A 142,500-nucleotide genomic window follows, 5' to 3' on the forward strand; every position below is an offset into this window, starting at 1 on the left:
AAAAAGTCATTTTTCTGTTTGCTTGGGCCTCAGGGGCTAGAGTTAGTGAAATAGTGACCCTATCCAGAGACGAGGGCCATATTCAGTTCACTGAAGCGAGAGAACTGAATCTTTTTCCTGATCTAACCTTTCTCGCTAAGAACGAGCTACCCACTAAAAAGTGGGGTCCCTGGAGAATCTGCCCTCTGAAGGAAGATGTCTCTCTGTGTCCAGTAGAATATCTAAAGGTCTATCTTCGAAGAACTTCAGACTTCAGGGGAGGACAGCTCTTTAAAGGAGAAACTTCAGGATCAAACTTATCCCTAAGACAGCTGAGGGCGAAGCTCACCTACTTTATTCGCAGAGCGGATCCTGACAGTACACTCGCAGGTCACGATCCAAGAAAAATTGCTTCATATCTGAACTTTTTTCAGTATATGGACTTTGAGCGTCTTCGCTCGTACACTGGATGGAAATCATCCAGAGTCTTCTATAAACATTATGCAAAACAGGTGCATAAGTTGAAGCATTTTGTGGTGGCAGCAGGTAGTTTATTGAAACCTGTCGTCTAGTGGTGCGATGAACAGTGAATTGATTGGGACTTTCAATTACCAGGTAAAGGTGTTGACACCTTCCAGAGCAATACCTTTTAAGTGAGTGTCACCATGGTGACGCTAAAGACTGTTCAAATTATTTGAGGTGGAGAATTATGCAGATACAACTCGTGCCGTGTGTACTTTACAGTGTTGATAATATCCAACACTACAGAAAACTATATTAGAAAATTTTATTACATTTTCAAATTCAGTTGTGGCACTAATCATTTCTTCCCTTTCAGGTGGAAACAAAATTTTCTGTATTATGTTGCCTAATGTATATTTCTCTTTAGATATATTAACATATACAGTGAACCCTCGTTTATCGCGGTAGATAGGTTCCAGACCCGGCCGCGATAGGTGAAATTCCGCGAAGTAGTGACACCATATTTACCTATTTATTTAACATGTATATTCGGACTTTTAAAACCTTCCCTTGTACGTAGTACTTTTAACAAACTACCCTTTAATGTACAGAACACTTAATGCATGTACTACAGCACCCTAAACTAAAACAGGCACAAATATTAAAGGCGATTTTATATCATGCGTTTCCTAAACACCTAAAAAGCACGATAAAAAATGGCAACCAATGTTTTGTTTACGTTCATCTCTGATCATAATGAAGAAACAAACTCATTTAGTGTACACATATATGTATAGGTTAGTTTTTGCATCGATTATATTGATTATACAGTATGTTGATTTTTTTATTACCAATGTTTTACTTTATTTTTCTTAGGACTTCCAAATGAAATGTTTTTCTTTATGACGCCGCCTGAAACGACGGCGTCATAAAGTACTGTACGCTCAGTAAACAACCACGCTCAGAAAAAACAAGGCATTTAACGCGCATGATGATAGTGATAAATAATGATACAGTACAGTATTTACAGTAAAAGCATTTACAAAATATGTTACCTTACAAATATAATTTACCGTATCTATATAAAATCATACAGTACTGTACAGTACATATTGTACGTAGCAAAGCAGGAAAACAATTTACGAGAGAGAGAGAGAGAGAGAGAGAGAGAGAGAGAGAGAGAGAGAGAGAGAGAGAGAGAGATTGTTTTACGTACGTACTGTAAATGTAAATTTTAAACAAAAAAAATCAATTTACGAGAGAGAGAGAGAGAGAGAGAGAGAGAGAGAGAGAGAGAGAGAGAGAGAGAGAGAGATTGTTTTACGTACGTAAATGTAAATTTTAAACAAAAAAAATATGATAGGTTACAACATGTAGACTTTTAAAACCTTCCCTTTAACTTAATGCATACAGTACAGTACTAAACTATAAAACAGGCACAAATACAGTATTAGAATGTGATAATATTAAAGTAAAAAATAAAGATTGTTACTGTACTCACCACGAAAGAAGTTCAAGAAAAACTTGAATGATGATGGCGATGAATTTGCTGCACAGTAGAAATGATGATGATGAAGCTGAGGTTGTGTTCTACTGTGCAGCCAGGTAGTATTTTACGTTTCTTCAGACGGAGGTGTCTTTTTCTGGGACACCTCTTCAACTTCTTCAATTTCTTCCGAAGGCGTAGTAGCAGGAGGAACTGGCTCTTTTTTGCGAGGCTGGAAGAACATTGTGATCGGAAGTTGTTGCCGCTGCTTCTTTTATCGATCTAAGAGCATCTTGTAGGGAGTCATTATGTCATCAACCTTGTTGCAAAATTGCATGAACCGAACCATATCCTCGTCCCACTCTTACAACATTTCTTTCACCTCCTTTATATGGTTGCAGACCTTGGCAAGCCGTTCTAGTGTTAAGCCCGTTTCTTCGACATTTTCTTGGGTCTCTTCCTGGGTTTCACTCTCTTCTTCCCTTGCCGATTTCGTCAGGTCTTCGAGGTCTGCATCAGTTAGGGGCTGGGAATGGCAGTCCAACAACTCGTCGACGTTTTCAGTCGTCATGTCGCCAAACCCGTCACCTCCAATTATGGCAGCCAACTGCACAGATTTGCGTACTGCAGAGTGTTGAATTTCAGCAGGTATAAATCCCTCGTCGTCGTAAACAATCTCGGGCCACAACTTCTTCCAGCTCGCATTCACGGTTGCAGGTTTCATCTCTTGAAGTGCCTTCTGAATATTCTTCAGGCACGTGGCTATGGTGTACTGCCGCCAATACGCCTTCAAGTTAAAATCTTCATCCTCATCCTCTTGGGCAGCATCCACACACGCAACGAGGTCCGCCAAGGTATTCTTCGTGTAGAGGGCCTTGAACGCCCTGATAACCCCCTGGTCCATCGGTTGAATTAATGACGTGGTGTTGGGTGGCAGGAACTCAACCTGAACGCCCTCACGCGACAAGTCAGTTGCGTGTCCACCAGCGTTATCCATAAGGAGAAGGATCTTGAATGGCAAGCCCTTCTCTACGAGATATTCATTGACTTGCGGGATGAAACACTGGTGGAACCAGTTGGAGGTCAGCATCTTCGTAATCCATGCTTTTGGATTATGCATCCAGTACACGGGAAGGAGATTCTTATTCTTATTTTTCAAAGCGCGAGGATTTTTCGACTTATAAATAAGCCCCGGCTTTAGCATAAATCCAGCAGCATTGCCACACATCACGAGGGTAACGCGATCCTTGAATGCTTTAAAGCCAGAGGCTTTGGCTTCCTCTTTGAACAGGAAAGTTCGCGACGGCATTCTCTTCCAAAACAAGCCGGTCTCATCCATATTAAAGACTTGTTCCGGCTTGTATCCACCTTCGGCGATAATATTCTTGAACGTCTGGTTCACGTAAGTTTCAGCAGCGGCAGTGTCAGCCGAAGCAGCCTCCCCATGCAGGGAAACGCTTTTCAGGGCGAAACGTTTCTGAAACTTCGCGAACCATCCTTTGCTGGCGGAAAAACGTTGTTTCTGAGGCTGGGAATCAGTGGATGTCCCTGGTTGAGGATCATCTGCATCATCTTCTTCTTCAGCATGGTTGCCATCGTCGTCTTGAGGTTCCTTTGCAGCAAAATTCTGATACAAGTTCAAAGCCTTTGTTCGGATGGTGTTTGTATCCAAGGCTATGTTCTTCTTCCGGCAGTCGGCAATCCACACAGCTAAAGCACCTTCCATGCGTACGATCGTTTTATTACGCGTTGTAACGACTCGCTTCACTGATCTGCTAAAGGTGATTGCAACCGTCTTCCTAATGTTCGCCTCGTCCTTCTTGATATAGCGAACAGTAGATTCGTTGATCCCAAAATGGCGCGCCGCGGACGCGTAACTTCTACCGTCTTTTAACATATCGAGAAGCGTAACCTTCTCAGCAATCGTCATCATCCTTCGGTGGCGTTTAGGCTCACTACCAGCCTTAGTAGAAGCAGAACGCTTGGGAGGCATTGTACAGTAGGATTTGACAAAAAGTTCAACTTAAAAAGGTCGCACACAGCACAGATTAAACTTCACAAATTTAAGAACGTCTACTCAGCGATACGCGGGAACGGAGAGTGGACGACCCGGGCCCGCGAGAACCTAGATGCTGGAAGCTGGAGATGAGGGCAAAACACCAATCACAGGCTAGATAACAAAACTTGAGTTCTGATTCGTCATCTATCAGCGCTTGAACCAATCACAACCCGTCTTACAGTATATGATGCGTAGGTTACCAACTCATACAAGATACCACGCGCATACCGTACGTACAGTATTAATAATAATAATAATAAATAATGATAATAATACAGTACAGTACTGTAATAATAATAATAATGATAATAATAATAACAATCATAATCTTATTAACAACAACAACAATAATAATAATAATAACAATAATAATAATAGCTTTACGTATGCTATTTTATTCTTTTGTAGGATGTGTGTCTCTCTCTCTCTCTCTCTCTCTCTCTCTCTCTCTCTCTCTCTCTCTCTCTCTCTCTCTCTCTCTCTCTTTCTCTCTCTCGTACGCTTATTCGCAACGTGATTTTTGCGACAAAGAATATTATTGGATGCAGTACTACGTACGTATACATACAAAAGATTCATGGAAAAGAAGCACATCCATTACATTTGTAGTACAGTAGTAGCCATCAGCAGCCTTACACCATTCTAATATTGTATGACTGCATCTGATTTGCGTTTCATGTTCGATTTAATTTTACTACGTACTGTATACAGTACTGAATTATCGTATGATAATAATACAGTAATAATAATAATAATAATAATGATAATAATAATAACAATAATAATTTTATTAACAACAACAACAACAATAATAATAATAACAATAATAATACACGTAATAGCTTTACGTATGCTATTTTATTCTTTTGTAGGATGTCTCTCTCTCTCTCTCTCTCTCTCTCTCTCTCTCTCTCTCTCTCTCTCTCTCTCTCTCGTACGCTTATTCGAAATGTAATTTTTGCAACAAAGAATATTATTGGATGCAGTACTACGTACGTATACATACAAAAGAATCATGGAAAAGATGCACATCCATTACATTTGTAGTATAGTAGCCATCAGCACCTTACACTATTCTAATATGGTATGACTGCATCTGATTTGCGTTTCATGTTCGATTTAATTTTACTACGTACTGTATACAGTACTGTATTATCGTATGATCACATTCTCTTTTCGTGTTTTATTTCTTTCTGTGCTGAATTATATATCATATGTAATGCAATGAACAATCAGTAAGAGCAGATATTACTAATTACAGTATTAATGGAATTACAGGTAACAAAATATCGTATTTAGGGGTCTTCAGATTTCGCGGTATTTTCGAAATTTCCGGAAAATCCGCGATATGTATATATATATGGGTTATGGAAAAAACCTGCGAAGTGGTGAATCCGCGATGGTCGAACCGCGAAGTGGCGAGGGCTCACTGTATTACACGCGTTACCTTATATTTGATAATTTATTGTGAATAAATACCAATTAATGTGTAATTGCATCTTATTTCGCCCAACAATTAATACAAAAAGTACAGCCAGAGTTTTCTTACCTAATTACCTAAGTAAAACTTCATATTATTGTATGTTTGGACAATAAAAATAACTGATACTTTTGCTCCAACACGATATACAAACAATGGGACTCCTGTATATCTAGTTGATGCTATGTTCCAACACAATATACAAACAGTGAGACTCTTGTATATCTAGTTGATGCCATGTTTAAATACATTATACAAACCGTGAAACACTTGTATATCTAGCTGATGCTATGTTCCAATACAATATACAAACTATGAGACTCTTGTACAAGTAGTTGATGTTATGTTACAACAGAATATACAAACCGCGAGACTCTTGTATATATAGTTGATGCTATAATCATTCATAAAATATATGCAAACCTATAGACCCCAGGAAGCGCTGACATTGTCTATGATTAGTGGTAATGATGTATAACGGTAGCGTCATATGTCTCAATGGCCTGGATGGCCATAGGAAAATTTGTCCCAAGGTTAAGGCACCTATAAAAATCCACAGATACAATACTTTCTAGTAATTCTCTGGTAAACTTCCATCAGGACGACATGGCCGGAGCCCAAAAAACGGATTTTGAGCGAAGCGAAAAACCTATATTTGAGTGAGATAGCCATGTCGTCCTGATGGACCCGCCCTCCTTTTCGATAAGAAAAGGCCTTGGCAGGATCCCTTCCGAAAATACTATATCTGTAGCACCATGCTCAATGCTACAAGGAATAAGCGCCATCTTGGATACTCGTAATAGTACGGGAGGAAGGGTAACCTTGATAACGGCTCCCCTTCTGTTTTCGCCACTCCTCCCATTAGAAACGAAAACGCTATTCGGGGTGAAGATTGCTATGTGTCGTATCAAGATATACGTCCCCTGATATTATGCGATATCCTTTAGAGAAATTTTAAGGATATTCGTGCCAGGAGTTAGAATTCTGGAGAATAAAGGACAATTCTTTGGGAATATCACAGTAGCCAAATATCCCATAGAAAGCTATCTATAGGAACCTTCCATCAGGACGACATGGCTATCTCACCCAAAAAAGGGATTTTGACGAAGGAAAAATCTATTTCTGGGCGAGAGACCCGTGTCGCCCAGTGAAATGCTCCTTTAGCACCATTTCTAAGGTATATAACTGCTATATATTACCAGAGAAAAAATTGCATGGGAATGCCAGGTTGAACCCAGCTCGCTCACCTGTATAAGGTGTCGATATAATACTGGGGCGCGATAAATCACAACCAGAGGCCTTGCACCATTTAGATGTCTCCTGTCAAAATCCCCGAACAGCGAGGCACCGTTCAACCTCGTACAACTACTAACCAACCCATGCCAGTGACGTCACTCCTTATAGCACCCCAGATTGGGGCCCAATTAGGGAGGGACGGGCGGGTTCACTGGGCGACACGGGTCTCTACCCAGAAATAGATTTTTCCTTCGTCAAAATCCCTTTTCTGGGCTCCGACCCGTGTCGGCCAGTGAAATTGTACCAGAGAATGGGGACCCAATAAGGCTAACTACCTGGAGGGAATAACACAAAATTAATATAGCTGATGAATTTTAATATAAAAAAAGAGGGACATGGAAACCAGTAAACCGATCAACACGTAAAAGACAGAGACAATTAGACATGATACATAAACAAAATGAAAGTCAACAGGAATGAATAATGTTAATACAGGTTGGTAAGCAAAATGCAATAAAGCATGCAATCATAGATATAAATCATTAACATAACAAAGGAAGATCAGCTCTGGGATTTCAAAAACAAGTGAAATCAAAATAATTCGAGAAATCGATCAATTGAACAATAAATAATACATCATGGTAAATAAAACAGGTAGGAACAACAGGTAAGCCAGGCAGGAGGAAAAGAGGACAGAGCAAGACTTTGTGATTAAGACTCAGTACCCTCGGGAGGAACTACATTCCCCGCAGCTACTGTGGAAAATCTAAGAGCTTCTAAAGGTTTTAGGTAGTGGTGCTTGAAAACTTTAGGGGACTTCCAACCGGTAAATTTTGAGAGCTCATCAAATTTCATATGGTGGAAAAAATTAGTTGAGGTAGCCACAGCTCGAATATCATGGACATGTGGGAATGATTCAGGATTAGCTTGTTTAATAAAATAAAGAATTTGTTGCCTGATTCCTTTAAGGGTAATAGTTCCTCCGTGCTCTCTAATAAATAAGGGCCCTGTGGTTGTAGTGGAAGTTCTACTTAAGTAGGATTTCTGGGTGGTAACTGGACACAGGGATGGATCCCTAGGAAGTGGAACAATCTTCCAGGGGGACCACCTGTTCTGGGGATCCTCATTTTTAGCCAGGAACACTTTGTTAGGGGAGAGAAGGACCTCACCGGAAGGGAGAAACTCTATGTGACCTGGGTCTCTAGATAAAGCTGCCAATTCCGAGATTTTGGAGCCAGAGGCGAGGCTCAAAAGGAAAAAAAACTTTCTTAATAATGCCATATAGTTACAGGATTCCTTTGGAGTGTCAGAGGCCAGCTTAAGAACATCGTTTAAAAACCAGGAAACTGCGCTAGGGCGAGTGGAAGGTTTTAGCCTGGCACAAGCTTTCGGAATGGATGAGAAATATGAATCCGTTAAATCAATGCCAAAACCAATATGGAAGATCTTTTTCAAGGCTGACTTAATTGTAGTAATGGTACTGGCTGCCAGACCTGATTCGAAGAGGGTCCGGAAGAATGTCACAGTTAGGTTCATTGTCATTTTCTCAACCTGGGAATCTCTCAAGAACTTAGCTAATTTCTTGACAGCTGAGTCATATTGTCGGAGAGTGGATTCCCTTTTGTCGGATTCCAGGAAAATAGTATTCGAAGGATCGATGCTCGCACCTCGTTGGGCTGCGAACTTCATGAAGTCCATAAAGTTAGGGCATTCAGAATCCTTGAGGAAGCGAACACATTGCAAGTTTGTACTGTCTGTGTGAGCACTGGATTGGGAATCCGCCGGGGGCTGAGACCTAGCTCTAGCAACAAGGAGAACCAATTGCTCTTGGGCCAGTCGGGGGCTACGAGAGCCACTCGACCTTTGAAGGATCTGAGTTTGTGCAGAACTTTCAGCAGGAGATTCACCAGAGGAAACAGATAAATCGTCTTCCAGGTATTCCAATCTAGAATCATAGAGTCTGTGGCATAAGCCTGAGGGTCCAGGTTGGGGGCTACGTAACAATCTAGTTTGCGATTGAATTCCGTCGCAAACAGATCCACCTGGAGACCCGGGACTTGAGATAGTATCCACTGGAAGGATCGATGGTCTAGTGACCATTCCGACTCTAGCGGAGTCGTCCGGGAAAGGGAATCCGCTACCACATTCCAGACTCCTGCTAGATGGACTGCTGACAAGTGCCACTTGTGCATTGCCGCCATGGAGAAAATCTGCAATATGACGTGGTTTATTTGGGCTGATCTGGAGCCTCCTCTGTTGAGGCAGTGAACTATGACTGCACTGTTGAGAACCAGTCTGATATGGAGATTCCTGGATGGATTGAGACGTTTTAAAGTGAGGAAGACTGCCAGGCCTCGAGGACGTTGATGTGCATGTGTCGGAAGACTGATGACCATAACCCTTGGACTTTCTTGTGTTCGGAGTAACCTCCCCACCCTGTTAAGGAGGCGTCTGTGTGGACGACGAGTCCCGGGACCGGATGTTGTAAGGGAACCGACTTGGAGAGATTCTTGACCTTCGTCCAAGGCTGTAGACTTTTCTTCAGGAGTGGGGGAAGGCGGGCACGTCTGTCGCGGCGTTTTGCGGTTGCTCTGGATCTCCACACTCTGTTTATGTCCTCGAGTTTGGACCGTAGGACGATGTCTGTCACGGAGGCGAACTGCAAGGAACCTAGGATCCTCTCTTGGTTTCTTCTGGAGGTCAACTTCTCCCTGAGAAATTGCCTCGTCTTCCTCGCAATCTCTTTCCTTTTGGCTTTGGGGAGGCACAGCGTATGGGAGCATAGGTCCCATTGTAGACCCAGCCATTGAAACTTGGTCTCCGGGACCAGGCGGGATTTTCCGAAGTTGACTTTGAACCCCAGTTGACGAAGGAAGGTGAGGACTTTGTTCGTTGCTAAGCGGCAATTCTGGGCATTGTCTCACCATATTAGCCAATCGTCTAGATAGGCCACTACCTGTATTCCCTGAGTGCGAAGCTCTTGAATGACTGTCTCTGCTAGTTCGGTGAAGATTCTGGGTGCCACGTTGAGCCCGAACGGCATCACTTTGAATGCGTAGGCTTGTTTGCCTATCTTGAAGCCCAGAAAAGGACGAAAATGCCTTGCTATTGGAACGTGATAGTAGGCATCGGTAAGATCGATGGAGGTGGTGACGGCCCCAAGGGGAAGTAAGGTCCGCACCTGCGAGACGGTAAGCATACGGAATTTGTCGCAACGAATGAAGGAATTTAAACAAGACAGGTCCAGGATTACCCTTCGTTTGTCTGAGCCTTTCTTTGGCACGCTGAACAAGCGCCCTTGAAATCTTAAGCGACGTATGCTTTGGATCGCATTCTTTTGTAGCAGATCTGTCGTGAAGGAACATAGTTCTTCTGTTGGCAATTGGTAAAAGCTGTTTGGTGGAGGAGGTCCCTGTATCCAGCTCCACCCTAGTCCTTTGGAGATAATGCTGGAAGCCCAATCGCTGAACTTCCTCACTAAGGGCCGAGTTAACCAAATCCTCCGGGAAAAGATCCGGGCCCCAGAACGGAGCTTTGATGAGCTTATTAGGCTTGTGCCTAATGGTGGCTTCAGAGAGGACATGTCGTCGACAACGGGTCCTGGTGCTTGCAAAATCATAGGCGTCAGCCATGAAGTTTTGCAGTAACGACTTAGTGAGGGCCTTAAGGAGGTCCTCCTTGTTGTAAGTGGCAACGGCCAACTCGGAAAGGGTGACCAAATTGACAGATCTGCCGAACCTGCACCTAGAATCAAATTCTAATTTAAGTAGAGACTCTGAGAGTTTGGGAAGCCGTTCGCTGAACTGCGTCGAGGCACAGTCCGGGCTCAACTTACCTACTGAAAAGGTAGCTGGGGCATTCTGCCAACAGTCATTGTCCCCCAGAAAGAGGAGGGAGGTTAAGTCGGTCTCCCTGAGTTGTGGTAAAGGCTTCTCATCTTTGATAGCCTGGAAGACTGACTCCAGAATCTTGGTCGCACATGGTGTAGGGGTTTGGTCGTCGGCCACAAACATAGTGTATGAACTCTTGTGGGCCGTAATCATGGTGAAGGGCTAGAGAGACAGGTTTACATTCCTCTAGCACTAGGAATGGCCTGCTCTCGATTACTGCTTTCATCATGGCCTCTGAGCTTTTAGAGGCAGAGAGGAAGACAGTATCTTTGGGGGCCACAAAAGTGGCCTGTTTCCTGCCAAAGGCAGAAAGTTGGGTATTGGTGAATTCACACGTCTTTAACTACCTAACCAAAAGGGATTTAGCCTTGCTATGGTCCAGAATGATTGTTTCCTTAGGAATCATATCATCCCTAATGGAGGCTTCAGAGTTGAGCCTTACATAGCAGTAAGGATAACTATCAATCGATGGAAAGAATTCCAAGTCTGAAACTGGCTTCGAACCCAAACCATCCCTGATATGGAAGAACCCTTCGGTTAAGGCCATATGGTCAGCATAGTGCCAAAGGTTCTTAACTGTGCATTCTGGTAGGCTTGAAGCTAGGGAGCCTTAGAAACAGGTGCCTTTTTTAAAGCTTCTATCCTCGCTGTTAGGTCCACTTGAGAACGTTCATGTTTGGCGGTGAAGATCTCCATGAAAGCTTTCATGGACACCATTAGTTCCAAGTTACTAGAAAGCGAAGGTTTGTCTAAAGTCGAAAGCAGGATGGAGGTTGACTGGGGCTTGAGCAGAAGTGATGGGGGAAAGTAAAGAGGCACTGGGAGCTGTACTCACCTGATTTACATCCAATGATTCTTCTGAGGTTTCCGTGGTCAGCAGGATCATCTCCCTACCTGACAACACAGAAGTAATAGTCGACATGTTATTGGCATCCAGGCTCATGACTTGCAGAGTATCCCAGACTTCATCATTCACATGATCTACTAGTAACGGAGGGAGTTGAACTGTCAGTAACTGGTGACCAAACACAGATGTCCTTCAGTTCCAGAGAAGAAAGATAAGGGGCACCTTGTTGAGAGCTCTTCTGGTAGCCTCTTACCCAGTGTCAGAGCATTCTCCAACTTCGATCTTGAATGTCCAAAGAGACGACAGTGGCATAGAAGCCAGTCTGAAGGAGATCCATACATACCTGACAGTTGGTAGGTTCCTATATTGCAATGGATCCCTTAGAAACATGACAATCAACATGATTCCGGCAGGTCTTGTGGCCACAGGGCAACTTGACCTGCCTGATACAGGTGACCATTGAACACTCCATATCATCAGTGACCTGTAAAGAAGAGACATTTCAATGAGTACATATAATCAAAAACTATAGCTTGTTAAAATTAACGGATTTTGAGCAAGAGAAAAATCTATTTTTGGGTGAGATGACCATGTCGTCCTGATGGAAGTTCCTAAAGAGTAGCTTCCTTGGGTATATATAACTACGGCGATATTCCAAGAGAATTTACCTTAAGGTACCCAGAATTCTAACTCCTGGAGCGAATATCCCTAATAAAAGAACCAGGGATATCGCGAAATATCAGAGGACGTATTCTTGACACGCCACATAGCAATCTGCACCCCGAACAGAGTTAACACTTCGAAGGGGTCAATTGGCAAGAAAACAAAAACGAGAAAGAAAGGAGAGCCGCTCGCAAGGTATCCCTCCTCTCCCATTTCGTAAGCGTGCATTGCGCCGCTCACGGCGCCATCTGTATTCCTTGTAGCGATACACGAGGTGCTACAGATACTGTATGTAGGGAGGGGACCTACAGCCCTTTCAAAGAAAGGGAAGGGTGGGTCCATCAGGACGACATGGCCATCTCACCCAAAAATAGATTTTTCGCTTCGCTCAAAATCCGTTTTTTGGGCTCAAGCCATGTTATCCTGATGGAAGTATACCAGAGCATTACTGTATCTGTGGATTCTCAAAACGGGCCGTACTCCCCGAAGGTATTTCCCGGCTAACTAGACCTAGAGACCTAAGATGTTACCGTCATACATCTTTTCAACTAACCATAGACCATGTTAGTGCTTCCTGCCCCCTACAGGGAAGAGTCCTACTAGACTCTGGAAAAGTCTCGAAGAGTACATATACCTATGTATGAATAACAGACAAGCCAATATAGTGGTCTCACCCTATATCACGTAAAGCATAGTTTGTAAAGAACCACTGAGTCAATATGAAATATCGACCAGTTCTCCGTTCAATACTGGATTGGACAAAGGTTTATATCCGAGTAGGCGGAAAACTTGCATATCCGCCACCGTCCCCTAAGGGCATTAAGTCCTCCCGCCAAGGGAAAGCATAAACCAATGCAAAGAATGCTTGCATAAAGGAACAATCTATTAGAATTATCCTAGATAAATATACATAGAACATAATGCAAAATTATATCAAATAAATTGACACAGGTGAAGGAGACGCAAGGTTCATAAGAACTAGTTTATTGACAAACAATAAATAAAACAGGTTAAACATCCATTATATAAATATAAGAGGAGGATAACCAACAAATAAGCATAAGCATGATAGTAAACAGAAACTTGTTTATCTGAAAGAAAAACATTAGCGCCACTTTTAACATACCGAGGTATCAAAATCATAAAAGCCTGTATTACTAATCAGTTACATTAGCGTTGGAAACGCTTGGCACATATGTCTGCACTTATGCTAGGTTCACCTTTGAAAGTGGAACAGTCAATGTGGGCAACCCAGTGCCCTAACACTTAGTGTGTAGTACAGTATGTAACTACACACTCACCCTGGAATTAATCGTCCCAATTAAAACCACTGTTCCTCGCAGAGTTAAACAGTAGGGTTAACGACGCGACCCACTGCTACCATAGATCTCTTTAGTTCCTCTACTTGCTTCGCATAGTGGCGAAAGAAGACTTCCAGCCAGTGTATGAACGGAGATGTTCAAAATCCATACAATTAAAGAAATTTAAGGATGAGGCAACTTTCCTCGGATCGTGATTTGCGGGTGTACTGTCAGGATCCGCTCTGCGAATAAAATATGTGATTTTCGCTCTGAGTTGATTCAGAGATAAATTTGAGCCTGATGTTTCTCTCCTGAATAGTTGACCACCCTTGAAGTCTGAAGTTCTACGAAGACAGACCTTTAGGCATTCTACTGGACATAGAGATGCATCTTCTTTCAGAGGGCAGATTCTCCAGGGACCCCACCTGTTGGTGGGTAACTCGTTCTTGGCGAGAAACGTAGGATCCGGAAACAGGTTCAGTTCTCCCCCATCCAAGAACTGAATACGACTCTCCTCTCTCGAGAGGGCTACAATTTCACTAACCCTGGCCCCCGACGCGAGTACAAATAGGAAAATAACTTTTTGGGTCAAATCCTTTAAAGCACACTCCTCATTGTTCAACAGCGAAGCAAAATGAAGAACTTTATCTAAAGACCATGAAATGGTCTTTGGAGGTGCTGATGGTCTGAGCCTAGCACAGGCTTTCGGAATTTTATTAAAAATATCGTTAGCGAGGTCGACCTGGAAGACATATAAAATGGGTCTTGTCAAAGCAGATTTACACGTTGATATTGTGTTGGCTGCTAACCCTTGACCATGGAGGTGGATGAAGAAAGATAAGCAGAAGTCCGTCGAGATCTTTTGCGGATTCTTCGCCTTGACAAAGGCCACCCATTTCCTCCATGATGACTCATATTGCCTTCTAGTAGATTTGCACTTATATTCCTCTAGGAAGTCTATACTGTCTTTCGAAATCCCGAAACGTTTTCTCACCGCTAGGGAGAGAAAATCATGAGCTGCAGGTTCCGGGTTTTCTGTGATGAAGTGCAGACAGTCGACTTCTGAACTCGCTGGGTCAGAACTGGATCTGGTAACGGTAGACACTTCAGCCGTAGTTCCAAAGCCAGAGGGAACCACACGCTGTTCGGCCACTTGTGAGCCACTATTGCCGCTACTCCCTTGAAAGATCTCAGTTTGTTGAGGACCCTCAACAGAAGGTTGTGAGGAGGGAACAGGTAAATCCTGGACCATCTGTTCCAGTCGAAGGACATCGCGTCCGCTGCTTCCGCCAAGGGATCCTCGTACAGGGACACGTAAAGGGGTAACTTCTTGTTGTCTTTCGTCGCAAAGAGGTCTATCTGCAGTTCTGGGACTTGACTCAAGATGAAGGAGAATGATCCTGCTTCTAGGGACCATTATGACTATCGGTGTGAACCTGGATAGAGCGTCCGCTGTCACATTGCGGACTTCTTGAAGGTGAACTGCCGACAGGTACCACTTCTTCTTTTCCGCTAGTCGAAAGATGGCCAACATCACCTGGTTGAGTGGTGGTGACCTCGATCCTTGTCGATTCAAGCATCTCACAATCACCTCGCTGTCCAGTACCAACCTTATGTGGATCGAGCGACGAGGGGAGACTTTCTTCAAGGTAAGGAGTACTGCCATAGCTTCCAGAAAGTTTATGTGAAATGTCTTGAATAGATTGGACCAAGTCCCTTGGGCCTTCTTCCGATGAGAATGACCTCCCCACCCCTTCTTCGAGGCATCTGTGTGAATAGTCAACGAGGGGGGAGGGGGCTGAAGAAGTACCGACTTCTTTAGTTGCCTGACTTGGGACCAAGGCCTGAGAAGCGTATGTAGACGAAGCGGAACTGGTCTTATCAGATTTCTTCGCGTGTTTGATGCATAACTTCTCCAAACTCCGGTTGCATCCTTTAGCTGTGCTCTTAGCACCGGGTCTGTTACTGAAGCAAAGTGGAGAGAACCCAGCACTCTCTCCTGTTCGCGTCTTGATATCCTTTCGGAATCTAGAAGTCTCTTGACAGAACCATTTATCTCCTTCCTCTTCTTCGTCGGGATGGAGAGTTGGTGTGACACTAGGTCCCAGTGGATTCCCAACCACTGGAACTTTTGAGATGGAGAAAGTCGAGACTTTTTTCTGTTGATCTTGAAGCCTAGATACTCTAGGAACTGGATCACCTGTAGGGAAGCTTGCAAACATTCTGTCTTGGATGCTGCCCACACTAGCCAATCGTCCAGGTAGGCTACCACCTGGATTCCCTTTAGGCGTAATTGTTTAAGAGCTACGCTCGCAAGCTTTATGAAGATCCTTGAGGCTATGTTTAGCCCGAATGGCATCGCTCTGAAGGCGTAGAGTCTTCGATGTAGCTTGAACCCTAGGTAGAGGGAGAGTTGACGATTGATTGGAACGTGCCAATAGGCGTCTGACAAATCTATGGAGACGGTAAATGTTCTCTTGGGCAGTAAGGTCCTTATGTGTTGCAGTGTTAGCATCTTGAACTTGCAGTTCACAATGAACTTGTTGAGTGGCGACAAGTCCAGAATGACTCTGATTTTTTCTGAGTCCTTCTTGGGAACACAAAACAGCCTCCCTTGGAATTTGATGGACTTTACCCTTCGGATTACCCTTTTCTCCAACAGTTCTTGAATGTACTCCTCCAGAACGGGGGTGGAGTGTTGGAAAAATCGAGGGTACGGGGGTGGAGTGCTGTACCAGCTCCAGCCCTAGTCCATTCTTGAGTAGGCTGTGGGCCCAGGGATCGAAGGTCCACCGATCCCAAAAATTCTGAAGTCTCCCTCCTACCGGTATCATCCCACTTTGACTGCTGTTGCCCTGAGGCCTTGCCTCCTTGACCGCAACCACCCCTGAATCCCCTCCCCTTTGAGGGGCGTCTATACGAACCTCTGGCTGCTCCTCTAGGCTTCGCTCGAAAGGTAGTTGACTGCCCTTCGAACGCTGGGTTAAATGCTGGAGACTGCGTCGACACGGCTTGGGGTACCCATTGGTACGTGGTCGGGGTTTGTGCCACCATCTGGGGCACTGTAGGCATAGGAAATGGCTGCTGCTGCTGCTGTCTGAATGGCTTCGCTGGCCGAGAGGGTAGCCTAGTCTTCTTAGTCTTCCTCTTTGGTTGGGGACCCTCATCCGGGGAAGACTTTCTCTTGAGGGATAGGCCCCACTTCTGGAGAAGGTTTCTATTCTCCGTGGCGGCCTTATCTACAACCTCCTTGACCGCTTCACTAGGGAAGAGGTCTTTTCCCCAAATGTTGGAGGAGATTAGCTTCCTTGGCTCGTGCCTCACCTCAGCCGAGGTGAACACGAACTCCCTACAAGCCATCCTAGCTTTGACGAAGCTATAAAGGTCCTTCGTCACTGTGACTAGGTGTGTCTTAGCCACTACCATGAACATCTCATGGACCTTGGGGTCACTTGCCATTGTCTCCAGAGTCGTTTGATGAGACATTGAGGCAGCAAGTCTTTCTTTTGTCTCAAGCTCCCTTCGCAAAAGAAAGTCAGACAGCTTGGGGAGGTTCTCACCGAACTGACGTCCGGCAATATCAGCCTCCAACTTCCCGACTGAGAAGGTAAGATGGACATCCTTCCAGTCCTTGCGGTCCATGGGTTGAGCCAAAGACAGAGGTTTACACTCCTCCAAGGAGGGGCATGGCTTACCTGCCTCGACTGCTTTCAGCACAGCCGTAAACCCTTTCTGCATAAAGGAGAAGGCTCTAGAAGGAGAGGACACAAAGGAAGGATGCTTCTTACTCAAAGCAGGTACCTTCGAGTTTGAGAAGCCCCTCTCTTTCATCGAGCTTGACAATATAGCTTGAGCCTTAGCGTGGTCCAAAACTATGACCTCCTTCGGCTCTGTTTCTTCCTTTGAGGCTGGTTCCTTCCTTAGACGGACATAACAGTCCGGATACGACTCCTTGCTGGGCCAGAATTCCACCTCCTCAAGGGGGACTGAGCTCAACTTCTCCGAAATGACGATTTTTCCCGTCGTCATAGGCATGTGCTCAGCATACTTCCAAGGGTTAACATCTGAGCACAAGGGAAGGTCTTTCACGCTGAGCTTCTTCTGGGGCCCACGTGATGCTGCAAGTCTCCGCATCTCCAACTCCATTGCAGCCGCCTTCTCGTGATTCTCCCTCTGCATCTGTTGGATCATTCCAACGATGGAGAAAAGGGTCTTTCCCAGCTCGTCTGGGAGACAGGAGGATGTTGAGGGATTAGGTTCAGGGGCCTGAACTGGAGTAGCTTACACCTCGTCGACCTCTTCCTCTTCATTGTCTGGAGCCTGCTCTTCATCCTGGTCTTCTGCCAGAAGGTCATCTTCCAGACGCTCAGACACCTCCGACATCCTATCGTCCAATTGGATGTCCTGGAGGGCGTCCGCGACTTCAGAATCCACAGGGATCTGAACCACTAGTATCTCCACTTGAGGCTGGGGAATCACTGCATCAGCTGACGCCCTGGGGAAAAGGTAAGCCCTCATCTTCTCACTTGGAAGATAAGGCCCAGAAGTGTTCTTCTGAAAGCCCCTTACCCAGGTACGAAGCTTCTCCCTTGCTGCGTCCCTTGACTCCGCCGTCTTAGGGGAATCAAAAGCCTCAGTAATCAGGTTTGTGCACACGGTACATACCTGCGGGTCCCAATACCGGAGATCACCTTTGGAGACTGCGCATGCTGCGTGCCTCCTACACAAATCACGTCCGCAGAAGTTCTTGCTGCGGACGTTGCAGAAAACGCTTCCACACTTCGGATGGTCCTCCAGTAAAGAGAAGAAAATTCCATGAGTATCAAGTGAACTACGTATCACTGGATATACATAGCTTAGCACAACTAAACTAGAAAGGAAAGACACACACTTGTATTTCCCGCACAGTCAATTGCTGCAACCTTCCAGATAATAAAATTGTATGGTTAATCTATTCTAGAGCAACCAATGAATAATTTCCAGAGGAAACAGGTGTAGCTCACACCCAAAAAATTATTTTAAAATGCTGGATAGTAGACAAGAAAGAACTCACTTTCTTTATCTGTAAGGTTACACCAAAGGGTTGTGCGAGACAACACAAAAGTGTTAGAAAAACTTAGTGTTGTAACAAATACTATACAGTACTATAGTTTTCTCCCTACAGCATATACTATACTGAAAAATACTGGCTACAGTATAGAAGGTAATTTGCCGGCCGGCACACACCATAACTAGTTCCAAAGTATACTACTTATGAACTACAAGGTGGAAGAACGCTGGTTCAAATGCATGTGCCGGCCAGCCATGACTGCCGGCTGGCAACTACACATGATAGCACCCGGCTGCCGGCCACTAATCGTAGCGGCCAGCAGACAATGGTGTGATATATAGCCGGCCGGCAAAGGTATACAACCAATGCCGGCCGGCAGCAAAAGAACCAGAGAACTCCGACTGCCCGGCTGCCGGCCACTCAGGCCGGCAGCCGGGCTAGGGTACAACGCTAGAAGAAAAACAGAATGGATGCCGGCATAAGAGACTGTACTACCTCATAACCCGGCAACCCGAAAGAGTGCACATAGGAAGGGGAGAATATAACTTCAGGCTTCCTGACCAATGCCATCTGGCTCTACAGACAAACATGGATGAGAGACCAAGGGAGGTCCGGGCAGCACTCAAAGCAGAAGACCCTTGCCGGCCGGCACGCACTGCCGGCCGGCAAGGGACTGAGTCAACCCCACATCCTAACCTAAGCTAGGTACAGATGTAGAATGACGGACAGGAATGCAATGGCTAGGCCATCACAAAGGAAAGAGCGGGAAAGGGAGAAGAGGGTCCTGCCAACCTTGCTCTAATAAAGAATCACCCGCAGCCAAGAAAACTCATCTTAGCCTAGGGGAGATCCGAGGAGGGAAGCCAGCAATACTTGCCAACTCCCTCGGAAACAAAGCAAGGAAGGCGTTGTTATTCACAGAAAAGAGGATCTTATCCTCCACACCGAGAACAACAACACTGGACTAGTCTGCTAGATTACAAGAAGAAGGAATCATCTCGTACAGAAACCTTCGAAAGTGAACTAAGGAGGCTAAGCCTCCTATGTCTGTTGTCAGTCTAGCGAGGGAATCTCAATCCCAAGCTAGACATAAACAGACTCAGACTAAGAACTCTGATGTCCTGCCCCCTCCCTGAAGCCAGACTTACTGGAAACAGGAAGGAACAGAAACACTCTAATATAGTTGTATCTAAAGTCAATTCAGATAAACCATTAGGGTTAAGCCCAAGGCTTAAACAGAGGGAAAGGGATTGCACACCTTCTCCGAAGAGAAGAGAGCAACCGGGGAGTGTGAGAAAGTATACTAAGGCCCCATAGACAACTAGCCTAGGTGCAAAGAGAATCGATTACCTAAATCACCGAAACTCACTCGTATACTATCTTGGAAGAAATCAACATAATCTTAAATGTATAAAACTGCCTAAAGCTTCAACAAAATTTTAAAATACTCGGAAATCTGAATATCATGCAGGAAAGTACTAGGGCCAAACGACTAGGCTACAAAGTCTAGCGTAGGTCAGAATCGGCAAATCCTTCGCCAAAACAAAAATACTAAAAGCATCATATAAAGAAATCCTATGTAACGGTAAACATCTAAAATTATTAAAGCAAACCAGCCAGGAACGTCGCTCTGGCTAACTAAATAACTCATACCTAGCGAGCGACAGCGTCCAGGACGCTTCCGGTAGGCAACAGCTCTTGTAACAACGATATCACTATCAAATCACTTTTAAAATTACCAAGAGCTTACATTTATACATAAAAGAAATAATACTCAACTTATCAGAAGCAAAAGAAGATGGAGAAAGTATTATAAGTTGAAATAATCCAAGAATTGCGAGAAACACAGGGAAAAAACACAGAGTTGTTGAGCTACGCAAAAAGGAATACAGATGGCGCCGTGAGCACCGCAATGCATGTTTACGAAACAGGAGAGGAGGGATACCTTGCGAGCGGCTCTCCTTTCTTTCTCGTTTTCGAATTTTTTGACCCCTTCGAAGTGTTAACTCTGTTCGGGGTGCAGATTGCTATGTGGCGTGTCAAGAATACGTCCTCTGATATTTCGCGATATCCCTGGTTCTTTTATTAGGGATATTTGCTTCAGGAGTTAGAATTCTGGGTACCTTAAGGTAAATTCTCTGGGAATATCGCCGTAGTTATATATACCCAAGGAAGCTACTCTTTAGGAACTTCCATCAGGACGACATGGCTTGAGCCCAAAAAAACAGATTACATCCTAACGTAAATTAACCTACCACTTAAAAATGGCTAAAGATTGAACATAACCAAAACACATGCCAAACAGCTCAGAAATCAACAGAGATTTATGAAGGAAAATATAACGGTGTGGTAGGAATATGGAGGAAAGGTTCACATCAAAGGGACACCAGAACCTACAGAGTAGGTCTATCGGAACAACATAAAAAGGCAAGTTCACTCATCATACTGTCTAGACCAGCAACAGCTGTCCCCGAGGTGACAGCAGCTGGGTCAAGGAAGCAACTATTTCTAGTAGCTAATAAGAAACTGACCTGTCAATACCCTACGCATGTCGACACCAGGTGGCAGACGCATTGTAAAGTCAACAGGGGGAGAGTAAACAATCTTATAGGGAAGGATCCACACTCAGGGGGAAGTACAAGAAAGAAAGGCAGCTAATAAGTGAACTTGCCAAAACCTGATCATTATTATCAACTTATAAAAAATGGGGTTGTAACCTGTAAGATAATGAGAGCCGCACAAGACAGCCAGGAAACTAAGAATTAGAAATTCAAAGAATGCCCTGACAACCAGGCAGGATCCAATCAACTAACTCCAGAGGACAATATTCTTCTGATGTAGGATAGGAAAGAGCAGATGACTAGTCTAAGGTTGCAGCTGAGGCGTCAGAGGGAATGACCCATAGCCAACACACAGCCAGTGCTAGAAGAACTCAAGCTGACAAGACAGGAAGCAAAGACAAAATGTGACATCTCTGTCTAGATAAGCTAACCAGGCAAGGGAGTCAAGATTCCATAGCAAGAGGGATATAGGACAGGAAGTGAGGCTGCAGACATAATGCAGGCACTGCCAAGGTGGCAGAGGAGGACCCCAAGAGGTACCAACTCTATGCCTAGATAGGGTTAGGCCATAGGGAGAACTGTGCAGGCCAGGCAAGACAAGCCTACCTAGCAGATGAAGGAAAGCTCAAAAGTTAGGGTAAGATGACTAGACAGGAGAAACATAGTTCCCAGTAGTCAGGTTATGGCCAAACTAGGAAGGGGAAGGGGCAGAGAAAACAGAAAAAACCCAAGGGTGGTCTCTAAGGCAGCAGAGAAATTTTAACCAGGAGAGGAGAAATTCTCATCTACTTAGGGCCAGGAAAGATAGCCTACAAGTAGGCACACTAACAGACACAAGGATAAGGGAATAAGGGGGTGGTGAAGGGAGACTCAGAAAATGGTGAGGCAGCATGAAAGGAAGGCCCAACAGTGATATTAGAACACCACTAGTGTTCCAAGATGTGTGCTGTGATAGGGCACAGAGGACAAGTCCTCACAATTAACAAAATGGAGTTTTTATGATAAAACAAAGTTTTGTGAATACTTACCTGGCAGTTATATATACATAGCTAATTATCTCTATTTCGGCAGAATTTTTCTAAACTAGGCAACCGCCTTGTGGTGGTTAGGTGGTAACACCCGTTAAAGGGTGGTAGGAGGAATCATTCCCGTTTTCTGTTCTTCAGTTCATCTATGCCCGACCTGTCTCCTGGGGGGAGGTGGGTGGGCCTTCGAATGTATATATAACTGCCAGGTAAGTATTCACAAAACTTTGTTTTATTATAAAAACTCCATTTTTATGAATAGAACTTACCTGGCAGTTATATATACATAGCTGATTAACACACTTGGAGGAGGGTGATAGACAGTAAACATCGTAGGGGAAACAACCAAAAAAGCTGTAGGATAAATAAACACCTTGATTCCTTACCTGCTAAGGTAGCTGACTTCAAAGGTTCCTGCCTCTTGAGTCGCTTTCCCTTAGGAGTGTCAGCCAGGATGTGACCTGCAGTGCTGAAAACACTCAATCGAGTCTGTCAACGGGGTGAGACCAACAATCTGACTAGACTTCAGGACTACCTATTGCCCAAAATAAAAAATCACAACTTTACCAAACCAACCACCTAACATTTGCAAAGTAGATAAAAATTATCTAACTAGACTGAGGTGACTGTACACAAGTCGAAGTCCTCAGACAACCAATAAAAAATACACCAACCTATGCACAAGTAAACAAAACTAAGGTTGAGGGGAGGTAGTAACTCCTTTGCCTAATACAGAAGCCGTAGCTACGTATGGTCCCAAGGTATAACATTTCTCATAATCCACCCTCACCTCTCTGAGGTAATGAGAGGCGAACACAGAGTTGCTCCTCCAGAATGTCCCATCCATAATTTGACGGAGCGACATGTTCTTGCGGTAAGCAAGCGAGGTCGCAATGGCCCTCACTTCGTGAGCTTGCACTTTTAAACGTCCGAAGTGTTCCTCCTCACACAAGAGATGCGCTTCTCTTATCACTTCCCTCAGGAAAAAGGACAAAGCGTTCTTGGAAAGGGGCTTTTGAGGATCTTTCACAGAACACCACAGGGAGCTAGAAGAGCCTCTCACACTTTTCGTGCGAGACAAGTAGGTCTTGAGGGCTCGTACTGGACAGAGCAGCCTCTCTTGCTCTTGACCCACTAGGTTGGTCAAGTTAGGAACCTCAAGGGTCCTCGGCCAGGGCTTAAAAGGGTTCTCGTTCTTAGCGAGAAAGTCTAATCTCAAGGCACAAACTGCCCCATTCAGATTGAAGCCTACCTGTTTTTCAATTGCATGGACTTCACTAACTCTTTTAGCTGTTGCTAAGGCCAAAAGAAAGAGGGTCTTCTTGGTAACCTCCCTAAGGGGAGCCTGAGAGATGGGCTCAAATCTCTTGGTGCACAGAAATTTAAGAACCACATCAAGGTTCCAAGAAGGGGGCTTTAACTGGGTCTGCTTGGTCGTCTCAAAAGACTTCAATAGGTCATGTAAGTCCTTATCGCGAGACAAGTCCAACCCTCTATGCCGACAGACGGAAGAGAGCATACTTTTGTACCCCTTAATAGTGGACACAGCTAGCTTAGCGTCCTGCCTGAGGTACAACAAGAAATCCGCAATCTGGCTCACAGAGGTAGTGGATGAGGAAATCTTGTGCTTCCTACACCAAGCCCTAAAAGTCTCCCACTTGTACTGGTAGACCCTCTGCGAAGAGACCCTCCTCGCTCTGGCGATAGCTTTCGCAGCTTGCGCTGAAAAGCCTCTCAATCTGACGAGCTTCTCGATAGTCTGAAGGCAGTCAAATTGAGAGCGAGGGGGTTTTGATGATATCTCTCGAAGTGGGGTTGTCTGAGCAGATTTGGACTTGCAGGGAGGCTTCTTGGAAAGTCCATCAACAAGTCCACCACCTCCGTGAACCATTCCCTCATCGGCCAGAACGGAGCTATCAGGATCATCCGTCCCGAATCGAGGAGGGCGAATTTCCTGACTACCTGATTGATGATCTTGAATGGGGGAAAAGCATAAGTGTCCATCCCCGTCCAATCCATCAAAAAGGCGTCTACTGCTATTGCCTCCCTGTCCGGAACTAGGGAGCAATAGATGGGGATCCTCTTGGATAAGTTGGAGGCGAAAAGATCGATGAGGGGTCTCCCCCACAGCCTCCAGAGACTCTGACAGACCTGTTGGTTGAGGGTCCATTCTGTGGGAAGGACCTGCCCTTTCCTGCTGAGCATGTCCGCCCTCACATTCTTCTGTCCCTGAACAAACCTCGTCAGCAGGTTTATCCTGTTCTCCTTCGCCCAAAGAAGGAGCTCTCTTGCTGTCTCGAACAGAGACAGAGAGTGAGTCCCTCCTTGCTTCCTGATGTAAGCAAGAGCTGTGGTGTTGTCTGAGTTGACCTCCACAATCTTCCCAGACACCAAGTCTTTGAAGGCCTTTAGCCCCAGAAAAATGGCCATCAGCTCCTTGTTGTTGATGTGCCATCCCAGCTGAATTCCTTCCCAATAGCCTGAGACCTCCTTGCTTCCTAGTGTTGCCCCCCAGCCTGACTCTGATGCGTCTGAAAACAACACTAGGTCTGGGTTCTTCTTGTGTAAGGAGATCCCTTCCCCTAACAAGGTTGGGTCCAGCCACCACTTCAGAAGAGTCTTGACTTCTATTGGAATGGGGAAGGAAAAGGAGTCTTCCTGCATCTTTCTGTTCCACGTCTTCGAAAGAAAGTGCTGAAGAGGCCTTAGGTGGAGTCTCCCCAGAGAGACAAACTGTTCGAGGGAGGATAGAGTCCCCAGCAAACTCATCCACACCTTCGCTGTGCATCTCTTCTTGTCCAGGAAAGTTCTGACTTTTACGAGACACTTGGTCTGTCTTTCCTGAGAGGGAGAAGCCCGAAAAAGAACTGAATTCAGAACTATCCCCAAATAGAGAATAGTCTGATTTGGTCTGATCTGAGACTTCTCCCTGTTGATGACCAGGCCTAGATCCTGAGCCATCATAAAAGTCTTCCGTAAATCCTCCAGACATTTCTCCCTCGATCGTGAACAAATCAGCCAATCGTCCGGATAGAAGGATATCCTTATCCCCTCCTGATGCAGCCAACCTGACACATTCGCCATTACCCTGGTGAAGACTTGAGGAGCCGTGCTGAGACCGAAGCAAAGAGCTCTGAATTGGAAGCACTTGCCCTGCATTACAAATCTCAGGTACTTCCTCAAAGTCGGATGGATGGGGACATGGAAATATGCGTCCTGCAAGTCGAGGGACACTATCCAGTCCCCTGGACGTACTGACGCCAGCACCGACTGAGTCGTCTCCATGGAGAACTTTGTCTTCTCCACAAATACGTTGAGAGCGCTGACATCCAGGACGGGTCTCCATCCGCCCGAGTTCTTGGGGACCAGAAACAGGCGATTGTAAAAGCCTTGGGAGGATAGATCCCGAACCGGTTCTATCGCCCCCTTGTCTAGCATTTGGTCGACAAGGTCTACTAGGGCCTTCTGTTTCCCAGGATCTGAGTACCGGGCTACTAAGGCCAGCGGAGCATCTGCGAGAGGAGGTTTTTTCAGAAAGGGGATCTTGTATCCTTCCTTGATGACTGAGAGGGACCAGGTGTCCGCCCCTCTCCTCTTCCAAGACTGCCAAAAACCTGACAGTCTTGCGCCTACTGTCTGGAGGAGACGAACTTCATTTTCTGGAGCGAGGTCTGAAAGAACCCCTGGTAGATCTTGGTCCTGATTCTTGCCTTCTCCCTCTAAAATCTGGTCTTGAAGTAGTCCTGCCCCGAAAGGGCTGCAGGAATCTCCTTTCCTCCCGTTTCAAAGAAGAAGGAGGGGCTGCCAAGGGCTTACGAGCAGAACGAGATAAAAGGTCTTGGGTGGCTTTTTGGGCCAGAGAAAGCGTAATGTCATTAACCAGGGACTCGGGAAAAAGATGTTGAGAGAGGGGGGCGTAAAGAAGCTCAGACTTTTGAGCATTGGTAACAGACCTAGAAGCAAAAGAGCAAAGCAGAGCTCTCTTCTTTAGGACCCCAGCTGAGAACAGAGCCGCCAACTCATTCGCCCCATCTCTGAGGGCCTTATCCATACAGGACATAATACTGGTAAGGTCCCTAGATCCTTCCATCTGGTCAGTTTTCCTTGCGAGAGTCCCAAGCGACCAGTCTAGGAAACTAAAAACCTCAAAGGCTCTAAAAATACCTTTGACGAGATGATCCAGCTCCGACATCGACCACATGACCTTGGCTGAGTTGAGAGCATGCCTTCTAGCAGAGTCCACTAAACCAGAGAAGTCACCCTTGGAGGAGGAAGGCACTCCCAGACCCAAAGGTTCTCCAGTTGCATACCACATACCCGCTCTTGAAGCAAGACGAGCTGGGGGAAACGAGAAGGAATTCTTAACTGATTGTCTCCATTCCATCATCCAGTCATCAATCTTCGTGAGAGCCTTCTTTGCGGAGATAGACAGCTTCATCTTGATGAAGGCCAACTGTTTCTTGGCCTTCTTTCTGTTAAATTGGGACTGAGGAGATTGAGGGGCAGCAGGTTGGAATTCCTCTCCAAAAAGTTCAAGAAGGGAGCGAGAGAGAACTTTGTAATCTCCCACAGCGTCGGCAGGATTATCATCGTCATCAGAAAAATCCTCGAGGTCCTGATCCACATCTGCAATATCCTTCGAAAGAGAAGAAGGATCCTTAGAACCCGACAAGGGCAAATCAAAGGCATCATCCTGCAAAAGACAGGTTGCATCCTGGAGTCCCGCGCTAGAAGAATCCTTGGGACGAGAGGCAGTATCGTCCCGAAGAGGCAGGGTGGTATCGCCCTGGGACCGAGAACGAGAGGCAGAGTCGTTCTGATGTCGAGAGCGAGAGGCGGTATCGTCGTGGCGGCGAGAATGAGAGGCGGTATCGTCGTGGCGTCGTGACAGAGAGGCGGTATCGTCGTGGCGTCGAGAACTAGGGTCGGTATCGTCGTGGCGTCGTGAGCGAGAGGAGGTATCGTCGTGGCGAAGCGAACGAGAGGAGGTATCGTCGTGGCGAAGCGAACGAGAGGAGGTATCGTGCTGGTAACGTGAACGGGAGGCGGTATCGTCTTGGAATCGAGAACGAGAAGCAGCATCGTTCGATAAGGTATCGTCCCGGTATCGAGAACGAGAAAACGTATCGCCCTGGTATCGCGAAGAAGTATCGCCTGGCGAAAGCACACATTCCTCATCCTGGCGTAGAGAGGGAGAAGTTTTCTTTAAAGAAGAACTCCGTTCTCTCTTAGAAGCAGATTTCTTAATCGGTAACGAGTCGTCTTTACGTCTGTCAGCCTGGGCGTGAGGGCGGCTAAAGGCTTGCACTAAAGTCAAAAGTTGTTCCTGCATGACAGACATAAAGGATTTAGCAACATCAGCTGGGTCTTGCGGCCCCGAAGGGGGGGGGGCTGACGAATAACACTCGTAGAAGGGGGAGGATCTTCGGCAGTAGGCTTCGCCCTTTTCACAGGCACGGAGTCGAAATCATCCTCCGACGGACAAGGTTCATAACTGCTAGAACCGGGAGAGAAAGAACGAGACCGTTCGTCGCGGTTCCATCTCCTCTTAGTAGGTCTTGAAGCTTCAAACTTCCATTTACGTCTGGACGAATTCGGAGAAGAAAACAACACATCCGACACGTCTTTCCAGTGACGGTCAAGAGCAGCCTGGGAATCGACAACAGGACTGTCTGAGGCGACGGCTGACCGAGGGTACGTACCTCTCACCCCCTTTCGGTCATCGACGTACCTTCTCCCTTGGTCCTGGGAGCTTGGTAGAGGTCTAGGCCTAGGGGTATGACAGATTCGGTCAGTCGCCACCTCCACTGCACTAACACAAGCCCTTTCACTTTCCTTACCTTTAAAGGCCTCCAGTTGTTCTTTAATGGCCTTCAACTCGGCCGCCAGGCTAGCGTACCGAGGGTCATCCGTAGAAACGGAACCTGTAGGAGGTGCAGGAGTTACTACCTCAAGGGAAGGATCAACTTCCAAAGAGGAATCAATAATAGGATCAATAGATAAATCTACGCTAAGTTCGTCTTCCTTACCACTAACAGACTTAGACTTAGACCTAGAAGCTCTCCTAACTCTATCGAGCTCTAGCTTACGCACATAGCGCTTCATAATTAACAAATCTTTCTCATCCAAAACCTTACATTCCCCGCACCTATTATCAAGGGCACAAACAAAACCCCTACAATTAGAACAAACGGTGTGAGGGTCTACCGCCATTTTCGGTAGTCTCACCTTACATTCTTCATTCGCACAGATACGGTAATGACTCTTTTCACTCATAATGAAAAACAGCAAAAAAGCTAAGAGAAAACAAAATACAACGATCACCAAAACCCCAAATCAGAGTACTTCACCAAAAAAGCAGACTGGTACACCGAGCAGGGAAAGCGAAGAAAAACTCTTAATGACGGACCAACGTGTTGTCGATCCGCCCGGCAGAGATGAACTGAAGAACAGAAAACGGGAATGATTCCTCCTACCACCCTTTAACGGGTGTTACCACCCAACCACCACAAGGCGGTTGCCTAGTTTAGAAAAATTCTGCCGAAATAGAGATAATTAGCTATGTATATATAACTGCCAGATAAGTTCTATTCATAAAATGTTCAGTTAAGGATTATTTTTAATTTTAGTAATGATTTTAAGTAAGTTACATGTCAGTTAGCAGATGAATTTGGCATTATCCTGAACCAATGTACACTGAGTCCATGCCTTGAATGTTGATACACAGGCCCTAGGGCAGAAAAGACAGTATTTCTTCTATACATCATGTTGTACTGGAATCCTAGTTCTAGTTTTAACATGAAAGTCCTTGGGAACTACACAGGATTCTATATACAAAAAAAGCATGGAATAGAAGTGTATCAACTAGAGAAAAAATTGGAATAATTTTCCTTTATTAAAATGGTTTAAGTTATTTTGATGAAGAGAAAGAAAAAAGTGAAATCTTGCAAGATGAATTGTTTGGTAAGTACATTTTTAAGAGAAAGAAAATAAAGTGGAAAATTGCGATAAATTTCATAGAAGTAAAGTTATTTCAATTGGGAGAAAGAGAAAAGTAAAAACTTGCAAGATGCACTGTGTCGGAAGTATATGTGAAGTAAGGAAAGTTGAACATGCAAGAAATAATGAGACTAGAAAGATGACATAAACTGTCAGCTTTGGAAAAAAGATTGTTTCATCAAAATTATACACCGGCAAAAAGTTCTGGGAGATAAGAAGGTTCAAAAGTCTACTCATGAGAGAAAAGTCAAGTAAGAGGTAATTTTGTTGTAGGAAAATATCCTACAGACCAAACTTATACTATAAACATGATAGTGTCCAAGCCCCTTTCCAACCAAACTATGACTAGCGAGGACCACGTGATGGCTACTGATGACTCAATTGGTAGACCTATGGGGACACATAGCAGCTTACAAGGGCAGCATGGTTGAAGACACTAATAAAAAACTATGAAGTCACAAGCACAGCTTAAACTCGGGGCCCACAAGTAGCAAATCTACCACAACCCAAAATACAGTATACAGAAAACCTGAGATGCAGTGAGCAAAATAGAAGCAAGTACTTCAGAATGTGTAGGGGAAACAAAAAGATTGCTTTTGAGGAGAAATATGAAATATCTAAATTCATCCTAAATTCAAAAGTTAAAGGATAAAGTTGACAATGACAGTTATTTCTTCTCTCCTTAGGGAAATTGATTATTGTACTGGTGGAAAAAAATCAGAAAAAAATATTTCATAAAATACATTTCTAGAAATTTAAAAGGAATCCAAAGAGTAGAAATGGGTTAATCACCCTGTCAAGATAGAACTTAAATTGGGTAAACATGTAATTCACAACTAAGAATGCTTCCAAACCTTCCATGAGTATAGCGCCACTAAAGAATAGGAGCTTCCTGCTTCCACTGAGTCTATTTTCTCCCACCTTGCTAGGAGTGTACAATCACCACAAAACAACATTGAAATCTAGCAATAATTCTTATTTCATCACATAAAAGTAATGGCTTTAGTTAGACTTTATGTATGAATGTGAATTACAGTGGAAAGAAGTTTTGCATAAATGTTTACCTTGAAAAATTAAAATTATATACAGTATACTGTACGTATATATATATATATATATATATATATATATATATATATATATATATATATATATATATATATATATATATATATATATATATATATATATATATATATATATATACACACGTGTGTGTATGTGTGCGTGCGTGCAGCTCTATTTTTCAGTTTTGTTGCATGTCAAACTTCTTCCATGGTTTCAAAAACTTCTGGCTTAATATAAACATTGGAAAAATCCTTTGGCAAGTTGTCATCAACTTCTTCATCTAAGATTTCTGATTTCAATGTAAATGGTCTTGATTCAGGGCTAGGGGCTTCAGCTTTTACCGGGCTTGTTGTAGCCATTTCATCAGCAATGTAGACAAACGATTCATTATTACTTCCATCTAAGTGATTTTTGTCAATGTGTTTCTTGAAACTATCATACCTTAAATATTTTTTCTTACACACAGGGCATTTATAATCTCTTTTGTCAGCATGAACAACCATATGACCCTTCAAATGGGCTTTCTGAGCAAAAGTCTTATGGCAAATATGACATTTATGGTTCCTTTCCCCACTATGAACAATTTTGTGCCTTTCTAAGTTTGATTTTAATGAAAATCTAAAATCACAGATATCACAAACATAATTTTTTTCTTTTGTATGCACTCGCATATGAACTGTGACCTTGGACTTATGAGAGAACAATCTTCCACAAACTTCACATGCAAATTTTTTTTCTCCCGTATGAATTAATATATGTTTTGATAAAACAGAACTCTGGCTAAAATATTTTTCACATAAATTACATTTGAATCTTTTTTCACCGGTGTGAACACGTCGATGCTTCACAAGTCCAGATTTCATTGAAAATCCTTTTTGGCAGACCTCGCAGTTGAATCTCTTGATCTGTGTGTGCGAAAACATATGAGAAGTTAAATGTGAGCGAAGTGAGAACCCTTTTCCACAGAGCTCACAGATGAAATTTTTAATTCCACTATGTATTAAAGTATGTTCAATCATGTGAGCTTTCCTAAAAAAATCCTTTCCACAAACTGGACACTCATATTTTTTCACACCTGAATGAACAACCTGATGACGGACTAAAGTTGACTTCCGAGAAAACTTTTTGTCACAAGAATCACACTTAAAATTCCGTTCCCCTGTGTGAACTACCTTATGATTTTCTAAATGAGTCCTTCTTGGAAATCCTTTCCCACACAAGTCACACTTGAATTTTTTGTTTTCTGAATACTTTACAAAATCTCCCATTATACCACAAGACTTTGAAAATATTTTATCTTCACTATCACTTACTTTAGCACCTTTATCACTATCAGTATCTTCACTGCTACTTTCATCAGTAAAATTACCCTTCTCGTCTATTTCACTAACATGTTCATCAGTGCTGTTATCATTCTCCATGTCTTTATTACCTAAAGGAGTGTGATAGCCTAAAAAGTGTTCCTCATTAATAGCTTCATGAATGAGATATTTCAACTTGTCTACTTCTTTGTTTTTATCATGGAGAGTATCTTGGGTTTCTACTTCATCATTAACTGAATTAGGCAAATTGTCTATCTTACCATCTTCACTATGAAATTCGAAAGTAGGACCATCCTGTCTCTTTTTAAAATCCCTTAAATCATTAGCAAAATTATCAATGTTTTCTTTCTTTACTCCAATATAAGTAACATTATCACCTTTAGGTAATAATTCTTGAGATTTTGGTCTTTCTTTTTTCTTAAATTTACTTTTTAATTCACTTGGTAATGATGCCATGACAACTACTATATTTTACAAACTATGTATTCAACATAACCTCTGTACTATAGTAGCTCATTCAATACCATGTCTAAAATCGGAGGGGCTTTCTTTGAATTGAATATGAATCACAGATACTGTATGAATTCAGATTCTATTAACGAGAAAAAAAGTTCAACACTTGAAATAAAGTTAATTATATTTGTTTTAGTTTGTATCCTGAAGCATAAATACTAGCTTCTTCAGTTTTCATTAATACTTGTGTGAAATTATAAACAACAAATACAGTTAATACACAACAGGATATTTCTAAAGAAAATTAATTCTTTTATAAATAAGTAGTGTTTCATTCAAAACTGAACCAAAACAAACCCTTGTACAAAAAATGTTGACATTTTCTTCCGTCAAAATTATCTGTGAATTAATATGCATGATGATTCTTCAAAGCCTTACAAGAATATTATAAACAATTCATTGTTTAAACCAACAATAATATGACTAAACCTCCTGAATAACAAAATATGAGCTAAGTACACAAAAATACTAGTACTACACAGCAAACCTATCCATGTAAATGAGAATACTTTAATGTCTCTTACTGTATTAGTACCAAGTAACACTTTCCCAAGCCTGAGTTTTATCCATCTGGATGACTGTCCACTCAATCATCAAAATATTCTGAAAGAATAAAAAAAAAGGAATTAAGGAGTCTAGAATCTTCAGCATAGTTCAATAAATACAATCCTCTTATATCACTTATGTCTGAGTACAGGTTGAGTTCCAGTTCATGCAAGAAATGATAAGTTTCTGATCCAGATCAAATTTCCCACAACCATGGATATAAACTACAGTATCTCATCTATACTATATTTTGTGTGCAACTCAAGTAAGCAACTTGGAAATTTTTCATGAATACTAATCTGAGAGATATGTGTACAGTATGATACTTTATGATATGAACAAATCCCCTTTCATGTCTTTATCGAACAGAAAGCTTTTAATGTAATTATGTCAAGGGCATGCAAGTAATTGCTTGCAATTTATCAGATTGAAGATTCCTAAACTTAATACCCTTTCTATAACGTAACGTAAATAAGTCTATAATGACCACAGATTGATATTTGGGAGATGCTCATTTTAATCTGAGTTGTTTACGAACAAAAGCTATTTTGTAGATTAACAGCCCTACCTTCCTTGATTCTATTACTTCTGTACTCAAAAGTAAATTACGGTCTTAAAAACTGATCTCATCCACCTTCCACAGTTCAAAAGATTTTTACTCAAATTAATACATCTGAGGCCCACTAGATAGGAGGAATGAGGAACCAATCATTTGACAACAGTTTTTCTCTAAGAGAAATTGCAAATTTTAAAAGTAATTCTAATTTTTCCAAGCTATACAAACATAACTTCTTATACATGAGTACATTTACCAGCACATGTGGAAAGAGTCTCTAAGCTTGGTAATGAGGTAATAGTTGTTGCCAGGAAGAAGAGTGAGTAAGGGTACCACCAGTCTCTTGATGAAGGTTATTCACTTAACATATGGCCATAGGACTATAGAAGGTGGATGAGGGTACATATAGAACTCATGCTTGCATAGCTAAGAAAAATACAAATCTCTTTTAGATTTTGCTATTTGTTCCAATACAAATATAAACCTTACTCCTTTAATAAAGGAGACTTACTCTTTGGTGGGAGGTAGTCCCTCTGAACGGCTTGGCTAAGGGTTATAATAAAATCCTTAGTCAGTCATAATAATATTTATGCTGTTAGAGCTCTAGTCAGTAATAATAGTATTACAGAGAAAATCTTGTACTGGAAAAAATGCACTTTTCCTTAACACAAACAAAATTTCAATGGTATAAAATTTATTTTTTCATACTCGCCAGATATTCACATGGCTTCTCTCTCAAAACTATAAAAGAGCCAATGCCTACCCCTAAATAAAAATTTCCAGTTTTCTTTCCTTGTAAAATGCCTACCCCCCTTTCAGGAATCATCATGTCATCAGGTGGCTGATGACAACTAACTAGTCAATGAAGTGCCATCACTTCTCGAAGTCTCAAAACCTAATCATTAGTCTACTGACGTCACTGATGAATAGGAAGGTGGGGGATATATGAACACTGGCTAAATATGACAAATTAGTAGATAATTTGTATTTTTCATAACTATACAAACCTTAGCTATTTATTAGGGGGTTATACTTTCGGCGGAGCTGAAATAACAAGCCATTAAAATTTAGCGAGGGTTAACTACCCACACCGCTAGTTAGCGGGGCTAGGGGGGGTAGCTTGCTACCACTCCCATTCACACACCTGTGATTTAGTCACTTTGCTTGGAAGTAGGACTTCAAGGAGGATAGGGATGGCGGGCAAGTTTGTATAAAGAGCTAAGGTTTGTATAGTTAGGAAAAATACAAATTATCTACGAATTTGTCATTTGTTCCGTAACGGGAATACAAACCATGCTATTTATTAGGGGTGACTCACCCATTAGGAAGGGTGGACGTCCCTGCCAATCTGGCTTTTGGCTTTGCCTGGGGGCTCCTTATCTGAGTATGTTAGTACTTAAAAATAAGGAGTCCCTGCCCTCGCTAAACCTTGGTAGGCAAGGTCTGCGGCCTACGCAAGCTGTGTGACTGTCTAGGTAAATTTATTCAGAGTCTATGTAGGAAAAACCTGATGTAACCAAGACTTCCCAAAACCACCTCGCCAGGGTATAGGGAAGCAACAGTATTAGCTTAATATTAGGTAAATAAGGGAGCATGGTTTACCTGCAGTGGTTTGAGGTCAGCTTATGCAGAGAACCCAGGATGCTGCTTTCCCCACGAGAAGGTAGGATGAAGAAAAGAATAAGAGCCAGTTAAATCTTTTCATTCACGCAGACTAAAACCGAGTAACAGTGCCCTCAACCTTCTGCTACTTGTCCAATAAGGAGTTTGAGGTATACAACCAGCTGTTGTGCAGCCACCACCGGACCGATAGAGATCGTATCGAGTTCCTGTGGGTCACGTCTTGCAGGAGAAAGGTTGTGAAAGTCACCTGGAACATTCACATCCTTTCTTGTAAAACCTGCATCACAGAGTAATCTGCTAAGAAGGACCAGGGACATAGTTATGCCCCTGACACTGAGTCGTCATGTCGAGATGATGTTTCGGTGATCCTCCTCTAGTCTCTCCCAGTGCTGACAAGAGAAGGGACCAGGGCAGGCTGTTGCTGTTTTCTTTAGGTAAAGTCTCATACCTTACCCTGGGTACAGTAACGGATGATCTGGATCGTCCGTTACCAAGTTGAGACTTGAGTAGGATCCGTCACCTCTGGAGACTGTGTCTGGCGACATACTCAGGGATGAAACTGAACATTGTCTTTCACCCTTCTCAATAATGGGCGATGTCGAAAGAGAGACCACAAAGTTCCTTGACTCGTGTGGTTGCTGTCCGAGTGTGTAGGAACATTGTGTTCTTAAATCAGGAGAAAATTTGTTGTATGGTGAAGTGGAACATAGGGAGGTCCCTTTAGGGATCGGAGATTTGAACCATGTTCCGAGAGGAAGGTCTCAATTCTGACAGGGGAAGGCAAGTTGTAAGTTCGTATGAGTTAGGAAAAGTCTATCGACGAGAGGGTGTCCCTTTCTTTCAGTTTGAAGGTGAAGGATCAAGGTTGAGAGTTCATCTTTACCTGTCGGAACTGAATAGGGGGTCTTTTCCTCTTGTATATACTCAAGGATTCCGCTATTGCTGGAATAGAGGTTTGTTCCGTAACCGAAATACAAACCACGCTATTTACAAAGGGTATTACTTTTAGCGCAGCTGAAATGACGAGCCAATAGTTTTTAACGAGGGTTAATTACCCCCGCGCTAGTTAGCGGGGGGTGGGGAAGGGTAGCTTGCTACCCCTCCCCCCTCCACACACCGGTGACTTGCTTCACTTCACTTTTGGCTCGGCGGTGATCAGACGTGTCTGCTCATTGCCTTCGTGACAGCCTTTAATTTTCTGCTTTTTCTTTTCAGCGTGTGTGTTGGTTGGAAGTTAACCTTCAGTTTTTTTTTTTTTTTTTTCTTTACTATGCGTACATGCCCTGGAGTTGCCGGCCGTCCTTGTGGGACTTTCATGTCGGACGTTAATACGGATCCACACACCCTCTGCCCTCAATGTCGGGGCCGACGGTGTGACCAGGATAACATGTGCCGTGAGTGCAGGGAGTGGTCTGCCTCCCAGTGGGAGAGGTTTGGCCGTCGGCGTAAGAAAAAGTCCAAGAGAGATCGTTCTCCTCCGGGGTTAGCCTTGAAGGAGGAAGGTTCTCGGGACTCTTCTTCCGCCGCCCAAACCTCCTCCGAAGCTCCCCCTCGGCCGCCTCCTAAGGAGAGTCGTCCGGGTGGGAGCGCAGGCCCTTGTTCTGTTTCCCTACCTTCGGTGGGGGGAGAGGGCGTCGCCTCCCATAGCGAGGCGGTTCCCCCTCCTCCTCCGGAGAGGTTATTGATAATGATAATGCCTTATCCAGGGATGATCTTTTACAGATTTGGTCGTCCCTGGGGCTTAAGGGCTTGCCCTCCAGGGTCGCTCTTATTGACCTTGTCTCGTTGGGGGCCGCTGTTAAGCAGTCGCTGGTGGTAGCAGAGGTAGACCCTCTGTCTATTGTCGACGTCGTGGTGACAGAGGCCTCCGACGTGGCTGGGCCTTCCGCCGCAGGTGCTGTTGCTCAAGGCTCTCCTCCTCCTTCCGTACATCCTTCGAAGGGGGAAGTGAGTCCTTCGGTCTCGACTGCTGCTCAGCTTCCTTCTGAAGGAAGTGTTTTGACGGAGACTCCCCTTCGGAGGACCGATGGTCCCGACGATCTCCCCCGAGGCCGCCTCCGCCGTAAGGCTCACCGCCCTCTACGCCACAAGGGCCTCCCTTCCCCTTACAGGGGGACTAGAGACGCCTTTTTGGGTCTTCGTCCTCCGGGGGGGACTCTCCTCGTCAGCCTCAACCTACTGCTCCGCCCTCCTTGAACCTCTCTGCAGACCACTCACCATCTCCTGCCGGATCTTCGCCTTCTGGAGAACTCATCACCCGACGGGCAACGGTCCCTTCGGGGCTAAGGGATTCTTCCCTTACGCGAGCAGTGCTAGCGCACAAGCGCTCTCCTGCTCGCCAGCGCTCTCCTACTCGCCAGCGCTCACCTGTTCGCCAGCGATCTCCTGCTCGCCAGCGCTCTCCTGCTCGTCGACGATCTCCTGCTCGCCGACGCTCACCTGCTCGTCGGCTCTCTCCTGATGTTCGCCCCCCTCGCCAGCGCTCCCCTGCTCGTCAGCTCTCTTCCGAGCGCCAGCGCTCATTTGAGGACCATCGCCCTGCGGTCTCTGATCACCCTTTAGTTCCTGCTGAACTCCCTGCTCGCCATCTGCCTGGTCCTGTGGCTACGCAACATCGTGCTGCGCGTGTGTCAGAAACACATGTTCGCCAACGCGCCAGCGATCTTCCCGTTCCTGCTCGTGAATGCGCCGCACCACCTGTCCTCTCACAGGACACGCGTCGACCTTCTGCTTGCCAGCGATCACCAGCTCGCCAGCGATCACCTACGCGCCAGCGATTACCTCCTCGCCAGCGTTCACCTGCTTGCCAGCGCGCACAGGCGATCTTAGTATCGCCTATTCAACAGCGACAACTAGCGCGCCGACGTTCGCCAACGCTCCTGAAGGAACATGGTTCGCCAGCTTCTAGCTCGCCATCGCGCGATCGCCGGCCTGCACATGCCGCTCGCCATCGCTCGCCATTGCACGATCGCCCTCCTGCGCATGCTGCTCGCCATCGCACGACCCTGCACGATCGCCCGCTTACGCATGCTGCTCCTCATTGCACAACCCTGAACGATCGCCCTCCTGCGGATGCTGATCACCATCGCACCCCATCACGCGATCATTCACCTGCGCATGCTGCTCGCCATCGCACGACCCTGAACGATCGCCCGCTTACGCATGCTGGTCCTCATCGCACAACCCTGAACGATCGCCCTCCTGCGGATGCTGATCACCATCGCACCCTATCACGCGATCATTCACCTACGCATGCTGCTCGCCATCGCTTACCATTACGCGGTCATTCACCTGCGCATGCTGCTCACCATCGCACACCAGTGCGTCGACATACCACATCGCGCCATCTCCAACTTGAGCGACGGCACTCACCAGCTCGTCATCGATCGCCTGTGGATCTACATCGCCAGCGATCTTCCTCACCTACGCGGCAGCACGATCCCTCGCCGTCGCGCCAACGCTTGCGTTCGTCGCCTCGGACACGTGTTCATTTACCTGCCCACCCTCGCGCCCACTCGCCTGCGCGATCGCTCCCCTGCGCGCCCGCGCGACCACTCGCCTGCGCGCCCGCGCGACCGCTCGCCTGCGCGATCATCCACCTGCGCGCCCGCGCGATCATCCACCTGCGCGCCCGCGCGATCATCCACCTGCGCGCCCGCGCGACCATTCGCCTTCGCGCGACCATTCGCCCTCGCGCGACCATTCGCCCTCGCGCGACCATCGTTCGCGGCGAATTCCACAGCCAGTGGTAGCAGCAGGGACGCGTGCTCCAAGAAGGCACTCGGGATCACCTCCATCCAAGCACAGGTTGGTAGTGCAGGACGAAGACAGGTCAGTACAGCATTCTTCCCCACCTTCTTTTCAGGCAGGTACCGTCGTGTCCACTCCTAAGGATCGCCCGATCCCTTTCTCTTTAGCGAGGATTTCGGACTCTGTGTCCTTGGAGCAGCAGACTTGGTTTGGTCCGCTGGCACGGGCGTTAGTGAGGGTTATGAAACCAGCTCTCGCCGACCAGGGTAACAAACCAGCGGCTGTCTCTCCTACGCTGAAGAGAAAGAGAGGAGTGGACTTTGTGGTGACTTCCCCTAGGGCGAAGTTGGTTCCCAAGAGGTCGGTCTCGAAGGTCCCTTCTCCTGCACGAGTACTCTCTCCTTCTCCCGTGGACGAGGCCTTTCCGTCCTCAGGTGAGTCCAGTGGGGCGGTAGTCTTCCCCTCGGCACCAGGGGGGGAGACTTCGCTTCAGGCAGGAGAATCGTCTCGTGAGGAAGGGGTCCCTCGAACCTCGTTGTTGGGATCCTGTATCCCTCCCAGGAGGGAACCCAAGGATTCCAAGACCGTCCCTAAATCCTCTGCAAGGATTCGTCAGGAACCCACGACTACCCAGGGGAATGTCCACGTATCACCCCAGGAAGAGATTCCTGGGGTAGGAGACTTAGCTGCCAGCCCGCAGGGAGGAGAACAGCAAGAGTCCGAACATGCCTTCTGGCAGGTCCTAAGCCTGATAAGGACACTTAACAGACTTACGGATCCAGTCATCGCCCCCCGTGAAGGCAAAGACACGATTCTGGATGAAGTGTTTGACGTTCGGAAGGCCCCTAAGACCAGTGCAGCTCTGCCCTGGTCTCGGGGCTGAAGAGTGCCAGAGCTAGGGCCAACGCTCAGCTCGCACTTCTTGCCTCCTCCAGTCGTTCCACTGCCGGGAACAAGCTTATCCCTCCTCCCCGCCTTCAGCAGAGGAGGTATTTCGAGATCCTGGGTGAGCACAACCTCGCTCTTCCTCTCCATCACTCTGTGGAGGAGCTGGCGAAGGGAGTTCCCCTGGAGAAACTCTCTGCCCGGCAGGTGTCGTTCTCGGCGGCAGAGATCCTTAACCACGAGAAGGTCGCTAAGTGTGCCATGCAGGCCACTTCGTGGCTGGACTTCTGGCTAGGATCTCTGGGCATCCTATTGCGATCGGAGGACTTGTCCAAGGAGACCAATAGGAAGGCCCTAGAGACCTTCTTGCTCTCGGGCACCCGCTCCATGGAGTTTTTGGCGCACCAGGTTACCACCCTGTGGGCCAACTCGGTGTTGAAGCGTTGCGATGCTGTGTCCGAGAGATTCCATCCGAAGGTCCCCGCCGTAGATGTGTGTAGGCTCCGACATGCTTCCCTTCTGGGGGAGAGCCTGTTTGAGCCTCAAGACTTGGAGCGAACGGCTGAGAGGTGGAGGAAATCCAGCACGGACTCCCTCCTCCACAGGGCCCTTACAACTCGGCCCTATAAGCCTCCAGCCCCGCCACAACAGCAGCAACAGCCTCATAAGGCTCCCAAACAGGCACCGGCAGATAAGAAAGTGGTGTCTAAGCCCCAGCCCTTTCCAGCCAAGGTCAAGAGGGGCGGTAAGTCCTCCAGGGGAGGCAAGACTCCTAGGGGTGGCGGCCGCGGCCGCAAACCCTAGGGGTGGCAGTCCCCCTGCGAGTCCACCTGTGGGGGGATGCCTTCAGCGTTGCGTCCGCAGGTGGCAGCAACACGGGGCCGATGCTTGGACGGTCTCAGTGATCGGCCAAGGGTATCGCGTCCCGTTCACGTCATCTCAACCTCCCCTGACAGCGAATCCAGTGTCGTTGAGCACCTATGCCATGGGATCGGCAAAGGGGCTGGCCCGTCAGGCCGAAGTCGAGACCATGTTCGAGAAGGGTGCTCTCCAGGAGGTCGTGGACGGCTCCCCAGGCTTCTTCAGTCGACTCTTTCTTGTAAAGAAGGCTACTGGAGGCTGGAGACCCGTCATCGATCTCTCAGCTCTGAACAGGTTTGTCAAACAAACCCGGTTCAGCATGGAGACAGCAGACACGGTCAGACTTGCGGTGAGACCACAAGACTTCATGTGTACACTGGATCTAAAGGACGCGTACTTCCAGATCCCAATCCATCCGTCTTCCAGGAAGTACCTGAGATTCTGCCTAGACAACAAGATCTACCAGTTCAAGGTGCTGTGTTTCGGTCTCTCCACAGCTCCTCAGGTGTTCACCAGAGTGTTCACCCTGATTTCATCTTGGGCGCACAGGAACAGCATTCGTCTCCTTCGTTACCTAGACGATTGGCTGATCCTAGCAGACTCGGAGTCGACCCTTCTTCGGCACCGAGACAGGCTTCTGGATCTTTGCCAGGATCTGGGGATCATGGTAAACCTCGAGTAGTCCTCTCTGCAGCCGTCCCAACGACTGGTTTATCTAGGCATGCTAATAGACACCAATCTCCACACAGCCTTTCCATCAGACGACCGGATGGCAAGGCTGAGGAGGGTGGCGGAGCCTTTCCTCAGGCGAAAAGAACTCCCCGCCCAATCGTGGTTGCGTCTCTTAGGCCACCTATCCTCCCTGGCCCGTCTGGTTCCAAACAGCCGCCTCAGGATGAGATCCCTTCAATGGCGGCTCAAGTCCCGGTGGAATCAAGGATCCGATTCCCCGGACATTCTGATCCCAATGGGGTCTCTGGAACAGACGGACTTGCGGTGGTGGCTGGCCGACGAGAACCTGCGGAAGGGAGTGAGTCTTCTCGTCCTCCCCCCGGAATTGACTCTGTTTTCGGACGCGTCAAAAGAAGGGTGGGGGGGGCGCACGTTCTGAACCAGAGGGCCTCAGGCCTTTGGTCAGAATCAGAAAAGTGCCTACACATCAGCCTGCTAGAATTGAAGGCCGTCTTTCTGGCTCTTCAGCAGTTCCAACGGTCCCTGGCGGGTCACTCCGTGGTGGTGATGAGCGACAACATCACGGTAGTGGATTGTATCAACAAGCAGGGAGGCACTTTTTCGCAACAGCTATCCCATCTTGCAGTAGAGACTCTGAGGTGGACCAAAACCCACTCGATAACACTATCAGCTCGCTTCATTCCTGGCAAGAGGAATGTGCTTGCCGACAGTCTGAGCAGGGCTTCGCAGATAGTGAGTACCGAGTGGTCTTTGGATCCTCAGATAGCCAACAGAGTCCTGACTTTGTGGGGTTCCCCGACGGTGGACTTGTTCGCGACAGCCTTGAACTTCAAGCTGCCCCTGTACTGCTCACCAGTCCCAGACCCCAAGGCACTCTGGCAAGATGCTTTCCAGCAACGGTGGGACAACATCGACGTGTACGCCTTCCCACCATTCTGTCTGATGAGAAGGGTGCTCAACAGGACCAGACTATCGGTCAACTGTTCCATGACTCTAGTAGCTCCGCTATGGCATCACGCGGAATGGTTTCCGGACCTTCTGCAACTCCTGACGGAACTCCCAAGGGAGCTTCCTCCACGACACGAGCTTCTCAGACAACCCCACTCCGGTGTCCCTCACAGGGCCGTAGCCTCGCTTCGGCTTCACGCCTGGAGACTATCCAGTGTCTCCTCGCGGAGAGAGGCTTTTCGCAACAGGTTGCGGAGAGAATGTCTCGGAACCTGCGAAGGTCCTCTGAGGGAGTCTACCAAGCGAAGTGGAGAGTCTTTTGTGGTTGGTGTCGTGGAAGGGGTATCTCTCCACTTGATGCTACTATTCCAGCAATAGCGGACTTCCTCGTGTATCTGCGAGAAGAAATGCGCCTTTCTGTCTCGGCGGTGAAAGGCTATCGCTCAGCCTTAAGCTTGGCCTTCAGATTGAAGGGCGTGGATATTTCTTCGTCGCTAGAACTCTCTTTACTCATACGTAGCTATGAGCTTACCTGCCCCCAGTCGGAAGTGAGACCCCCTCCTTGGAACGTGGTTCGAGTCCTCAGGTCTCTCAAGAGACCTCCCTTCGAGCCATTACGCCAGGCCTCCGATCGCCACCTGTCTTGGAAGACGGCTTTCCTACTCGCCTTGGCCTCGGCCAAGCAAGTTAGTGAACTTCATGGTCTCTCGTACGACATCGCCCATTCAAGGGGATGGGGGGAGGTAACGTTCAGGTTCGTCCCTGAGTTTGTGGCCAAGACTCAGAATCCTGGAGTGCCGGATCCTCGGTTCGACTCTTTCAGGATCGCGAGTCTCCGTTCTGTAACAAACGACCCAGACCAGCTGCTACTATGCCCAGTGAGGTGTCTGAGGTACTACTTGAAGAGAACGGCTGCAGTCCGTCCTCATGTGCGAGCTTTGTTTGTGAGCACAGGCAGGACAAAGAGGAGGGTCACCAGGAACACCATCTCAGCTTGGATTCGAAGGGTTATCCACCATGCCCTGAATCCTGACCCTCCTCCGTCACGTCGCCCTCGGGCCCACGATGTCAGGGGTATTGCTACATCCCTGGCCTTCAAGAGAAACTTCTCTGTGACGCAGGTACTTCAAGCTGGGGTCTGGAAGCATCAAACAACCTTCACAGCCCACTACCAGCAAGACGTGACCCACAGGAGCCTCGATACGTTCTCTATCGGCCCTGTGGTGGCTGCACAACAGCTGGTCTAACCTCAGGCTCCTTTTTGGACAAGTAGCAGTAGGTTGAGGGCGTTGTTACCCGGTCTTAGTCTGTGTGAATGAAAGAGTATGTCTGACCCTTACTTCTTTCTTCATTCTCCCCTCTCTTGGGGAAGCAGCATCCTGGTCCTAGCATAGCTGACCTCGACCTCTGCAGGTAACCCATGCTTCTTTGTGCTCCTAGTATTAAGCTTAATACTGTTGCGTCTCCCATACCCTGACGAGGTGGTATGGGGAACGTCCTATCCTAGAATTCCTATCTGAAGGTCTCAAGGTCAACTTCATAGGACGAGTCACACTCTCCTCCTCACACTGCTTATGTAGGCCACTCGTTCCTAGCGATGCTAGGAACCTGTGAGGTACAGGGGCTCCCTCTCTCTAGTGCTGCTCACTGAGGAATCGAGCCCCCGGGCAAGCCAAAGTCAGTAAGGGTGGGGACTTTCCACCCTTCCTAAGGGGTAAGTCACCCTTTGTAAATAGCGTGGTTTGTATTTCGGTTACGGAACAAATGACAAATTCGAAGATAATTTGTATTTTTCCTAACCATACAAACCTTAGTTATTTACACATATGTGCCCGCCATCCCTGACCCCCAAGTCAAGTCCTACCTCTAAGTGAAGTTAAGTGAAGTGAAGCAAGTCACCAGTGTGTGGAGGGGGGAGGGGTAGCAAGCTACCCTTCCCCACCCCCCGCTAACTAGCGCGGGGGTAATTAACCCTCGTTAAAAACTATTGGCTCGTCATTTCAGCTGCGCTAAAAGTAATACCCTTTGTAAATAGCTAAGGTTTGTATGGTTAGGAAAAATACAAATTATCTTCGAATTTGTCATATTGAGTGGAGAGACACACTTTCACATGACACCAACCACACAAGACGTTATACTGCCTGGTAGACTGATGCTGAGGAATTCCTCAGATATCTAGACAACCTTTTCGCAAAGAGGTATTGGGTAGTCTTCAGGCGTACAATCATAGCAAAGCTATAGCTTGTGGTAGGTGTCAAAGTGGGTTGTCTGTGATGTGGAGAGGGTTCTCTTGGAGACTTTATCAGGAGCTGCAAAAGGTTTGGAGACAGTTCTGCATAATGCCATAGCAGAGCTAGGAGAGTCCTTGAGAGGTTGACCATGTTCTAGCCTTCTTGAGTGCCCTTCTCCAGATAAAACAGGGACGACACGTAAACGTCATTGTTGTACCCACCATTGTTGCCTTGGGGTCTAGGGCTGGTAAGCAACGGCAGCCTGAGATTTAGGAGCGTTGCGAACAGACCCCTAGTTGGAGGACCTCATAAAGTCGGGACTTTGTTGGCTACATGGCGATCCAAAGTCCATTCGGTATACCTTATCTGAGATGCTGTGCACAGATTGTCGGCAAGCACATTCTTCCAGTCTGGAATGAAGCGGGCTGATAGTGGTACCGAACGGACTTTGGCCCATCCTAGTGTTTATACTGTTAGATGGGAAGAGGCTACGAGCAAGTTCCTTCTTGCTTGTAGAAGTGAGTCTCTAGGTGGTGTGTGGTGTGTCGTCTATCATCACATCACTGAGTGGTCTGTTAGGAACCCATGAGGGTGCTGAAGGACCGGAAAGTTGGCCTTCATCTCTTAAAGAGATTTAAGTGAAGGTACTTTCGGGCTCTGTCCAGAGGGCTGAGGTCGTGTGGTGCAGCACTATGGTCCCTCCTCTCTTTTCTTTCCGACTCAAGTCTTTTGGAATGGAATTCGTTCTCGTTTCGAAAAGGTTTTGTGGAGATTGGTGTCTAGAATCATTCCCAGATACACCAGTCTCCTGGGAGGGAAGTAGGGAAGACTTCTGTAGGTTTACCCTGATCACCGGATCTTAGTAAAAAGACTTCAGAAGTTCCAGTGTTAACGCAAGGTTCCCATTGAGTCTGCTAAGGTCAGTCAGTCGTCACAAGAGAGAGGAGACAGAAGCCGATCCTGTGAGACCAGGATGGGTGTAGTGGAAAGATTGAAGCACAGTGCCTTGAACTGGTGTTTCTTGTTTGTCTAGACTGAATCTTCCAACCTTCCTAGATGGATGGTTTGGACCTGGGAGTAAGTGTCCTTTAGGTCCAGTGTGCAAATGAAGACCTGAGGCCTTAGCCCTTGTTCGAACTCCAACATGGTGTGGACATTGACCCAAAGGGACAGCTCCTTGCTGATCCTTTTGCATGGAAGATTGTCGACGCTGGAGTCTTGACTCGTGTTGTAAAGGATCAGGCGCGATACCCAGTGTAAGAATTCTTCTCTGAGAGAGAATTTCTTTAACTAACAGAAGGAAGGCAACGCTTAGCTTAGCCTTACCATGTGCCCTGATGGGATTGATGCTATTTCTTAGAATAGAATCAATCTGGCGAATGTTAATCAATGGTTAACCGTTGGGTATCGTGGTTACGGTGCAGTTGGAGAGCGCTCACAAGTAGTTCCCTGTCGGCTAGCCGTTGATAAGGGTTGTTGAACGTTTGCCGATCACTTTACTGTGATGGCGAACGACCAGTAGCGATAAGTATGATGTATACCTTCTGATCTAGGAACTACAGAAAGCGGTTGACTAGTAAGTTCGAGTCACAAACTGCTGGCCAATTGCCGATGACCGATTCATGATGGTGAGTTAGAGATCAGCAAGCTGATTATGGTCCACCCTGGTTGGTCAGAGATGAGGAAGCTGAAGATGGGCTGGTCAGAGATCAACGAGCTGAGTTCAATGATAGAAGAAAGATGAACTGCCCATCGGTGATCTAGTGATCAGCACGCTGATGACTGGTTATTGACTAGCAATCGGTGATTGGAAACGCTAGCAATTGGATATCTCAGGTAATGATATCTTAAATGGAAGCACCTTACATCTAATTATATCAAGACTGTTCAATAATTGTTTCACCTGAAAACCATAAGGTTGAGATTTTGGGTGCATCTCAAAGTATGTTGAGAGCCTTACAAGGCTTGCAGTCTTAAAGGCTAAAGAATTAGGGAGTCTTTGCAACCTAAACTAATACCGAACATTAGAAGACTTTCGGTAAAGGTCCAAAGGCAACTCTCCAGTGTCAACAAGGAGGCTTGGGATAGGTGAAGTTCCAAAGGCTCCTGTGGCCAATCTGATACCAGTATGGTGTATAGAATCTAAAATCTTTAGTTTGGAGGGGGGAACTAAGCCTTCAGCTACATCAGCAACAGGAGCAGAGGTTTGAGATAACTCGTCAGAAGCCTCTGCCACAACAACGTCAACGATAGACAGAGGATCAACCTCTGCTAACGTCGGCGACTGTTTAACAGCTGCCCCTAACCTGATTGTGTCAAACAGGGCTTCCTTGGAGGGCAAGCCCTGAAGCCCCAAGGAAGCCCAAAGCTGTAACAAATTATCATTAGCAACATTAGAAACAATTAAATCCTCCCCCGGGGGAGGAGGAGGAGCTGCCTCGCTATGGGAGGCAACTCCCTCTCCTAAACCCCGAGATCAGTCAACGGAAATGCGGCCTACGCTACCACTCCCCGGCCTCTCAGAAGAAGCCGATGGAGTGGGAGCTTCGGAGGAGGCTTGGGCTATGGAAGAAGAATCCTTGGGATTTTCTCTCTTCAAGGAAGCCCTTGAAGGAGAAATATCCCGTTTCGACTTCTTCTTCCGGCGCCGGGAAAACCTCTCCCACTGGGAGGTAGACCACTCCCTGCACTCACCACATACTTTATCTCTGTCACACCGTTGACCCCTATAAAAAGGACATAAGGTGTGTGGATCTGTTTCGACCGCCGACATATAAGTCCCACAAGGGCGGTCAGGTAAGCCTGGGCACTTCCGCATCGCAGAGGCCAACTTCCAAACACTCTGTCAAAAAGAAAAAGCAAACAAAGATTAATGGCTGTCAGTGTAGGCGAGGGTGATAGGGGACACGTCCGTCTAGCACCCGAGCCGATAGCAAAGTGAGCTCAGCACAGGTGTGTGTGTGGAGGGGGGGGTAGTAGTATACTACCCCTCCCTACCACCCGCTAACTAGCGATGGGGTAGTAAACCCTCGTTAAAATTCCAATGGCTCGTCATTTCAGCATTGCCGAAAGTAATTACAGTGAACCCTCGTTTATCGCGGTAGATAGGTTCCAGACCCGACCGCGATAGGTGAAAATCCGCGAAGTATTGACACCATATTTACCTATTTATCTAACATGTATATTCAGACTTTTAAAACTTTCCCTTGTACGTAGTACTGTTAACAAACTACCCTTTAATGTACAAAACACTTAATGCATGTACTACAGTACCCTAAACTAAAACAGGCACAAATATTAAAGGCAATTTTATATCATGCGTTTCCTGAACACGCCAAAAAGCACGATAAAAAATGGCAACCAATGTTTTGTTTACGGTTCTCTGATCATAATGAAGAAACAAACGCATTTAGTGTACTGTACACATCAGTGTATAGGTTAGTTTTTGCATCGATTATATTGATTATACAGTATGTTGATTTTGTTATTACCAATGTTTTACTTAATTTTTCTTAGGACTTCCAAATGAAATGTTTTTCTTTATTACACCGCCTGAAACGACGGCGTCATAAAGTACGCTCAGTAAACAACCACACTCAGTAAACAAAGAAGGCATTTAACGTGCATGATGAAAGTGATAAATATGACAAATTTGAAGATAATTTGTATTTTTCCTAACCATACAAACCTCAGCTATTTACATTGGGTTTACCATTTAGCGCAGCTGAAATGGCGAGCCATTAGAATTTAACGAGGGTGTATTACCCCACCGCTAGTTAGCGGGGGGGTAGGGGAGTGGTAGCTAGCTACCCCTCCCACCCTCACACACAGGTGAATGCTCACTTTCACTTAGAGATAGGACTTGTCTTGGGGGGCAAATATGTGTAAATAGCTAAGGTTTGTATCCATCCATATACCAAGGCACTTCCCCCAATTCTGGGGGTTAGCCGACATCAACAAAGAAACAAAACAAAAAAGGGGACCTCTACTCTCTACGTTCCTCCAGCCTAACCAGGGACTCAGCCGAGTTCAGCTTGTACTGCTAGGGTGCCACAGCCCAACCTCCCACATTTCCACTACAGATGAAGCTTCATACTGCTGAGTCCCCTACTGCTGCTACCTCCGCGGTCATCTAAGGCACCGGAGGAAGCAGCAGGGCCTACCGGAACTGCGTCACAATCGCTCGCCATTCATTCCTATTTCTAGCACGCTCTCTTGCCTCTCTCACATCTATCCTCCTCTCACCCAGAGCTTTCTTCACACCATCCATCCACCCAAACCTTGGCCTTCCTCTTGTACTTCTCCCATCAACTCTTGCATTCATCACCTTCTTTAGCAGACAGCCATTTTCCATTCTCTCAACATGGCCAAACCACCTCAACACATTCATATCCACTCTAGCCGCTAACTCATTTCTTACACCGTTCTCTCCCTCACCACTTCGTTCCTAACCCTATCTACTCGAGATACACCAGCCATACTCCTCAGACACTTCATCTCAAACACATTCAATTTCTGTCTCTCCATCACTTTCATTCCCCACAACTCCAATCTATACATCACAGTTGGTACAATCACTTTCTCATACAGAACTCTCTTTACATTCATGCCCAACCCTCTATTTTTTACTACTCCCTTAACTGCCCCCAACACTTTGCAACCTTCATTCACTCTCTGATGTACATCTGCTTCCACTCCACCATTTGCTGCAACAACAGACCCCAAGTACTTAAACTGATCCACCTCCTCAAGTAACTCTCCATTCAACATGACATTCAACCTCGCACCACCTTCCCTTCTCATACATCTCATAACCTTACTCTTACCCACATTAACTCTCAACTTCCTTCTCTCAAACACCCTTCCAAATTCTGTCACTAGTCGGTCAAGCTTCTCTTCTGTGTCTGCTACCAGTACAGTATCATCCGCAAACAACAACTGATTTACCTCCCATTCATGATCATTCTCGCCTACCAGTTTTAATCCTCGTCCAAGCACTCGAGCATTCACCTCTCTCACCATTCCATCAACATACAAGTTAAACAACCACGGCGACATCACACATCCCTGTCTCAGCCCCACTCTCACCGGAAACCAATCGCTCACTTCATTTCCTATTCTAACACATGCTTTACTACCTTTGTAGAAACTTTTCACTGCTTGCAACAACCTTCCACCAACTCCATATAACCTCATCACATTCCACATTGCTTCCCTATCAACTCTATCATATGCTTTCTCCAGATCCATAAACGCAACATACACCTCCTTACCTTTTGCTAAATATTTCTAGCATATCTGCCTAACTGTAAAAATCTGATTCATACAACCCCTACCTCTTCTAAAACCACCCTGTACTTCCAAGATTGCATTCTCTGTTTTATCCTTAATCCTATTAATCAGTACTCTACCATACACTTTTCCAACTACACTCAACAAACTAATACCTCTTGAATTACAACACTCATGCACATCTCCCTTACCCTTATATAGTGGTACAATACATGCACAGACCCAATCTACTGGTACAATTGACAACACAAAACACATATTAAACAATCTCACCAACCATTCAAGCACAGTCACACCCCCTTCCTTCAACATCTCAGCTTTCACACCATCCATACCAGATGCTTTTCCTACTCTCGTTTCATCTAGTGCTCTCCTCACTTCCTCTATTGTAATCTCTCTCTCATTCTCATCTCCCATCACTGGCACCTCAACACCTGGAACAGCAATTATATCTGCCTCCCTATTATGCTCAACATTCAGCAAACTTTCAAAATATTCCACCCACCTTTTCCTTGCCTCCTCTCCTTTTAACAACCTTCCATTTCCATCTTTCACTGTTTGTATGGTTAGGAAAAATACAAATTATCTTCGAATTTGTCATTTGTTCCGTAACCGAAATACAAACCTCGCTATTTACATTGGGTGACTTACCCCTTAGGTAGGGTGGAAAGTCCCCAGCCATACTGGCTTTGGCTTTACCCGGGGACTCAGAATCCGAGCGAGTCGCACTCGGGAAAAGGAGTCCCTGCACTTCACAAGTTCCTTGCTCCGCAAGGAACCGTGTGGCCTACATAAGCTTGTGTGTGAAGGAAGAAGTGTGACCCATCCTAGGCAGTTGACCTGGAGTTCCAGAAGGAACTCTGGGTTAGGACGTTCCCAATACCACCTCGTCAGGGTATGGGGGACGCGACAGTATTAACTCAATACTCGAAACACAAGGAAGCATGGTTTACCTTATTGCCTTATTTTTTGTTTGGGTTCCCCCAGGTCCCTCAGTGTGAGGCACCTCGTATATCCACCAGAGAGTTGCTAATACATCTTCCGGTGTATTTTGCATCTTCCAGTCTTGGATGGTCTGGGATGCATCTTAGGTATTTATCGAGCTTATTCTTAAACACATCTACGCTCACTCCTGATATGTTTCTTAGATGAGCTGGCAGCACATTAAATAGTCGCTGCATTATCGATGCTGGTGCGTAGTGGATTAATGTCCTGTGCGCCTTTCTCAGTTTACCTGGAATATTTTTTGGCACTATTAATCTACCTCGGCTTGCTCTTTCTGATATTTTAAGCTCCATGATGTTTTCAGTAATTCCTTCTATTTGCTTCCATGCTTGTATTATCATGTAGCATTCTCTTCTCCTTTCTAGACTGTATAGTTTTAAAAATTGCAGTCTTTCCCAGTAGTCAAGGTCCTTAACTTCTTCTATTCTAGCAGTATAGGACCTTTGTACACTCTCTATTTTCGCAATATCCTTTTGGTAGTGTGGGTACTATATCACATTGCAGTACTCGAGTGTACTACGTACATAAGTTTTGTAAAGCATAATCATGTGTTCAGCTTTTCTTGTTTTAAAGTGTCTGAATAACATTCCCATTTTTGCTTTACATTTAGCCAACAGTGTTGCTATTTGGTCGTTGCATAACATATTCCTATTTAAAATTACACCAAGGTCTTTAATTGCTTCCTTGTTTGTGATTGTCTCATTATTAGGTCCCTTGTATGCATACACCATTCCTTCTCTGTTTCCATAATTTATTGATTCGAATTTATCGGAGTTAAATACCATCCTATTTATCTCCGCCCATTCATATATTTTGTTTAGATCTCTTTGTAGTGAGTTCCTATCTTCATCACAAGTAATTTCTCTACTTATTCTTGTGTCATCGGCGAAACTTCTCACTACGGAGTTTTCTACATCACAGTCTATGTCTGAGATCATAATAACAAACAGCAGTGCAGCTAGTACCGTACCTTGTGGCACACCCGATATTACCTGGGCTTCATCTGATTTCTCGTCATTTGCAACCACTATCTGTTTTCTGTTTTGCAGGAATTCTTTTACCCATTTTCCTATCTTTCCCACAATATTATGCTTTCTCATTTTTTTCTCCAATATGTTATGGTCTACCTTGTCAAAGGCTTTGCAAAATCTAGATAGATCACATCTGTGTCTTTTTCATTTATCATATTTTTGTATATGTTTTCATAGTGTGCTATCAGTTGGGTCCGTGTACTTTTACCAGGCACGAAACCGTGTTGACCCATATTAAACATATTATTTTTTACCAAATGGTTCATTATTTTCTTTTTTATTACCCTCTCATACACTTTCATAATATGTGACGTTAGACTAACAGGTCTATAATTGCTTGCCTCTAGTCTTGATCCACTTTTGAAGATAGGGGTTATATAGGCTAATTTATGTTTAACATATATCTCGCTCATATCTACACTCTGTCTTAGCAGTATTGCAAGCGGCTTCGCGATAGTGTTTGCAGTTTTTTTTAACAAAATCGCTGGAACTCCATCTGGTCCGGCTGCCGATCCATTTTTAATTTCGTTTATAGCCTTGACAATATCTGCTTCATTAATATCTATATCCGTTAGATATTCGACATTTTCTTCTCTCATTTCTGTTTCATTATTCTCATTCGCAATTCTTGGCGTGAACTCACTCTTATATTTTTCTGCTAATATGTTGCATATTTCCTTTTTTTCATTCGTTAGCCGTCCTTCAATTCTTAGAGGGCCTATTTCTATTCTCCCTTTATTCATCTTTTTTGCATAGGAGTAAAGTACTTTGGGGTTTCTTTTTATATTTTGAAGTGTCCTTTCTTCTAAGTCCCTTTTTTCATTTTCTTTCGACTGTATAATCTTTTGTTCTGCATTTTCTATCTTACATTTTATTTCCCTCATTTTCCACACATTTTTTTCTTTTGCAAGATTTTTCTTCCACTTTCTAATTTTCTGAAATAAGATCCTTCTGTCTCTTGGTATGCACGTCTTTTGTTTATTGTTTTTTTTTTTTTTTTTGCAGAGGTTCGAGGTCAGCTATGCAGAGACCAGGATGCTGCTTCCCTGTAGAGGGGATGATGAAGAAAGAAATAAGGGCCAGACATACTTCTTTCATTCATGCAGACTAAAACCTGATAACAATGCTCTCAACCTTCTGCTACCTGTCCAAAAAGGAGCCTGAGGTTAGACCAGCTGTTGTGTAGCCACCACAGAGCAATAGAAAACGTATCGAAACTCCTGTGGGTCACGCCCTGCAGGAAGCGGGCTGCGAAGGTCATTAGACGCTTCCAGACTCCAGCTTGCAGCACCTGCGTCACAGAGTAGTATTACTCGAAGGCGAGGGACGTTGCGATGTATCCAACATTGTGCTGTAGGGCGATGTGACGGGGGAGGGTCTGGAGACAGGTCGAGATGAATGTCCTTGAGTCCGAGCTGAAGAGGTATACTGGTGACTCTCCCCGGTGTCCTCCTTGTGCTCCCAAATCGGCTGCAACTGAGGACAAACTGCAGCTGTTCCCAAAGCTAACCTCTCGATTCCTTTACTGGCAGGAAAAAGAAGGTTTTGGGATATCAGATACAGAATGGAGACTCGAAATCTTGAAGGAATTGGACCGAAGGGCCGGGACCCCAAGTTTCTGAGTCTAGCCAACAACTCAGGAGCGAACCTGAATGTTGCCTCCCCCTCTTCCTTAGAAAGGGCGGAGTCGTACGAGACCAAGAAGATTGCTTACACACTGGCCGCGGCCAGAGTGAGCAGGAGACCCAAGACGGAATACAATCCGAGACCTGTTGTAAAGGGTCTTGAGAAGATCTCTTAAGGGACTAAAAAGTCCGAGCCATGCTCCAAGTTGGAGGTCTCACTCCGACTAGGGCAGGGACGATCGTAGCTTCGCACGAGCGAGGAAAGATCCAGCGGGCAGGAAAAAGTTATTCCTTTAAGCCTGAAGGTTAGGGAAAGGCTGAGCGACAGGCTTCATTGCCGAGAGCGGAAAGGAGTTTCCTCCCGCCGAAAGGCAATAAGACCGTTATTGCTGGAGAAGAGGCCTCAAGGGAAGAGGTATATCTCCCACGGCACCAACCACCGAAGACTCTTCACTTCGCCTGGAAGACCCCTGCGGATGACTATCGCAGATGACGCGACCTCTGTCCCGCGACTGTAGCGGGTTGTCTCTTCTTGAGGAGGAGGCGTAGTGTCTCCAGGCATGAAGCCGATTGATTGATTGATTTAAAGTTTTCAGGCATCTTGAGCATGAAGCCGAAGCGACGCCCCGGTTCGTGTGGTTGTTTGAGCATTGTGGTTGTTTGAGTAGTCTGTGCCGTGGGAGAAGCTCTCCCGGGAGTTCCGTCAGGGGAAGCAGAGGGTCCAGAAACCGTTCTGCGCTTAGTCCCAGTGGAGCTCTCCCATTGAAAGGTTGACAGACAACCTGGTCTTGTTGAGACCCATTCTCCACAGACAAAAAGGAGGGAAGACGCAGGCGTCGAAGTTGTCCCACCATCACCGGAATGCATCGTACCAGAGTCTCGGGGTCTGAGACTGGGGGGAAGGACAGCGGAAGCTTGAGGTTCCAAGCTGTCGCGATCTGGTCCCCCAGACCAGGACTTGCTGGTTACTCAAGGCCAAAGACCCCCAGGTACACTCTCTCTACGAGGCTCTGCTCAGATAGTCGGAGAGAATATTCCTCTGCCTGGAATGAGAGAGCCGATGGTGGTATTGAGAGTATCTCAATCATCTCGGTATCTCTACTGCAAGATGTGGAGGTGTGAAAATGCGTCCCCTGCTGGTTGGAACACGCCAGAATCATGAAGTCGACGAGCACGGAGCGACTCGGCAGGAGCTGTAGGATCTGTAGAGGGGCCAGACTACGGCCCCTAAGCCTGCCTGAATGATGGAGAGGTATCCTTCAGGTCCTGACCATAGGCCTGGACCGGAACATCAACCCCCCCCCTTTTTTTGACGAGTCCGAGAACAGCATCAAGAATGTGGGGAAAGGACGAGAATATCCACTCCCATCAAAAGGTTCCATAGATCAACACCAATTGCAGGTCTAAAAGTTCCGCTGGTCCCATGGGGGCCAGGAAGTCTGGTTAATCGTTGCCTGAAACTACCGGAACTTGGACCGGCCCACATGGAACTTATCCTGAGGCGACCGTTTGGAACTATAGACGGGTCAATAAGGAAAGGAGAACTAGGAAACGTTCCAAGGTAGGGCTGAAAGCTCTGCTTGATCGAGAACAGGTACTGCAACTCTCCTCAGCCTTGCCACAGTCAACTGAAGGGAAGGCTCGGAGGAGGTGGCAACAGAATCTGGCGTCCCCAGGTGGTTACCCATCCAAGTACCGACCAGAACCGACGTTGCTTAACCTCGCTGGACGGACGAGAAGCGGGGTTTCCAACGTGGTAAGGCCGTTGACTCAATATCATGGCCAGATACTCCAGATGTTGAGGCAGAAGAGAGAAGGCTCCTAGCAAAATACCATGAACCCACACTCATGGTAAGCATCCGGAAGCTTGTCCTGGCGCTGAAGAAGGTCGAACCCGAGCCTACCGGAGTTGACCAGCCCTCCAAAAAGCAAAGGAGGCGGAAGCCTGCACCTGAGCGGCCATGAGGAAAGCAGGGAGAGTTCTCTGGGGAAAAAACCTGCGATGCCACGGCGGGATCGCCACACTGCATCATAAGCAGGAATACCTGCAGTCTAGGCTGAATTCCACGAGCTCCCTGGAAGATGAATGGAATGGGAACTGAAAGTATCTGTCCTTACGATCCAGGGTTTAAGGAGTCCAGTCGCCTCATTACCAGTCTGATCGATTCTGCTGTTCTACGCTGGACGAAGTTTGTTCGACAAACTTGATCAGGACTGAGAGGTTGACTACGGAACTCCCGACTCAGATACTTCCTTACAAGAAAGGATCGACTGAAGAAGCCGGGGGTGAAGCCGTCGATGATCCCATGGAGGACCTTCTCCTAAGGTATGGATCATTCTGCCCAAATGGGCAACTCTTGCCAACCCTATGGCATAGAGGTTCAGGGACACTGAATTCGCTGACAGAGACGGCAGGCGCGATATCCTTGGCTGATCACAGAGATCGTGCGGGAATGGGCATCGGGAAGCTGTCATCCGGATGAGAAACCTTAAGCATCCTCCCAGCGAGAAACCTGCAAGGGGGGGGTGCCAATCCTAGAGTTCGTGAACTCTGCCGCTCCCTTTAGGACTATGCCCCCCACCGGGGGAGCCTCCCGTGCCATCTGTTCCTGAGAGGAGGAAACTGCAATTGGACACCTTGTCTCAGTTGTCGTAGCCAATAACTTAGGCCGACGTGGTTGAAAGAAAAAGGCGCTGGAGCCCTGAAGAGTCTGGAAGAGAGCGCCTTGGAGGAGTGAAAACGGAAGTCGATTTCCTCCGCACAGCCGCTGTCTAAGTCTCTGTCCTTGGGCACAAACAAACTCTTCTCAAGGATGGAAGGGTGTCTGAGGTTGTCGACATCCACGGATGAGACACCCGAAAGGAAGCCCTCGGGCAGCGCGTGCAGATGGTCCAACATCGAGCTTGCCCGCAAGTTAGATACTTAACGACGAAATGCCAAGGTGCCTGAGCCCGAGAGGAGGAAAGTACCCATGATCTTCCTGTAGCTTCCTTGAACCAAACCTTGGGCCGTAACCGAGGAGGGAAAGGACCTGGTAAGCCCCCTACACGAGGTGGAGAAGAGGAAGGGGTAAGCAGTCATGCCTTGGCCGATGGAGAAATCTCGAACGGAAAGCCCCCCGCCAAAAATCCTTCCAGGGAATGACGGGGAAGGGCTAACCCAGGTTCTGGAAAGAGGAGTGTTGCTCAGACCTCCCTCAAGATTCTTCCTATTCTTGCAAGTGCCATGCTCTGCGTTTACGGGGTGAGGCCGTGTTCTGGAAATACGCTCCAGAAGGACTCGCCAGGGCTGGCCATGCTGCGGAAACCCCAATGGGAATCGTGGTCGCAATCGCCCTGGAGCTCGAGCGATGGTAAATCAATGATTTGCGCGTGGGCGAACGTGGAAGCACCCATGCGCGGTCACGCAGGAACGCAAACGAAGGTGAGCGAAGGAGCGCGAGCGTGGTAGGAAGGGCGAGAGCTGGTGGTCGGTGAGCGATAACCCATAGACGAACAATGGACACTGCAAGAATTAAGCCGACGTTTGTGCGAAGAAACACTATAGGTTCGTGCGACGGAACGCCGTAGGTTCGCGCGACGGAACACCGTAGGTTCGCGCGACGGAACACCGTAGGTTCGCGCGACGGAACACCGTAGGTTCGCGTGACGGAACACCGTAGGTTCGCGCGACGGAAACCATCCGTTCGTGCGATGGAAGACCGTTGGTTCGCGCGCGGGCGAACATTGGAGAGCATTTGCGCGGACACGCAGGCGAATGATCGCGCGGGCGAGCAGGCGAGCGGTCGCGCGGGCGAGCAGGCGAGCGGTCGCGCGGGCGAGTGGGCACGAGGGTGGGCAGGTGAATGAGCGCGTGTCCGAGGCGGCGAACGCAAGCGCTGGCGCGATGGTGAGGAAACGCGCTGCCGCGTGGGTGAGGAAGACCGCTGGCGATGTGGATCAACAGGCGATCGGTGGTGAGGTGGTGAGCTGGTGAGCACTGATGCGCAGGTGGGCGATGGCGCGTCGGCAAGCGATGGCGAGTCGGCGAGCGGTGGTGCGTTAACAAAAACGCTAGCGAGCAGATGAAGAATCGCGCGGGTGCGTAGGCGGTTGCCAACGCGAGAGAGAGTAGTGATGGTTAGCGCGCATCGCGCTAACAGAAGGCGCGCAGGTGCATCAGGAAGATGAGCGCTGAAGCCAGCTGTTAATCAGGCGATCCTAGACGGTCAGAATACTGCTGGCGCCCATTGGTGCGTGGCAAAGAAGGGCGCGCAGATGTGCGCTGGCAAATGAAGAAAGCTGCCGCACAGAAGGACAGAAGAAAAGGTGAGCGCTGGCGAGCAGGAGGAAGATCTACGGCAAGACTCAGCTACCGGAGATCATGGTCCACAGCAGGCGAGCGCTAGATCACTACTGATGGTGGTCAGGGGAACTGACACGCGTGGCAATCGTTGACGCGTAGGAGATCGCTGGCGAGCAGGTGAACATTGACGCGTCCAAGGTCGCTGGCGAGCTGATGATCGCTGACGAGCAGAAGGCAACGCGTGGAAGCCTGCGCATAGAAGAAGAGTCCTTGCCCCAGACCTGAACCGAAGTTCTAGATCGCGAGGGCGAACGTGGGCGCACAGGGCGCGTAACAGGAACCAACAGGAATAGCAGAGATGATCATCATGAGAGCGCTGACGAACAGGAGAACGCTGATGAGCAGGAGAGCGCCTGTGCGCTAACACTGAGCAGGAGCAGGAGCAGGAGCAGGAGCGAACACAGCAGAAGGGCGCGCAGGGGAACCCTGACACGCAAGGGAAAAACCCCCGTGGGAGGCAACCCTTTGCCCCGAAGGGATCGTTGTCCGTCGGGAGACAGATGTCCATCGGAAGACCGTTGCCTGTCCTATGGGAGACTGATGTCCGTTGGAAGACCGTTGTCCGTCGGAAGACGAGATCAGACTGCTGTCCATCTGCACCAGAGCGGAAGATCAAGAAGAAGGAGTTGTAGGCTGCAAACGGAGATTCAAAAAGGCGCCTCTAGCACCCTTATAGGGAGATGAGAGGCCCTTCCGACGAGGCGGACGGTGAGCCTTACGGCGAAGGAGGTCAACAGCAACAGCAGCAGAAGAAACCTCCGAAGAGGAGTCTCTATGAGTGTACTCTCTCGCGAACGAAAGAGAAACACTTCGTAGAAGAGACTGGTCAGCCAGTAACCTAAAAGGAGCAATCCTCCGAAGAGGGGCTCCTGCAGTTGCCCAGCCCCTTGAGCGAAACTGCAGGTGTGACCGCTCAGCACCAAGAGCATAGTCGCACGAAAAAAAGGCTAGAGAAGAACCCCCCAAAAGGGGAAAAACTCAAACCTGGACAGGAAAAACTTCCCTCGGAAGGAAAGTTATCCACCCAAGGAGGCAAGCCTCTTGAGAGTTCTAAAATGAACTAGAGAGCTGTCATTCGTCACGGGAGTACTTCCAGTAGAAGGAGACACACCCCTGACGAAAAACCAAAGGGGAGGCATCAACAGCCGAATCCCCAGGCCTCCACAAGACAGCTCACACCGTTGCCATAATACAGAAACGAACTAGATCGGTAACTGTAAAAAAATAAAACAAAAATCCTTAGTACACATTCATTCCCCCGGGAAGGCTCCGAAGAGGAATCCCGAGGGAAAGGAAACAAGAATTACACAACAGGCACGTGCCCTCACAACCACTTACACTCACGGAAGGAGAGCTGTAACCAAAACAGAATTATAACAATTATAATTATGAAACTATGTAATTATGTAATTAAAAAAAGAATGAACACTAAAGAAGGAACGAAAACCCCGAAAGGAATCGTTCTACAAGCTGAAAAATTGAGTTTTTATGATAAAACAAAGTTTTGTGAATACTTACCTGGCAGTTATATATACATAGCTAATTATCTCTATTTCGGCAGAATTTTTCTAAAACTAGGCAACCCGTTAAAGGGTGGTAGGAGGAATCATTCCCGTTTTCTGTTCTTCAGTTCATCTATGCCCGACCTGTCTCCTGAGGGGAGGTGGGTGGGCCTTCGAATGTATATATAACTGCCAGGTAAGTATTCACAAAACTTTGTTTTATCATAAAAACTCCATTTTTATGAATAGAACTTACCTGGCAGTTATATATACATAGCTGATTAACACACTTGGAGGAGGGTGATAGACAGTAACATCGTTGGGGAAACAACCAAAAAAGTTGTAGGATAAATAAACACCTTGATTCCTTACCTGCTAAGGTAGCTGACTTCAAAGGTTCCTGCCTCTTGAGTCGCTTTCCCTTAGGAGTGTCAGCCAGGATGTGACCTGCAGTGCTGAAAAACACTCAATCGAGTCTGTCAACGGGGTGAGACCAACAATCTGACTAGACTTCAGGACTACCTATTGCCCAAAATAAAAAACCGCAACTTTACCAAACCAACCACCTAACATTTGCAAAGTAGATAAAAATAATCTAACTAGACTGAGGTGACTGTACACAAGTCGAAGCCCTCAGACAACCAATAAAAAATACACCAACCTATGTACAAGTAAACAAAACTAAGGTTGAGGGGAGGTAGTAACTCCTTTGCCTAATACAGAAGCCGTAGCTACGTATGGTCCCAAGGTATAACATTTCTCATAATCCACCCTCACCTCTCTGAGGTAATGAGAGGCGAACACAGAGTTGCTCCTCCAGAATGTCGCATCCATAATTTGACGGAGCGACATGTTCTTGCGGTAAGCAAGCGAGGTCGCAATGGCCCTCACTTCGTGAGCTTGCACTTTTAAAAGTCCGAAGTGTTCCTCCTCACACAAGAGATGCGCTTCTCTTATCACTTCCCTAAGGAAAAAGGATAAAGCGTTCTTGGAAAGGGGCTTTTGAGGATCTTTCACAGAACACCACAGGGAGCTAGAAGAGCCTCTCACACTTTTTGTGCGAGACAAGTAGGTCTTGAGGGCTCGTACTGGACAGAGCAGCCTCTCTTGCTCTTGACCCACTAGGTTGGTCAAGTTAGGAACCTCAAAGGTCCTCGGCCAGGGCTTAGAAGGGTTCTCGTTCTTAGCGAGAAAGTCTAATCTCAAGGCACAAACTGCCCCATTCAGATTGAAGCCTACCTGTTTTTCAATTGCATGGACTTCACTAACTCTTTTAGCTGTTGCTAAGGCCAAAAGAAAGAGGGTCTTCTTGATAACCTCCCTAAGGGGAGCCTGTGAGATGGGCTCAAATCTCTTGGTGCACAGAAATTTAAGAACCACATCAAGGTTCCAAGAAGGGGGCTTTAACTGGGTCTGCTTGGTCGTCTCAAAAGACTTCAATAGGTCATGTAAGTCCTTGTCGCGAGACAAGTCCAAGCCTCTATGCCGACAGACGGAAGAGAGCATACTTTTGTACCCTTTGATAGTGGACACAGCTAGCTTAGCGTCCTGTCTGAGGTACAACAAGAAATCCGCAATCTGGCTCACAGAGGTAGTGGATGAGGAAATCTTGTGCTTCCTACACCAAGCCCTAAAAGTCTCCCACTTGGACTGGTAGACCCTCTGCGAAGAGACCCTCCTCGCTCTGGCGATAGCTTTCGCAGCTTGCGCTGAAAAGCCTCTCGATCTGACGAGCTTCTCGATAGTCTGAAGGCAGTCAGATTGAGAGCGAGGGGATTTTGATGATATCTCTCGAAGTGGGGTTGTCTGAGCAGATTTGGACTTGCAGGGAGGCTTCTTGGAAAGTCCATCAACAAGTCCACCACCTCCGTGAACCATTCCCTCATCGGCCAGAACGGAGCTATCAGGATCATCCGTCCCGAATCGAGGAGGGCGAATTTCCTGACTACCAGATTGATGATCTTGAACGGGGGAAAAGCATAAGAGTCCAGCCCCGTCCAATCCATCAAAAAGGCGTCTACTGCTATTGCCTCTCTGTCCGGAACTAGGGAGCAATAGATGGGGATCCTCTTGGATAAATTGGAGGCGAAAAGATCGATGAGGGGTCTCCCCCACAACCTCCAGAGACTCTGACAGACCTGTTGGTTGAGGGTCCATTCTGTGGGAAGGACCTGCCCTTTCCTGCTGAGCATGTCCGCCCTCACATTCTTCTGTCCCTGAACAAACCTCGTCAGCAGGCTTATCCTGTTCTCCTTCGCCCAAAGAAGGAGTTCTCTTGCTGTCTCGAAGAGAGACAGAGAGTGAGTCCCTCCTTGCTTCCTGATGTAAGCAAGAGCTGTGGTGTTGTCTGAGTTGACCTCCACAATCTTCCCAGACACCAAGTCCTTGAAGGCCTTTAGCCCCAGAAAAATGGCCATCAGCTCCTTGTTGTTGATGTGCCATCCCAGCTGAATTCCTTCCCAATAGCCTGAGACCTCCTTGCTTCCTAGTGTTGCCCCCCAGCCTGACTCTGATGCGTCTGAAAACAACACTAGGTCTGGGTTCTTCTTGTGTAAGGAGATCCCTTCCTCTAACAAGGTTGGGTCCAGCCACCACTTCAGAAGAGTCTTGACTTCTATTGGAATGGGGAAGGAAAAGGAGTCTTCCTGCATCTTTCTGTTCCATGTCTTCGAAAGAAAGTGCTGAAGAGGCCTTAGGTGGAGTCTCCCCAGAGAGACAAACAGTTTGAGGGAGGATAGAGTCCCCAGCAAACTCATCCACTCCTTCGCTGTGCATCTCTTCTTGTCCAGGAAAGTTCTGACTTTTACGAGACACTTGGTCTGTCTTTCCTGAGAGGGAGAAGCCCGAAAAAGAACTGAATTCAGAACTATCCCCAAATAGAGAATAGTCTGATTCGGTCTGATCTGAGACTTCTCCCTGTTGATGACCAGGCCTAGATCCTGAGCCATCATAAAAGTCTTCCGTAAATCCTCCAGACATTTCTCCCTCGATCGTGAACGAATCAGCCAATCGTCCAGATAGAAGGATATCCTTATCCCTTCCTGATGCAGCCAACCTGACACATTCGCCATTACCCTGGTGAAGACTTGAGGAGCCGTGCTGAGACCGAAGCAAAGAGCTCTGAATTGGAAGCACTTGCCCTCCATTACAAACCTCAGGTACTTCCTCGAAGTCGGATGGATGGGGACATGGAAATATGCGTCCTGCAAGTCGAGGGACACCATCCAGTCCCCTGGACGTACTGACGCCAGCACCGACTGAGTCGTCTCCATGGAGAACTTTGTCTTCTCCACAAATACGTTGAGAGCGCTGACATCCAGGACGGGTCTCCATCCGCCCGAGTTCTTGGGGACCAGAAACAGGCGATTGTAAAAGCCTGGGGAGACTAGATCCCGAACCGGTTCTATCGCCCCCTTGTCTAGCATCTGGTTGACAAGGTCTACTAGAGCCTTCTGTTTCCCAGGATCTGAGTACCGGGCTACTAAGGCCAGCGGAGCATCTGCGAGAGGAGGTTTTTTATGAAAGGGGATCTTGTATCCTTCCTTGATGACTGAGAGGGACCAGGTGTCCGCCCCTCTCCTCTTCCAGGACTGCCAAAAACCTGACAGTCTTGCGCCTACTGTCTGGAGGAGACGAACTTCATTTCCTGGAGCGAGGTCTGAAAGAACCCCTGGTAGATCTTGGTCCTGAATCTTGCCTTCTCCCTCTAAAATCTGATCTTGAAGTAGTCCTGCCCCGAAAGGGCTGCTGGAATCTCCTTTCCTCCCGTTTCAAAGAAGAAGGAGGGGCTGCAAAGGGCTTACGAGCAGAACGAGATAAAAGGTCTTGGGTGGCTTTTTGGGCCAGAGAACGCGTAATGTCATTAACCAGGGACTCGGGAAAAAGATGTTGAGAGAGGGGGGCGTAAAGAAGCTCAGACTTTTGAGCATTGGTAACAGACCTAGAAGCAAAAGAGCAAAGCAGAGCACTCTTCTTTAGGACCCCAGCTGAGAACAGAGCAGCCAACTCATTCGCCCCATCTCTGAGGGCCTTATCCATACAGGACATAATGCTGGTAAGGTCCCTAGATCCATCCATCTGTTCAGTTTTCCTTGCGAGAGTCCCAAGCGACCAGTCTAGGAAACTAAAAACCTCAAAGGCTCTAAAAATACCTTTGACGAGATGATCCAGCTCCGACATTGACCACATGACCTTGGCTGAGTTGAGAGCATGCCTTCTAGCAGAGTCCACTAAACCAGAGAAGTCACCCTTGGAGGAGGAAGGCACTCCCAGACCCAAAGGTTCTCCAGTTGCATACCACATACCCGCTCTTGAAGCAAGACGAGCTGGTGGAAACGACAAGGAAGTCTTAACTGTTTGTCTCCTCTCCATCATCCAGTCATCAATCTTCGTGAGAGCCTTCTTTGCGGAGATAGACAGCTTCATCTTGATGAAGGCCGACTGTATCTTGGCCTTCTTTCTGTTAAATTGGGACTGAGGAGATTGAGGGGCAGCAGGTTGGAATTCCTCTCCAAAAAGTTCAAGAAGGGAGCGAGAGAGAACTTTGTAATCTCCCACAGCGTCGGCAGGATTATCATCGTCATCAGAAACATCCTCGAGGGCCTGATCCACATCTGCAATATCCTTCGAAAGAGAAGGATCCTTAGAACCCGACAAGGGCAAATCAAAGGCATCATCCTGCAAAAGACGGGTTGCATCCTGGAGTCCCGCGCTAGAAGAATCCTTGGAACGAGAGGCAGTATCGTCCCGAAGAGGCAGGGTGGTATCGCCCTGGGACCGAGAACGAGAGGCAGAGTCGTTCTGTCGTCGAGAGCGAGAGGCGGTATCGTCGTGGCGGCGAGAATGAGAGGCGGTATCGTCGTGGCGGCGAGAATGAGAGGCGGTATCGTCGTGGCGTCGTGAACGAGAGGCGGTATCGTCGTGGCGTCGAGAACTAGGGTCGGTATCGTCGTGGCGTCGTGAACGAGAGGAGGTATCGTCGTGGCGAAGCGAACGAGAGGAGGTATCGTCGTGGCGAAGCGAACGAGAGGAGGTATCGTCGTGTCGAAGCGAACGGGAGGCGGTATCGTCTTGGTATCGAGAACGAGAAGCAGCGTCGTTCGATAAGGTATCGTCCCGGTATCGAGAACGAGAAAACGTATCGCCCTGGTATCACGAAGAAGTATCGCCTGGCGAAAGCACACATTCCTCATCCTGGCGTAGAGAGGGAGAAGTTCTCTTTAAAGAAGAACTCCGTTCTCTCTTAGAAGCAGACTTCTTAATCGGCAACGAGTCGTCTTTACGTCTGTCAGACTGGGCGTGAGGGCGGCTAAAGGCTTGTACTAAAGTCAAAAGTTGTTCCTGCATGACAGACATAAAGGATTTAGTAACATCAGCTGGGTCTTGCGGACCCGAAGGGGGGGGCTGACGAATAACACTCGTATCTTCGGCAGCAGGCTTCGTCCTTTTCACAGGCACGGAGTCGAAATCATCCTCCGACGGACAAGGTTCATAACTGCTAGAACCGGGAGAGAAAGAACGAGACCGTTCGTCGCGGTTCCATCTCCTCTTAGTAGGTCTTGAAGCTTCATACTTGCATTTACGTCTGGACGAATTCGGAGAAGAAAACAACACATCTGACTCGTCTTTCCCGTGACGGTCAAGAGCAGCCTGGGAATAGACAACAGGACTGTCTGAGGCGACGGCTGACCGAGGGTACGTACCTCTCACCCCTTTTGGTCATCGACGTACCTTCTCCCTTGGTCCTGGGAGCTTGGTAGAGGTCTAGGCCTAGGGGTATGACAGATTCGGTCGGTCGCCACCTCCACTGCACTAACACAAGCACTTTCACTTTCCTTACCTTTAAAGGCCTCCAGCTGTTCTTTAATGGCCTTCAACTCGGCCGCCAGGCTAGCGTACCGAGGGTCATCCGTAGATACGGAACCTGTAGGAGGTGCAGGAGTTACTACCTCAAGGGAAGGATCAACTTCCAAAGAGGAATCAATAATAGGATCAATAGATAAATCTACGCTAAGTTCGTCTTCCTTACCACTAACAGACTTAGACTTAGACCTAGAAGCTCTCCTAACTCTATAGAGCTCTAGCTTACGCACATAGCGCTTCATAATTAACCAATCTTTCTCATCCAAAACCTTACATTCCCCACACCTATTATCAAGGGCACAAACAAAACCCCTTACAAATAGAACAAACAGTGTGAGGATCAACCGCCATTTTGGGTAGTCTCACCTTACATTCCTCATTCGCACAGATACGGTAATGACTCTTTTCACTCATAATGAAAAACAGCAAAAAAAAAAAGCTAAGAGAAAACAAAATACAACGATCGCCAAAACCCCAAATCAGAGTACTTCACCAAAAAAGCAGACTGGTACACCGAGCAGGGAAAGCGAAGAAAAACTCTTAATGACGGACCAACGTGTTATCGATCCGGCCGGCAGAGATGAACTGAAGAACAGAAAACGGGAATGATTCCTCCTACCACCCTTTAACGGGTGTTACCACCCAACCACCACAAGGCGGTTGCCTAGTTTTAGAAAAATTCTGCCAAAATAGAGATAATTAGCTATGTATATATAACTGCCAGGTAAGTTCTATTCATAAAAATGATAGGTTACAACATGTATACTCTTCAGACTTTTAAAACCTTCCCTTTAACTTAATGCATACAGTACTAAACTAAAACAGGCACAAATATTAAAATGTTAAAATATTAAAGTAAAAAATAAAGATTGTTACTGTACTCACCACGAAAGAAGTTCAAGAAAAACTTGAATGATGATGGCAATGAATTTGCTGCACAGTAGAAATGATGACGATGAAGCTGATGATGTCTTCTACTGTGTAGCCAATGATAGTATTTTACGTCTCTTCAGACGGAAGTGTCTTTTCCTGGTACACGTCTTCAACTTCTTCCTGGGAAACTTCTTCAATTTCTTCCGAAGGCGTACTAGCAGGAGGAACTGGCTCTTTTTTGCGAGGCTGGAAGAACATTGTGATCGGAAGTTGCTGCCGCTGCTTCTTTTTTCGCTCTAAGAGCATACTGTAGGGAGTCATGTCTTCATCGATCTTGTTGCAGAATTGCATAGACCGAACCATATCCTCATCCCACTCTTGCAACATTTCTTTCACCTCCTTTATATGGTTGCAGACCTTGGCAAGCCGTTCTAATGTTAAGCCGTTTCTTCGACATTTTCTTGGGTCTCTTCCTGTGTTTCGCTCTCTTCTTCACTGGCCGATTTCGTCAGGTCTTCTAGGTCTGCGTCAGTTAGCGGCTGGGAATGGCAGTCCAACAACTCGTCGACGTCTTCAGTCGTCATGTCGCCAAACCCGTCACCTCCAATTATCGCAGCCAACTACACAGATTTCCGTATTGCAGAGTGTTGGATTTCAGACGGAGTAAATCCCTCGTCGTCGTAAACAATATCGGGCCACAACTTCTTCCAGCTCGCATTCACGGTTGCAGGTTTCATTTCTTGCAGTGCCTTCTGAATGTTCTGCAGGCACGTGGCTATGGTGTACTGCCGCCAGTACGCCTTCAAATTAAAATCTTTATCTTCATCTTCTTGGGCAACATCCACACACGCAACGAGGTCCGCCAAGGTATTCTTCGTGTAGAGGGCCTTGAACGCCCTGATAACCCCCTGGTCCATTGGTTGAATTAATGACGTGGTGTTGGGTGGCAGGAACTCAACCTGAACGTCCTCACGCGACAGGTCAGTTGCGTGTCCACCAGCGTTATCCATAAGGAGAAGGATCTTGAATGGCAAGCCCTTCTCTAAGAGATATTGACAGACTTGCGGGATGAAACACTGGTGGAACCAGTTGGAGGTCAGCATCTTCGTAATCCATGCTTTTGGATTATGCATTCAGTACACGGGAAGGAGATTCTTATTCTTATTTTTCAAAGCGCAAGGATTTTTCGACTTGTAAATAAGCCCTGGCTTTAGCAAAAATCCAGCAGCATTGCCACACATCACGAGGGTAACGCGATCCTTGAATGCTTTAAAGCCAGAGGCTTTGGCTTCTTCTTTGAACAGGAAAGTTCGCGACGGCATTCTCTTCCAAAACAAGCCGGTCTCATCCATATTAAACACTTGTTCCGTCTTGTATCCACCTTCGGCGATAATATTCTTGAACGTCTCGTTCACGTAAGTTTCAGCAGCGGCAGTGTCAGCGGAAGCAGCCTCGCCATGCAGGGAAACGCTTTTCAGGGCGAAGCGTTTCTGAAACTTCGCGAACCATCCTTTGCTGGCGGAAAAACGTTGTTACTGACGCTGGGAATCAGTGGATGTCCCTGGTTGAGGTTCATCTACATCATCATCTTCTCCAGCATGGTCGCCATCGTCCTCTTGAGGTTCCTTTGCCGCAAAATTCTCATACAAGCTCAAAGCCTTGGTTCGGATGGTGTTCGTATCCAAGGCTATGTTCTTCTTCCGGCAGTCGGCAATCCACACTGCTAAAGCACCTTCCAAGCGTACGATCGTTTTATTACGCGTGGTAACGACTCGCTTCGCTGATCAGCTAAAGGTGATGGTAGCCGTCTTTCTAATGTTCACCTCGTCCTTCTTGATATAGCGAACGGTGGATTCGTTGACTCCAAAATGGCGGGCTGCAGCCGCGTAACTTCTACCGTCTTTTAACATATTGAGAAGCGTCACCTTCTCAGCAATCGTCATCATCTTTCGGTGGAGTTTAGGCTCACTACCAGCCTTAGTAGAAGCAGAACGCTTGGGAGGCATTGTACAGTAGGGTTTAACAGAAAGTTCAACAAAAAGTTCAACTTAAAACAGTCACGCACAGCACAGATTAAAGTTCACAATAACTTAACAACGTCTAAACAGCGATACAGCGGGAGAGAAAGTGTCCGCGAAAAGATGCTGGAAGTTGGAGATGCGGGCAAAACACCAATCACAGGCTAGATAACAAAACTTGGGTTCTGATTCGTCATCTATCAGCGCTTGAACCAATCACAACCCGTCTTATATGCTATGTAGGTTACCAATTCAAAGTACATGGTACCCTACGTATACAGTAATAATAATAATAAATAATGATAATAATAATAATAATAATAATAATAATAATAATAATAATGATAATAATAATAACAATAATAATTTTAATAACAACAACAATAATAATAATAATAATAATAATAATACAGCTTTACGTACGCTATTTTACGCTTGTTTTGTTGTAGGATATGTCTCTCTCTCTCTCTCTCTCTCTCTCTCTCTCTCTCTCTCTCTCGTACGCTTATTCGAGATGTGATTTTTGCAACAAAGATTATTATTGGATGCAATACTACGTACATATACATACAAAAGATTCATGGAAAAGATGCACATCCATTACATTTGTAGTACAGTAGTAGCCATCAGCAGCCTTACACCATTCTAATATGGTATGACTGCATCTGATTTGCGTTTCATGTTCGATTTAATTTTACTACGTACTGTATACAGTACTGAATTATCGTATGATCACATTCTCTTTTCGTGTTTTATTTCTTTCTGTGCTGAATTTTATGTCATATGTAATACAATGAACAATCAGTAAGAGCAGATATTACTAATTACAGTATTAATGGATTTACAGGTAACGAAATATCGTATTTGGGGTCTTCAGATATCGCGGTATTTTCGAAATTTCCGGAAAATCCGCGATATGTATATATATATATGGGTTATGAAAAAAAACCCGCGAAGTGGTGAATCCGCGATGGTCGAACCGCGAAGTAGCGAGGACTCACTGTATTTATTTTAATCATTTGTATCACTAGGAAAAATACAAATTATCTATGAATCTGTCATTTGTTCTGTAACTGGAGTACAGACCTACGCTATTTATTAGGGGTGACGTCACTGCCAAACTGGCTTTTGGTCTTACCTGGGGGCTCCTTATTTTGAATAGGCTTGTACCAAAAATAAGGAATCCCTGCACATTGCTACGCAAGGTCCGTGGCCTACGCAAGTTGTGTGTTGACATGTTTAGAAGTGTGACTGTCCAGGTAAAAGTTATTCTGAGTCTTTATAAGAAAAATGATGTAACCAGGACTCCCAATACTACCTCGCCAGAGTATGGGGATGCAACAGTATTAGCTTAATACTATATACACAAGGAAGCATGGTTTACTTGCAGTGGTTTGAGGTGAGCTTGTGCAGAGAACCCGGGATACTGCTTTCCCCAAGAGAGGGGAGGACAAACACAAGAATAAGAGCCAATCAAACCTTTTCATTCATGCAGGGCCCTCAACCTTCTGCTGCTTGTCCAATAAGGAGTTTGAGGTATTATACCAGCTGTTGTGCAGCCACCAAAGGGCCGATAGACAACGTACCAGGCCTCCTACAGGTCACGTCTTGCAGGTAGTGAGCTGTGAAAGTATTCTGACGTTTCCACATCTCAGCCTGTAGAACCTGTGTAACAGAAAAGTTTCCCTTGAATGCGAGACGTAGCTACGCCCCTGACATCATGAGCTCTGGGGCGACATGAAGGAGGAGGATCCAAATTCAGAGCTTGGTCCGAGATGGTGTTTTAAGTGATCCTCCTCTTGTTCCTCCCTATGCTGACTAACAGTGCAGCCTTAAACTCCTCACTGAGTAGAGTAGAGATGATCAGGGTCATCAGTTACAAAGCGGACCCTCGAAATTCCTGGATTCTGAGTCTCGGCTATAAACTAAGGGATGAAGCCGAACGTTACCTCCCCCATACCCTTGAATGGGCGATGATGTATGAGAGACCATGAAGTTCACTGACTCGCTTGGCCGAACCTAAAGTTAGTAGGAACACCGTCTTCCAAGTGAGGTGGCAATCTGTTGCCTGGTGTAATGGTTCATACGGAGGTCTCTTTAGAGACCTGAGAACTTGAACCATGTTCCATGGGGAGGTCTCACTTCAGACTGAGGACAGATTCGTTTGTAACTCCGTATGAGTAAGGAAAGTTCTACCAATGAGGAAATGTCCATTCCGTTGAGTCCAAGGGCGATGCTTAAGGCTGAGCGCTAGCCTTTAATCGCCGAGACTGAAAGGTGCATTTCCTCACGCAAATACACGAGGAACTCCGCTATTACTGGAATAGTGGCATCTAAAGGAGAGATATCCCTTCCACGACACCAACCACAGAAGACTTTCCACTTTGCCTGGTAGACTGCTGCTGAAGCTTTTCAAAGGTACCCAGACATCCTGCTCGCAACTTGCGAAAATCTTCTCTGAGTGAGGAGATGCTGGATAGTCTCAAGGCGTGAAATTGTAGCGAAGCTCTGGCTTTGTGGAAAAGTTGGCATGTGGTTGTTTGAGTAGATCATTTCGTAGAGGAAGTTCTCTTGGAGACTTCGTAAGGAGTTGCAGAAGGTACGGGAACCATTCCGCATGATGCCATAGCGGAGCTATGAGATTCAATGAGAGGTTGATCGATGTTCTGGCCTTGTTGAGTACCCTCATCAGACAGAACGGGGGAATGTATCTTGCCAGAGAGCCTTGGGGTCTGGGACTGGGGAGTAGTACAACGGGAGTCTGAAGGTCAGGGCCTTTGCAAAGAGGTCCACAGTCGGAGAGCCCCACAAAGTCAGGACTTTGTTGGCTACTAGATGATCCAAAGACTACTTGGTACTAGCTATCTGCTCTGCTCTGCTCAGATTGTTAACGAGCACATTCCTTTAGCCAGGAATGAAGCATTCCGATAGTGTTATAGAGTGAATCTAGGCCCATCTCAATACCTCTACTGCTAGATGGGATAGGGGCAGCAAAAAGGTACCTCCTTTTTTGTTGTTCTACGCAACTACTGAGGTGTTGTCGCTCATCACCACTACTGAGTGGCCTGCCAGGAACTGGTGGAACTGATGAAGGGCCAGAAAGACAGCCTTCATCTCTATGAGATTTATGTGGAGGTACTCTTCTGACTCTGACCAGAGGCCTGAGGTCGTGTGGTGCAGCATGTGGGACCCCCACCCTTTTTTTTGAAGTGTCTGAGAACAGCATCAAATCTGGGGGGAGGATGAGAAGATCCACACTCTTTCGTAGCTTCTCATCTGACACCCACCATTCTAGGTCCGTCTGTTCCGCTGATCCCATGAAGATCAGGATGTCCAGGGAGTCGAAAGCCTGATTCCACCTGGATTTGAGTCGCCACTAGAGAGATCAAATTCTGAGGCAACTGTTGGGAACTAGACGGGCCAGAGATGAAAGGTGCCCGAGAAGACGTACCTGGAAGTTCTTCTCGTCTGAGAAAGGGTCTTGTGACCTTTCTCAGCCTCATTATCCTGTTGTCTGATGGGAAGGCTTTGTAAAGATTGGTGTCTAATATCATGCTCAGGTATACCTGTCTCTGCGTAGGAAGCAGGGAGGACTTCTCGAGGTTTACCATGATCCCCAGATCTTGGCAAAACCTCAGAGGTTTGTCTTGGTGTTGAAGAAGGGTTGACACCGATTCCGCTAGGATTAGCCAGTCGTCCAGATAACAGAGGAGACGGACGACAATCCTGTGTGCCTGCGATGACACTGGGGGTGAACACTGGTAAAGAATTAAGGTACTATGGAAAGACCAAGCACAGCACCTTGAACTGGTATTTCTTATTGTCTAAGCTGAATCTCAAGTACTTTCTTGAAGACGGATGGATTGGGATCTGGAAGTTCACGTCCTTTAGGTCCAGTGAGCACATGAAGTCCCGTGGTCCTACCGCTTGTCTGACTGTGTCTGCTGTCTCCATGCTGAACAGAGTTTGCTTGACAAACTTGTTCAGAGCTGAGAGGTCGATGACAGGTCTCCAGCCTCCAGACACCTTTTTAACAAGAGAGAGTCGACTGAAGAAGCTCGGGGACTCATTGAGGACCTCCTGAAGAGCGCCCTTCTTCAACAGGTTCTGGACTTCTGCCCGGAGGGCTAGCCTCTTTGTTAATCCCATTGCAAAGGAGTCTATTGACACTGGATTCCTGATCAGGGAGGGAGAGATGTTGTGAACGGGATGCGATACCCTGAACGAATCACGGAGAGTGTCCAGGATTTGCCCCCAAGTTGCTTCCACTTGTCCCAGCAACTTTATAGGCATTCCCCCACAGGTGCAAAAGCAGGAGAAATGCCTATCCTAGCATTTGCTGCCTTGGCCACTCCCTCCAGGAAATTTTCCTTCCCAGGAGGATTTAGTGCCTTTACCGTCTCTGGTCGGAAAGGGCTTTTTAGACACCACTGTCTTTGCTGCTGTCTTGTTCGTCATGGTCTTAGTTGGACAGGACTGCTGAGAAGTTGGTGTTTCATAGGGTTTGAATGTCAAAGCCCTTTGGAGGAGGAAGTCCTGGTGGGACTTTCTCCATCTCTCAGCAGCATGTTCCATGTCCTTTTGCTCAAAAAGAGAGGATCCCTCTAGAGAGGAGTTCCTGAGCCTAGCAATCTTGGCATTGGGACCTGCTAATGAAATCTCTTGGACACAGCATCTCGACGTTTCAGGATGGTGTTCGCTCATAAAATCGAGACTTGATGGGTGAGAAACTCAATGATGCGAGTGACTGAGAGAAGGAAAGTTTCCATAGCTTTCCTGGTGCGATCCTTGGAGAAGTCCTCAGTTCATACCGGGATTCCCAGGGTCCCCAACCAAAGATCAAGCCACAAAGTAGCCTGCATGGTATACTTCGTGACCTCCTGGTTGAGGATCTCAGTTACTATTATTATTATTACTTGCTAAGCTACAACCCTAGTTGGAAAAGCAGGATGCTATAAGCCCAGGGGCCCGAACAGGGAAAAATGGCCCAGTGAGGAGAGGAAATAAGGAAAAATTAAATATTTTAAGAACAGTAACATTACAATAAATATTTCCTATATAAACTATAAAAACTTTAAAAAAACAAGAAGATAAACTAAATAAAATAGTGCTGCAGACAACGAGACCTGACGGCTGGAGAGCCTCTCTAGAGAGACTCCCTTGGTGATCTCTTCCAGAGAATGATGGAGAGGAAGAGCTGGACGAGACTCATCCAAGATCTCAAAATATTTCCTCTGCTGGACGCGAGGAGGTGGGAGAAGCTTGGTGGTAGAGCCAGAACACTGGGAGGAGGAGAGCTTGGAGAGCTGTTGGGCGATCTTAGCCCGGGCACCCTTTAGCCCTTGAGAACAGGGCAAGGCTGTACTGGTCTTTAAGGGCTCCTGAATGCCAAAGACACGGTTGGGACTGTATCTTTGCCCTCTCGTGGGGATATCTCCGGGTCGGTAAACCCGTGAGTACACTAGTAAGAGGCAGAACTTGCTAGAATGCATGTTCTGACTCTTTTTGCTCTCTCCTCCGAAGAGGGAGTAGCAGCAAAGTATCCTTCTTCCACCCCAGAGAGCTCCTCTCAGGGTGGGTCGCTGACATCCCTGGAGTGACTGGTGGTTCCTGCAGGCCTGGAGGTCCTTGAAGAGGACTTCGGAAGAGTCTTCGAGTCCTTTGATTCCTTCCGAGTAAGGAGATAGGACTCAAGCATCGAAGGCCAGATGGGATTGTCCCTCCTGACTTTCGTCGGTGATGGAGAACTCTCCGTGCGAGGGGAAACTTCCTCCGAAGGTGGAAGGGAGTAAGTTCAAGAGTTGTGTGACTTCCTCAGACGAAGTGAGGTAGGAGAGTGTCAGGCGGGAGAGACAGGAAGGACAGCCTCGAAGGCCTAACAAGAGTTAGTTTCACCCTAGGGGATGTAACCTCGTCTGAAACTCCTCTTTTCCTCTTCATGGGTGAAGAAGTCGAGGTTCCTCGCAGTAAGTCTGCTGGTGCCATTGGATAGGAGGTCTCTGAAGGGTGAGGTGAAATGGTAGGCCCGAAGGCTTGCACCATTGCTCTGACCTTAGCACTGAACCAAGGCTGCTTGCTGTCTGATGCACTGTCAGAAAGATCCCCTAAAGGGAAACGGACAGAAGGTTCCCTGTGAGGAGTCTCTACCGATGTTTGCGGTAGTGGGTTCGCCTTTGAAGATGGAATCTTCAGGATCCTGAAACCTTTTGTGGAGCCTCCTTTCCCTTTCCCCGGCGGTTGCGCTGTAATGCGTTTGTGGGGAGGGGAATGGAGCGACGGTGACCTGCCAAAATCTTTACTATCACATTCCTTTTGCCTGACGTCTCTGAGGCGGAGGAAGCCCCTGAGACTGGAGAGACTGATGGTTGTCTTTCCTGGCGGAAGGGTTACCCCGAGAAGGATGACCTTCTGCATCCAGAAACGGCGATGGAATTTCGTCCGAGGATGAAGCAACCACCGTAGCGAGGCAAGGGGGTTTTCGCGAGGATGGCAAACAGCGAGAACCTTCTCTAGCACGAGACACTAGAATGTCATGCGCTGACGATCCAAACACGTCGCGCGGTGGCGCAACACAAGACTGAGCCAGAGCAAGGGGAGGAAACTCAGGAGGGGGAGCAACAGTGGAGCACAGCTCCAGGTCGCACGACCCATAGGAATCCGCGCGACAAGAGTACGAAGACTCTCTGTCATGTGATTGAAACTCAACATGACGAGGGTCACGAGAACTGACAGGTTCATCGGCGCGAACCCATAGGATTCATGCGACAAGAAGAGAACTCGCTGCTACGAGAACCCGAAGGTTCAGCATAGCATCCAGAGCGAGAGCCTGCAGGGTCAGCCCAATGGGATATCGAAGTTTCCCTGCCACGAGAGCCCGAAGGCTCAGCGTGACGAGAGGCACAAAAGCCCGAGGGCTTAGCGTAACCCGAGTTGTGAGACCCTAAAGGGTTAGCGCAACGGGAAACTGAAGATTCCTTGACATGAGAGCCCAAGGGCTCAGCGTAACCAGGGTTGCGAGACCCCGAAGGATCAGCGCAACAGGAAACCGACGTTTCCCTGCCACGAGACCCCAAAGGGACAGCATGACAAGAGCCACGAGAGCCCAGGTGCTCAGCGTAACCAGGGTTACGAGACCCGAAGGGTCAAAATAACAGGTAACCGAGATCTCCCTCTCACGAGAACCCGAAGGTCCAGCGTGACTGATGGCACGAGAGCTCGAAGGCTCAGCATAACCACCATTAAGAGAGCCCGAAGGCTCAGCGTAACTGGAACTCGGAAGTTCCAAGTTGCGAGAACCGAAAGGTTCAGCGGGACGGAGGCCCAAAGGACTCCTAGGGTCATGAGAAACCGCAGGATCAACACGACAAAAGCACAAGGCTGCTCATAATCACGCCACCCCAAAGGGTGATGAAGAGAAGACTGTTCCAGCTCAAGAGCTACCTACCCCGAAGGGAAGGTTGTTCTCCTGAAGAACACCGCTTAAGACAAGGCTCTCCCTCCGCACCCTGTAGGAGAACCGTAAGCATACGGGGACCGCCAATGCCCAGTAGCGATCTTCTCTCCTGAACGGGACTTGTTCCCCCGAAGGGGAAACCTACCTTGGAGAATGTTCTGCCACAGCCCCTGGTGGATGAGCAAACCCCTCGGCGTCGGAAATATACTCAGAGTCTGACCGACAAGCTGCAGCGCCTGTGCCCACAAAAGGAGGATCAACTACTGCGGAGGAAGAAGATGACCACCTTCTCTCCTCCCCCAACTGAAGGAGCTCAAAGAGAGCTTCCATTGAGAGGGGACCATCGCTGACCATCGCTGCCCAGCGATGGTCAGAAGGATGCAAGATCTGAGAAAGAGCAGGCACTTCCTGGGGGAAGGGAAGCCGACTGGCTAGGGGGAGTCAACACCTTTGCCTATCCCACAAGGTTGACCTGGAGTCACAAGCCCCTTCGCTGCTACTCGGCCATACCCCAGAAGGGCCCAGCAGAGGAGCAGCTTTGGAAAGAGATTGTGGGGTAGAAGAAACAGAAGCACACGAATTCTTCAATTTCGAGAAAGACCGCGAAGGCGAAAAATTGAGCTTAGACTTCTTTATCCTCTTACTGTACACCCAAATCTCTCCCACTGGGAGGCAGGCCACTCAACACAGGTGTTGTCCAGTGAACATGGATGGCCCCAGCAAGCCGGTCTGTCTCAATGGACGACATGAAGATACCGCAAGTGCAGCCTTTGGGACCAGGACATGTCTGCATACCGGGACTACAAACACACACACACACACCTGTAACAAAGAATAAGAAAAAGCAAATTAATAGTCAAGGCAAGTCAAATTACGGGAGAGAGAGAGACGGCACGTCAACACTACCGAGCCAAAAGCAAAAGTGATTAATCAGCCGACTGGTGTGAGTTAGCGAGGTAGCAGGTCTACCGCACCCCCACCCACTAACTAGCGGATGGGGGTAGTTATCCCTAACTAAAATTGTCTTGGCTAGTCTTTTAGCTTTGCCAAAAAGTAATACATCTATAAATAGCGAAGGGTATGTATTTGCGCTGGAATAAACATGACAAATACGGAGATAATTTTTATTTTTCCATAACTAATACAAACCTGGAGTTATTTATGCGGATATTCTTTCAGCGGCAGCTGAAGGTAGCCATTAAACTTTAATTTCGAGTTGGCAACCCTGCCTAACCGCTTAGCGGGTAGGCAGGGGATGGCTGGGGGTTAGCCAGCCGCCTCTATATATACTCTCACAGCGGTGAGACGTCACTTTTTATTGCAGGCAGGACTTCTGGGGGACAGGTGATGGCGGGACTTCTGGGAGACAGGTGATGGCAGGCCAATTTACATAAATAACTCCAGGTTTGTACAGTACAGTGGTCCCCTGGGGTACGGCGTCCCCAGCTTACGTTTTTTTTTCACGTTACGGTGTGGAATACGATGTTTTTACGTCCCATTGTTACAGCATTTTCCCCACCTTATGGTATCGAATTCCAAAATTCAAACATGTCAGTCGGTATGCGTATGACTGTGAGAGTCACTCGTCTCACACCACGCTCATACGTCACTAAGAAGCTGGTCTGCTATTGGTCGGCGTCACGGCGTCACTAAGATGCCGATACGCTATTGACCGAAATCCCTCCCACAATGCCTAAGAGAGATGCTGCCTCTCTCTCTCTCTTTGTTAATCGCACGCTCAGTTCAGAATCTTGTGTGTGTTTCGTAACGACTTGATCTCGTGTGAGTGCTTGTGATATCGTATTTTTTGTGCATTTTAGTGCTTAATTCCTACTTTAATTCGTTAGCCATTGGTCACAAGATTGCTGTTGATGTTAAAGGGAGAAGTAAGAAGATGATTACTATGGAAACCAAAACTGGAGATAATAAAGAAATATGAAGAAAGCATGCGCATCGTTACCCTTGCTAGTACATATGGCCGTAACCAGTCAACGATTGGTACTGTACAATCATCAAGAACAAGGAAGCCATTAAAGGAAGTAAGTCTTCTAAAGGCATGACTGTCCTTGCCAGTGTAATCAATGACGAGATGGAGACTCCTTCTACTATGGATTAAAGAGAAGGAAATCGCTGGTGATACACTCACGCAATTGGTAATTTCGCACAAGGCGAGGGCCATCTTCGCCAATCTCATGGAAGCCCAGAGAGACGGCAGAGACGAAGGAACGTCGCAGCAACCCTGCAAGAGTTCAAGGCTTCTCATGGGTGGTTTGATCACTTTAGGAAGAGGATTGGTATTCACTCAGTCATCAGGCATGGAGAGGCGGCCAGTTCTGACAAGAGAGCAGCAGAAGAATTCCTCAAGAAGTTTGAGAAATTAATTTCTAGAGATGGATACATTCCTCAGCAAGTGTTTAATTTTGATGAAACTGGCCTTTTCTGGAAGAAAATGCCCCATCGTACATATATCACAGCAGAAGAAAAGAAACTTCCTGGCAATAAACCGATGAAGGACAGACTTACCCTCACATGTTGTGCAAATGCCAGTGGGGACTTAAAAATCAAGCCCCTAATGGTGTACCGCCCAGAGAATCCTCGTGCCTTCAAGGCACAAAATATCACGAAGGATAGGCTCTCGGTATTTTGGAGGTCTAATGCCAAGGCCTGGGTCATGAGGACCACATTCATTGAGTGGGTAAACGTCTGCTTCGGTGCTGCTGTCAAGAAATTTTTAGAAGAGAACAATCTTCCTCTAAAATGTTTCCTGTTACTGGACAATGCCCCTGCTCACTCTCCTGTCCTCAAGGCTAACATACATCCTGACTTCTCCTTCATCAAGGTTCTCTATCTGCCACCAAACACCACCCCTCTCCTCCAGCCTCTGGACCAGCAAGTGATTGCTAACTTCAAGAGGCTTTACACGAAGCATCTGTTCAGAAGATACTTCAAAGTGACCGAAAGCACTCAACTCACCCTCCGTGAATTTTGGAAGGGGCATTTTGACATCGTTCAATGCCTGAAGATGATTGATAAAGCTAGGAATGAGGTTTCATGGCGCACCTTGAACTCCTCATGGAAGAAACTGTGGCCAGCTGTTGTGGCAGAACGCGACTCCAAAGGTTTCGAACCCTCAACCGAAGTCGAGGCGTTAATGATCCTGCCCCTGAGGGTGATGTTGAGGAAATAATTTCAATCGGGAGGTCCATGGGGCTTGTTGTCAATAACCTTATCGAGGAGCACAGGGAGGAGCTTACGACTGAAGACTTGAAGTAGTTGGAGGCAATGCAGTTGACCATCATTCAAGAAGAGCACCACTCTAGTGGTGGCCAGGACTGGAGGGAGACAGAAGAAACGACATCGGCAGAAATAAGAAAAGCTATCGGTTGGTATGAAAACCTTACGAGATTCATTGAAAAAAAAAAAACACCCAGAAAAACTTCACACAGGTCGTCTTATGGAGAGTGTTAATGACAAGTGTGCGAGTCATTTTAGAAATATTTTGAGGAGTCTTCAGAAACAGGCTTATTTGGATAGATATTTCTCCAAAAGAGAAGTGTCAGAAAGCAAAGATGATATAAGTGATTCTGGTAAAAAAGCTAAAAAAGAGTAGAGCGAAGATGAAGAAGTGCTACTGTATAAAATTAAGTTCTAGAAAAAAAAATAAGGAAAAAAATTTCAAGACGAAAATAATAGAATTTTTTTTTTTTTTATCTTAAGTGTTTGATAAGAATAAATTTATTAATAAGTGTAACATAATTAGCATCGATACGTTTTTATATCTGCCATCTCCTCCCACCTCTGCCTCCACCAGCTCAAGTCACGTTACTCCAAAGGTAAATAAAATTTCCTTTTTCCTTTACAGTACTGTACTGTATATAATCTTTATTAATAATGTTATTTAATTATATACTGTACAGAACATGTATATTATATATAAGTACTGTACAGTAGTACAGTACTTACTATACTGTTTGGTTACTAGGCCTAATTTTTAATATGTATATAAAATTTTGATGGTTTTACCTGGGGTTTAGCACGCATTAGCATGTCATACGACATTTTCACCATACGATACCAACTCCGGAATGGATTAATGTCGTATGGCGGGGGTCTACTGTATTAGTTAGGGAAACATACAAATTATCTCCGAATTTGTCATTTGTTCCCATACTAACAAACCTTTCGTTATTTATGTGGATGACTTACTCTTAGGTGGGTGGAAGTCCTAGATCTGGCATGGACATTGACCCAGTTTTACCTAGTACAGTATGTGACTGTGGTCTAGGGAAAACTTTGACACCTCGCTGAAATATACAAAAGTGAGTATATTCGCGGCCTGTGCAATTCAGTAAAATACAGGCTATTATTTGTATGAACGTCTGAGTTTTAAATAGGAAAAAACAAGACGTATCCCATTACTCCCTGGCAAAAAGCAATGGGGATGTGGACAGTATAAAAATTTTATAATATCCTAGGCTACGGGCAGAGGTTGAAGCCAGCTTGCAGAGGAACCCATGGCGCTGTACCCCAAGAGAGGGGAAGATGAAGGAAGGAAAGCCAGACATTCTTCTCATTCATCCCAGTCTTAACCCGGGTAACCAATGCCCTCAACCAGTTGCTACCTGTCCATCAAGGAGCTTGAGGTATATTAAACCACTTGTTGAGCAGCCACCACAGGACCGATAGTAAACGTATCGAGCCTCCTGTGGGTCAAGTCTTTGAGGTAATGGGCTGCTAATGTGGGTTGTCTTTTCCACACTCCCGCCTGGAGAACCTGCAACACGGAAAAGGGAAGTACTGATTCCCCCAACGTCATGGGCTCTAGGTCAACGAGCCTTAGAAGGATCCGGAGCCAAGGCTCTTTCGAACACTTGGCGAATCCAGTAGGAAACTGTGTTCCTTTTGATCCTCCTCTTTACTCTCCCTGAGCTAACAAACAGAGATATTAGTCTAGGCCGTGTTGCTGCAGTCCATTCAAGAGTGTATCTCATACTCCTCACTGGGCAAAGTAACAACTGATCTGGGTCGTTGGTTACAAAACAAAGACTCGCAATCTGAAAGGGCCCGAATCTATGGTCCAGCATTCCCGGATTTTGAGTCTTACCAATAAACTCAGGGACGAAGCTGAGCGTCACTTGCCCCCATGCCCTTGAATGGGCGATGTCATATGAGATGCCATGAAGTTCACCGACTCTCTTTGCCAAGGCTAGAGCGAGCAGGAACGCCGTCTTCAAAGTGAGATTACAGTCAGTTGCATGGCGAATGGGTTCGTAAGGAAGTCCTTTTAGGGACCTCAAGACGCAAACCACGTTCCTAGGAGGAGGCCTGATCTCTGACTGGGGGCAAGTGATCTCATAACTCCGTATGAGTAAAGAACGCTCCAACGAAGAGGAAATGTTGACTCCTTTCAGCTTGAAGGCTGAGCGATAGCCTTTCACCGCCGATACTGAAAGCTTTTCCTCCTGAAGGTATACTGTACAAGAAACTTCCCTATTACTGGAATAGTGGCATCAAGTGGAGAGATATTCCTTCCACGACACCAACCACAGATGACTCTACATTTAACCTTGTAGACCAGGGATGAGGACCTACGCAAGTGTCCGGACATTCATTCCACAACTTGTCGTGAAAAGCCCTCCAGAGAGAGGAGACGCTGGATAATCTCCATGTGTGCGTGAAAAGCCCTCCAGAGAGAGGAGAAGCTGGATAATCTCCATGTGTGAAGTCGAAGCAATTGCAGTCTTGTGGAAGATGTTCGCGTGTGGCTGTTTGAGTAGATCTGGTCGTGGAGGGAGTTCTCTCGGTAGTTCTACAAGAAGTTGCAGGAGGTCTGGGAACCACTCTGCATGATGCCATAACGGAGCTACAAGGGTCATCATTAGATCTTTGGATGCTTTTGTTTTGTTGAGCAGTCTTCTCATCAGAAAAAACATGGGAAAGGCATACACGTAGCTGTTGTCGCACCGTTGTTGGAATGCATATTGACATATATCCTAAGGTTCAGGGACTGGAGAACAGTACAGCGGAAGCTTACTGTTCAGGCATATTGCAAACAGGTCTACAGACGGGGAACCCCACAAAGTCAAGACTTTGTTGGCTATCTGATGATTCAAAGACAATTTGGAGACTACTATCTGAGTTGCTCTGCTCAGATTGTCTGCGAGCACATTCCTCATGCCAGGAATGGAGCGAGCTGATAGAGCCACCAAATGTTCTTCTGACCATCTGAGGATCTTTACTGCAAGATGGCATAGAGGCTGCAAAAAGGTACCAGTCTATTTATTTATGTAAGCCACTACTGTGGTGCTGTTGCTCATCAACACCAGAGTGACCTGCAAGACCTGCAAGCAACTGTTGGACCTGATGAAGAGCCAGGTAGGCTGCTCACATCTCTAGAAGATTTATGTGCTGGTGCCTTTCTGATTCTGACCAAAGGCCGGAGATTGTAAGGTGCTGCAGGTGAGGCCCCCACCCTTCTTTTGATGCATCTGTGAAGAGCATCAAATCCGGAGGAGAAACTCGTCGAAGGTTTTCGTCTACCATCCATCAACTCAAATCGGTCACCTGATTCTGAGTTATGGAACTTGGGTGTCCGGTGGGTCGGAGTGTTGGTTTCACACGGACTTTAGTTGCCACTGCAGAGATCTTATTCTGAGGCGGCCATTTGGAAAAAGACGGATGAGAGACGTTAGGTGTCCTAACAGACTCAACCAACGAGAGGCAGGAAAACATTGTTTGCTGAGGAAGGGAGCAGCCACTTCCTTCTGCCTGGGTACTCTTTCGTCTGATGGGAAGACTTTCTCTAGGACGGCGTCTATGATCATTCTGAGGTATACCATTCTCTGTGAAGGTTGCAGTGATGACTTCTCATGATTCATCAGGACCCCCAGATCCTAACAAAACTCGAGAAGCATATTTCGGTGATGAAGAAGGATCATCTCCGAGTCTGTTAGGATCAGCCAATCGTTCAGATATCTGAGAAGATGGATGCCGTTCCTGTGAGCCCAAGATAACACTAGGGTGAACACTCTGGTAAAGACCCGAGGGACTGTCGCGAGACCGAAGCATGGAACCTTGAACTGGTATGTCTTTCCTTTGTGAATGAACCTTAGATACTTCCTTGAAGACAGATGTATTGAGATCTGGAGATATGCGTCCTTCAGATCCAGTGTGCACATGAAGTCCCTTAGACGTACCCCTTGGATGACCGTGTCTGCTGTCTCCATTCTGAACTGAATCTGCTTCACAAACTTGTTCAGAGGGGAGAGATTGATGACTGGTCTCGAGCCTCCAGTTGTCTTTTTCAGGGGATAAATCTGACAGTAAAAGCCTGGAGACCTGTCTACTACCTCTTGGAGAGCACTCTTCTGCAGCATAGTCTGGACTTCGGCCCTGAGGGCCACCTCCTTTACGGATCACTTCGCATAGAAGCCTAGATGCACCGGATCCCAAGTCAGAGCAGGGAGAGATTGAGTGAACGGGACGCAATACCATAGGCAGATTACATCATCCGTCCAGGGATCTGCCCCGTGAAGCTGCCACCTCTGCCAGCGGCGCTGTAGACATCTTCCCACAGGTGGTAGGTGATGAGGAATGCCATCCTTAGTGGGAGTGGCCACCTCCCTTCTTTCCTCTGAAGGACTTGGACCCTTTTTGTCCCTTGGACTGAAAGGGCTGCTCAGACACCTTAGAAGGTCCCGAGGACCCAGCAGTTCATTGGTTAGAGAAAGGTGCTTGCTGAGGCCGAGAAGACTGGGAAGGTCTACCATAGGACCGAGATGTAATGGCCCTATAAAGGAGAGAATCGGATGATTTCCTCCATCGCTCAGTAGCTCTCTCTATCTCCTCTGGAATAAAGAGAGAAGAACCCTCGAGAGTGGAACTCCTCAACCGAGAGACCTCCACTTTCGGCACTTGCTTACGGAACCGACCAATGACGGTATCCCTCCTCGAGTATGGCGTACGCCCTCAGACTGACAATGTGGTGCGACAGAATCTCAAGAGTCCGGGTACCTGACATTAGGAAGGACTCCATCTTCCTGGCCAACTCCTTCGACAGATCATGAGAGCAAACCATGAGAAGTCTAAGAATCCCAACCTTAGATACAGCCATGAAGCAGCCTGTACGGTATACTTCGCGCCTCTCTATGTTTGGGAGCTCAACTCCCAAAAGTGAGGTCATCAGAGAGGAGAGGGTTTGAGTGGATACTCCCTTCGTTAGGTACTCTACCAAAGGGTCGAGGGTCATGGTGGAATGTGGATCGCCTTCGATCTCGTAGTACTTCCTTTGTGGCAGAGACTGAGAGGAGGAACCTGCCCTCAAGGAACTAGAAGTTCCAGCTATCTGGGATATAGCTTTCCTTTTAGCAGCTGTTAGACCTCTGGACCAGGGTAAAGCCACACTGGACCTGGAAGGGTTCTGGGTCTAGAATGTTTCATTGAGAACCATATCCATCCCTTCCTGGATGGTAGAACCAGGAGTGAACATGTTAATGGCCCTCATACAGGCGAGGTCCTGCCAAAAAGGTATGCTCCAACTCTTTTCTCTCCTGCTCGGAATGATAGTTCGGACTGGCTGCCTTTGGAAAATTCTCATCCTCCGAGTCTAAGGGGTCGTCCACCTTCAGGCTCATGTCGAGAGCCTGGGGTAAGTCAGGGTTGTCAATTGAAATCGTGGATGGGCCCGCCATCCGTGCTTCAGCCTCTCTAGCCTCCCTTGCCGTGGCGTTCTTCAGTTTCATCTTGGAGTCCTTCGATTCCCTTTGCATGAGGCAATCCTCCACGATCTTACGAGAGGAAACCTGTGAGGCTTTCGAGGACTTAGACGAAGCCTTGGCAGTAGGAGCTGGAGGCTCTTCCTCTAGAAGAGGAACAGAAACTGGATGCTGACGGGGAGGCACTACCTCAATATCTTGAGGGTTGAAGGGATGGAATGCAATCTCTCTGGGCGACCCTATGTCCCTACTCGTCTTAGGGTGGATGATGTCGGCGTGAGGTGGAGTTATGCCTCTCATCCGTCTCCTCTGCTTTTTCGTAATGACTTCCTTTACCTTCACTGGCATGAAAGGTAAGTTAGCCATATAGGGATCAGCAGGGGCTTAGCCTTCAGCACGCAATCAGGGTGGAGGTGATATGACAAATTCGTAGATAATTTGTATTTTTTCTAACTATACAAACCTTAGCTATTTTATATGGGTTATTACTTCGGCGTAGCTGAAATGACAAGCCATTAGAATTTTAACGAAGGTTTACTACCCCACCGCTAGTTAGCGGGGGGTAGGGAGGGGTAGCTTGTTATCCCCCCACTCACACACACACCTGTGAATATGACAAATTCGGAGATAATTTGTATTTTTCCTAACCATACAAACCTTAGCTATTTACATTGTGTTTACCTTTCGGCGTAGCTGAATTGACGAGCCAATAGATTTTAACGAGGCTTAACTTGTAGGACAGGGCTGGCGGACAAATATGTGTAAATAGCTAAGGTTTGTATGGTTAGGAAAAATACAAATTATCTCCGAATTTTTCATTTGTTCCGTAACCGAAATACAAACCACGCTATTTACATTGGGTGACTTACCCCTTAGGAAAGGTGGAAAGTCCCCAGCCTTACTGACTTTGGCTTTACCCGGGGACTCCGACTCCAAGTGAGTTGCACTCGAGAAAAGGAGTCCCTGCACCTCACAAGATCCTCGCTTCGCAAGGAATGTGTGGCCTACATAAGTTGTGTGTGGAGGAAAGAGCGTGACTCGTCCAATGAAGTTGACCTTGAGACCTTTAGATAGGAATCCAGGATAGGACGTTCCCAATACCACCTCGTCAGGGTATAGGGGACGCGACAGTATTAAGCTTAATACTAGGAGCACAAGGAAGCATGGTTTACCTGCAGAGGTTGAGGCCAGCTATGCAGAGACCAGGATGCTGCTTCCCCAAGAGAGGGGAGGATGAAGAAAGAAGTAAGGGTCAGACACTCTTTCATTCACGCAGACTAAAACCGGGTAACAACGCCCTCAACCTACTGCTACTTGTTCATAAAGGAGCCTGAGGCTAGACCAGCTGTTGTGCAGCCACCACAGGGCCGATAGAAAAAGTATCGAGGCTCCTGTGAGTCACGTCCTGCAGGTAGTGGGCTGTGAAGGTCGTCTGACGCTTCCAGACCCCAGCTTAAAGTACCTGCGTCACAGAGAAGTTTCTCTTGAAGGCCAGGGACGAAGCGATGCCCCTGACGTCGTGTGCCCTAGGGCGACGTGACGGAGGAGGGTCCGGATTCAAGGTGTGATGGATAACCCTTCGAATCCAAGCCGAGATGGTGTTCTTGGTGACCCTCCTCTTCGTCCTGCCTGTGCTAACAAACAATGCTTGCACCTGAGGATGAACTGCAGCTGTTCTCTTCAAGTAACACCTAAGACTCCTCACTGGACATAATAGCAGCTGGTCTGGGTCGCTTGTTCCAGAACGGAGACTCGCAACCCTGAAAGAGTCGAACCGTGGGTCCGGCACTCCAGGGTTCTGAGTCTTGGCAACAAACTCATGGACGAACCTGAACGTTACCTCCCCACATCCCCTTGAATGGGCGACGTCGTACGAGAGACCATGAAGTTCACTAACTCGTTTGGCAGAGGCCAAAGCGAGCAGGAAAGCCGTCTTCCAAGAGAGGTAGCGATCAGAGGCCTGGCGTAATGGTTCGAAGGGAGGTCTCTTACGAGCCCTGAGGACCCGATCCACGTTCCAAGGAGGAGGTCTCACTTCCGACTGAGGACAGGTAAGCTCATAGCTACGTATGAGTAGAGAGAGTTCCAGCGAGGAAGAAATGTCCGCTCCTTTCACCCTAAAAGCCAAGCTTAAGGCTGAGCGATAGCCTTTCACCGCTGAGACCGAAAGGCGCATTACCTCCCGCAAATAAACGAGAAACTCCGCTATTGCTGGAATAGTGGCATCGAGTGGAGAGATACCCCTCCTACGACACCAACCACAGAAGACTCTCCACTTCGCCTGGTAGACTCCCTCAGAGGACTTTCGCAGGTGCCGAGACATTCTCTCTGCAACCTGTTGCGAAAAGCCTCTCTCCGTGAGGAGACGCTGGACAGTCTCCAGGCGTGAAGCCGAAGCGAGGCTACGGCTCTGTGGAAGATGTTGCAATGTGGTTGTCTGAGTAGCTCGTGTCGTGGGGGAAGTTCTCTCGGGAGCTCCGTCAGGAGCCGCAGAAGGTCCGGGAACCATTCCGTGTGATGCCACAGCGGAGCTATCTGAGTCATCGACAAGTTGACCGATAGTCTGGTCCTGTTGAGTACCCTTCTCATCAGACAGAACGGTGGGAAGGCGTACACGTTGATGTTGTCCCACCGTTGTTGGAAAGCATCTTGCCAGAGTGCCTTGCGGTCCGGGACTGGGGAGCAGTACAGGGGCAGTTTGAAATTCAAAGCTGTCGCGAACATATCCACGGTCGGGGAACCCCACAAAGTCAGGACTTTGTTGGCTATCTGAGGATCCAAAGACCACTCAGTACTCACTATCTGCGAAGCCCTGCTCAGACTGTCGGCGAGCACATTCCTCTTGCCAGGAATGAAGCGAGCTGATAGTGTTATCGAGTGGACTTCGGTCCACCTCAGAATCTCTACTGCAAAATGGGATAGCTGCTGCGAAAAAGTACCTCCCTGCTAGTTGATATAAGCCACTACCGTGGTGTTGTCGCTTATCACCACCAAGGAGTGACCCGCCAGGGTCCGTTGGAACTGTTGAAGAGCCAGGAAAACGGCCTTCATTTCTAGCAGGTTGATGTGCAGGTACTTTTCTGATTCTGACCAAAGGCCTGAGGTCCTCTGGTTCAGAATGTGGGCCCCCCCACCCTTCTTTTGACGCGTCCGAAAACAGTGTCAATTCCGGGGGGAGGACGAGAAGATCCACTCCATTTCGCAGGTTCTCGTCGACCAGCCACCACCACATGTCCGCCTGTTCCGAAGGTCCTATCGGGACCAGGAAGTCCGGGAATCGGACCCTTGATTCCACCGGGACTTGAGCCGCCACTGCAGGGATCTCATCCTGAGACGGCCGTTTGGAACCAGACGGGCCAGGGAGGACAGGTGACCTAAGAGACGCAACCACGATTGGGCAGGAAGCTCTTCTCGCCTGAGGAAGGGTTCCGCCACCCTCCTCAGCCTTGCTATCCTGTCGTCTGATGGAAAGGCTTTGTGGAGATTGGTGTCTAACAACATGCCTAGATAAACCAGTCGTTGGGACGGCTGCAGAGAGGACTTCTCGAGATTTACCACGATCCCCAGATCTTGGCAAAGTCCCAGAAGCCTGTCTCGGTGTCGAAGAAGGGCCGACTTCAAGTCTGCTAGGATCAGCCAGTTGTCCAGATAACGGAGGAGACGGATGCCGTTCCTGTGCGCCCAAGACGAAATCAGGGTAAACACTGGTGAACACCTGAGGTGCTGTGGAGAGACCGAAGCGCAGCACCTTGAACTGGTAGGTCTTGCTGTCTAGGCTAAAACTCAAGTACTTCCTGGAAGACGGATGGATTGGGATCTGGAAGTACGCGTCCTTCAGATCCAGTGTGCACATGAAGTCTTGTGGTCTCACCGCAAGTCTGACCATGTCCGCTGTCTCCATGCTGAACGGAGTTTGCTTGACAAACTTGTTCAGGTCGATGACGGGTCTCCAGCCTCCAGACGCCTTCTTTACAAGAAAGAGTCGACTGAAGAAGCCTGGGAAGCCGTCCACGACCTCCTGGAGAGCATCCTTCTTCAGCATGGTCTCAACTTCCGTCCGAAGGGCTAGCCCCTTTACCGATCCCATGGCATAGGAGGTCAACGACACTGGATTCGCTGTCAGGGGAGGTTGAGATGTCGTGAATGGGACGCGATACCCTTGGCCGATCACGGAGACCGTCCAAGCATCGGCCCCATGTTGCTGCCACCTGTGCACGCAACTTTGAAGGCATCCCCCCACAGGTGGACACGAGGGGGGGCTGCCACTCCTAGCGTTTGCGGCCGCGGCCGCTCCCTCTAGGAGTCTTGCCTCCCCTGGAGGACTTACCGCCCCTCTTGTCCTTGGCAGGCAAGGGCTGGGGCTTAGACACCACTTTCTCAGCTGCCGGCGCCTGCTTCGGTGTCTTGCGAGGCTGCTGCTGATGTTGCTGCGGAGCTGGAGGCTTGTAGGGCCGAGATGCAAGGGCCCTTTGGAGGAGGGAGTCCTGACTAGACTTCCTCCACCTCTCAGCTGTACGTTCCATGTCCTGGGGCTCAAACAAATTACCCCCGAGGAGGGAGGCGTGTCTGAGCCTGTTGACGTCCACGGAAGGAACCTTCGGATGGATCTTCTCGGTCACCGCATCACGACGCTTGAGCACCGAGTTGGCCCACAGGTTGATAACCTGATGCGCCAGGAACTCGATGGAGCGAGTGCCCGAGAGGAGGAAGGTCTCCAGGGCCTTCCTATTGTTCTCCTTAGACAGATCCTCAGAGCGCAATAGGATGCCCTGAGAACCTAGCCAGACATCCAGCCACGAAGTGGCCTGCATGGCGCACTTCGCGACCTTCTCATGGCTTAGAATCTCCGACGCTGAGAACGTCACCTGCCGGGCGGAGAGCTTCTCAAGAGGAACTCCCCTAGTAAGCTCTTCTACCGAATGGTGGAGGGGAAGAGCGAGGCTAGACTCCCCCATGATCTCAAAATACCTCCTCTGCTGGAGACGAGGAGGTGGGAGGAGTTTGTTCCCGACAGAGGAACGAGTGGAGGTAGCGAGTACTGCAAGCTGAGCGTTGGCCCTGGTTCTGGCACTCTTCAGCCCCTGGGACCAGGGCAGAGCTGCGCTGGCCTTTGGGGGCTTCTGAGTTCCATAAACCTGATCCAGGCCCGTGTCTTTACCTTCACGGGGGGCCATCACAGGGTCCAGGAACCCGTTGAGCTGTCGCATCAGGCCCAAGACCTGCCAGAAGGCATGCTCAGACTCTTGCTGCTCTCCTCCCTGCGGACTGGCAGCTAAGTCTCCTGTCCCCGGAAGTTCTTCCTGGGGAGACACGTGAACGTTCTCCCGGGGTCTAGCTGGTTCCTGATGAATACGTGCAGAAGATTTCGGCAACGTCTTGGAGTCCTTGGGTTCCCTCCTGGGCGGGATACAAGACTCCAGCAAAGTGGTCTGGTAGGCACCTTCCACGTGAGACGATTCTCCTCCACGAGGAGGTGACTCCCCCCTTGGTGCTGAGGGGGAGACCGCCGCCTCACTGGACTCTCCCGAGGACAGAAAAGCCTAGTCTACGGGAGAAGGAGAAAACGACTGCGAAGGAGACGGGGCCTTCCTGACGGACCTCTTAGGAACCAACTTCTCCCTGGGAGAAGTCACCGCGAAGTCCACTCCTCTCCTTCTCTTCAGCGGGGGCGAGGCCGTTGCTGGCTTGTGTCTTAGATCGGAGAGTGCCGGCTTCATAGCCTTCACTAACGCCCGCATCAAAGAACCAAACCAGGACTGCCGAGACACGGACACAGAGTCCGAAATTCCCGCTGGAGGGAAGGGGATCGGGCGATCCTTCGGAGTGGACAACACTGGAGCCCGCATCAAAGAACCAAACCAGGACTGCCGAGACACGGACACAGAGTCCGAAATTCCCGCTGGAGGGAAGGGGATCGGGCGATCCTTCGGAGTGGACAACACTGGACCTGCCTGCAAAAAAGAAGGGGAAGAATGTTGCCTTGTCCTCTCCAAAGGTCCTTCCTTGTCCTGCAAAAGAGACCTGCGCTTAGGTGGAGGCGATCCCGACTGTGACCTGGCGACATGCATCCCTGTTGCTGCCGCGAGCTGCGGAACCCGATGTGAACGGGGGTCGTGTTGACGCTCGCGCGAGGGTGACACGAAAGAGTCGCGCGCGAGTGGCTGTTGAAGCGCGGGCGCACAATCGCGCGGAGACAAACGAGCGCGGGAGCGATGCGAACGAGCGCGCGGACGCGTAGGCGAGCGGGCGAGTGAGCGCGCTGGCGAGCTGGCGAGTGAGCACGTTGGCGAGTGAACGCGTTGGCGAGTGAACGCGCTGGCGTGTGGGCGAACGAGAGCGCTTAGGAGACCGCTGAGGGCCAGGGGACCGATAGTGTCCTGGAGACCTGTGACGCGTGGGCGAGCGATGGCGAGTCGGCGATCGATGGCGCATTGGCGAACGCTGGCGCGCAGGCAAGCGATGGCACGTTGGCGAGCGATCGCGAGTAGAACGTGCAGGCGAGCGACCGCGCGTGGGCGAGCTGATCGCAGGGTACTTATGTTTCTGCGGATCTGCTGGGCGCTGACGCGTAGAAGAGCGCTTGCGCGCAGGCGATGGATCACGTGGAGGGTCTGGAGATCGCCGGCGCTCAGGGGAACGCTGACGCGCTGGTGATCGTTGACGCGCAGGAGATCGCTGACGAGCAGGAAAACGTTGACGCGTCGGAGATCGCTGTTGCGCTGGAGAACGCTGGCGAGCAGGGAGACGGCGCGTAGAAGGCTGCGCAGGAACTGTCGGCGCGACGCGCAAAGGCGAACGCTCGCGAGTGGGCTCAGGAAGAGGAGGCGCGTGGGCGTGTAGGAACTCTAGATGTACGCGCAGGAGACCACGCGCGTTGCTGCGTAGGAGAAAGCCGACGAGCAGGATCGCGAGGGCGAGGAGAAGTTGAGTCCTTGCCCAAGTCCTGAACCGGAGTTCTAGGGCGCGTGGGCGAGCGTGGGCGCACAGGGCGCGTGTCAGGAACTGGAAGCGCAGATGCGCGTTGACGAGCAGGAGATCTAGTGCGCTCAGGAGACCGTTGGCGCGCTGGGCGCGCAGCACGAACAGGAGGATGTTCGCTGTCCTTAGGGGAGCGCTGGCGAGCAGTAGGGCATTGATCATCAGAAGAGCGCTGACGAGCAAGAGAGCGTTGGTGTGCAACTACGCGTGAACGCGCAGAGGGGCGCGCAGGGGAACCCTGACGCGCAAGGGAAGCGCGCACACCGTGGGCGACATCCCTTTGCCCTGAAGGGACCGGTGCCCGTCGGCTGACGAGATCAGACTGCTGGCTGTCTGCACAGGAAGTAGAAGGTCTGGAAGGCGTAGGAGAACGTGAACGATCCCCGGAGAGGTCTAAGGACGCGGCTGCTACAGACTGCTTCTGATGAGGAGAGTCCCAATCGGAGGACGGAGGAGAAGACTCGAAAAGGCGCCTCTTGACACCCTTATAGGGAGACGGGAGGCCCTTGCGGTGAAGTGGACGATGAGCCTTACGGCGAAGGCGGCCACGAGGGAGGTCGTCAGGATCATCAGTCCTCCAAAGAGGAGTCTCAGTCAGAGTGCTCCCCCGATGGGGAGACTTAGCTGCAGGAGAGCTCGTAGGACCCCCTTCCCCCTCCGAAGGATGTACAGAAGGGGGAGGAGAGCCTTCAGCAACGTCATCACCATCAGGAGCCGCAGAGGTTTGACCAGACTCTTCGGAAGCCTCTGCCACCCCGACGTCGACGATAGACAGAGGATCTACCTTTGCTATCACCGGCGACTGCTTGACAGCGGCCCCCAACTGAATAAGATCAAACAGGGCTTCCTTGGAGGGCAGGCCCTTAAGCTCCAAGGAACCCCAAAGCTGAAAAAGATCATCATTATACATAAAGTTAAAATTATCAAAATCCTCCCCCGGAGGAGGAGGGGGAACCGCCCCGCTATAGGAGGCGACGCCCTCTCCCGCACCCCGAGGACGGAAAACAGAACTAGGGCCTGCGCTCCCACTCGGCAGCCTCTCACTAGGAGCCAGACGAGGGGGAGCTTCGGAGGAGGTTTGGGCGGCGGAAGAAGAGTCCCGAGAGCCTTCCTCCTTCAAGGCAACCCTCGAAGGAGAACGGTCTCTCTTGGACTTCTTTTTACGCCGGCAGGCAAACCTCTCCCACTGGGAGGCAAACCACTCCCTTCACTCACTACATGTATTTTCACTATCACACCGTCGGCCTCGACACTGCGGGCAAAGGGTGTGAGGATCGGTATCCACCGCAGACATGAAGGTACCGCAAGGGCGGCCGGCAATCCCAGGGCACTTGCGCATGATGAACAGCAAAGGGTGAGGCCAACTTCAAACACACAAAGCTGAGGAAAAGCAAAGAAAAGATTAAGGCTGTCAAAAACGAGCACGATAGACAGAGACGTCTGTACATCATCCGAGCCAAAAGTGAAGTGAAGCAAATCACTGGTGTGTGGGGGGGGGGAGGGATAGCAAGCTACCCCTTCCCCTACCCGGCTAACTAGCGCGGGGGTAGTTAACCCTCGTTAAAATCTATTGGCTCGTCAATTTCAGCTACGCCAAAAGGTAAACCCAATGTAAATAGCGTGGTTTGTATTTCGGTTACGGAACAAACTTCACTTTGCTTAGAGGTAGGACTTCACGGGGGACAGGGCTGGCGGGCAAGTTTGATTAAATAGCTAAGGTTTGTATAGTTAGGATAAATACAAATTATCTACGAATTTGTCATTTGTTCCGTAACTGAAATACAAACCACGCTATTTAATATGGGTGACTCACCCCTTAGGAAGGGTGGTAAGTCCCTGCCATACTGGCTTTGGCTTTGCCCGGGGACTCAATATTTGAGTGTGTAAGTACTCAAAAAATAAGGAATCCCTGCGCCTCGCTAGCATTGCTGTGTAACTGCTGCGGCCTACATAAGCTGTGTGTGAAGGTGAGAAGTGTGACTCGTCCTAGGAAGTTGACCTGGAGTTCTTCAGATGGAATTCTAGGCTAGGACTCTCCCAATACCACCTCGTCAGGGTATGGGGACGTGACAGTATTAACCTTAATACTAGGATCAAAAGGAAGCATGGTTTACCTGCAGTGGTTTGAGATCAGCTGTGCAGAGAACCCAGGATGCTGCTTTCTCCAAGGGAGAAGAGGATGAAGAAAAGAATAAGGGCCAGACAAACCTTTTTAATCATGCAGACTAAAATTGGGTAACAATGCCCTCAAGCTTCTGCTACCTGTCCATTAAGGAGCCTGAGGTTAGACCAGCTGTTGTGCAGCCACCATAGGGTCGATAGAGAACGTATCGAGTCTCCTGTGTGTCACGTCTTGCAGATAGTGGGATGTGAAGGTCGTCTGACGCTTTCACACCCCAGCTTGCAGGACCTGCGTCACTGAATAGTTTTTCTTGAAGGCCAGGGACGTAGCTATGCCCCTGATATCATGTGCTCTGGGACGACGTGACGGAGTAGGGTCAGGAATCAAGGCTAGGTGTATTACCTTGCGAATCCAGGCCGAGATGGTATTCCTAGTGACCCTCCTCTTCGTTTTCCCAGTGCTCACAAACAAGGCTTGCACCTGGGGACGAACTGCAGCTATTCTTTTAAGGTACAACCTCAGACTCCTTACTGGGCACAGTAGGAGATGGTCTGGGTCATCTGTTACGGAACGAAGACTCCCCCCATCCCCTTGAATGGGCGATGTCGTATGAGAGACCATGAAGTTCGCTGACTCGTTTGGCCGAAGCCAAAGCTAGCAGGAACACCGTCTTCCAAGTAAGGTGGCGATCTGAAGCCTGGCGTAGTGGTTCGTAGGGAGGTCTCTTCAGAGACCAGAGAACTCGAACCACGTTCCATGGAGGAGGTCTCACTTCCGACTGAGGGCAGGTAAGTTCATAACTCTGTATGAATAGAGAAAGTTCCAGCGAGGAAGAAATGTCCACTCCTTTGAGCCTGAAGGCTAGACTTAAGGCTGAGGGATAGCCTTTCACTGCCGAGACTGAAAGGCGCATTTCTTCCCGCAAATACACGAAGAACTCCGCTATTGCTGGAATAGTGGCATCCAGTGGAGAGATACCCCCTTCCACGACACCAACCACAGAAAACTCACCACTTCGCCTGGTAGACCCCTGCGGATGACCTGCGCAGGTGTCCAGATATCCTATTCGCAACTTGCTGCGAAAATCCTCTCTCAGCGAGGAGGTGCTGGATAGTCTCCAGGTGTGAAGTCGAAGCGAAGCTACGGCTTTGTGGAAGATGTTGGCGTGTGGTTGTTTGAGTAGCTCGTGACGTGGAGGGAGTTCTCTCGGGAGCTCCGTAATGAGTTGCAGAAGGTCCGGAAACCACTCTGCGTGATGCCATAGCGGAGCTATCAGAGTCATCAATAGATTGACTGATATTCTGGTCTTGTTGAGCACCCTCCTCATCAGACAGAACGGGGGAAAGGCGTATACATCGATGTTGTCACACCGTTATTGGAAGGCATCTTGCCAGAGAGCCTTGGGGTCCGGGGGGTCTGGGGAGCAGTACAGCGGGAGCTTGAAGTTCAGCGCTGTAGCGAACAGATCCACAGTCGGGGAACTCCACAAAGTCAGGACTTTGTTGGCTACTTGACGATCCAAAGACCATTCGGTACTCACTATCTGCGTCGCTCTGCTCAGACTGTCGGCAAGCACATTCCTCTTGCCTGGAATGAAGCGAGCCGATAGTGTGACCGAGTGGACTTCGGACCATCTCAGTATCTCTACTGCAAGATGCGATAGCTGTTCTGAAAAGGTACCTCCCTGCTTGTTGATATAAGCCACCACTGTGGTGTTGTCGCTCATCACCACCACAAAGTGGCCCACCAGGACCTGATGGAACTTCTGAAGTGCCAGGAATACGGCCTTCATTTCTAGCAGGTCTATGTGGAGGTACTTTTCTGATTCTGACCACAGGCTTGAGGTCCTGTGGTTCAGAGCGTGCCCCCCCCCCCCCACCCTTTCTTTGATGCGTACGAAAACATCAAATTCCGGGGGAAGAACGAGAAGATCCACTCCCTTTCGTAGGTTCTCGTCTGCCACCCACCACTGAAGGTCCGTCTGTTCCGTAGGACCCATAGGGATCAGAGTGTTCGGGGAATCGTGTCCTTGATTCCACCAAGACTTGAGTCGCCACTGGAGAGATCTCATTCTGAGGCGACCATTGGGAACCAGATGGGCCAGGGAAGAGAGATGGCCGAGGAGACGTAACCACGCTTGGGCTGGAAGTTCTTCTCGTTTGAGGAAAGGCCTTGCGGCCTTCCTCAGCCTTGCTATCCTGTCGTCTGATGGGAAGGCTTTGTGGAGATTGGTGTCTATGACCATGCCTAGGTATACCAGTTTCTGAGAGGACTTCAGAGAGGACTTCTCAAGATTTACCATGATCCCTAGATCCTGTCAAAGTTCAAGAAGCTTGTCTCGGTGGCGAATAAGGATTGCCTCCGAGTCTGCTAGGATCAGCCAGTCGTCCAGGTAACGGAGGAGACGGATACCGATCCTGTGAGCCCAAGATATCAGGGTGAACACTCTGGTGAACACTTGAGGAGCTGTGGAGAGACCGAAGCACAGCACCTTGAACTGGTAGATCTTGCTGTCTAGGCAAAATCTTAAGTACTTCCTTGAAGACGGGTGGACTGGGATCTGGAAGTACGCGTCCTTCAGGTCCAGTGTACACATGAAGTCTTGTGGTCTCACTGCAAGTCTGACCGTGTTTGCCTTCTCCATGCTGAACGGTGTCTGTTTGACAAACCCGTTCAGGGTAGAGAGGTCGATGACTGGTCTTCTGCCTCCAGACGCCTTCTTTACAAGAAAGAATCGACTGTAGGAGTCTGGGGACCCGTCTGCCACCTCTTGGAGAGAGTCCTTCTTCAACATGGTCTCGACTTCTGCCCAGAGGGCTTGCCCCCATACCGATCCCATGGTAAGGGAGCTCAATGACACTGGCTTCGCTGTCAGGGGAGGTAGAGATGTTGTGAACGGGATGCGATATCCCTGACTGATCACGGAAATCGTCCAGGTATCTGCTCCAAGTTGCTGCCACCTTGTCGCGCAACTTTGTCAGCATCCTCCATTGGTGGACATGCAGGGGGACTACCAATCCTAGCGTTTACGGCCTCGGCCGCTCCCTCTAGGATTTTTACCTCCCCTGGAGGACTTTCTGCCCTTCCTGTCCTTGATAGGAAAGGGCTTAGACACCTTTGGCTTTGCTGCTGTAGTCTTCTTCACATTCTTAGCTGGACGGGGCTGTTGGGTTGCTGGAGGTTTGTAGGGCCTCGATGTCAGGGCCCTATGGAGAAGGGAATCCTGGTTGGACTTCCTCCACCTCTCAGCAGCTAACTCCACGTCCTTAGGCTCAAACAAACTCTTACCGAGTACGGAAGAATGTCTGAGCCTGCTAACTTTGGAACTGGGGACCTTCTGGTGAAATCTCTCAGCCACTGCGTCTAGTCGTTTCAGGATCGTATTCGCCCACAAGCTCGAGACTTGGTGGGCCAGAAACTCAATGGTCCGCGTGCCTGAGAGTAAGAATGTCTCCAATGCCTTCCTGGTGCTTTCCTTGGACAGATCCTTAGACCGCACCAGGATGCCAAGAGACCCCAGCCAGATGTCAAGCCACAAGGTTACCTGCATGACACACTTCGCCACCTTCTCCTGGTTTAGGATCTCAGTAGCAGAATACGAAACATGCCGGTTGGAGAGTCTCTCTAGAGGGACTCCCCCAGTGAGTTCTTCCACAGAATGGTGAACAGGAAGACCCAAACAAGTCTCCTCTAAGATCTCGAAATACCTCCTCTGGTGGACTCGAGGAGGAGGGAGGAGCTTGTTAATGGCACTGGATCTGTTGTAGTAGGCAAGCTCAGAAAGCTGGCCTTCGACTTTGTCTCTGGACTCTTTATCCCTTGTGACCAGGGCAAAGCTGCACTGGCCCTAGAAGGTTTCTGGATGCCATAGACTCGGTCCAAGACCGTGTCCTTACCCTCACGAGGAGGAATCTCTGGGTCCGGAAACCTGTTGAGATTTCTCATGAGGGTCAGAACTTGCCAGAACGCATGTTCTGACACTTGAAGCTCTCCTCCCGAAGGGCTAGCAGCAAAGTCTCCCGTCCCCAGTAGCTCTTCCTGGGGGGACTCGTGGACATTCTCCGAAGGTCTAGCTGGCTCCTTGCCGAAGACTTAGGTAAAGTCTTCGAGTCCTTCGACTCCCTCCTGGGAGGGATACAGGACTCTAGTAACGATGGATGCAGGCTCTTCTCTACCCCTGTGCGAGAAGACTTCTCAGGGAGAGGCGGAGTTTCCCCCATTGGTGTGATGGGGGAACGGACCGGCTCGTCCGACTGCCCCCGAGGATGGGAAATTCTCATCCACAGGGGAGGGAGAGAAAGTCTGGGGGGGGGAAAGGGAGCCTTACGCAAGGATTTCCGAGGAGACAGCTTAGCCCTCGGAGAAGTCACCACGGAGGGGACTCCTCTCTTCCTCTTCAGGGGAGAAGAAGCCGCCACTGTTTTGTGACCCAGTTCAGAGAACACAGGCTTAAAAGCCTGCATGAGAGCTCTAACTATGGTCCCAAACCAGGGCTGCTGGCTGACAGTCGCGCTGTCAGACACTCCCTCTGGAGGGAAGGGGATCGATCCCTAGGAGGAGTCGACAAACGAGGGTTTGCCTGAAACGAAGCTGAAGAAAAAGTCCTTAGACCTGTCCGGAAACCTCCCCTCCTCCTGTGAGCGCGCTGTTCTGCGCTTGCGTGAAGGGGAACGAGACGATGACCTGTCCGCCTGAAGTCCTGTGAAATCGCGCTGGCGATCGCGGCGCAAATCGCGCGATGAGCCCTGCCCTGGATCGCGCGCGGGAGGAATTTCGCGGGCGCGCGAGGGTGCGCATAGGTGATGGCGAGGGCGTGCAGCGCGCAGGAGCTGGAACGTGGGACGTGGTTGAAGGCTGGATGGGAGCTTGCGCGTGAGCAATCATTTGATCGCGTTTGCGCGGGCGCGCAGGAACCTGCTGAAGAGCCTGTGCGGGCGAGACTGTTGGGCGTGCGTGTGCAGGAGAAATGTCTCTAGCGCGTGGGTCTGGAGCGCGCGTATCTGGAAGCACGGGGCGAGGGTGCGATTGCGCAAAGGTGAATTTGCGCTATGGCGCCCAGGTGCGATTGCGCAAAGGTGAATTTGCGCTCTGGCGCCCAGGTGGTGCAGGAACTGTCCCCTGTGGAGATCGTGGGCGCGCATCAGGATGTGAACGCACAGGGTGCGCTGCTGCGATGAGCGTGCAATAGGATTCGGGCGCACAGGTGTGCGCTTCTGAGTTGGGCGCGCATAGCGAGCAACAGGATTCGGGCGCACAGGAGTGCGCAGTTTGGATGAAGAGTGCAGGGGTACCTGTGAGCACCCGTGCGCTAACTTAGGTACCTCCTGGACTGCGCGCTGGAACGTAGGGATGCGCTAGCGCCCCGGTAAGCGCTTGCGCGCTGTATTAGGAACAACTGAGACCGCGGGCTTAACTCCAGAAGTGCGCTGAGGCACTGGAGAGCGCTTGAGCTCTGTAGCAGGAACAGATGAGCGCTTGCGCGCAGGTGAGCATATGTGCGCAGGTGAGCGCTGGCGCGCTATAGCAGCAACTGCAGGTGGGCGCTGGCGGGCAGGAGATCGTGGGCGCACAGGGGAACCCTGGTGTGTAGAAACAGGAACAGGTGCATGCACGCGCGCAGGTGCGCGCTGGGGCGCTAAGTCAGGAACAGCAGCAGCGGGATGGCGCGCAGGAGGTACCTGGCACTTAAGGGACTGAGGCGCAGTTTTGCGCTCAAGTCCCTTGTGCCCCGAAGGGACCAGTGCCTGTGTAATAACAGGGTTAGAAGGCACATATAGCGCATCAGCAGCCTTGAAGGTTGACGGCAGGTCAGCAGGTCTGGAGGGTGACAGGTCAGGGGGTCCCGAAGGACATCCTTCCACCGAAGGAGATCACGAACGATCTCAGGAGAGGTCTAAGGTGGTAGCTGGCAGGATCGGTGAACGGCGAGTCTCCTCCGCAGAGGACTGAGGGGATGACGAGCCGAAGAGGCGCCTCCTAACTCCCTTGTGAGGAGAAGGAAGTCCTCTACGGCGAAGGGGAGGACGAGCCTTCCGCCTTATACGCCTTCTAGGGGCCGTGGGATCAGCAAGCTGACCATCATAAGGCCTCCGCAGAGGAGTCTCTGTAAGTGAACTCCCCCAAGGGGGAGAATCACTAACAGGAGGGACCGTAGGACTAAGTTCCACCCTCGAAGGATGTTCAGAGGGGGAAGCCAAGCCTTCAGCTACCTCAGCAACAACAGGAGCAGAAGTTTGATCAGACACACCGGAGGCCTCCGTTACAACAACGTCGACGATAGACAGAGGATCTATGTCTGCTATCGTCGGCGATTGCTTAACAGCTGCTCCCAGTTTGATCATGTCAAACAGGGCTTCCTTGGAGGGCGAACCCTGAAGCCCCAAGGAAGCCCAAAGCTGTAACAAATCATTGTTATGCACAGAGAAACCAATATTCTCCTCCGGGGGAGGAGGGGCAGCTGCCTCGCTATGGGAGGCAACTACCTCTCCCGCACCCCGAGATCGGTCAACAGAACTACGGCCTACGCTACCACTCGACAGCCTCTTGGAAGAGACCGATCGAGTGGGAGCTTCGGAGGAGGTTTGGGCTACGGAAGAAGAGGCTTTGGAAATTTTCTCTCTTCAAAGAAGTCTTTGAAGGAGAAATACCCCTTTTGGACTTCTTCTTCCGGCGCCAGAAACCTCTCCCACTGGGAGGTAGACCACTCCCTACACTCACCGCATACATTACCACTATCACACCATTGGCCACTACAACGAGGACACAAGGTGTGAGGATCTGTGTCAACCGCCGACATAAAAGTCCCACAAGGGCGGTCAGGTAATCCAGGACACGTACGCATTATTATTAATAGAGGCCAACTTCACACACTCTGTAGAAAAAGAGAAAGCAAAACAGATTTATGGCAGTCAAGTGAGGGTGAGAGCAGACACGTCTGTTCATCACCCGAGCCAAAAGCAAAGTGAAGTATTCACAGGTGTGTGTGTGTGGGTGGGGGGGGGGGGTGTTAGCAAGCTACCCCTCCCTACCACCCACTAAATAGCGGTGGGGTAGTAAACCTTTGTTAAAATTCTAATGGCTCGTCATTTCAGCTACGCCGAAGTAATAACCCATATTAAATAGCGTGGTTTGTATTTCAGTTACGGAACAACTGAGAGCTTTATCTGCAGTCGACTTCCTTCTAGGGTTCCGACTCCCAACTGACGAGCTCGATGAGGGTTCCAAAGGTATTCTAGTGGTAGCCCTGACCGGAACAGTTGGGGTTGTGGTGTGGAGGTGCCTACTTCAGAGCCTTCAGGATATCGACCTTGAAAGTCGATGCCCATGGAGGAAGCTCTGAATCCCCAGATCCACCCTAGAAGTCACTAGACAAGTGTCTCTTGGGTGAAACCCTAGAAGGATTTCCTGTCATCGGAGGAGATAACCTCTGAGGCAGAGAAACACGTTTTTTCGGACACGGAGGAAGGTTCAGACTAATGGGAACATTTGCGAACCTATTAGGAAGCTCCTTGAACCCTTCTGAGTAGGGTGTTGGTCTCCCGCTCGATGTGGAAGACGCAGAAGGGCAAACTGAAGGTGTTAGATCCGCACTTGCTCACAATCCCGACACATATAATGGCGAATTGCTCGCAAAATTCGCTGATTTGCTCGTGAAATCACTAGATTCACGGGAAAAATCGCGAACTTCGCGGGTCTACGTACACGTTTCGCGAGCAGAAATTCTCGCAACAGGAGCACTAGGAGCCCCAGAGGAAGAGGAAAGTCTAACGCATAACTGCTGCCCCAGAGGAGCACCTACGTCCGAAGAAGTCGGCAGAGGAGGCCTCAAGTAGGAACTACTCTAGAAGGAGAACGCGCCACAGCGGGACGTGTCTCCGAGCATCGAATAGGCAAGCACTTAGCTATGACTCCCCAGGCTGTGAAAGGCACTGAGGATTCAACTGGAAGCCTGTCTGAGGAGTGGTCAAGCTCAGTGTCAGGTTCTGTCTGAGGTCATTTGGAAAGGTTGGTTGACGGCCTACGTGTTGATGGACTGCGCGTACGCCTACCTCTACCTATAGAAGAGGAACGTCTACACCTTGATCGCATGTTCGTGAACGTGGGCGTCTAGCTCTCGTTCGAGAACAGCGTGAACGCCACGAGTGCCTATCTCGCGAATGTGAGGTCCACCTCGCAAACGAGAACGTCGTTCTCGTGAACGATACCCTCACGAGCACGAGGCGCCGCCCTCGTGATCATGAGCGTCGTCCTCGTGAGCGCGAGTACCGTCCTCGTGATCTAGATCATGAGCATCTGGACCTAAGTCTAGAAGATTTTGCTCATGATCGTGAAGAACATGATCACGAGACTCGTCCTCGTGAAGAGGAACGCTTCCGAAGAGAGCGTTGAGACCTACAGTCTTGTGGGAGCGAAGCTCTACAGCGTGTGCATCTTCTAGGTGAAAAACGCTCTGTTTGTGATGACCTATGATCGTTATGATCGTTACGATCTTCCAATCATCATGAACGACGACCAGGGGAAGAAGTTACAGAAAGGCAAGGCGATAGCGATGCTCGACTCTTACCGCTGCTGGTGGATGGCGCGCTGATCGCCGGAAGATCGTCACCTGCAACCTGAGGGTTCCTGTGGGAAGAAAAACAGAGGGTTGAGGATTAAGGGATGACGAGGTCCCAGGATGGAGAAAATGTTCGTCGTCAGCAGGGGGTTGTTGGAAAGGCGAACGCAAACGATCACCTCGCCCCCGCGTGGAAGGGCCAGGGGAAGGCGACAAATGGACCTCGCATAGCTCCAGAGCATGAGATGTTAACGGCTCCGGAGAAGGCTCCCTCGTGGCACCACGCTGAAGAACGTTTTTACAAGAAAATGAGCAATCTGCGCTTCTGCTCGCTCGTCCCTCGTGAGAGCGTGAATGAGAAGGAGCTTTTGAGAGAAATTTGGGGATGCGAGAAGAAGAACGCATCCCGCTCATCCCTGATCGAGAACGATCGCGCTTAGCCTTCTTATTCCTGCACCATCCAAACTTCTTCCATTGGGAGGCAGACTACTCCCTACACTCTGGGCAGCGTGAACCCTGCTCACAACGATGCCCTTGGCACGTAGGACACAGAGAGTGTGGGTCAGTCTCCAACGACGACATGAAGGTCTCGCACGCGGCACTCTCTCGCCCTAGACACATTCGCATAATGAAGGCAATTGCAGAAAAACTTGCACACCTGTAAAGAGATAGCAAAAATCAAAAAGTTCAATGACAGTCAGGAGAGTGGACATGTCCAATCCATACTGAGCCAAAAGGAAAAAGTGACGTCTCACCGCTGTGAGAGTATATATAAAGGCGGCTGGGTACCCCCAGCCATCCCCTGCCTACCCGCTAAGCAGTTAGGCAGGGTTGCCACCTCAAAATTAAAGTCTAATGGATATCTCCAGCTGCCACTGAAAGAGTATCCACATAAATAACAGGTTTGTTGGTATGGGAACAAACAGTATAAATGAAATGTCAATACTCGTAATCTTTATATGGTATAGAGAATATGTTTACATGATAGAAGTGCAAATGGCAAATCTCTAAAATTATTGACACTTTTATACCAAATAGGTCTTGTGAAATATACATGATGCAACACTATTCATACATATGCACACCATTAAAAAGTACAGAATAAAAATGTATCGCATGAGATTTTGTGACAAGACGTAGATTACTTACCAAACTACAGTAGCCTAGCTTTGAAAGCTGTCATAGGACAATGAGTTGAGTACACAAAGTGTTTGTAGGGGGTTGGGTAACAGTTCAAAATTTGGGCATAAAGGTCCTAACTTCACTTTCAAGCTACAGGCTACATGACTGCAAGAGCCTGAGCTTAGCTGCAGGAGCCAGGCAATCTACAACAACAACTTCACTTAACCTAATCTAGCCTATCCCAACATTACCTTACATAATGTAACTGAAGGTGCTAGCCTATTGGAAATGTCCCTGCCTGACAGTCTGTCAGTAGGAGATCAAAATCTACCCAAGCTCGATATTTTGGAGCCTTTGTATATCAGCGGCTAGTTCCTCCCATGTGGATTAAAAATGGACATCAACTAGCCTCAACTTTCCCCCCTAACCTAACCTACAAGCCGTGTCCCTACCTACTTACTTAACTGGGGGGGGGGGGGGGGGGGTGGCATAACAACCCCCCTTACACTGCCTTATTCTAAATTAGCCTTAATAATACATACAGGTGGCCGCTATCATACATACACCCCGATATTTTCTAGTAGTATCTGCAACCTCACCATCCTTGGGATAGATTATAGGTCCTTCTGCTGAGTCATCAGCAGCCATTGCCTGGTCCTTCAAGGTCCTAGCTTGCGCACTGATCATATGTCGTCTCTAGAACATTGTCCATTCCCTTTCTCTGCCATTCACGAGAGACCTATACACCTGCCCTACCCTAAGGAAAGTTTCGGTATCCCTACATGATACATACTACCCCTACGTTAGATTCTCCTTTTGAAAGACAGGCTACTTACTGAATAGCCTAAGATACAATAACTTGAGGTGTGATGGAAAATAACAAGATCTAGACTATGGCTGCACTTCTTAAAAGGTAAAGGTAAAGGTGTCTGGTTTCAGTTTCGATTTAATCACGATAGATGCTCACCAGAACGTCAGCCAGGCAAGCCTAAACCGCCACTGTGGTGCCCAACCACAGCAGTGGCCTCCCCAGTAAACAGCTTAAACTCACGGTCCCAGGCGGGGATCAATCTGCTGCCATGCGTATGCAAGGCGAACACGTTACCGCTGTACCTTTTCTATTCTGCATTTGGCAATATTTTTAATGCTCACAATAATCAAATTTAGACAATAATACGTAGAAACTGGCCTCCGTTATGACTGAATTTATCTGGCGTCAAAATGATAGATTTCAAATCAAAGAAAATAAATTGGAGTCCTGGCCAGAAAGTTACCTTAATCACATGCTCCTATGGCCGCAATTTACTCCAAATGTGTCTTACATAACAATAGCACGGTGAGGATTCCATAATCCCGCAAGTCTCCTGTAAATTTTGAGTACAATATACCAGACGGAATAAAGTAGCTTAGAGAAGAAGGGTTTGTTTTGTTTGTCTTACGAACAGAAGTGATAAATATTTCTAGATACGTCTGCGCCTTTCAGATTTTTAAGAGTAGAAAAAAAAGCTCGTGCACTCGTGGATTTTGTAATATAAATCATTGTTAACATAAAACTTCAACAAGAGAGAGAGAGAGAGAGAGAGAGAGAGAGAGAGAGAGAGCTAATACAAAGTTAATTTAGTTATAGATGTAAGTGTTAAAACCAGTTCAAATCAAGCAATTATAAAATGGTGAGAAGTAAAATTTGTTTAGATCCAAGGAAAGAAAGAGAAAAACCAATCATAGAAATAATAACCAATTGGTGAGAAGTAAAATTTGTTTAGATCCAAGGAAAGAAAGAGAAAAACCAATCATAGAAAAAATAACCAATTCTATAATAAGATAAAATTCTGATGAGTTTAGTTTATCAATAAAAACAGGTACTCCCAACTACATGATGAAATGGAAGCAAATGGATATGAAATTAGCAGTAATTTTGAAAAAGAAAAAATATTGAAATCAGCACTAAAGATAAGGGGAAAAGTTTTTAAACAAAATCAAAGCAACTATCATAATTTGGAAATACCTAAAATCTAATAAAGAAAAGATTGGAAATGAGGGTAAAATCCATGAGAGATGAAATAGAATTAGCAACACTACCCAAAACAATAAACTAACTAAAAATCCAAGACATTCGTAAACATAATCAGACCAAAATTGAGGAAGCACGCGTGGAAGGAAGAAACATCATGTTAATGAAAAGAAGACTTGGAATCGGGCGCCAACATATAAGGATGAGATATAGAAATATTTATAATCAACAATAGAGATGGAGTGCTAAAAAGGCAGAGGATTTGTATACAATTCTATACAATAGTGATATAAGAAAAAAAAATTTGCCAATAGAAATAATGAAACACTTGAGCCGGCACCCATAGTAACAGTAGGAGAAACAAAGAAAGCATTAAAAGGTATGAAAAGAGGCAAAACAGCAGAAGATAGCATAACAATTGATTAAATAACTGATGGAGGAGATTCCATGGAAGTAAAACTCGCAGAACTTTACACTAAATGTCTGCAAGAATGCTCTATACCTAGAGATTGCAAAACTTTATCATTATAGCAGTTTTAAAAAATGAGTACACAAAAGACCTGAATATTTGGTGCCCAAATAAGTCTTCTAGTAGCAAAATATGAAATATTTACAACGATCATATTAAGCCGAACGGAAAGACAGCTAGGCTCTAATCAACTAAGAGAGCAAGCAGGCTTTAGAAGTGGGTATTCAACATCTGACCATATCCATGTAATTAACCATCTAATGGAAAAATCAACAGAGTATGACAAATCACTATGTATGTCATTTATAGACTATGAGAAAATTTTTGATTTTGTCAAAAGTTTAGCAGTAGTAGAAGCCCTTAAAAGACAAGGAATGCATGAATATTTTGTCAGAACATTTGAAGATATACAGTATATATGGGTAGTACATAAAGGTGATGAGGAAATTCTAATTGAGAAAGAAGTAAGACAGGGAGACCCCATATATCCTAAAATACCATAGCAGCTGTAGGAAAAAATTTGTGGCTGAGGCACAGAGAGTCAGTAGCAAGGAGACCACTGTATGTATTGGAAAGCGACTGAAGTGCATCACAAAGCCTTTTCATTGGTACAGACTAATTTGGATAAAGCTCTCCGGGAAAAAAGGGTGAGATGATGCCGAAAGAACTTAATGAACTGTAAACTAACTCTCTCGCTGAAAATGGTGTGTCAGACTCGGGTTACTCAGCACAGCCACTAGAAAACAAAATCTGTGGCAGCTATTCAGATACGGTGAAAGTTGATAAGATGTCAAATAGGACTGAGAAAGTTGTGTTTTGTCCCTAGGTTAGGAATAATGAAGTTTATTTGTATTCTTAGGAAAAAATCGGAAATACACAAACTCACAGCAGCAAGTGAATAACTGCCATACCCATTAACTGCCCGGGACATTGCTAAGAAAAAATCTCCGATCTCGTGACTAGGTTATTTTACAGTTCTTTACACAAGATATGCTATATTGGGCAAGTGAGTGACCATAAACTTAGGCTGATTCATTTTGTCTCTGAAGATACTATATATGTTGTAACAAGGGGTCAAGTTAAACCTTTGAAGCACTGCCTCATTGGAATGGGAGTCAAAAGCACGGCAGGCAGTCAAAAGCTTATTAGTGTATTAAACCATTTTGGTCATTGTATCAGCTATCAGAAAGTTGAAGAACTGGAAACTGAGATAGTACATTAAATTTTAGGCAAAAAAGATGTTACACTAAATAGCATAAAGATGATTTCGGGCCTGGCAACAGGCATGGCTTTTGATAATTTTGATGAGAACTCAGAAACACTGTCTGGTTCTGGTACTCCACATGAACATTGACAACACTGCTGAAAATGTCCCTGCACATGATCAAGAGAGCAGAATATAAGTTGTAAGTGACACCTTCAGAAGCAAATGTCATCATTCATATTTATTTGATGCACCTCAGTATGAACTGCAACCCCACAGAAAAATCCAAAGGTATCATAATTCCAATATGTTGTTCAAACCTCTGCAGAACCACTGAATTTGAGTCAAGTAGAAGGTATGGACTGGTTATGCATAGTTCTGGAATCACTACATAATTAGCATGGAATAGTCTTGTGACAGTAGACCAGTTACTCATTCAAACTGTATATTATCTTCAAAACATTAGTCTTCTTCCAACTCATTTGGATGTAGTTGCAAAAACCCTTAGAATAGCTCAGCAAGTTGCATCATGGTGTATGCCATTGTCACTAACGATTTAGCTATTGCTAAACCAGCCTCCCAAATACAAGCAGCTGAGTCACCTAACTTTGATAATGTTTTCTTCATGTTCGGAGCATTCCATATCACAATGGCATATTTAACTAGCCACAGCCTTTTGAACTCCACATTTCAGAAGTTTTCTTTGTTTTCTTTATCAGAAGCATTCATTAAACTAAATGGGAACGATTTCCATTTGTATTTGGAATGTAAACAATATACAAACGAGCTACAAGCAAGGGGTGCCCTCTACAACTCTCACAGTGTCACGCGCAAGTGACGTTCGTAAGTCATCATTCTCTATCTCCTCCCAAGTCTTGATCAGCTAGGAAGAGACTGATCAAGTTTGAACAGTAATTAAGTTTAAAATGGAAAATGTTCACTGAGTAGTCTGATAGTTCTGTAAATTATAGTGATAAATGAATGTACTGAGGATGGTAATATGACATCTTATCTAATAACAAGTTGATCAAACATTCTTCAAACATGATAGGTACCAAGCGATCACCTGCTACCACTGTCAGAGGTATGGACATTTTGAAAAAGATTGCAAGTCTAAGAATGAAGATAAAGTCTACGGGAAATGTTCAGGAAGACACTCCACTAGGGAGTGTAATTCGCAAGTGTCAAAGTATATAAACTGCACAAAGTTAAACAGACCAAGTGACCACACAGTAAATTCTAGAAACTGCAATGCTTTTGACTTGGAATTCAAAAGACTAGCGGAAAATACTGATCATGGTTACTAGCGATGTCATAAACTGTGGCTATATAAATATACAATCTGTAGGTAATGAGACTGTTCAAATTCGAGAATTGATAAATGAGAAATATTTAGATATGCTAGCATTATCTGAAACATGGCTAAATAACTTGGACAGGGCAAAGATCACTGAAATGACGCCCCCATACATGCCTTCTTTCACATACCAAGTGAAGGTAGGTTTGGTGGGGGTGTCGGACTCTTTATTTATAAAAGTTACTCAAATCTCAAAACGTTGAAAAGAATTAGTGTAACAAGCTTTGAATATATAGAAACAAACTTACGCCAAAAATAGAAGATAGAAGACTATCCTTTGTAACAATCTACAAACCTCCTAGAACAAACACTAGTACCTTTTTTGAAGAATTCGGTGCTCTCATTGAGATGATAATCATGGAGAAAAACGAATTAGTTATCTGTGGAGACTTCATTTTTGGATGGATGACGCATCAAATCCTGTCGCTTTGGCATTTAGTGAGTTAATAGCATCATATCGACTAGTGAATAATGTTGACTTAGTTCTAAGTGATGACATGAATAATATTGTATCGGATATAAAAGTCAAAGAAAAATGTACTATCTCCCTAGTACACAAACTTATTACGTTTAGTCTACCTCTACAGAAACATGCATTAGTAAAGAAACTAAACTTTAGACATAAATCAAACTTTTCTCCTACCGTATTTATTGAAGAAGTTACAAAGAAAATAAATGATGCTATCAACATTCCCTGTGATCATGATGACCACTTATAATAAAGTGAGTAAATGTGAATATAATACCATGTGCCCACCGATGGAAAAGACTATAACCGTAAAAGACCAATCTCCTGGGTTTGATGGAGAGACTTTGATAAAAAGTGGGAAAAAAGACATACTAAGAAGGAAAAACGTGAATGCTATAAGAGAAAGATCCTCGAAGCAGCAACACTACTAAGAAGGAAAAAAGTGATACTATAAGAGAAAGATCCTCGAAGCAGCAACAGACATAAATAAGTTATATCGTCTCCCAAATGGTATAATGGGAAATGCAAAAAGAAAAGAAGCTACCTGATGGATACAGTGACCAGGAATTAGGCAATAGTTTTCTAGTATTCTTTAAAAACAAAACTGAAAATATGACCAGGTCATTTGTATATACTCAACATCAGATTAATGATACACCAGGTACACAGACAAAATTAATACTATTTAAAACATAACACAAGATGACATCACCAAAATTATCAAGAGAGCAAAGAACACAAACTGCGAGATCGATCCTATGCCAGTATCTGAGGTAATTGGAGAGAGACTTTTCTAGTCTAGCTGAAATAATAACGAGAATAGCAAATGCAAGCATTGATGAATGTAAGTTTCCTAAATCTGAGAAAATGGCTATAGTCCTACCAGTTCTAATAAATGCACTGGAATACTAGGAATTAAGCTCATATAGAAGTATTTCAAATCTATCCTTGTCTCAAAAGTACTTGAATATGTAATTCTTGAACAACTAGTCAGCCACTTAGAAGTAATAGAAGCTTTGCCTGACAACCAATCTGCTTACAGAAAACTATACTCTACGGAGACAGCAATTTGCTCTGTTGTAAATGATATGCTAGAAATGATGGATGAAAATAAATGTGGTATCTTAATACTGCTCGATCTCAGTGCTGCTTTTGATACAGTGGTGCATGAACTGCTACTAAATGATCTACGGTCCATCAGTGTTGAAGATCAAGCCTTCGATTACCTAAAAGACTACTTAGTTGGTAGAAATTACTGTGTACAAATTGAAAACTCTTACTCATCAAATGAACTCTTAAACAGAGGGGCACCCCAGGGGAGTGTTCTTGGCCCAATCTTATTCTGCATCTATACTATTGGTCTATCGAAAATGCTACAAAGGATGGTGTGAAGTTTAAACTATTTGCAGATGACACACAGTTTTACTTCTTGATAAATGATATACAGTACATGACACTACTGAAACTCTAAACTGAATCCTTGATAGTGTTAAGAGAATGGATGACATTTAAACAACTAAAATTAAATGAGAACAAAACTGAATTCATGGTGGTGAGCAAGAGAAACAGCGTGAGAAGCTTAGGTGATATTCAAATGAACATAAATAACGACTCGGTGCCGATATCTAGTAAAGTTCGAGATCTAGGTGTATTTCTTGACTGTAACCTGTCTCTAAATGCCTAAATAAATAATGTAATAAAAACAGCTGGTTATCATCTAAGAAATATTGCATTTATAAAAAGTACTAGGACAAAAATTCTGTAAAGAAACTTGTGATAAACTGTGTTATTACCATGATTGACTACTGTAACTCTATCTATTACAATTTACCAAAAGTGCAAATTAAGAAATTACAAAAAATATAAACAGGGGAGCAAGACTGATAAAAGGTGTCCCACCTAGAGAAAGGATCACCCCTATACTAATCAATTTACACTGGCTGCTGATTAAAGTGATAATTGAATTTAAAATATGTACAATAACCCACCAGGTTATCAGAACTGGTCATCCAAAATACTTGAGAGAATTGCTACATATTGCGAAGCCAACAAATAGTGTCGACAAGAGAATAGTTACAGATGGCTTCAAGCTGTTGGAACCTAGATACTGTATATGTCTACTTTAGGCTCCAAAGCCTTTAAATATGCAGCCCTGAGACTATATAACAAGCTCCCACGAAACATTCGTATGATTGAAGACATTAAGGCTTTCAAGAGGAAAATGAATACTTTCTTATTTCATGAGTCCTTTGACAGTGTGGATTTAACAGTAAATGAACAATACACGATATGAAACGTTAAATACTCTGAGCGAACAAGGTAAAGAGAGAAGGGTTCCCCTGCTGTATGGGACCGGAAAAGCAGCCATCAAAGTAAGTAAGTAAAGTAAGTTAAAAAATGCAATAATTATACTGGTAATGGTAATGCAATGTCTAATATAATAGCAGGTCGATTGAGCATTCTATGACATTGAACATGTTAAGCATGAGATGGAAAATCATAGTCTTCATGCCATTTGGGCATTTTAACAGTCCTGGATGGCTGGCACACGGCGAGACCAATTGGTAGGATGGGATTTGCTTGCGGGGGTAAAGCGGCTGGCGTTGATGGCCTGACATGACTTGGTGTTGCTGGTAGGGTCAGTGGAGTTTGGTCGGTCAGCGTTGTGGTTATAAGCTGGCGAGTGTGGTTGGCCGGCTTTACAGGCGTGAGTGGGGAAGGTTGATCGACGGATGTTGGGTAATGTCAGTCAGCTAGCAGTTAAGGTTGCTCAGCTGGCAGGTCCGGCGGTGTCGGTATGTATCGGTTAGTCTCCTTCAGCTTGGTCGGGTCCGCACTTGCAGGTGGTTGATGGAGTATGCCACCGGTTATATTTTGCGGTTCTGTCAGGGTCCTAACTGGTGTGAATTTTTGCAGGAATTTCCGGTTGCTCAGCAATGCTCGGCACGAGCCATCAACCTTTCCTGGTTATATTGCCCTCCCCTCGACGATCATTCCGGTCCTGTACCATTTGGTGGGATGTGGGCCGGTCTGATTTTGGATGCAAACCTGGTAACCAACCCGTAGGGGTGGCAGGCGGTGAGTGTGTTTTGACTAAGTGTCCATCATGCGAACATGGCGCTTGCATAGTGCTTCTTCCCTGGATGTTAGGGTTTCGCGCCATGTGGTGTGGGGGTTGTACTTCCCAGGAAGGATCGGGATGAGATCGCGGATCGGGTGACCGAAGACGCACAATTCTGGTGACTGAGTCTGGAGTGTTCCTGTATTAGAGGACTGCTTTCTGAATGGCGTCTATGTCCAGGTCTCCATTTCTCCCCGTGTTGTTAGTAATCAGGCGCTTCATCGTTTTCACTCCGATTTCCGCTCTGCAATTGCTGTGTGGAAATGCTACTGATGGCAGTTGGTGGTGGACACCCCAGCCTCACAAGAACCCACGTGTTTCGGTTGCTGTGAATTCTGACCCACCATTGCTGGAAAAGATCCTTAGGAATTCTGTACATGGTGAATGCACGGCGCAAGTTGTTAATTAGTCCTTTGGCACCACCGGTAGACTTTGATATAAGTGGTCAGTTCGAGTATCGGTCCACAATCACCAGGTAGTGAGCGCCCTTGTGAGTGAAGTAGTCGGCACACATCAACTGGAATGGGTAAACAGGCAAGGCGGGTGGGGTAGGGGGGCGGATGGTTTGGGAGGGGCCATGCAGTGGGAATCCTCGTAGTTATCTCTCGCCAATTGTATGTCTGCGGTAATGACTGGCCAGTACACTGATGCCTCTGCACAAGCAGTCATCATGGAAATGCCCTGATGTGCCAAGTGTAACGTGGATAGCACACCCTGGCGCAAGCATGTGGGGACGATAACACGATCTTTGAACAATGTGACACCGTCGAAGGCGGTGAGCTCGGTCCGTAGGTGGTAGTATGCACGGAAGTATTGTGGCATGTTGTCTTTTAACGTCGGGAACCCATGTTTGATGAGCTCTGTGAGCCCATGAAGGGCGGGATCGCTTGCTGTAGATTCCCGTACATGGTCCCAGGTGACCGCGGGAAGGGAATCTAAGACTTATGAGGTACGCGGGCTCTTCAATCGTGCATGTGTCACAGTTCCTCATGCGTATGCCAGCAAGGATATTGTGATGAACCAACGGTATGGAGTGGTCGCAGACTGATGCATTGTCGTAAGGGAGATACAGATTTTCAAGGTTGGTGTTGCCTCTTGGATAACGTGAAATGGTGTCAGCTGCTTTATTGCGCATTCATGGCATGTGTACGATGCGAAAGCGATAGCGCAGTGTCTTCTCCTTTAGGTTATGCAGGCGGGGATTCGGGATGTCATCCAGGGATCCATTCCCCAACACCTTTCATAGTGGCTTGTGTTCTACCACAATGACCAGGTTTGAGTAGCCGAGAACCAAGTAGTGTGATTTGTCAAGGGCATCGGCTACCGCCAGGGCTTCCCCTTCTATCGCGGCATACCTGGATTTGGCTAGGTGCATGAAGCGATTCCCGATTAGGGTCACCTTCCCACCGTCGCGGCAGCAGAATGGCTTGTCTGTTGGGCATTGGCAATGTTTTTGGAACAGCCAGATCCCGATGCCCTCTTTAGACCAGTCGGTCGCAAGGCATGTCGGGTTGGTTTCGTCGGATATGCACACACCACTAGTAATTTCATCCACAATGGCCTCTTTAGATGCTTGGAATGCGCCTTCAAGATCGTAGGTCCACGTATATGCCTTGTCGGGTTTCATTAGCTTGCGGAATGGGAGCATGCGCTCAGCCATACTGAAACCACAGGACACTTGGTTTACTAGGCCAAACCACGATCGAGTGTCGGTAATGTTCTTCGGGCATGGGAAGTCTGATATTGCCTGGAGGTATTTCGCACACGGGCGCACACCGTCCATTGAGATGCAGAATCGACGAATTCTACCTCGTGACAGTCAAACAAAAATTTGTCAGGATTGAGGGTGATCTCGTTTCTCCCGCAGACGTCGAACCAGGTGGCTGCTTGGTAGAAGCTTTCCTCAATACTGTCGCCCCACAGTAACATGTCATCAACACATTTCGTTATGTCACGGACGTCGGATACTATCTCATCGTATCGCCTTGAGTAGCCATCACCAGACACGGTGTAGTGGTTTGCGGACTGTGGCCAGAGGTAGCACCCTAACTGCCTAGTGTCCAAATCCCGACCACACCCCAACATTCTCTACACAAAAAAATATTCAACGATGGAATACCCAAAAATCTAGGTAACAGGTCAAGAGAATGGAGCACTGGGCACCACCCCTTGATTTATACTGGGCAAGGGAACCCAGCTAGAACCTTATTTCCCCCTTTTCTTCTCTTTCATTTAGCTTGCTGAATTTAGGTAACATATCAGAACATTAGGTGAAAGGAAAAAAAAATGAAAAAAAAATTCTAAAAAAACAGTGGCTGAGAAGGGGACACAGTGATGTAAGGAACTGGAATGAATTTCTGTCTTCATAAAAACAAAAAACAAAAAACAAAATAATTATTTGAAAAAGGAAAAAACTGTTAGGATTACATTAACATTGTTTTGTCAATTCAAATACGCAATTAAAGGCAAAATTAGCATCCCTTTACACTCCAGCCTCAAGACAACAAGATAAAAAAGATTTGAATAATAAAGAAAACTATTCACATACTGGACACTCACAAGTTTTCCTTAAACTATCCTACTCACATCTACATGTTTTAGTGCATGATAAACACAACCGTGTATATTGCCTGGGTGATCCAATTATCTTCACAACAACTCTAATCAACCAACTAAATGAAAATATAACACTGTGAAAATACTGTACTGCAATAGTTATCCCTAAAGCAATACTGTCCTTATCAATATCCAGTCTACCATTAGGCTGCAAAGATACATACTCAGGTGAATCCTGCAGATTTATTCCTGACTATGACAGGGACAAACTTGAAGCTTAAAGGAGAACCCCGCAACACTGTGGTTCATAATCTGCATGAACAATCTACTGGGTTTGGGAATTGACAACACATAAAGTTTGGCCATTACTGAAAAAAACTGTTCTATTCCACTTTATGTTCAATTGGTTCTGGGGAAAGTATTTGAAAAAAAAAAACTGTCCATAAACTCTCTGTATCAATATATTACCACCTAGTCAGTGATAAGACTAATCTAGTATCATTGGCTCCTAATTTCCAATCAAGTTACCATGTAGCAGGGCAGATATATTCACAATACAAGTCTTGAGTAACTATCCTTTTTTGGCTCAAGCCATGTCGTCCTGATGGAATGTTCCTATTGGTAGCTTTCGAGGGATATTTGGCTACAGTGATATTCCCAGAGAACTGACCTTTAGGTCTCCAGAATTCTAACTCCTGGCGCGAATATCCTTAAAATATTTCTCAAGGATATCGCATAATATCAGGGGACGTATATCTTGATACGACACATAGCAATCTTCACCCCGAATAGTGTTTTCGTTTCGAGGGGGAAGAGTGGTGAAAACAGAAGGGGAGCCGTTATCAAGGTTACCCTTCCTCCCGTACTATTATGAGTATCCAGGATGGCGCTCATTCCTATTTTCGTAGCGATTTCGCACGGTGGTTTTCCCTGTTGATCTAACGTTTGTGATCGTTATTTTGAGGATTTATAATGCAATCTCCAGCTTCTGCCTCTGGAAAGTTGAGTATTTACTCTTTACAGTGTATAATTTTTAGCTCCTGCTTCACAGAGAAATTAGAGTAATTTTATGTGTTCGGAGCTTGGCCGATCACCAGAGGCACCATGGGCCCTGTCGTTCATGATGCATGTGTTATTTAGTTAGCAGAACGACATTCCCGGTGGTAATAGCATTAATAGATTATGAAAGATACTTAGGCATAATTATACTAGTAAAGATATATTATTCATACAAATTTCCTCTTCTTTATGTCGATCGTATACGTTAGAGTTTCGGTGATTTAAGTAACCGAGATCTTGCCCTGCGCTAGGCTACCTAGCCTATGCGCTTTAGTATACTTTCATTATCCCCGATTACCCTCGTGTATCGTTTTATCAATTCAACAGGAGTTAGTATATCTCCTAGAATTAATTATATAACTCAATACTCGTCTCCTGTGGAGATTTAAGGGTAATCCCTGCTTCCCTCTGAGTGCCACCATAGGTGATAACCCTATCTTAGTCTTGCCATAGAGTAGTTCACTCAGGCTTGACTGGGCTAGTGTTTTCTGTCTTCCACCCTTGCCGGCGAGTATGCCGGCTTGGGTTTTCGACAGAACCTCAGAGTATTCAGTCTTTCTGCCGGCGGCCGAGCGGCAAGGTAAGTAGTCACTCACCTGCCGGTTTACAGCTGCCGACATAGGAGGCTAAGCCTCCCTAGGCCGCACTTGAAGTGGTAGTATGATGCCGCCACTTTCTCCCCTGCGGTCTACAAGACTAGTCCTGTTTCGGCAGACCCTAGGCTGAAGAATAGATATTCTTCTGCCGCCTAGGATGGCGCCGATACTGAAACAATATTTCACTCTTATGTGGAAGTGGCGGCAATCCTGCCACTTTCTTCTTCTACACTTGATACAGGACCCTTTTCCCTTCCCCTCTCTGTCCTTTAGCGATGGCTTAGCTATCACAATCCTGTGGCCGTTGTCCTGTAATCTCACCGCTTGCCGGGTAGATTGCGGTGCCAGCCAGGGTCCTACATAAGCAGCTGTATAGTCACTCAGTCTTTCCCTTGTGGATGCAAGGCTCCAGGAAAGGTTGTGCCAGCTGTGACAGCTGCCGGTTTGAGACCCCTCTGCTGCTGAGTTTTCTTCAGTCCTCTCTTGGACTGCCATCCACATTCCTGAAACCGGCAATGCAGGCAACGGATCTTGTGGCTGGATGGAAGCTTGAATGATGCGTTCTTCCCTTCCATTTGAACCCTCATTCTAGAGGAAGGCAGTAAGGTTATATACTTACCCGCTTATTTATCGTAAACATACATTTTAATAAGGCAGCCCTTCACTCCATGCTTTCTCTCTCTCTGTCAGCTAGTGCCGCCAGGTACTAACCTAGACGGCAGCATGTCGGCTGGACCGGTGCCGTCAGGTACTTAGTCAGCGGCATGCCGGCTGGACCAGTACCGTCAGCTACTACCCAGCCAGCCGGCGACATGCCGGCCGGACTGTGCCACCAGGTGATAGCCCTGCCGGCAATATGCCGGCTGAGCTACATTATATGATTATACAGTAGCCAGTACATTTGCAGTATAGTATATACTGCAGACAGAAGACTATAGTATATATTATACAGTAGTTATTTTCCAAAATACCTTGTGTATCCTTGCACAGTCTATTGCTGAGACCAATCCTATATTGAAAGAATAGAATTCCTTCAATACTCTGATTAGAAATCAGTTAATAACTTACCCCACAATATTAAATAATTTAAGAAGGGTCAGTGTAGTATACACTTTTTCTATCCCTAGAGGTTATAAACTTTCTCTTTTAAGTTTTCCCTGATCAAGGAAACTCTATAACCTTAATATTGGGGGAAGGTCAAAGCAATTGGCTGGAAAGAATACACAAGTATGTCTTTCCTAATTTCTTTCTAGCTTACTATCCTAAGCTATAATGGTTAAAATATTAATATTTTGCATAATCTGTTTATCATGTGAGATAAATAACCGCATACTCATTTAATTTTCCTTTCTTTACAGGAGGAACCCCAGATGAAATGCGATGCGATCTTCTGCAACCATAGGAGTAGGAACTTCTGCGGTCACAAAGCGTGCAGGTCTCATGCCCCCTGCTCTATCATTACCGAAACCCTGCAGTACTGGGACCCCCAAGTCTGCAATATCTGCCGGACCTTGGTGACCGAAGATTTCGACGACCCCAAGTCAACGGAGTTGAGGGATGCGGCACGAGAAAAGCTACGCAAGTGGGTACGAAGGTTTCAGAAGAACTCTCCGGGACCATACTTACCTAACGATAGGATGCGTAGCTTGCTGTTCCCGAAAGCGGGTAGTGAAATTGTCGTTCCCCAAGCACAACCCGGACCTCCCTGCGTCCAGATTGCCATCGAGACGGATGTCAGTGAGGCGTTGCAAAGCATGGACATCCTCCAGGAGGAAAGCATGTCAGAAGTGTCTATGGACACTGAAAAGGATCTACTGAAGGATGATCCCGAGGAGGAGTCAACTCTACCTCTGGAAGGAGATGCGAATGTCGAGTTAGAGTCCCTTCCGTCTGTGCTGGCACCGGAGCCATTACCCTCGACATCTTCAGCTTCTACCCCTCCATTGGACAACATGAGCCAGACACTGGCCCATCTTACGGCCTTAATGGAGAACATTTGCAAGCAAGTCGAAGCAAGGGAAGCGAGACTCGAGAGAGAGCTCCATGAAGCTCCACTTACCGCCTCCCAAGGGTCACACACACGACCCAGAACCCAAGACCTCCGAACCTGCTCCAAAACCAATCCCTGGAGGTATGCGGAGTTTATGCCGATTACTAACGCCAAACTCTACATCTCGGAGAAGATGGGAGCCGTTCTCTTAGACGATATCCAGTTTTGGCCAAGCTTTAACGCTTACCCTGATTGCTTCATTCAACAGAAGCATGAACCAACGCCAAAAGAGGAGACGGAACTGAAGGAGGTCATGGTTTTCGACCATGATAAGGCAAAGGTTCTCTTGTCGAGTAGCCTGAAAAAGGCAGGCTATTCAAATTCGAAAGTGTCTGCCTTGAGCAAGAAACATCCTACCTTTCTTGCTTCTGCTTCAATAGCCTTCCCCTTTACGTCAAAGGCATTGAAAACTGTTGCCAAGGCAGTGGAGGCAGGCAAACCATGCCCTGCACTAGAGGAGTTCAGGCCTCTGTCATTAGCCTTGCCCATGGAAGAGAAGGAATAGAAGGAAGTCCACCTAACCTTCTCAGTAGAGAAACTGGACGCAGACATCGCTGGACGACAGTTTAGCAAGAATCTCCCTAAACTTTCTGACTTTCTCTTGCGCAAGGAACAAGAGACGAAGGAGAGACTTGCTGCATCCTTATCCCTAAGAAAACTGCATAGAGATGTGTGCAGGCTAAAGAAGTACCACAGACAAGCTCATGGTCCTGGCCAAAATGCATATGGCCACCCTAGTGAAGGACCTGTATGCTTTTATGAAGGCTAGGAGAGCCTGTAGAGAGTTCGTGTTCGCTGCTGCAACGGTGAAACACGAACCCAGGAAGCTGATATCTTCTAACATCTGGGGTAAAGACCTCTTCCCGAACGAAGTAGTCAAAGAGGTAGTTGAGAAAGCCACCACGGAGAATAGGAACCTTCTCCAGAAGTGGGGCATCTCCTCAAAGAGGAAGTATTCCCGGATGCGGGTCCCCAACCTAAAAGGAAGACGAAGAAGAATAGACTTCTTCCTCGACCTGCTCAACAACATCCCACAGTCACCATGACCACGGTGCCCCAAGTGGTGGCCCAAACACAGACCACCTTCCAAGTGGTGCCTCAACAGCTGGTTGCCCAGTCACCAGCATTCAACCCTGGGTTTGAGAGGCAAACCACTACCTTTCAGCCGAAAGGTAAAGGATCCAGACGGGGCTCCTCTAGACATCCCTCAAGGGGTAGGGGAGGACGCGGTCGAGGAGGTAAACCCTCCGGACAATCGAAGCAAGGAGATGCTTCCGGTAGGAGGGAGGCTCTAACATTTTAGGATCGTTGGACCTTCGATCCTTGGGCCCACGGCCTAATCAAGATCAGACTAGGATGGAAACGGAACACGTCTCCACCATCATTTCCTCAATTCTTCCAACACTCCACCCCCTCATTAGAAGAATATACCTTAGAGCTCTTGAACAAACAGGTTATAAGTAAAGCAAAGTCCATCAAATTCCAGGGAAGGTTATTTTGTGTTCCCAAGAAGGACTCAGACAAACTCAGACTCATTCAGGACATGTCCCCACTCAACAAGTTCATAGGAAACAGCAAGTTCAGGATGTTAACCCTTCAACACATAAGGACCCTGTAACCCAAAGGGGCGTTCACAGTCTCGATAGACCTGGTAGATGCCTATTGGCACCTTCTAGTCAGTCGCCCCCTCTCCTCCTACCTAGGATTCAAGTTACAGAAGATAAAGTATGTTCTCAGAGCCATACCCTTCGGTCTAAACATAGCCCGAAGGATCTTCACAAAACTTGCACACGCAGTCGTACAACAACTACACCTAGAATTTGTTCAGGTAGCAGCGTACCTGGACGACTGGCTGGTGTGGGCAGCATCCGAAACGGCTTGTCTGCAAGCATCCAAAGAAGTGATCCAATTCCTGGAACATCCAGGATGGAAGATCATCTTTAAAAAGTCTCGACTCTCTCCAGTTCAAGGGTTTCAATGGCTGGAAATCCATTGGAACCTGAGGTCACACCGCCTCTCCATTCCTTCAGGGAAGAGGAGGGAGATTGCAGGGTCTGTCAAGAGACTACTGAAATCCGACAGGATCTCAAGACGCCAACAGGATAGAGTACTGGGCTCTCTCCAGTTCGCAGCAGTAACAGACCCAGTGCTAAGAGCACAGCTGAAAGATGCGTCAGGAGTCTGGAGAAGATACGCATCAAACACTCGAAGAGATCTAAAATGACCGATGCCGGCCCTACTACGATCACTTCTCAAGCCGTGGTCGAAGGCCAAGAGCCTTACGAGGACTGTGCCCTTGCAACCAACTCGGCTGTCGGTGACCATCCACACAGATGCCTCGACGGAAGGATGGGTAGTTCACTCCCATCAAAGGAAAGTCCAAGGGACTTGGTTATCTCTGTTCAAGGCCTTTCAAATCAATATTTTGGAGGCCATGGCAATCCTCTTGACGTTGGGAAAACTCTCCCCTCGCAGATCAGTCCACATCAGGCTGATCTTGGACAGCGAAGTGATAGTAAGATGTCTGAACCGACAAGGCTCGAGATCGTCCCATATCAACCATGTGATATTAGCCATCCTTTGTCTAGAGAGATGGCACTTATCAGCAGTTCACTTACAAGGGTTCCGCAATGTGACAGCGGACGCTCTATCCAGGCTCAAGCCGATAAGTCAGAATGGTCTCTAGACGCAGACTCATTCTCCTCCATCTTGAAACAAGTCCCAGAACTGCGGATCGACCTCTTCGCGACGAGCAACAACAAGAAACTACCTCGATATGTAGCCTCATACGAGGACCCTCTAGCGCAGACGACGGACGCCATGTCCCTCGGTTGGAATGAATGGACCCGGATTTTCCTGTTCCTTCCATCCAACCTCCTGCTGAAGGTCCTCAACAAGCTGAGATCCTTCCAGGGAACGGCAGCTCTAGTGGCCCCTAAGTGGCCCAAGAGCAACTGGTTCCTTCTTGTGATGGAACTGGAGCTGAGGCCGGTCCCTCTACCGAACACAGCACTATCTCAACAGGTTCAGAAGTTGACTGTCTTCGCTTCATCACAGAGAACCCAAAACCTTCATCTCATGATTTTCTCGCCTTAGCAGTTAAGAAAAGATTTGAGAATTCAAAAGGCAGAATAGACTTCTTAGAAGACAATATGAATCGTCTTGGAAAAAGTGAGTTGCTTTCGTTAAAGCAAAAGGACCGAAAGAAATTTCAATAGACTTCTGTCTCTCCTTCTTTATCCCCCTTCATGAACAAGGTCTGGCTGCCAACACGATAACTACGTGTAAGTCAGCCCTGACTAGACCTCTTCTATACGCCTTTGAAGTGGAGCTGATGAATGAAATCTTTAACAAGATCCCTAAGGCATGCGCTAGACTTAGGCCTGCAGCTCCTCCGAAGCCCATTTCATGGTCCTTGGACAAGGTCCTACACTATGCTTCATCTGTGAACAATGAAGATTGTTCTCTCAAGGATCTAACCCAAAAGGTTATTTTCCTGTTCGCTATAGGCTCAGGGACTAGAGTTAGTGAAGAGCCCTATCAAGAAATGAGGGCCACATTCCGTTCACAGAAGTGGGAAAACTGAATCTCTTTCCTGATCCAACCTATCTCGCCAAAAACAAGCTACCCACCAAGAGATGGGGTCCCTGGAGAATCTGCCCTCTGAAGGAAGATGTCTCTGTGTGTCCAGTAGAGTGTCTAAAGGTCTATCTTCGAAGAACTTCAGACTTCAGGGGAGGACAGCCCTTCAAAGGAGAAACTTCAGGATCAAAATTACCCCTAAAACAACTGAGGGCGAAGCTCACCTACTTTATTCGCACAGCGGATCCTGACAGTACACCAGCAGGTCATGATCCGAGAAAAATTGCTTCATCACTGAACTTTTTTTCAGAATATGGACTTTGAGTGTCTTTGCTCATATACTGGATGGAAGTCATCCAAAGTGTTCTACAAACACTATGCAAAGAAAGTGCACGAACTGATGCATTACGTGGTGGGGCAGGTAGTGTATTAAAACCTGTCGTCTAGTGTTGCGATGAACAGTGAATTGATTGGGACTATCAATTAGGGTGAAAAGGTGTTGACACTTCCAGTGAGATACCTTTTAAGTGGGTGTCACCATGGTGACACTAAGACTGTTCAAAATCTCAGGTGTGGAATTATACAGATAACACTTGTGCCGTCTGTACATAGTACACAGTGTTGATAGAATATAACATTTACAGAAAATTATATTAGAAAATTTTATCCAAATTTTCAAATTTCAGAGTGGCACTAATCATTTCTTCCTTTTCAGGGAGAAAACGTTTTCTGTATACGTTGCATGTATAATTATTATTATTAATATTATTACTAGCCAAGCTACAACCCTAGTTGGAAAAGCAAGATGTTATAAGCCCAAGGGCTCCAATAGGGAAAAATAGCCCAGTGAAGAAAGGAAATATGGAAATAAATAAATGATGGGAACAAATTAACAATAAATCATTCTAAAAACAGTAACAACATCAAAATAGATATGTCATATATAAACTATTAACAACGTCAAAAACAGATATGTCATATATAAACTATAAAAAGTCTAATGTCAGCCTGGTCAACATAAAAACATTTGCACCAACTTTGAACTTTTAAAGTTCTACTGATTCAACTACCCGATTAGTAAGATCATTCCACAACTTGGTAACAGTTGGAATAAAACTTCTAGAATACTGTGTAGTATTGAGCCTCATGATGGAGAAGGCCTGGCTATTAGAATTAACTGCCTGCCTAGTAATACGAACAGGATAGTATTGTCCAGGGAGATCTGAATGTAAAGGATGGTCAGAGTTATGAAAAGTCTTATGCAACATGCATAATGCTAATTGAACGACAGTGCCAAAGATTAATATCTAGATCAAGAATAAGAAATTTAATAGACCGTAAGTTTCTGTCCAACAAATTAAGATGAGAATCAGCAGCTGAAGACCAGACAGGAGAACAATACCCAAAACAAGGTAGAATGAAAGAATTAAAACACTTCTTCAGAATAGATTGATCACCGAAAATCTTAAAAGAATTTCTCAATAAGCCAATTTTTTGTGCAATTGAAGAAGACACAGACCTAATTAGTTTCTCAAAAGTAAATTTTCTGTCAAAAATCACACTGAAAATTTTAAAAGAATCATACAAAGCTGAAGAAACATTATCAATGCTAAGATCCAGATGTTGAGGAGCCACTTACAATCACCACCTACTTTCATCATACTTTGAGTTTTATTAGGATTCGACTTCATACCCCATAATTTGCACCATGCACTAATTTTATATAGATATCTATTAAGGGATTCGTCAATCCCAGACCTACATTCAGTAAATGGAGTTGATGCAAAGAGAGTAGAATCATCTGCATATGCAACAAGCTTGTTTTCTAGGCCAAACCACATGTCATGTGTATATAAGATGAAAAGTAATGGATCAAGGACACTACCCTGTGGAACACCAGATATCACATTCTTATACTAACAACTCTTTGAGATCTATTACTTAAAAATTCAATAATAATGCTAAGGAACGACCCACCCACTCTCAACTGTTTGTTTGAAAAACAAGGGCCCCGTGATTAACACGGTCAAAGGCCAATCATACGAACTTCCTGACCACAATCAAGGGATTTCTGTACAGCATTGGAGATTGTAAGAAGAGCATCACATGCTCCAAGACCTTTACAAAAACATAATTGCAAACTAGGAAACAGATGATTATCCTCAGTAAACTCATTAAGATATTTTGCCAAAAGACGTTCAAAAACTTTAGATAATATGGGAGTTATGGAAATTGGGCAGTAATCAGTTGGACTTGAGCTACCACAAACACATAGTGGAGTAACATTACCAATTCTCCAACAAGTGCTAAAAGCTCCTCTTCTTTCTAACTAGGTATTATGAATCACTATAATTTTCAATCCCAATGTAATAGTGTAAAAATGCTTTCTTTTTGTATAAAAAAGAAGCATAATTTGTAAACCAATCATAATGCAAGTTGACATAGCAGCTGATGTATCAATTGTCTGAGAAAACAGCTAAAACCATTCCTAATTTGTTATCAGAAGTTAAAAATAGAGTTTTGAAAGATTATAATGGTTTTGATATTCAGGTAATGGTTGCTTCGAATGTAGAAGTACACTATAAAGAACATAGGCTATATGGAATGCCATTAAGCATAGTTAAAAGTAAAGGACAAACTTTACTAGGTTTGGATTGGATAAAGTATTTGAAATCAGATTGGCCTAGTGTTTTCAAGGTTACAGGTGCACAAGATGAACACAAGAATGAAGTGTTTGTAGATAAGCGTTTCAAGACATATTTGAAGACAAAGTCGGTACAATAAAGAATGCAAAAGCAATTTTAGTTTTGAAATCAGATAGTATTCCTAGATTTTCTGCTCCAAGACCAATACCATATGTATTGAAAAGTGCAGTTGAAACAAAAATCAAAAGGGTAGAAAGTGAAGGTTCATGGGAAAAGGTTACATACACAGATTTGGCTACACCATTAGTTCCTATTGTGAAGGAAAATGGTCAGGTTAGGTTATGTGGATATTACAAGGTAACATTGAATCCACAGCTTCATGTAGCTCAACATCCATTACCAAATACGAAGGACATGTTTGCAACTATGTCAGGATGTACTGTATTTTCTAAGTTGGATCTTAGACAAGCATTTCAGTAGCTTCCCATAGATGAAAATTCACAAGAACTATGCACAGTAAATACATCCTTAGGTTTGTATAGGCCAAAGAGATTGTCTTATGAAGTAGTAATGTGGAGGATTTATTTTTGCTTTATTTTTATTTTTTTGTTTTTGCCAAATCCTGTGTGTGTGTGTGAGAGAGAGAGAGAGAGAGAGAGAGAGAGAGAGAGAGAGAGAGAGAGAGAGAGAGAGAGAGAGAGAGAGAGAGAGAGAGAGATATTGTGTTAGCGAGCGAAAGTAGTTAGGTTAACGATCGTTTGTGGTGAGAAAGACTGTTGGTTTGAATGAGATTGTTTGTTTACATTTTTTTAGTTAGGTTACGACAGTGGTGAATGTTTCGGAGCGAATGCTTTTTTTGATTGACTGCGTCCTGAGTCAGTTGTGTGAACGCTGGAATTATTATTTTTCTTTACCAGCGAGGAAGTGATTTTTTGATTTTCTGAGTAAGTACAGTTTTGTTTATCTTTGCTTGTCGTGATTGTGAATGATAGGAACAATTTATTATTTATCTTTGATTATAGTGCGATAGTTCAGTTAGCTAGAAGTGTTCGTAAGTGTTTTTCTTTTTTTATTTTTGGCAGGCCGTGATTCCTCCTTTGGTGAGGCTAACTCGTTTGGTGAGGCTAACTCCTTTGGAGAGACTTAAATTTTTTCGAATGCTGAGATATAGTTGATGTCCTGGCCTGTGATTGATTTTGGTATTAAGACTGCTCTTTGAATTGACGATTGTTGATGACCGGCCCGTTTACTTCCGATTGATGATGATGATGATGATGATGGTGCTAATACTAACCACGACCCCAATCAGGGAAGTAGTTGTGGCGAATTGCCACCCAATGAACTGTTAAACACAGAGTTGTGTGCCGTAAAGACTGTCCGGCTTGTGTGTGGCGACCGTGTTGGTGTACCATAATATTTATACAAGAAATTCATATATATATTTATTTTTGGTGTTGGTGTGTGGTATAAGTTAAGTTTGTTAGGATTTTTTGCGTTTATTTGAATGGTATTTATAGTATATATAGTGTTAAGTTTTGATTAGTTTTAAGTGTTTATTTTGATTGCTTATAGTTTGATTTATTTTAGTTTAAGAAATATAGTTTTAAGGATATGTTTTGTTTAAATTTTCCTTCTGTCCAAGAGTCCAGTTGATAAAGTAAGGGGAAAGTTTGTGTTGTGGGACCATTGTCAGTAGGTGTGATTCAGGGTGTGGGGCTTGTTCTTGCAACATCCCGCCACATTATTTTGGCGCCCGAACAGGGACTGCCGAGGTGGGATAGAAGCTGGACTGTTGGACGAAGGACGGAATTAGGATTAAGGTTGATGAAAAATGGAGGAGCAATTAAGGGTTTTGAGGGAGGAATTGCGGCTGAGTAAGGAGCGTGAGGAGAGGTTGCTAGTAGAGAATGAGAGGTTGAACTGGGTAAATGCGGTGATGCAGAAGGAGCTTAGGGAGTTAAAGGGAACTGTAGCGAAAGTGGAAGAATGTTTTGAGATGAGGATGAAAGAGAATGAGGAACGAATGGAGAACCGATTGGAAGATATGATGGGGCAAGTCATGGGGATGATGAAAACTATAATGGATGAAGGTGCAGTCGGAGGAGTGTCCTCAGCTTCGGGTAATGGGTTGGTAGTGGAAGAGAAGGTTAAGGTAGGTGATAATGGGAAAGGAAGTGATAGTGATAGTAGTAATAGTGATGGTGATATTGAAGATAAGGGAATTAGGCATAGTAAGGATGAACAGAAAGGTGAGAGGAAAGATGAAAGGAAAGGTAAAAGTGATGTGAAGAAAGGGAAAAAAAAGTATCAGGCTGATAGCAAGGACGATCGTGAATGGGTGAAAGTGGTAAGTAAGAAAAAGGGTAAGAAAGGAATGGTTAAGGATAGGAATTTAAGTGTGGAAGTGGATTCATTGTATTCAAATGAGGAAGAAGGTAACAAGGGAGTAGACAGTGATGATAGCAGTGAGAATGAACGTGATGTGTGTAAGACTGTGTTTATGAGAGAGGTACCTCGGTGTGAAAGGTTCAATGAGCATAGCAGTAGGGATGTATATGATTTTTTCAAGGAGTATGAGAGGTATTGTCAGGATAAGTATGGTGATAGTAAAAGAGTTTGGGCTAGGGAGTTAGGAGAATATTTGACTGGGTATTTGTTGACGATGTATGGAGTGATAATGAGTGTAGGGGACGTTGATTATGAAAGTGTGAAAAAGAGAATAATTGAGCAGGTAAAACGTATGAAAGGGAGTGTTAAGTATAAGCGTAAGAATGATTTTGATGAAGCACGGATGAATGCAGGAGAAGCGATATCGATGTATGTATGTAGGTTGGAAACTTTAGCTAGGAAGAAGTATGGGGATTAAGGTATAAATGGGAATAAGGAGTTAATGAGGAAGTTTTTGGCTACTGTACCCGAGAATGTTGCTGAGTTTGTTAATTTGAAACGGAAGGAGAAAATGAGGTGGACGAAAGAAAGATTGACATGGGATGATATTTTAGAGATAGTTGAGGATTACGAGTTGGATAGGTGTATGAAAGAAAGTAAATCTGTGAGTGTAAGAACTGGAATGGAGGAAAGTGTGCCAGAATTTGTTAGTTTTAGAGATGCTGTTATAAGAGGACCGATGAGGGTAGCTGATAGTGTAGTAGATAGGAGTGTTAGGGCGAGTAATGTGGGAATACCTGTAAGGACAAATGAAGGGTTTAGGCAAGGGAATCAGGTTTGGAGGGATAGTAGTGCTAGTGCGCCGCAAGATAGGTCAGGTAGTTGTATCCGTGAAGAGAAGTGTTATAGATGTGGGAAAGTAGGACATAAGAAGAATGAATGTAGATGGGCTCTTGGTGCTTGTTTTGGATGTGGTGAGGTAGGGCATAGAATTAGCGAGTGCAAGAAAGAGAAAGGGGTAAAATGTTATCGGTGTGGTATGACTGGGCATGTAGCGAGTGGATGTCGTAGTAATCGTATGAATGTGATTTGTGGTAATTGTGGTAAGGATGGTCATTATGCTAGAATGTGCAAGGAGCTGCGGAGTAAGTGTACTGAATGTGGTGCAGATGGGCATGTAGCTAGGGTATGTAGGAAGAAGGGAGTAAGTCAGCCAGGATGTTCGGGAAACTAGAGTGTAAGAGGGTTCAGCTGGGTGAGTCCTCCTGTGTGTGTGGAAGGAATAGGATCAATGTTTGTGAGAATGGGATGAGTAATTGGTTGGAAATGAGCAAGTATGAATCTAGTATGCATGAAAAGTTAGGGCTAGAAAATAAACAATTAGTGTTAGTTGAATATAGGAAAAAGAAGCGTTTGAAAGTTTTAAGTGAGGAGAAAGTGCAAGGGAAATTTATAGGTATAGGTAAGAATACGAATAAGTATGACAAGTGTGTAAATGTGCAAGTGTGTATGGAAGATAAATGTGTTAATACAGATGAATCATGGCTGAGTATGAATGATACCTATAGTGTGTGTGGCTTTTCCTTAGGTGATGTAAAAGAAAGGATGACGAATGCGAGAGTGAGAGATAGGAGAATGATTAGTAGTATGAATGAATATTTTGCTAAAGTTGAGAATGTTTTTGATGAAATGGATGAACTGTTTACAGAAATGAGTGTAATTATAGGGCCAGATGAGAACGAGGTAGATATGATTGTACATGATATATTAGATGATAGGGATTTAGATAGGAATAGTGTTAATGTAGCGAATGATTGTGATAAGGAAGAAGTGAATGAGAGAGTATATGGAGGCCCAGTTACTCGGAGTAGAGGTCCCGTTCCCGACTGCGACTGGGTTATGAAAAAAATAATGTAAGTGTTGTGTGAGAAGGATTTGGCAAAGTAAGGGGGGAGGAATGTGGAGGATTTATTTTTGCTTTATTTTTATTTTTTTGTTTTTGCCAAATCCTGTGTGAGAGAGAGAGAGAGAGAGAGAGAGAGAGAGAGAGAGAGAGAGAGAGAGAGAGAGAGAGAGAGATATTGTGTTAGCGAGCGAAAGTAGTTAGGTTAACGATCGTTTGTGGTGAGAAAGACTGTTGGTTTGAATGAGATTGTTTGTTTACATTTTTTTAGTTAGGTTACGACAGTGGTGAATGTTTCGGAGCGAATGCTTTTTTTGATTGACTGCGTCCTGAGTCAGTTGTGTGAACGCTGGAATTATTATTTTTCTTTACCAGCGAGGAAGTGATTTTTGATTTTCTGAGTAAGTACAGTTTTGTTTATCTTTGCTTGTCGTGATTGTGAATGATAGGAACAATTTATTATTTATCTTTGATTATAGTGCGATAGTTCAGTTAGCTAGAAGTGTTCGTAAGTGTTTTTCTTTTTTTATTTTTGGCAGGCCGTGATTCCTCCTTTGGTGAGGCTAACTCCTTTGGTGAGGCTAACTCCTTTGGAGAGACTTAAATTTTTTCGAATGCTGAGATATAGTTGATGACCTGGCCTGTGATTGATTTTGGTATTAAGACTGCTCTTTGAATTGACGATTGTTGATGACCGGCCCGTTTACTTCCGATTGATGATGATGATGATGATGATGGTGCTAATACTAACCACGACCCTAATCAGGGAAGTAGTTGTGGCGAATTGCCACCCAATGAACTGTTAAACACAGAGTTGTGTGCCGTAAAGACTGTCCGGCTTGTGTGTGGCGACCGTGTTGGTGTACCATAATATTTATACAAGAAATTCATATATATATTTATTTTTGGTGTTGGTGTGTGGTATAAGTTAAGTTTGTTAGGATTTTTTGCGTTTATTTGAATGGTATTTATAGTATATATAGTGTTAAGTTTTGATTAGTTTTAAGTGTTTATTTTGATTGCTTATAGTTTGATTTATTTTAGTTTAAGAAATATAGTTTTAAGGATATGTTTTGTTTAAATTTTCCTTCTGTCCAAGAGTCCAGTTGATAAAGTAAGGAGAAAGTTTGTGTTGTGGGACCATTGTCAGTAGGTGTGATTCAGGGTGTGGGGCTTGTTCTTGCAACATCCCGCCACATTATTTTGGCGCCCGAACAGGGACTGCCGAGGTGGGATAGAAGCTGGACTGTTGGACGAAGGACGGAATTAGGATTAAGGTTGATGAAAAATGGAGGAGCAATTAAGGGTTTTGAGGGAGGAATTGCGGCTGAGTAAGGAGCGTGAGGAGAGGTTGCTAGTAGAGAATGAGAGGTTGAACTGGGTAAATGCGGTGATGCAGAAGGAGCTTAGGGAGTTAAAGGGAACTGTAGCGAAAGTGGAAGAATGTTTTGAGATGAGGATGAAAGAGAATGAGGAACGAATGGAGAACCGATTGGAAGATATGATGGGGCAAGTCATGGGGATGATGAAAACTATAATGGATGAAGGTGCAGTCGGAGGAGTGTCCTCAGCTTCGGGTAATGGGTTGGTAGTGGAAGAGAAGGTTAAGGTAGGTGATAATGGGAAAGGAAGTGATAGTGATAGTAGTAATAGTGATGGTGATATTGAAGATAAGGGAATTAGGCATAGTAAGGATGAACAGAAAGGTGAGAGGAAAGATGAAAGGAAAGGTAAAAGTGATGTGAAGAAAGGGAAAAAAAAGTATCAGGCTGATAGCAAGGACGATCGTGAATGGGTGAAAGTGGTAAGTAAGAAAAAGGGTAAGAAAGGAATGGTTAAGGATAGGAATTTAAGTGTGGAAGTGGATTCATTGTATTCAAATGAGGAAGAAGGTAACAAGGGAGTAGACAGTGATGATAGCAGTGAGAATGAACGTGATGTGTGTAAGACTGTGTTTATGAGAGAGGTACCTCGGTGTGAAAGGTTCAATGAGCATAGCAGTAGGGATGTATATGATTTTTTCAAGGAGTATGAGAGGTATTGTCAGGATAAGTATGGTGATAGTAAAAGAGTTTGGGCTAGGGAGTTAGGAGAATATTTGACTGGGTATTTGTTGACGATGTATGGAGTGATAATGAGTGTAGGGGACGTTGATTATGAAAGTGTGAAAAAGAGAATAATTGAGCAGGTAAAACGTATGAAAGGGAGTGTTAAGTATAAGCGTAAGAATGATTTTGATGAAGCACGGATGAATGCAGGAGAAGCGATATCGATGTATGTATGTAGGTTGGAAACTTTAGCTAGGAAGAAGTATGGGGATGAAGGTATAAATGGGAATAAGGAGTTAATGAGGAAGTTTTTGGCTACTGTACCCGAGAATGTTGCTGAGTTTGTTAATTTGAAACGGAAGGAGAAAATGAGGTGGACGAAAGAAAGATTGACATGGGATGATATTTTAGAGATAGTTGAGGATTACGAGTTGGATAGGTGTATGAAAGAAAGTAAATCTGTGAGTGTAAGAACTGGAATGGAGGAAAGTGTGCCAGAATTTGTTAGTTTTAGAGATGCTGTTATAAGAGGACCGATGAGGGTAGCTGATAGTGTAGTAGATAGGAGTGTTAGGGCGAGTAATGTGGGAATACCTGTAAGGACAAATGAAGGGTTTAGGCAAGGGAATCAGGTTTGGAGGGATAGTAGTGCTAGTGCGCCGCAAGATAGGTCAGGTAGTTGTATCCGTGAAGAGAAGTGTTATAGATGTGGGAAAGTAGGACATAAGAAGAATGAATGTAGATGGGCTCTTGGTGCTTGTTTTGGATGTGGTGAGGTAGGGCATAGAATTAGCGAGTGCAAGAAAGAGAAAGGGGTAAAATGTTATCGGTGTGGTATGACTGGGCATGTAGCGAGTGGATGTCGTAGTAATCGTATGAATGTGATTTGTGGTAATTGTGGTAAGGATGGTCATTATGCTAGAATGTGCAAGGAGCCGCGGAGTAAGTGTACTGAATGTGGTGCAGATGGGCATGTAGCTAGGGTATGTAGGAAGAAGGGAGTAAGTCAGCCAGGATGTTCGGGAAACTAGAGTGTAAGAGGGTTCAGCTGGGTGAGTCCTCCTGTGTGTGTGGAAGGAATAGGATCAATGTTTGTGAGAATGGGATGAGTAATTGGTTGGAAATGAGCAAGTATGAATCTAGTATGCATGAAAAGTTAGGGCTAGAAAATAAACAATTAGTGTTAGTTGAATATAGGAAAAAGAAGCGTTTGAAAGTTTTAAGTGAGGAGAAAGTGCAAGGGAAATTTATAGGTATAGGTAAGAATACGAATAAGTATGACAAGTGTGTAAATGTGCAAGTGTGTATGGAAGATAAATGTGTTAATACAGATGAATCATGGCTGAGTATGAATGATACCTATAGTGTGTGTGGCTTTTCCTTAGGTGATGTAAAAGAAAGGATGACGAATGCGAGAGTGAGAGATAGGAGAATGATTAGTAGTATGAATGAATATTTTGCTAAAGTTGAGAATGTTTTTGATGAAATGGATGAACTGTTTACAGAAATGAGTGTAATTATAGGGCCAGATGAGAACGAGGTAGATATGATTGTACATGATATATTAGATGATAGGGATTTAGATAGGAATAGTGTTAATGTAGCGAATGATTGTGATAAGGAAGAAGTGAATGAGAGAGTATATGGAGGCCCAGTTACTCGGAGTAGAGGTCCCGTTCCCGACTGCGACTGGGTTATGAAAAAAATAATGTAAGTGTTGTGTGAGAAGGATTTGGCAAAGTAAGGGGGGAGGAATGTGGAGGATTTATTTTTGCTTTATTTTTATTTTTTTGTTTTTGCCAAATCCTGTGTGAGAGAGAGAGAGAGAGAGAGAGAGAGAGAGAGAGAGAGAGAGAGAGAGAGAGAGAGATATTGTGTTAGCGAGCGAAAGTAGTTAGGTTAACGATCGTTTGTGGTGAGAAAGACTGTTGGTTTGAATGAGATTGTTTGTTTACATTTTTTTAGTTAGGTTACGACAGTGGTGAATGTTTCGGAGCGAATGCTTTTTTTGATTGACTGCGTCCTGAGTCAGTTGTGTGAACGCTGGAATTATTATTTTTCTTTACCAGCGAGGAAGTGATTTTTGATTTTCTGAGTAAGTACAGTTTTGTTTATCTTTGCTTGTCGTGATTGTGAATGATATGAACAATTTATTATTTATCTTTGATTATAGTGCGATAGTTCAGTTAGCTAGAAGTGTTCGTAAGTGTTTTTCTTTTTTTATTTTTGGCAGGCCGTGATTCCTCCTTTGGTGAGGCTAACTCCTTTGGTGAGGCTAACTCCTTTGGAGAGACTTAAATTTTTTCGAATGCTGAGATATAGTTGATGACCTGGCCTGTGATTGATTTTGGTATTAAGACTGCTCTTTGAATTGACGATTGTTGATGACCGGCCCGTTTACTTCCGATTGATGATGATGATGATGATGATGGTGCTAATACTAACCACGACCCCAATCAGGGAAGTAGTTGTGGCGAATTGCCACCCAATGAACTGTTAAACACAGAGTTGTGTGCCGTAAAGACTGTCCGGCTTGTGTGTGGCGACCGTGTTGGTGTACCATAATATTTATACAAGAAATTCATATATATATTTATTTTTGGTGTTGGTGTGTGGTATAAGTTAAGTTTGTTAGGATTTTTTGCGTTTATTTGAATGGTATTTATAGTATATATAGTGTTAAGTTTTGATTAGTTTTAAGTGTTTATTTTGATTGCTTATAGTTTGATTTATTTTAGTTTAAGAAATATAGTTTTAAGGATATGTTTTGTTTAAATTTTCCTTCTGTCCAAGAGTCCAGTTGATAAAGTAAGGGGAAAGTTTGTGTTGTGGGACCATTGTCAGTAGGTGTGATTCAGGGTGTGGGGCTTGTTCTTGCAACATCCCGCCACATTATTTTGGCGCCCGAACAGGGACTGCCGAGGTGGGATAGAAGCTGGACTGTTGGACGAAGGACGGAATTAGGATTAAGGTTGATGAAAAATGGAGGAGCAATTAAGGGTTTTGAGGGAGGAATTGCGGCTGAGTAAGGAGCGTGAGGAGAGGTTGCTAGTAGAGAATGAGAGGTTGAACTGGGTAAATGCGGTGATGCAGAAGGAGCTTAGGGAGTTAAAGGGAACTGTAGCGAAAGTGGAAGAATGTTTTGAGATGAGGATGAAAGAGAATGAGGAACGAATGGAGAACCGATTGGAAGATATGATGGGGCAAGTCATGGGGATGATGAAAACTATAATGGATGAAGGTGCAGTCGGAGGAGTGTCCTCAGCTTCGGGTAATGGGTTGGTAGTGGAAGAGAAGGTTAAGGTAGGTGATAATGGGAAAGGAAGTGATAGTGATAGTAGTAATAGTGATGGTGATATTGAAGATAAGGGAATTAGGCATAGTAAGGATGAACAGAAAGGTGAGAGGAAAGATGAAAGGAAAGGTAAAAGTGATGTGAAGAAAGGGAAAAAAAAGTATCAGGCTGATAGCAAGGACGATCGTGAATGGGTGAAAGTGGTAAGTAAGAAAAAGGGTAAGAAAGGAATGGTTAAGGATAGGAATTTAAGTGTGGAAGTGGATTCATTGTATTCAAATGAGGAAGAAGGTAACAAGGGAGTAGACAGTGATGATAGCAGTGAGAATGAACGTGATGTGTGTAAGACTGTGTTTATGAGAGAGGTACCTCGGTGTGAAAGGTTCAATGAGCATAGCAGTAGGGATGTATATGATTTTTTCAAGGAGTATGAGAGGTATTGTCAGGATAAGTATGGTGATAGTAAAAGAGTTTGGGCTAGGGAGTTAGGAGAATATTTGACTGGGTATTTGTTGACGATGTATGGAGTGATAATGAGTGTAGGGGACGTTGATTATGAAAGTGTGAAAAAGAGAATAATTGAGCAGGTAAAACGTATGAAAGGGAGTGTTAAGTATAAGCGTAAGAATGATTTTGATGAAGCACGGATGAATGCAGGAGAAGCGATATCGATGTATGTATGTAGGTTGGAAACTTTAGCTAGGAAGAAGTATGGGGATGAAGGTATAAATGGGAATAAGGAGTTAATGAGGAAGTTTTTGGCTACTGTACCCGAGAATGTTGCTGAGTTTGTTAATTTGAAACGGAAGGAGAAAATGAGGTGGACGAAAGAAAGATTGACATGGGATGATATTTTAGAGATAGTTGAGGATTACGAGTTGGATAGGTGTATGAAAGAAAGTAAATCTGTGAGTGTAAGAACTGGAATGGAGGAAAGTGTGCCAGAATTTGTTAGTTTTAGAGATGCTGTTATGAGAGGACCGATGAGGGTAGCTGATAGTGTAGTAGATAGGAGTGTTAGGGCGAGTAATGTGGGAATACCTGTAAGGACAAATGAAGGGTTTAGGCAAGGGAATCAGGTTTGGAGGGATAGTAGTGCTAGTGCGCCGCAAGATAGGTCAGGTAGTTGTATCCGTGAAGAGAAGTGTTATAGATGTGGGAAAGTAGGACATAAGAAGAATGAATGTAGATGGGCTCTTGGTGCTTGTTTTGGATGTGGTGAGGTAGGGCATAGAATTAGCGAGTGCAAGAAAGAGAAAGGGGTAAAATGTTATCGGTGTGGTATGACTGGGCATGTAGCGAGTGGATGTCGTAGTAATCGTATGAATGTGATTTGTGGTAATTGTGGTAAGGATGGTCATTATGCTAGAATGTGCAAGGAGCCGCGGAGTAAGTGTACTGAATGTGGTGCAGATGGGCATGTAGCTAGGGTATGTAGGAAGAAGGGAGTAAGTCAGCCAGGATGTTCGGGAAACTAGAGTGTAAGAGGGTTCAGCTGGGTGAGTCCTCCTGTGTGTGTGGAAGGAATAGGATCAATGTTTGTGAGAATGGGATGAGTAATTGGTTGGAAATGAGCAAGTATGAATCTAGTATGCATGAAAAGTTAGGGCTAGAAAATAAACAATTAGTGTTAGTTGAATATAGGAAAAAGAAGCGTTTGAAAGTTTTAAGTGAGGAGAAAGTGCAAGGGAAATTTATAGGTATAGGTAAGAATACGAATAAGTATGACAAGTGTGTAAATGTGCAAGTGTGTATGGAAGATAAATGTGTTAATACAGATGAATCATGGCTGAGTATGAATGATACCTATAGTGTGTGTGGCTTTTCCTTAGGTGATGTAAAAGAAAGGATGACGAATGCGAGAGTGAGAGATAGGAGAATGATTAGTAGTATGAATGAATATTTTGCTAAAGTTGAGAATGTTTTTGATGAAATGGATGAACTGTTTACAGAAATGAGTGTAATTATAGGGCCAGATGAGAACGAGGTAGATATGATTGTACATGATATATTAGATGATAGGGATTTAGATAGGAATAGTGTTAATGTAGCGAATGATTGTGATAAGGAAGAAGTGAATGAGAGAGTATATGGAGGCCCAGTTACTCGGAGTAGAGGTCCCGTTCCCGACTGCGACTGGGTTATGAAAAAAATAATGTAAGTGTTGTGTGAGAAGGATTTGGCAAAGTAAGGGGGGAGGAATGTGGAGGATTTATTTTTGCTTTATTTTTATTTTTTTGTTTTTGCCAAATCCTGTGTGAGAGAGAGAAAGAGAGAGAGAGAGAGAGAGAGAGAGAGAGAGAGAGAGAGAGAGAGAGAGAGAGAGAGAGAGATATTGTGTTAGCGAGCGAAAGTAGTTAGGTTAACGATCGTTTGTGGTGAGAAAGACTGTTGGTTTGAATGAGATTGTTTGTTTACATTTTTTTAGTTAGGTTACGACAGTGGTGAATGTTTCGGAGCGAATGCTTTTTTTGATTGACTGCGTCCTGAGTCAGTTGTGTGAACGCTGGAATTATTATTTTTCTTTACCAGCGAGGAAGTGATTTTTGATTTTCTGAGTAAGTACAGTTTTGTTTATCTTTGCTTGTCGTGATTGTGAATGATAGGAACAATTTATTATTTATCTTTGATTATAGTGCGATAGTTCAGTTAGCTAGAAGTGTTCGTAAGTGTTTTTCTTTTTTTATTTTTGGCAGGCCGTGATTCCTCCTTTGGTGAGGCTAACTCCTTTGGTGAGGCTAACTCCTTTGGAGAGACTTAAATTTTTTCGAATGCTGAGATATAGTTGATGACCTGGCCTGTGATTGATTTTGGTATTAAGACTGCTCTTTGGATTGACGATTGTTGATGACCGGCCCGTTTACTTCCGATTGATGATGATGATGATGATGGTGGTGCTAATACTAACCACGACCCCAATCAGGGAAGTAGTTGTGGCGAATTGCCACCCAATGAACTGTTAAACACAGAGTTGTGTGCCGTAAAGACAGTCCGGCTTGTGTGTGGCGACCGTGTTGGTGTACCATAATATTTATACAAGAAATTCATATATACATTTATTTTTGGTGTTGGTGTGTGGTATAAGTTAAGTTTGTTAGGATTTTTTGCGTTTATTTGAATGGTATTTATAGTATATATAGTGTTAAGTTTTGATTAGTTTTAAGTGTTTATTTTGATTGCTTATAGTTTGATTTATTTTAGTTTAAGAAATATAGTTTTAAGGATATGTTTTGTTTAAATTTTCCTTCTGTCCAAGAGTCCAGTTGATAAAGTAAGGGGAAAGTTTGTGTTGTGGGACCATTGTCAGTAGGTGTGATTCAGGGTGTGGGGCTTGTTCTTGCAACATCCCGCCACAGTAAGTAGTCCAGCTATATGGCCACAAATTATGGATAAGATTTTTTCAGGAATGAAAGGAGTATTCATTTTCATAGATGATATTTCTCATAGAGAAAGATTACAGACAGTTCTGAAGCAGTTTGTACCAACCGTGTCACACAATTGTACATAAATCCTTTTGTATATATTATGCTTGTATCTTCGCTCTTCCCTCGCACTAAAACGAACATGAAAATTCATGTCTGGTTTTCCTCTGTAACATTGTCACTTTCTCGAACATGTATTTTCCTGTTGCCTTGAGGTTTTGTATATAAAGGAGTGTTCCTTAATAAAGTACTCAGCCGATTGCATCCTGCCTTTGAGTTCACAACCTTCTCCCTCCTTCGTCACATTGATGACCCCGGAGTGACTCGCTCCTCCCGCCTCCCCCCCCCTCCACCTCTCACCGTTACTATGACGCCGTCAACGCATACCTTCTGCAGCAGTACTCGCCGTCGCCAGCCGCCCGTATAGCAATGCCTTTTCAGCTCTCTCAACAACCGTTGGGGGACCAAAGGGCTTCACTCACCCTAGGGAAAATGACCAGTATCACTCGCCTGCAACCTGCCGCAGACAGCTCTCCTCGTGAGGTGAACCTACTTCGTGCCCTTATGGACAGCCACTTCATGACCTTCAAAACCTCCATCAACGCCTCCACTCGTGACGAAGAGGACACCTATTCAACTTCAACCGAAGCTGACGTGAATGCTGTAGGACATACTCGCCTATGAAAGCCGTAGGACATACACGCCTATGAATGCCGTAGGACACACAAGCCTATGAATGCCGTAGGACACACTTGCCTATGAATGCCGTAGGACATGCCTATGAATGCCGTAGGACACACACGCCTATGAATGCCGTAAGACACACTCGCCTACCCTGTGACGAGCCGGAGCGGCAATACAGCCACCCATCATCCACCACTCGCTCGCACCCCAACCAACGACTTCTACAGCCACTCACTGCCGCTAATCGGCGCAGTTTTTACTACTACCTCTCCAGATTCAGGGCACCTATTTAACATGTTCAGTATGTCATTTTTAGAAGGGGAGCCATGTACCTACCGTGTCACACAATTATACATAATTCCTTTTGTATATATTATGCTTGTATCTTCGCTCTTCCCTCGCACTAAAACGAACATGAAAATTCATGTCTGGTTTTCCTTTTTAACATTGTCCCTTTCTCGAACATGTATTTTCCTGTTGCCTTGAGGTTTTGTATATAAAGGAGAGTGTTCCTTAATAAAGTACTCAGTCGATTGCATCCTGCCTTTGAGTTCACAACCTTCTCCCTCCTTCGTCACAAGTTGAAGGGCCATAATATTAGAGGAAATAAGAGCAAATGTATTTTAGAAGTTGATTCAGTGGAAAACATAAGTTTTGTAATTAATGGCAAGGGTATTCACAAGACTAAGAAAAAAATTAAGCAGTGCAATCAACAAAAGTACCAGAAAATGTTAAGGACTTGAAATCATTTATAGGTTTAGTAACATTTTATGAAAATTTAATTCAGAATTTATCTCCAATCGCACATCCATTGTATAACTTGTTGAATAAGGGTGTAGAGTGGAATTGTTCAAAAGATTATCTGTAATCTTTTGAAAGAATCAAGCAGGAAATAACATCACCTACATTTTTATTACATTATCAAAAGGATTTACCAGTTAAACTAGCATGTGATGCATCAAACATAGGGTCAGGTGCTGCATTATCTCGTGTAATGCCAGATGGAACAAAAAAGCCAATCACATTCGCTTCTAGAGCATTGACCAAGGCAGAAAGGAATTACTCTCAAATAGAAAAAGAAGGTTTAGCATTAATGTACGGAGTTAGGAAATTCCATATGTATCTTTATGGAAGGAAAAGTTCACATTTGTTACAGATCATAAACCTCTATTTTTATATTGGGTCCAAAAGCAAGTCTACCTATGTTGGTAGCTGAATACTACAACACTGGGCAATTACATTAGCCGCATATTATTATGATATAGAATATCGTCTTCATCAAAGATGCGTAATGCAGATGCTTCATCTAGATTTCCAGTAGACAAAGCACCAGAAGAGTATGATGACAGTATATTGTTAGTTTCAGTATATGATTTAGTATATTCACTAATATACATTTAGGCTTTGTTTGCGATTTCTGACTTCGACAAGTAAAAGGATATCTCAGACAGTATTAGATAGAGAGCACCGAGTTCCATGTCATGAAACACAAGTCTTATGTCTTGTAAATGATGCAAAAACTAATTTTTCACTAAGCATCAATTCGATCTTTTGCAGCACTTGGATCTAAGTAACATTACTGAATTTGTGCTCACACAATGGTTAATCACTCAATTACTCAACCTATGTAATTGTTTTATACATAATAATTATGTCAATTTGCAAATCAAATATCTATTTTGGCCATCAAAGGTCATGAAGTCAGGGATGCTGGATACCTGATCACAACAAAACTTTCTTTTTAGTTAATATTTCTGCTCTTAAAAACACTTCTGTTGGTTAAATTCTTTTGAATGTTAGTTATCTACTATATGATAGGACTCGTAGAAACACAGTAGTAGGTTATTGTTATTTTGTTTCCTTAGAATAATGCTCAGCTTAAGTGTTAATGAATTATGCAGTGGTCAATTTTGGTTTAATTTTCATTTTTTTCTTTCTAGCTTTGTTCAACTTATAAGTACTTTTTTCATTTGTTAATACCCTGTGGTGAACAACTATTTTTTTTCAGATGATGGAGTAAAAAAGAAGTCTGCGTACCAGTCCTAAAAATTGAACGCATATGGACTGTCTCATTCATTGTTCCAATGATGATTCCAACCTTTCAGCACCAAAGAACTTTAAATCATAGACTACTTTGTTGGTTCGGAAAAAATAAGAAACAATTTTCCAACCCTAGAACTAACGAAAGACTTACCAGATGGAAAGGTCCCAGTGATATACTATCATTGAAAATGTTGTCAGCTGTTCACAATGACAATGAATCTTGACTTCATTGATGTTAAACAAAATGCTACCAATAAAATCGGGGATGACAAGACTATGAGTTCCAAGTGATCTTAAAGATGTGTACCAGGTCCTTCTAGACTAGAGTATTTGAAGCAAAGTGCATCTTCTGTCAAAAAGGCACAAAGTATTTAAGAAATCAAAGAACCAGAGAGCTACTAACAGAAAGTGTAGAACTGCATGCAAATATGAAAATCAGGGGTACAATTATTAAGTAGCTGGACGACAGGAGTTTAGCTCTTCTAAGTGGACATTTAGTGGCAATTGAGGGACATCCTTATGTCTTGTTACCAATCTTATATGTATGTATCAGAGGAGGGTGCCACTAGCTCTGCAAAACATAGGGCGAACATTGAAGAGAGTTATGAAGCAGTAGTGAAATATGAATTTAATAAGTTATTTCAGTTTATACAGAATGAACATTTTGTTCACCCTTAAGTTGTAATCATGACTGATTTGTTGTTTAGATTGCTGAAAATTTAAAGGGATTAGGGATCACAGAGGTCGGAGATTCAAATAAAAAACATATGCTATGAAAATTTGAGAATGAGTTTGACGAATCACTTCACATCAATAAAACCAACAATGGAAAACTTCTTGTATCCCGATAGTCTGTTAGTTGATGAATATCTAGATATTTTCTAAAGAAGCAAATGTCACAACAAAGGCTGCTATGTAATTGAGAGCAAACATTAAAAATCAAAACATCAACATGGTCGCCAGACATGGACATTCCTGATTCACTGTTTCAGTTCATGTATATTATACTTTCAGAAAAGGTAACATGCATTAATCCTCCGTAGAGTGTAGAAAGACTATCTAATACATCTGGTCAAAGCATGGTTTATGCTTGTACAAATGGCGAGCAGAACTCCTCCAAGTGCATTCTGTTTACCACCCTGGCCTGGGATAACGTTGATCGTTTGCATGAGACAGTTAGTGGTAGTGGAATATCACATAGAATTAATGGTAATGGTATAAAGCCTAAGATTATAGGATAATAACTACGCCCTCTTCTGATACAGTAGATAAAAGCAAGAAGAGAAACATAAGCACCCAACCAACAATGTTACCAATGTATAACATCGGGCAGAAGGAAAGGGCCTATTAAAAAAGAGTGTTGGTCCTGATACGTCTGCAGTTGTTCAGAGAGCAGCCATGGTGAATACCTCCTGGACATTGGCTGCCTGGTTAATCATGGTCCAGAACTACAAGCAGGCTACAATATACTCATCCATGATGATAGTGAGGTGATCTTACACAGTGTTGGGTACCTGTCAACAATTGATGACCCTCCAACTTGAATTTCCACAGTTTATGAGATGCTAAACCAGTTGGTCAATATCATAGTGTTTGGAGTTGAACCAAATAGTTTGTGTCTTCGATGATGCCCTTCTCGCAAAATCATCAAAAGTGTTATGGAAACTTCAAGACAAGTTTGATAAAATCATCCTGAGATAGGGTGTGTTTAACATAATCTGTACTCTGTTTTTAATCATTTGGAAATTTTTCAACGATACAGGGTTGAAGGATATCTGTGTTGAGTCATATGTAATTGTAATCTATAGCTGGTGTCATGGAAGGTTGAAGATACAACAGTACTGTACGGGTCCAAGTTATTCTATGAAGTGTTGAAACTGGCTTGGAAAGATTTCCTATTATGCTTGGAAATCTATTGAAGATATGATATATATACTGCAAGAAAGAGGCACTTCAAGTTATTAGAAAACTCCGAGATGATGTTTCTCATTTTGCTATGAAAGAAGTGATAGAGTCAATGCATGTTATTGCATCATCTAGCTGTTTGGGAAATACCTTGAATTTCTATGGCATTCAAATAGAAGGCTCTCATTATCTTGGGTGTCCTACATAGACTTAGTGAACATAATGCTTGGACTCGCAAGGGCTTAATGAGGTGACTGGCTATTGCATCTGAACTCTATCTGTGAAATTATTCCATAGTATTGCCTACGGCAAGCTTGATTAGTCAAATATCTGCCAATATACTATAAACAGATGTCCCAGCTACATATGAACACTTCATGAAAATAGATTTTTCAGTACAGCTGGGATCCAGCATCCATTTGGTAGAATTCCAGTGTACCAGACCATAGAAGAAACTTTAAATAAAGATACACAAACACCAAGAGTGACCAAGGAGTTCACCCTTAAACCCAGGGACACTATGAAATTTTACCTAATAACTGATTATTGAAAAATGTTTCTTAGACAGGTAAAGGGAATGAGAGGCTTAGGTGGTTCAATACTGAATTATCCAGATTTGTAATTGACCAAGATCAAGAAGGAGGAAGCAGACATACAAGCCTAATGGATCTTTTGAAAGAGAACATAAGGATAAATCAAATTCAGCAAGACCAAGACGATTTGCTTCACATGGCCACAAGGGTTCTAGCCACAGAAAAAGATGATAATGATCTCAACGCACAACATGTAGGGAAGGAAGCATGCAAGACTATCAAAATCATGTATTGAGAAGGATCCACCAGGTGCAAAATTTCATAATACAATAAAAAATCAAAACTTGAGGACGTCACACATAATCAAGAAGAATGTGACCTGTAGATAACAAGCAAATTATGGGGGATTCTGAAAGCAGATAGAAACTTGTTTGGCTACACTCTCACTTTTGCAAAGGGTTGAAATTTGAAAATGAGCGATATCCTTGCACATCTACTGGGATCTCTGTGTTAGGAAATATCTAATGTGGATGGATCTCAGCACATAACAAATAAAGCTATACTAGCAAGACAATTTGGAACCATGGCAGCTCCACCAGAAATTATGTCAAAAGATTCAGTGTATCATTG

At 46.0% G+C, this 142,500-nt stretch overlaps 1 protein-coding gene and 1 pseudogene across 1 annotated transcript; both read right to left on the reverse strand.

Annotated features, from left to right (window-relative positions):
- Positions 1-30,267: 30,267 nt before the first annotated feature.
- Positions 30,268-103,958, reverse strand: LOC137644933 (zinc finger protein 726-like). The gene is made up of 2 exons (XM_068377812.1): positions 103,805-103,958; positions 30,268-32,544 (listed from the first exon to the last, which is right to left on the reverse strand). The coding sequence occupies exon 2, from the start codon at positions 31,882-31,884 to the stop codon at positions 30,301-30,303; it is 1,584 nt and encodes a 527-aa protein (XP_068233913.1). The 5' UTR covers positions 31,885-32,544; positions 103,805-103,958; the 3' UTR covers positions 30,268-30,300.
- LOC137646199 (5S ribosomal RNA) lies at positions 54,639-54,757 on the reverse strand (annotated as a pseudogene).
- Positions 103,959-142,500: the final 38,542 nt, after the last annotated feature.

Source organism: Palaemon carinicauda, chromosome 8 (assembly GCF_036898095.1).
Source record: "Palaemon carinicauda isolate YSFRI2023 chromosome 8, ASM3689809v2, whole genome shotgun sequence".
In the NCBI taxonomy this organism is placed as follows: domain Eukaryota; kingdom Metazoa; phylum Arthropoda; class Malacostraca; order Decapoda; family Palaemonidae; genus Palaemon; species Palaemon carinicauda.

What these genes read in the sequence shown, in the direction of transcription:
- LOC137644933 (XM_068377812.1), bottom strand. Translation starts at nt 31,884, where the DNA reads ATGGCATCATTACCAAGTGAATTAAAAAGTAAATTTAAGAAAAAAGAA.